Source organism: Lontra canadensis, unplaced genomic scaffold (genome assembly GCF_010015895.1).
Source record: "Lontra canadensis isolate GAN:19392208 unplaced genomic scaffold, GSC_riverotter_1.0 scaffold3, whole genome shotgun sequence".
In the NCBI taxonomy this organism is placed as follows: Eukaryota; Metazoa; Chordata; class Mammalia; order Carnivora; family Mustelidae; genus Lontra; species Lontra canadensis.
The window spans coordinates 17,231,126-17,369,606 of record NW_022630997.1 but is presented as its reverse complement, the minus strand read 5'-3'; the positions used below and the strand labels follow the sequence as shown (position 1 = coordinate 17,369,606).

The 138,481-nt window shown below is 48.0% G+C and overlaps 7 protein-coding genes across 21 annotated transcripts; 5 read left to right on the top strand and 2 right to left on the bottom strand.

Moving 5' to 3' along the window:
• The first annotated feature begins 24,872 nt into the window (after positions 1-24,872).
• On the top strand, positions 24,873-71,527 carry SLF2 (SMC5-SMC6 complex localization factor 2). 4 transcript variants are annotated; one of them, XR_004385527.1, is made up of 21 exons: positions 24,873-25,121; positions 27,721-27,764; positions 28,256-28,989; positions 31,371-31,428; positions 36,413-37,407; positions 38,386-38,456; positions 41,999-42,121; positions 42,496-42,663; positions 43,826-43,928; positions 48,612-48,687; positions 49,503-49,644; positions 55,515-55,617; positions 56,233-56,409; positions 58,039-58,136; positions 58,705-58,792; positions 60,259-60,390; positions 60,835-60,912; positions 61,295-61,381; positions 64,193-64,261; positions 66,426-66,604; positions 71,439-71,527. XR_004385527.1 is itself a non-coding variant. In XM_032882115.1 (20 exons), the coding sequence occupies exons 1-20, from the start codon at positions 24,982-24,984 to the stop codon at positions 66,459-66,461; spliced, it is 3,519 nt and encodes a 1,172-aa protein (XP_032738006.1). In that variant the 5' UTR covers positions 24,873-24,981; the 3' UTR covers positions 66,462-66,798. The 4 variants fall into 4 exon arrangements, 3 of the variants coding, with proteins under 3 accessions (XP_032738006.1, XP_032737993.1, XP_032738015.1); XM_032882115.1 differs by lacking the exon at positions 71,439-71,527 and having other exon boundaries at positions 36,416-37,407; positions 66,426-66,798; XM_032882102.1 differs by lacking the exon at positions 71,439-71,527 and having other exon boundaries at positions 66,426-66,798.
• A 6,411-nt stretch (positions 71,528-77,938) lies between these two features.
• SEMA4G (semaphorin 4G) lies at positions 77,939-88,460 on the top strand. 2 transcript variants are annotated; one of them, XM_032882142.1, is made up of 15 exons: positions 77,939-78,089; positions 78,196-78,344; positions 78,627-78,689; positions 81,771-81,869; positions 82,008-82,101; positions 82,245-82,358; positions 82,551-82,720; positions 82,804-82,973; positions 83,254-83,398; positions 83,533-83,755; positions 84,152-84,267; positions 84,403-84,566; positions 84,709-84,770; positions 86,187-87,247; positions 87,367-88,460. In XM_032882142.1, the coding sequence occupies exons 1-14, from the start codon at positions 77,966-77,968 to the stop codon at positions 87,014-87,016; spliced, it is 2,523 nt and encodes an 840-aa protein (XP_032738033.1). In that variant the 5' UTR covers positions 77,939-77,965; the 3' UTR covers positions 87,017-87,247; positions 87,367-88,460. The 2 variants fall into 2 exon arrangements, with proteins under 2 accessions (XP_032738033.1, XP_032738025.1); XM_032882134.1 differs by having other exon boundaries at positions 87,363-88,460.
• Positions 88,461-89,212: 752 nt separating this feature from the next.
• Positions 89,213-90,444, bottom strand: MRPL43 (mitochondrial ribosomal protein L43). The gene is made up of 3 exons (XM_032882238.1): positions 90,282-90,444; positions 90,086-90,192; positions 89,213-89,958 (listed from the first exon to the last, which is right to left on the bottom strand). The coding sequence occupies exons 1-3, from the start codon at positions 90,410-90,412 to the stop codon at positions 89,717-89,719; spliced, it is 480 nt and encodes a 159-aa protein (XP_032738129.1). The 5' UTR covers positions 90,413-90,444; the 3' UTR covers positions 89,213-89,716.
• A 71-nt stretch (positions 90,445-90,515) lies between these two features.
• Positions 90,516-95,675, top strand: TWNK (twinkle mtDNA helicase). The gene is made up of 5 exons (XM_032882152.1): positions 90,516-92,412; positions 92,602-92,842; positions 92,996-93,103; positions 93,413-93,554; positions 94,478-95,675. The coding sequence occupies exons 1-5, from the start codon at positions 91,170-91,172 to the stop codon at positions 94,796-94,798; spliced, it is 2,055 nt and encodes a 684-aa protein (XP_032738043.1). The 5' UTR covers positions 90,516-91,169; the 3' UTR covers positions 94,799-95,675.
• A 2,259-nt stretch (positions 95,676-97,934) lies between these two features.
• Positions 97,935-107,744, top strand: LZTS2 (leucine zipper tumor suppressor 2). Of its 9 annotated transcripts, none has more exons than XM_032882192.1 (6): positions 97,935-98,147; positions 98,897-99,090; positions 103,490-103,939; positions 104,563-105,225; positions 105,798-106,055; positions 106,817-107,744. In XM_032882192.1, exons 3-6 carry the CDS (start codon positions 103,532-103,534, stop codon positions 107,498-107,500), a joined length of 2,013 nt encoding a protein of 670 aa, XP_032738083.1. In that variant the 5' UTR covers positions 97,935-98,147; positions 98,897-99,090; positions 103,490-103,531; the 3' UTR covers positions 107,501-107,744. The 9 variants fall into 9 exon arrangements, with proteins under 9 accessions (XP_032738083.1, XP_032738068.1, XP_032738096.1 ...); XM_032882177.1 differs by having other exon boundaries at positions 98,590-99,090; XM_032882205.1 differs by lacking the exon at positions 98,897-99,090.
• Positions 107,745-108,854: 1,110 nt separating this feature from the next.
• Positions 108,855-126,911, bottom strand: PDZD7 (PDZ domain containing 7). 3 transcript variants are annotated; one of them, XM_032882068.1, is made up of 16 exons: positions 126,630-126,911; positions 121,541-121,681; positions 121,061-121,235; positions 120,358-120,534; positions 119,996-120,143; positions 118,700-118,760; positions 117,871-118,278; positions 117,177-117,371; positions 115,564-115,614; positions 114,832-115,007; positions 111,607-111,698; positions 111,397-111,488; positions 111,169-111,243; positions 110,056-110,667; positions 109,647-109,747; positions 108,855-109,209 (listed from the first exon to the last, which is right to left on the bottom strand). In XM_032882068.1, exons 1-16 carry the CDS (start codon positions 126,850-126,852, stop codon positions 109,048-109,050), a joined length of 2,889 nt encoding a protein of 962 aa, XP_032737959.1. In that variant the 5' UTR covers positions 126,853-126,911; the 3' UTR covers positions 108,855-109,047. The 3 variants fall into 3 exon arrangements, with proteins under 3 accessions (XP_032737959.1, XP_032737970.1, XP_032737980.1); XM_032882079.1 differs by lacking the exons at positions 108,855-109,209; positions 109,647-109,747 and having other exon boundaries at positions 110,528-110,663; XM_032882089.1 differs by lacking the exons at positions 108,855-109,209; positions 109,647-109,747 and having other exon boundaries at positions 110,528-110,663; positions 111,169-111,240.
• A 2,118-nt stretch (positions 126,912-129,029) lies between these two features.
• On the top strand, positions 129,030-136,110 carry SFXN3 (sideroflexin 3). The gene is made up of 11 exons (XM_032882056.1): positions 129,030-129,136; positions 130,334-130,497; positions 131,160-131,330; positions 131,690-131,788; positions 132,142-132,217; positions 132,363-132,448; positions 132,713-132,840; positions 133,014-133,063; positions 133,743-133,792; positions 134,465-134,512; positions 134,784-136,110. Exons 2-11 carry the CDS (start codon positions 130,337-130,339, stop codon positions 134,878-134,880), a joined length of 966 nt encoding a protein of 321 aa, XP_032737947.1. The 5' UTR covers positions 129,030-129,136; positions 130,334-130,336; the 3' UTR covers positions 134,881-136,110.
• The last annotated feature ends 2,371 nt before the right edge of the window (positions 136,111-138,481 follow it).

The window sequence follows — 138,481 nt, the reverse complement described above, 5'->3', positions numbered from 1 at the left end:
AATGTGCGGATGGCTGGCGGATGGCGCTCCAAGGTCTTTAGACTCAGCTATCACTCATCTGACACCGCCAGTAACCACGAGTAAATACCTGCTGGCAGGGACCCAGGGCCTCTGGCTGGCTTGAGTTGCCCCTGAGAACAACAGCAAGGAGGTCTCACCAGTGTCACAAATACACACAGATCACCCCCCAACATCCCCACCCTCACTGGGTGTTGCTTAGCAGAGGGGGGTGCGCTGATGGAGGGCCTCAGGAAAGGCCTGGCACCTGAGCTAAAAATATTCTGCACATTCCTCAAGATAAAGGGCAGAGGTTTAAAAAGTGAAAAACCCCTTCCCCCAGCCTCTGGATGCTTTTCTCGTGCCTATCGCCTGCCTCCCCACCCCTCCTTCCTCCCCCCACCCCCTGCTGGGTTACTTTTCTCTTCCCTACATTACAGGGAGGCCTGTGGCCATTTCTGCATGAGTTTTCCTTCTGGGCACTCTCCCTTTCTGCCCTTCACTGATAAATATGAAATTAAAAGGAGACAGACCCTCAAAGTCAGAGGAAACAGGGCTGGGGCCAGACTTGGACTTGCCCTTTTGTCGGGCACAGCTCTGTCCTGGCTTCCATTCAGCGAGGATGTGGAAATAAGCGAGCGCACGGCCCCCAGAGTCCTCGAGCCTCCAAGATGGAAAAGTTTGCAAAGCTTGGAAAAAGAAAAGTGGGCCTGCTAGTCGGTCTATAAATTAGAGACTCATTAAGGAGAGGCGGGAAGGGCTTTGGGGGCCTGAGCCTTTCGATTTCTTGTTGAGCTAGTTTATTGCTATTGTTTCTATTTCATACGTTTATTGCAAAACCAATAAAAATTATCTATTAAGAGCAGGAAACTCATCTTTTGACTTGTTGGTTGAGGTTTCTACAGAATAACCTTTAACTGGTCCAGCATGTCTACAGGACACCAGCAGGCCTGCAGAGATCACTCCAGAGGTCAACCAGGCAGAGAGTAAGCATGCCCCGTCCTGTGGGGAGGGGACAGCTCTCCTTCTAGAATCGGCAAAGAGTAGAGGTTAGGACTCTAACCAGCAGGCAACTGTACTCTATTTTACTTACCCCACATTTAAAATGTTTAAATTGGTTGAAACCATTTAAATTTGAGACTTTTTGCCAAAATATCCCAATACTTGGCTTCTCTTTAAACATGGGAAGATCATACCGGACCTCATTCTCACCTGGGCGCATTAGATGCTGTCTTCTCTGCACAGACTCGTGGCCTCCTGTCCCCCCACCCAGCTGCTCAGCTGGCTCACTTGTATTTACTTTACCGGCCTGACAACTGTGATTATGTAAATTTGCAACTCCTACCTTAGAGGAGGACTAGGTTGGAAGGGGGGACAGCTAAACATTTCATTTATAGAACTACTCTTGAGATAAAATTGTATAAGAACGTTTCCAAATCAGATTGATAAAATTTCTCTTCCAAGATTCCCCGAGGGAAGGCCTGGGTCTTTGTCCCCGCTGGATGGGAAGGGAGCTAACACGTGCCACATACCTTCCATGCCAGGCTCAGCCCTTCAAGCTTTCTGGCCATCATCTCTATTTCACTAACAGGGAAACTGAAGCTGGGAGAGGGTCAATGATGTGCCTCAGGGCAAAGGATAATAAAACCCTCCACCAAAGAACACCAGCCCTAGAAGAACCCGGTAACCATCTCTCTGGTTTTGAAGAAAGAACAGAAGGTCCCCAGTGTTACTCTCTCAGGCCTGGAGAGGCTGGCCCCAGGGAAGATTCACAACCGACTTAAGGAAAATCCACCCAACTGTGACTCAAGTTAGAACTTGCCTCCAGAGTTACCAATACCCCTAAATCTATTGAAAGGGAACCACAGGGTCTTTAATAATCACTCTGTCAGGTCACAGGATGGTGACTAATGGGCCTAGAGGAGGAGACGGTGAAAAACACTCTAGGAAATAAATTTAGGTGATTAAATTTCAAGGCAGTTCATGGAACAGCAACCTGAGGCCCAAACGAAGCCATCAAGTTACCAAGAGAATCAAGATTTCAATTTAAGCACCACTGCCCAAGATCCCATCCTGAGTCTGCGAAATAGTGGGTTCAGAGAAGCACGCCCCCACACAACAAAAAACTTTCTGAGTGGTTCTGACATCTTTCCAACTCCAGCCCTTCCTTCCAAAGGGCCAGCCAGCAGTAAGTCGAGGAAATCATTGTCTTTGTCTGGTTATTACACAACTCCGAGTCTCTAAGGAAAAAGTCATTGTTCACTCAAGTCAGGGAGAGGAGGGTGGGGAGGGCCTCCAATCAGACGCAGGCTAGAGCCATGCACAAACGTCTGAGACTCTCAGTTTACTAAACTAACAGAAGAGGCCCCAATCCCTCCAGGTCTCGGCTATTTCCACTGAATGCCAAGTCTTCTGATTGGATCTCAGGCCCAAACAGTCATGGTCTAGTGTCTGGGACCTAATCCACCTCCTCTTGGCTGAATCCCACCCACGGTGCTATTAAGCTTTGTAGGTGAATACAACCTGGGCTCTAGGGTAAGAGCCCTGTGTCTGATTCCCTGTCCGTGTCCACTGGTTCTAGTCCTCTGGGCCTCACTCTTGCTTGTTTCTTTTTGAGAAAAGCCAGGGTGGGGAGCGCTGGAGCTGGAAGCCCCCTCCCCCAACCCCATGATCAAGGAGTCAGGGGTGGGAAGAGCTTAGCAATGGCAGCTGCTCCCACGGCTGGCTCTCCCTTTTGCAATCCCTTCCTCTCTTGGGGCTTCACCTCTCCCTGCCCTGGCTCCACCAGCTGTTTCCTGCAAATCCAGCTGAGACAGCTGCTGGCCCACCATGTGAAATTTCCAGGGGCCCTGGAACCCCTTGACTCTCTTGGCCCAACTGTGGGCAGATCTCAGGCATCCAGACAAGGCTGAGATTGTTCAAAAACCACTCCACTAGGAAACTAGTTGGGGGCAGGGGGAGCCAAAAAAGGTAAATTACAAAAGCAGAAAAACTGACAGCATCGAGAGTGCAGATTCTTTCTCCCAGAGTGACTCAAGTCTAGTCCCTGGAAAGTCTGTTGCAAGTCTAGGTATTTAGGGAGGGAGGGAGGGAGGGAGGGAGGGAAGGAAGGAAAGCTCCAGCTTGCTGGCACCCTCTCCACCTTGCTCCTCACTCCTCCTCAATTCTCTAAGGCTTGGATACAAAACAAAGATGCTCACTCTCTAGCCAGAGATAGAGGTTAACGCCATCACCATGCCTGACAGAGCTCTAAGTTGTTTGACACTCTGCCATCCAGACCCCTGGCTTGATCCAGCCCACGGATGGGGCTATGCTGCCTGCTTGCATTGCCCTTTGGTGGGGGCTCCTTACCAGGCCCCCCAGACAAGGAAAGCACTCCTCTGTTGCCTTCTTCTTACACAGGCTCCAGGCTGTCCCTTACAGAGAGCTCAGTGAGCTTCTACCTCTCCTTAAAGTTAAGATCTTGGTCTCTGGGTCTGATTAGGTGCAGAGGCCTCTTGGGTTGTTAGCTGACTGGCAAGATGGCACTGGAGTCACCACACCAGTTGCCTTTCTCCACTGAGCGCCTAACCTTGGCAATTCTCTCAGGTACCCCGTCCTACCTCACTCAGATGCCAACCCAGCCCAAAGGACCTTCCTGGATTCTAGGACTTTCTAGTACTACAGTGGAGTAGTACAAAAACACAGATTTTTACCCACCATCAAGAAGAATGTCAAAGCTCTTCTCTCAGAGAACTTTCAGAAGAAGTAAGGCATATGCCAGATGATGTCTCTAATTTCTGTCTCTACATCTTGGCTCAGCAGAGTTCCACTTCCACATGCCCGTGTCCCATCGCTTAGAGGATATTTCTTTTCTTTTCTTTTTTTAAAGACTTTATTTATTTATTTCACAGAGACAGACACACACACACAGAGAGAGAGAGAGAGAGAGAGAGAGAACACAAGCATGGGACTGGGAGAGGGAGAAGCAGGATTCCCAGTGAGCAGGGAGCCCCATGTGGGGCTTGATCCCAGGACCCTGGGATCACGACCTGAGCAGAAGACAGAGACTTAATGACTGAGCCACCCAGTCTCCCTGCTTAGAGGGTATTTCCATCTAGCTGATTCATCAGTACCTCAGTATCCATTATCCAGTTCAACCTCAACCGAATTTGTTATCCCACCACTGCCAGGTAACTGGGATCTATTAGTCCCACATGGGCTTCACGTTACAACCCTGGTTCTGTCACCTTTTAGCCAGATGACCTCAATTAAGTCATTTAACCTGAACTGCTTCCTTTCTGCGAAAGAAAGATGAGCGTTTGTAGCGCCCTCTCATGGCTGATGTGAGGAATTGATAAAATTACTGCCGTAGAACATCTAGCATTTTGCCTGACGAATGCGAAGAATGTTAAAATAGATCTAAGCGTAGAAACAGGTATATAGCTATGCTCCCTTTCATGTGCAAATTGGTACCCCACATCAACCCTCTAATATCCTTCAGTGATGCATCTTTTCCAGAAAATTCTGCCTCCTCAGAGAGATGGTGATGCCTGCAGGAGGCTCCTGGATCCCTGTGACAGACTGCTCGTTATAAATTAATAAATTCACATTCTGGTATTAGGCATCAGTCTTTCAAGCCTGATTAATATGCTCTTGCTACCAGACAAGGATCTGCTTCTGGTTGCAGATAAAATGAGATTTATCTCGTTTTTTTTTTTTCTGAGCGCTGTAGGCTGGGGGTCAGATCTTGGACCCGAGAAAAGTCTCCAAGTTAATGGCTATCCCCCGAGAAACCTCTCAAGAGACAACCTGCTCACCATTCCCGGAACAACTGGTCACCCTCATATCTGACACTTCTGGCTCTGCTGCCTCTTCCCCCCTTCGGAATCGTTCCCCGCTGGGCACAGGGGTTCACATATGGTAGGTATTTAGGATCCACTTGTTTTGTCAGTGTGTAGGTGGGTGGACGGTTGAGCGGGTCACGGTGAATCTGTGCCTCTTTTGGAGGCAGGAAGAAGCCGTGGTGGCCTAGCAACAGGGGAATCTGCCTAGCAACAGGGGCGAGAGGCGGGGCTTGCTGGAGCGGTGGGGAATGGCTGATGGGAAGGAGACCTTTCTGGATTTTGTCAAGCTGGGGTCTCAGGCCAAAAAGAGAGAAAGCAGACCCACAGAGATCAGGAGAGAAGCGTGGGAGGCAGGGCAGGAACAGAGTCGGCGTATTTGGAGGAAATGTTACAAAACTAAACTGGAAAAAGCCTCCTGCCTTTCCCAAAATGTGCGGAAGCCACCAGCCCTCCCCAACCCCACCCCGAGGTGGGGTTGCCCGGAAGTGGACAGATCTGAAGAGTGTACCACCTTTTCTGCACTCCAGTTTGCAAGGGTACAACAGGATACGATTTCACGTATGTTGTCAAGTCTGGAATTTGCTCAACTCAGAAAGCCACAACCCCCCACCTCCCACCCACCCACCCAACCGGCCTGGGAAGGATAAAGACCTATATTCACTTAAAAACAATCCAGAGGAAGATTTAGCAACTTTCCAACCCAGTCTGTCTGTCTAGGGCAAGGAACCATTAAGAACTCAGGACTGATCTGGCTTGAATCGCTTCCCTCCTTCCCTCCCTTCTACCCATCACAGGACAACGGCTTGGACAGCCCCTCCTGTGAACTTTCAAGACCCTCCCCTGAAGAGAAGAAAAATTGTCATCAGCCTTTGACCTGATTAATAATTAAAACTGCTGAGTCTGAGCTGCCCCTAACAGCGAGGTGCTCCAAAACTCCAGCAAACTTTAACAAATAACCAGCCTGCTCAGGGGAGAGAGGAAGCTTTTTTCACTAGACAAACTGACAATTAGCCGCTATTCAAATCCCCCTCTAGTCTTAACATATTGGTTCTCCTTTGAAAGTGGCTCGGCATGGGGTAGAATTTTTGGCCTTGAGTTTAGAACTACTGTGCATAAAATCAAAGCAAGGAAGCCAGCAGTTGAGAGAACAGAGGCTATTTGGGGATTAGTGATTTCAGAGTTAGATTTCTAATAACTTGGTGAGTGGTGGGTTAGGAATGTCCTCCAGGAGCATCAGGCAGTCAACACCGTGGGACATGTCCTCACATTGAACTGGAAAGCAGTGAGTCACTACCCTAGAGGGTAGAAATACAAAATGGCATAAAATGACGGCAACTCAGCCAGCGCTGCATGGTAATCTGCTTTTTGTAACTGCTGCGGGCTGCATCCGGGGCTGGCAGTGTTGGGGTCCCATGTGAAACCCCAACTTGGGCTCAAAGTTTTCTCCCCACAGAGCCACAAATACAGGCACCCCCACATTAGGAGCCATTTACAGAGAACAAAGGGAAGAGAGTGGGGGAGATGGGAGAAGGGAGAAGGAGGGGGCAGGCATTCAAACTGCTCATTTTCCCCTAGGAAGCATAAGGCCCAGCCACTACGGTGGGTGAGCAAAGCAAATTGGTAATGGGTGATCCAGATTGCATTGTGGAGTCTTGCTTGCTTTCCAGGCACTTACTGAACTTTATAACTCTTTTGGGGGTAAGGCACAAAAACCCAGGGTTTCTTATTGACCAGTGGGGGAGAGGGAGTTTGAGCCGGCTGGTCCAAGTCTGCTGCTTTTCCACAAGACTGTACTATATTCCATCAAGAGATTGTTTTTTAAATATATATATATATATATATATATTATATGTTTTTTAAAGAGGGGAGGGAGCCGGAAAATTTTGATGGGAACAGCAGCTGCAGGCCCATCAAGATGGCAATAGCCCAGCCTAAAAAGTACTGGAAAGCTCAGTTTTTCTGAGATGTAGAAGGCAGAAGACAGGGGTGGGCAGATGGCCGCCCATCCTAGGCACCCAGAAGGGGAGAAGGGCCGTTCTGTGAGGACAAATTCCCCTTTATCCTTTTTTGTTTTAATTGAAATGTAACTTACAAACAGTAAAGTGGATGATTCAGAAATGTGTGGCTTGCTGGGTGTGTACTCACATAATCACTAGTCAGATCAAATGTGGAGCAGTATCACCACCCTGGGACTTCCCCGTGTTCCCCCTCATGGTCACTATGCATCCACCCCCGCCAAACGTGACCACCATTCTACCCTATGTCTAGATAAGTTTGGTCAATTTTCAAATTTCATGTAAATGGGATCATAAAGTATGTATTTCTTGGTGTTGATATCTGTGAGATTCATCTATAATATTGTGACTATTGATACTCCATTCTTTTTCATTGTTGTGTGGTAATTTCATTGGATAAATATGCCACAATCTATTTCCCATTCTTCTGTAGGGACAGTTGTGTTGCTTCCAGTTTTTGTGGTGAATATTTTTGTATGTGTCTTTGGGTAGATGTGCATTCAGTTGTGTTGGGTATATACACAAGAGTGCAATTGCTGGGCCATTTACTTATTAAAAACAATAATCTGGAGGTATGTGGTTGGTTCAGTCATTAGCTCATGTGACCCTTGATCTCAGGGTTATAACTTGGCACCCTACAATGGATGTAAAGATTACTTAAAAATAAAATCCTAAAACAAAACAATAATCTGGACTCAAAGAGGGCAGAGATCATGTCTGTCTTCTTCATTGTTCTATGCCCAGACTGTGTCACAAAGTACATGCTCAGTAAATATCTTTGGAAAAAATATTGATAACAATGTCGATTTTTCCAAAATTAATGTACACATTTGATGCAATTCTAATTAGATAACAAGAAAATTTTGATGGGGTGGATTGAGTAAAAAAAAATTTAAATTATATAGAAAAATAAATTCTTTACAATGGCAAATAAAATGTAAAAAAGAAAAATAAAGGGTGAGACTTGCCTTATCAGATATCAGAATGTACTATAGAGCCACTGCAATTAAATCAATTTGGTATTGGCATAGGAATAGATAAATGTATCATTGAAATAAAATAGAGAAGCCAGAAATAGACCAAGTGTATATATGAGAATTTACTGTATGACATAGTTGGTATTTCAATTCTGTGATAAAGGACGGATTATTTAATAAATGGTGCCAAGGCCTCTTCCATCTGGAAGAAAATAAAACTGGACTCCTAGTTTATACCACATACAAATTTAAACTCTATGTAGATTAAAGACAAATGTAAAAAAATGAGACAATACCAATCTTGGAAATTTAGGAGTTCACATGTTCAATATAGGAGTCAGGGGAGAGGGGCTTTGCAAATCAAAACTGGAGTCCAGAATCTATACAAGAGAATACAGACACACTTTACCTGGTAACAATAAAAATGAATAAATAAATAAAATAAAAAACCTGTATGGCAATAGATAAAGTCAATAGACAAAATAGATTTGGAGGGAAATATTCATAATGTCCAGGACAGACAGATAATTAAGAACAAAAATAAACAAAAAGGCTTCATAAATGGACCAGAGACACATAACAGGAAAATAGGCAAAAGTGGTTGGAAGGCACCTCACAAAAAAACATTTGTAAAGGGTCAACATGGTAGGAAAAGAAGCTCAAAATTATTAGTATTCAAAGAGATGCAAATTAAAGTACAATGAGATATTGTTTCATACCTTTCAAAAGCAAAAATTAAAATGAGGATAATTTCCATTGCTGGCAGGGATTCCTGGAAAACAGTTCTTACATTGCTGGTAGAATTATAAATTTCTACAACCCTTTATAAGCTGGCAACATCCCTTGAAACTGAAAATATGTATTCACTTTGACCCATCAATAGAAATGAAAACACCAGCACAGAAGGAGATGCGTGTGTGTGTGTGCGTGTGTGTGTACATGTGTGTGTGCATGTGTGTGTGTGTTAGCATTGTTTATTTGTACTGGATAATCTCCCTCCCAAACCCCTCCCCCAGAAAAAAAGCTAGATACAAACTAAAACCCATTAATAAGGCTTAGTGTTGGGCTAGTTAAAATAGGAAAAAGCCCTGTTTTGTCGCTTTTGCAGATTCCTAATCAGTAACCAGTCTCACCATGCCTCACTTGGAGCTACCAGCCTGGTGCCCTTGAACGCCAGGCTGGAAAGAGATGTAAGGTCGACTGGGGGCTTCAGCACAGCCACACCTTGGACTATTATGCAGCTGTTAAAGAGGAGATGATCCTATAGAAGTTTATTTGGTAGATTTCCAAGAGCAGTTGTTGCGGAAGAAAAGCAAAAGGCAGAAAAGTGTGTAAGATGACATCCTTATATTTTTGTAAAACATACTTTGACAAAAAAAAGTGTATGTGTGCAAGCATGTGCATGTGCGTGTACATTCTGCTTGCACATGATTACATAAATATGAGAAGGAGAGAGCCAAAGAAAAAAATAATAAGGGTACATTTATACATTAGATGCTTGTGTATAAAAGTAAAATTTAATTTAAAAAATATAAAGAGCCTCCGCTACATGCCCAGTTCTGCAGCAGGCTCTTGGGAACGTGTGAGAAGGAACATGTGAGACATGGTTTCATTCCAATATCTAGATGGAAATATAAAAGCAAATCATTACAGGGTAATTTATTAACTCCTATTAGGTATGAAATAAGTACCATATAGAGGGGTAAGTAAAATGAGGGTAGGGGTAAGAAATCCAACAGGGGAGGGCTTTTATTTCTTGTTGTTGATGTTCTGTGTTTTTTGTTGTTTTGTTTTTGACTTAGCCCTCCAGGGTCTCCTGGGCCCAGACCTGCTGTTGGGTCCGGGTCTCTTGCCCCGTTTCACAGTGGGTCCCAGGCCAGCCTCCTTTTTAGTCTCCCTCAGCAGGTGCCTTTGCCAGACCCCCACAGCCCCCTTCCCTGCTGCCCCCAAAGACAAACACATTTTATTTAAAAGCTTTGGCTGCTTTACCGCTACTGATTGCTGCTAATCACCATGGAAACAGACCTGGAAAAACGTAAACTGGGGAAGCCACACACATGAAGAATCATACAGGTGTCAGGAGGTTTGGTTTTCCAGGCCTGGCTCTTGACTCCTTTCTAATCTGGTAACAGAAGTGCTCCCTGGGCAGCCACACTCCCCTTTCATACTCCCACTCTCTCTCTCCTGGGGTGGCCAACCATTCATCAAGCAAGAGCTACTTTGGGTTGCCATCAGCTTTACCTTAGGGAAGGGTCCTTCTAACTCAGAGAGTTCTGTTCTCCCAGGCCTCCCTTTGACTGGGTTTGGTCTCTGTATAACATATAAACAAATAGCCAGACAGGTCATCTGCGAGTCTCAGAGCCAAGAACTGGTGACAGCGCAGTAAATCCCCGTTGGTCCCAACAGTCTTTGTCTTCAGGAAGCTCCAGACTCTGATGAATTCTCCACCCAGCCAGCCAAAATCCCCATCACCACTTGATAGCCCCACCTCCCACTGCCAACTGGCCACCTTTCGTCCTGCTCCTCTGTTCCAGTGGTTTAGCCTTCATCCCGGGATGGCAGGAACCCGTGAGCAACCTCCACCTGGGAGAGGCTGGCTTTGGCTCCTGTTCTCTTGTTCAAACACAGCTTTACAAACTTTCTGTGTTCAGGATCTTTGATTGCACCCACATTTTACACTCATCCAGCTTGCCAGAGCACTTCCACAAGGTTTTGAATCATGCAAGAAAATGGCCAGAAGGCCTATTTATATAAGAAAAAGGGGTAGGATTTAATTAGAAGGTCTGAGGTCATATCAAAGGGGTCCATCCAAGCTGAAAAAGAGAAAAACAGTTGGGAATCTTAATAGTCAGATGAAAGTCAACCGAGACCAGCTGGACAAGGGGACAGGTAGACTATGGTCAGAGGTCAGAGGTGGCAGCAGTGAATCAGGGTGAGCCTTCAGGCTAGGCTTGTGGGAGAGATTTTGTCCCAGAGTTTGGCAGTGGAATCTCAGTAGCTGCAAATAGGTGGTAAAATCACAGAACCTCACCGTCGGTGATATTCCCAGGCCAGGCCCAACTGCACACTGCCTAAAACAACTGTTTTATTTTGTTTTTCATTTATTTTCCTAATTACAAAAGTAACTTATACTCCTTGTAAAAATGTTAAAATTTACAGAAATACATAACGTAGAAATTAGACCTCTACCCTTTAGAGATAAACACTTATAAGTTGAGATGTATTTATCCAGATTACTTTCTCTGCATATATGAACATCTAATGTAGGTGTACATATATGCATATTTTCACAAAATTAGTATCATAACATCACAGCCAGACTTAGAACTTCAGCAGCCCTGAGCTTGGAAATGGTTACTGTGTCCCCATCCCACTTGTGCTTCATTCGAAAAGAAAAATATTAAACAGTAAAACAAGCACATGGAAGTCAAAGTTTTGGTTTTTTCCTTCCATTATAATTTCAGTACTCTAAAAACTATGTGTACTCTTTCAAAACTTTTTTTTTCTTTCTTGTCACCCTAAGTGTATGCCTGGTTTGCAATTAGGTCGTCTAACACTACGTACAGTACACACTGTCCAGCAACCTATTTTGTTTTTCATATGAGCTGTATTTTGGGCATCTGTCCATGTCAGTATCTAAACAACATTGTGACTGGCAGGTGCAGGCTCCTTTCCAAAGCAAAACAGGATCCTTCAAATGCTGGTGCCTGTGGCCAAGGGTTAGGATCTTGGAGGAATTTCGTGGCTTTCATACATTAGTGTGACAACCAGTGACAAGGAAGTTTCCTCCGTGTTTAGCCTGAGTTCACAAGCAACCGAATGGCCTTCAAACCTGAACAGAAAGAGATGAGATATAAATAAATAAATTGACTTGTTCACTTCTTCACAGCTAGTTCAACTTAGGAACAGCAAACAGCCTCATCATAATTAAGGGGAAAAGTAAAAACCAGAGAAAGCTCATTAAGACAGGGCTTCCTTTATGTTATCACTCTTAGAGAATTTAGAATCAGACTATGTCTTCAACTGGTATTTAACTGTTACTTAAATGTAGTACTTTTGTTACTGATTTCTAATTTTATTACGTGTGGATAGAGAATGTTTATATGCTACCAGTTTTTGGTATCTTCTTGCATCCTGCTGTGGCTTAGCACATGATCATTGTAAATATTTGGCAAGTGCCTGAAATACTGCAATTTTGTCCACCATCCCAGGTGAAGGTATAAATAAGAAAACTAAAGTCCATATTCCTATTTGAAATTAGTGTTCAGGGACAGGCTTCCAAATACTATAAATTCTGAAATTTGCCCAGCTAAAACCCTCAAAAGCTCTAAAAAAAAATACTTCTTAAAAATTATAAATGGCCTTGGGACGCCTGGGTGGCTTAGTTGGTTAAGTGGCTGCCTTCAGCTCAGGTCATGATCCTGAGGTCCTGGGATTAAGTCCTGTATGGGGCTCCTTGCTCAGAGGGGAACCTGCTTCTCCCTCTGCCTGCCACTCCCCCTGCTTGTGCTTGCTTTCTCTGACAAACAAATACATAAAGTCTTTTTAAAAAATTATAAATGGCCTTTATAACTTCCAAACAGGATAAAGATCATAAAGTTAAAAGTAATAATTCCCGGATATCTACCCTATGTGGAATCCCAGAAGGTGGATGTGAGGCACTGTGAACAATTTCAGAGAACTTCCCCCAGACACGGTCTTTGTAGGCACAAGAATATTGTAAGTACATTGCATCTGTCCACTGGGAAAGGGAAATGTCCTGGAAAAGTGCAATTTTACTACTCACGCACTGTTCCACGTTCTGTTTTTCATTTAGTGTACGTCAAGTATCTCTTTTTATCACCAAGCTTATATCCTCTCTTTTCTTTTTTTTTTTTAATATATTTTTTAAAAGATTTTATTTATTTATTTGACAGAGAGAGAGACAGTGAGAGAGGGAATACAAGCAGGGGGAGTGGGAAGGGGAGAAGCATGTTTCGGGCCGAACAAGGAGCCCAATGCTTGGCTTGATCCCAGGACCCTGGGATCATGACCTGAGCAGAAGGCAGACGCTTAATGACTGAGGCACCCAGGTACCCTGTCTCTCCATTCTCTTTAATAGCTGCATGGTATCCCCTGGTAAAGCTGGGCAATGATTTATTGAGCCATCCTCTACTGATGGCCACGTGCATTGTTACCAATGTTCTGTTACAGCCCGTGCTGCTGTGAGCAGTCAAGTTCACACATGAAATTGCTACTGCTTGGCTCTGTCCTTTCTCAGGACCAACTGCCCCCTCCTGCCGTGTGCCTCACCAAAACTCTCCCGTCATCCTTTGCTGCAGACCCAAGTATTCCGTCTGCCTCCTACTCCTTTGGAGGCTGCCACACCATCACCCCCGTGGGCTAAGGAGCCACATCCAGTTCCCTATGCTTCCTGTTTGGCTAGAACTCCTGATGACCTGCACGCAGGGCTGTTTGGATTTTAAGTGTTTTCTTTCACAACTCTGAGAAGCAAACAGAGAATCACAATAAGAACAAATGTGGGGTGGTACAAAGCTTATAAAGTGTTTTAGTTAGCAGTCCCTGGCTCTGGTTTCTGTCTGAGAAGTGCCTAATTTCCAAAATTCGACAACTCCATTTCTGATCCCCAAATTAGAGAAAGTCCTATTGATGCTTTTTTTCCACAGAGGTCCTTCCTCCGCCCCGGAAACCGTCTTCTTATTTCAAGAGAGCAATTTGTGGCTCTGAGGACCCCACACTGGGTTCCCAAATCAACAGGTCACTCTGCTCTGTCACTGTGACCACTCCTGAGCATTTGCTTCAACCATAATTTTTCATTATTATACAACATCTCTAGGTAGGCTGCAACATTCTATGACTAATAAACAGCCTGAAAATGTCAGAACGTTGCGTCCTAAAGCCAGCTAATTCTCAGTGAGTCACACGTAACCTCCTAGTACCTGTAACATAAGGCCAGCAGAATGCCTCATTTCCCAAGCCCTGCAGAGATTGGGTGAAGGGGGCCGCACAGAGAAAGGGTAGATTTCATGAGAGAATTCAATCCCGAAGTGAGCTTTGGCTATGAGTGCCTCACGGGTCGGTACATCTGTGGACACCTGTTGTTTTGCCATTCGTTCTACTGAGCTGTAGACACCCAGAATCCCCCAGGCTGATCCCTTGACTTTCACACCTGTCCACATCTGAATTTTTCATTTGTGATCGAAGTCAGCAGCACTCTAAGGGTGTCTAGAAAATCAGGCATGGCATTTCTAAGCTATGCTCTACAAAACAAAAACAAAGCATAATTTTCCTTCTCCCAGCTACCCGGGAAAGGTTTGTGTCTGCTCTCGTCCTAAGAACACGAAGTGAGAATTTTGTGCTTGAGAGAGTTCAGAAAGAGAACGTTCCGGTAAAGACCATCTGAGTCCCTACCATGGGAAACTGCGGATTCTGCGAAAATCTTGGAACGGATGGTTTGGGCTTATCACACATGGAGACCTCAGACTGAAGCCTGCGTCAAGGGTGAAGAGAAGAGGGAAAAGGCAGATTTGGTGAGTGTCTTGGAAAGGACTGGTGGGGGAGTCGCAGAGAGGGGCTAGCCAAGGTTTTTAAAATGCAAAGAATGTTCCCAGATTCATTTGATGTAATGCATTTTTCTAATGCTTGCAGTTATTTCTGGTATGGTGGCTAAGTCCCTGGGATGGAGGAGCTGGGGAAAGAAAGGAGGAAGAACGGGCACCATTGAACAAGTCCCACTGACCAAGCCAGGACTAAATGAATAGTGGGGATTACGCCTGAAATTTTAGTTGGGGATGTCTGTGTGTCACCTAGGCTGGCACTGCTCCTACACTAAGCATCTCCTCTTGCCTTAAGCATCGCTTTTTGAGAAATGGGCCTATGTCCAGAAATCAGAGGAAGCCGGGACTGGGCAGGAGACAAACTGGGGAACTGACCCAACTATAATATAAGAGTTAGCCCCCATGGAGGATGTAATACCCCCAAAGACAGTGGACACATGTTTCAACGGTCTCAGTACTAACTCTGTAAAAGGCATTAAGATATACAGTGCAGGTGGACAAGGTATTCATGCAAATATACCAAATGCCTACCATGAATAAGTAATAGTTATTAATAATAGGTTAACAAACACAGATCATCAGAATTAACCTTTATCGGGCACCTATTGTATGCCGTATACTATTGTAAGTACTTCATGTGTATCAACTGATTCAATACAAGCCAATGAGATAGGTACTATTATTATCCCTGCTTTACCAATGAGGAATCTGAGTCACAGAGGAGTTAAGCAACTTCTCAAATAGTAACAGAGCTGAGATTCAAACCCAGGCCATCTGTGGCTTCAGAGCTTCTACTCCTAACCACTCTACTATACTGCCTCTTGCGACAAACAGAAGCCTGGCCAAATGAAGGTTTCAACCCACAGAGAAGACATATATACAATAAATCATTCCAATGCAAGGTCATAAATGTTTTAGGGGGGTCATAGTGTATGTGGGTTGAAAAAGGAGCAACCAGGTCTCTTTAGGGATGTCAGGTAAAATTTTACTAGGAGGACAAGCTAGCAGTAGAAGTGAGGTACACAGAAGTCCAGAAGCATGAGTGAGGCCTATGTGTTCAAAGAATGGCCAAAACCACTGTTCCAACAGGCAGAAAGTAAGACGCATGGGGAGAGCAGTATGCTGGCCTCACAGAGGTAGGGGATCAAATCATGGAGCTCCTCATAGGGCCTGCGAAAGAATTGAGTTGTAGATTCAGTGCCTTAAAATTTGTTTGCCGGGGATTTGCTTGTTGATGATGATGGTGATTGTGTTTTGGTTTTGCTTCCCTGTCAACAATGAATTTGGGAGTGGCATACTCAGATTTGGTTGTTAGAAAGATAGCTAGGCTGGAGTGGGGAGATGGATTGAGGAAGGACAAAGGGACCAGCTTGGAAGCTGTTGCAAAAGACTTCACAGGGGATAATTAGGATCTGTACTGGGGTGCAGCAGGAGGGATAGAAAGGACTTTAGAGTACAGAATATGTAGTTTTAAGTTCTACAAACCAATAAGAAAAACACAGACAGCTTAGGAATGAGTGAAATATGGAAATGGACAATGGACAAAAAAAAATCCAAATAGACCCCCAAAAATGTCTGAGGACCTAGTCAACCTCATAAGTGAGGGAATGCAAAAGAAAACATGAGAAGCCACTTTAACCCTCCAGATAGGCAAAAATAAAAAAGGAGTGTGGTATCAAAGATTAGAGCAGACATGACGCAAACTGAACTCTTATATGTTGCTAGTGGGCCATAAATTAATTTGGCCATTTACGGAAAGCAATTTGGCAGCATACAATAAACTTGATAATGCAAATACCCTATGACCCAATGATTTCCCTTCTGATTACATAACCGAAAGATATTCTTGCACATGGGCACGAAGAAGCATGTACAGAAATGTTCATGACAGCATTGTTTGTAATGGATAAAATGTGGCATAGGAACTGCATACAAAATTAAGAGTATGCAAATCTTTTAAAAACCATATACAAAATAATCCTGTACATTCCTTATGATTGAATACAGGTATATGTAAAAAATAAGGAATCTGAGGTGCAGAGAACTTGTGTACTTGAAAACCACAATAGTGGGGGGAGGGGAATTATATTGGGGTCTTGGTTAAAAAGGACTCAGCTATTTCTGTGATATTTTGTTATAAAAAACAGAAAGACCATAGGGGCTTTGGGGTGGCTCAGTCAGTTAAACTTAAGCCTCTGACTTCACCCCAAGTCATGATCTCAGGGTCCTAAGATTGAGCCCCACAAAACCCCTCCCATAAGGATCCCTGCTCAGCGGGGAGTCTGCTTGTCCTTCTCCCCCTTTCTCTGTCCCTCCTCCTACTCATGCTCTCTGTTCTCTCTCTCAAATAAACAAAGGAAATCTTTAAAAAAAGGAAAAAGACCAGAAAAGAGGACAGGAGAGTAAAGCTGGGCAAAACGTTAACAGTTTGTGAGTCTTGAGTGGAGAATATGCATTTGTAATATTCTTCCTTGGGTTTGTCTGTATCTTTCACATTCCCCAAAAGAACCAAATATATATTTGTGTGTGCGCATGCATGTATTTTTAGGAGAAAAAAAGGATACAAGTGATATTGAGGGTGCAAAATCACTAAGACTTGATGACTGATGACAGGTGGGGGCTGAGGGTAGTAATAGAGAGGAGGGGTTAAGAGGATTCCCAGGCTTCTGACTTGGACGACAGGGGAGGGGAGATGATGCCACCGTTCTCTAAGAAATACAGGAGGAGAGAACATTACATCGGGAGGTTCGGGAGGGGAGATAGTGAGTTACGTTTAAGACACGCAGAGTTTGAGAAGTCAGCATCAAATGTTTGTACTACTGAATCCCTCCTCAGGCAACATAACTAAACGGCTTCCATGTTGCCCACAACAAGCAGATAAGAGCAGGGATGTCAGTGTCAAGGTTCTAGGGTAAGAAGATGAAGGAGAAATGGGCAGAGGCTAACAGAAACAGTGGCGGGTATCTGGCAAGTCTTCCCTGAAAGCAGTTAATGTAACAGCATAACTTTTAATCTGAAACTATTGGTCCTTTTATTTATTTTTTAAAAGATTTTATTTATTTAGGGGTGCCTGGGTGGCTCAGTGGGTTAAGGCCTCTGCCTTCGGCTCAGGTCGTGATCCCAGGGTCCTGGGATCAAGCCCCGAATTGGGCTCTCTGCTCAGCAGGGAGCCTGCTTCCTCCTCTCTCTCTCTCTCTCTGCCTGCAAGATTTTATTTATTTATTTGACAGACGGAGATCACAAGTAGGCAGAGGCAGTCAGAGAGAGAGAGAGAGGAGGAAGCAGGCTCCCCGCTGAGCAGAGAGCCCGATGCGGGGCCCGATCCCAGAACCCCGGGATCACGACCCAAGCGACACAGAGGCTTTAACCCACTGAGCCACCCAGGCACCTGGTCCTTTTATTTTATTATCTGAAGGTGAGAGAGAGAGATCTTTGGATCTCTCTTGGAGTTTTGGAGTTTCTTTGGAAACGTAATATATATAACTGGTATAATACAAATTTCACAGGTAGGGGAAAAACTCTCTCTAGAGGCAACCACTGTTAAGAGCTTCTTTACCTATGATCAAGGAAGGCGGCCACTTAAAGGCCCAGTGGCCTCCCACATGGGGAGGTTAAGGGAGGCTTCAGGCAGAGAGAGCAAGAGGACCTGGAGTGCATACCTTTTTTTTTTTTTTTAAGATTTTATTTATTTGTCAGAGAGAGAGCGCGTGAGAGAGAACAAAGAGGGGTGCAGCAGGCAGAGCAGGCAAGGGAGAAGCAGGCTCCCAGCTGAGAAAGGAGACTGGTGCAGAACTCAGTCCCAGGACCCTGAGATCATGACCTGCGTTGAAAGCAGACATTTATCCACCTGAGCTACCCAGGTGCCCCAGCACATGCTTTTCTTAGGGTTCATGATAGAATCCTTTGGGGTTCCCAGGCTGAGGCCCAATTGGTCAATTCAAATTGAAAAGAGCTGGATTTTGGTAAGCTTCACAGAGGTCTTATTAAGGGGCACATGAAAAGAAGGCCCTTGGGAGGCAGGGGAGACTGTTGATCGCAGGGACTGTTGGGGGGCCATATCAGGAACGTACATTTATTTGTTACACTGCAGGCTGTTATCTCGGCCTGCGCGTGGGAGGGCAGGTGTCAGTTCAAGGCCCCTCCAGGCTGCTTGGCCGTACAAAGTAGCTGCTGAGGTGGCAATATTACAGAGTAGTTTCACAGAAACCTCTACATTTGTGAGAACAATATAAACTGGTATGAAATAGCTTTGAAGATACATTAAGCGAAAAAATTAAGTTGCGGAACAGTGTATGTCACCCTGTATCCATAGACAGTGTTATTGCTTGTATAAATAACAGGGGTGATTCCCATGGATATGCCAGGACTCTCTGGAAGGATCCTGCGCTTTCCAAGTGACTTCCTAACGGCGGCACAGCATTCTACTGAATGGCTGTGCCATGATTTGTTGTGTCCCCTACTACCGGGCTGGTTAGTTCCTTTTCAGCCTTATACTACGGCTAATGCTACAACAAACAACTTTCTAGACCCATCTTTGTGAATGGAGAGGTATAGTTCTAAGAGACATTAGAAGGGGAATTGCTGAATCAAAAGATATGTGCATTTTACATCTTTGATAGATATTGGCCATCGGTTCTTTGAAATGCCCCCAGGTATTGATTACAGGTAAAGTGTGGCAATTTCTTTAAGTAAGAATCCCTGACGGAGAGCCCTGTTAACTCCCTGTGACACTCCTCTGGGCACCGAAAGCACGACTTCCTCCTCTGTTGGTTTCCGGAGACATTTGCTTTAAGACAGCATTCTCTCCTAGAACTTTGGAAACAAATATTAGGACATAAATTAAAACACCTAGGACAGCTCAAAGAGGAGTTGCTGTGCACTGCCCTGCCTCACCTCCCCACTGCCAGATGCTTCTCTTGTTGATGCTGAGAGAAGGTGAGGAAACACTAGGCTTACGATACCATATGGAAACTGTGGCCTAGAGAGGTTGTCTCAATTCAGCAGAGAATGTGCCCCCCCACCCCCCTGGTTCCCCCAGAGCCTCGTCTCTCTACTGAGTTCCACGTGCCATTTGTCACCATGCTTGTGCAAACACTGGGCCAATGCCACCATTTCCTAACTTGCAGGAACGTGGCAAAGATTAAAGGGGTCAGCAGTCATAAAGTGCTTACGACAGTGTCTGACCCGTAGTGAGGCCCAGCAGGAGCTCGCCACCATCATCGTGCCACCTGCGAAATATTTCTCTGATCCCCCACTCTCTATAAAAGTCAGGAAAATGAAGTCTGGTTCGCATATATATTTACCCAGTCGCTGTGGGCATACGTGTGAGACCCCTCTTTGTACCTGTCAGAGCCAGAAATCTAGAGTTTTGTGTGAAATCTCTTGATTTTTAAGTGCCATCCTATGTCTTTAACAACCTTTTTGGGAGCTCAGGGAAGCATGTTTTCAGGAAGGCCAGCACAGAGAGTTCCGTATTTTGGTGTTGTGGAAGTTTCCAGCTTCAGGATAATGTTGGTAGGGAATGACTGAAGAGGCGAGTCAGAGCCTGATGAAGTAAGGGTCATGCTGTGAGGAATTCTGGGAAGAGCGCTGCAAAGATGTGAGGTCAAATGCATTCTCCCTCCCAGACCCTCTCCAGTTCCAGGTGGCGGGGTTTTATATAAGGGGCAGGTTGGACAGGGGACCTCTCCCTCGTTTGAAACATTCTCCCTTCTTCCATTTCTCACCCACAGTCCCCTAGATTACTGAGGACAAGGCTGGACCTAAGGGGGCCACCTCGCCGATCCTCCCCATCTTGAAGCTCTTACAGCACAGGGCGGGGAAAGGCAAACTCCTCTGCAGAGGCACCAGCCTCCCTCTACAAGGCTCCCCACTCCTGGAGGGAACGGCCTTACGAGGACATAACGGGAGCCTAAGTTGTGTCTCCCCACCCTCCTCACCGGCAGGAGTGAACAAAGGAAGTCCACCTTTTCTCCTCCAAGCGGCGTCTGCTGTCATTGCCACCAATACACAGAAGGCTGAGAAGTATGAATAAGGATTATGGCAATGACTTTCAAGTGTTTGCACCACTGCGCATAGTAGGAGCAGGGAACTACCTTTCACATCACTGCTTGTAGAAGGAAATACAGACAAGTGACATTTTGCAAAATAACGCATAACTACAGACTATGTGCCCTAAGCGGAGACTCTCTATCCCACTCTCTCACCGTTTTTTTCAATTACGGTCTGTGACCCCCTTACATCAATTTCAAAACCCTCTAATGGTTTGCTAACCAAGTGTGAAAAACACCTGATCATAAGCCGGAGTCCATAAAACTGGTATTTCCCAAAGATTCTCTTGTATTTCACACATATGAATGATATCTCTACCTACCACCACTAGTATACATGATGACCATAGAAGAAATGTGGGGAGATAGTTTTTCTAGTTCTCATCTAGTTCTTTATTGGTTTTTACAGTCTGCTTCCATTTGGAAAGTTATCACTTTTCAAGGGACACTGATTTTTAACTTATGGAAATATTTTCAGTTTTCTTCCAAAATAAATTGATATAAGTGAAAATATTGAGTCAATAATAGTACAGGAAATATTCAGGTATGTCAAAAATCACAAATATGTTCCTTGTGTTCTAAAGGGTAGGAAATATTATCTTACATTCCATAATGAAATAACACGAAACATACTTTCCCTAACATCAGATCTGCTTTTTCAGAGTGTTACTAGTTATTCCCAGGGAATTTAGATGATATGACATTACATCATATTACATTTGGCACTTCCCTAGTGGCCCCTTAAAACCAAGCCAGTGCTTTTTTTTCCAAATGCGTTTTGGGCAGTTTTGAGTTCGGCGTGCATTTGCAAAGTGACTCATGTGGCTCTTGAGAAGCAGGAGCTCTCCTTTCCTTCTTCAGAGCATCACGTGGTCTTTCTTTCTCTGTCAGGCATTCAAGTTAATTATTTCCTGTTTCTCTGGGTCTGTTCCTAATTCCCTTCCCAGGTCCCTCTACCTTCCCCTCCACAACTACAGGCTCAGCCACCAGCGGGCAGCCCTGCCGTAAACCCATCTTTGTCTCTCCACTTGCCCTAGAAAACCCTCTAACAAGAGCCTTGGAATTTACCAGAGGGTAGCAATCTCAGAGCAAAAGTATGTCATTACTGTAGAACCAAAAGTTACTTTTACTTTAGTTCTCTTCTTTTTAGTATCGTTCTCAGTAACTTGCTGACCTTTTGTTCTTTTAGTCCCTGCTTGCTAAGGTACAGTGTGAGCCAGTCTGCCCACTGCTGTTTTCTTTGTGCCCGCCTGGAATCTCTGGCATCAGTTACACTGTCATTCCTCTCAGCATTCCCATGTTGGGCTTACACTCCTAGCAAACTTGATCTGTTGCTCATGTAACACTGTTTCTGCTGCTGCCCCATCCCTTCCCATCAAGGCCAGAATCTGCCCTCCTCCTAACGGTCTTTAACAGTTCAGGGTCCCCGATGGAGCTGAGCTGCATCCATACGAAGCTTCATGCTTGGAAGCCACTTCACTCTCATGGTCTTTGCTTCCTCATCCCCACCTGCATTCCCAGAAATCTTCTCAAGCTTGACTTTTATGGTCATCTGGTCTTAATTTCTCCAAACTCGTCACCCAATCCTGGCTGAAGTTTTGTCTTAAGTCTCTAATTCAGTCTTGTCTACTTTATTCATCATCCTCTCCCCCAGCCCCACCCCAGTTCTATTCTCCTCTTGTCTTCTCACATGCAAACACCTGAGCTCTTTACCATCTCTCACCAGGTGGACAGCTCCTGACTGTCTATTTCTGTCCATGACATGAACCTTACATGAATCGTGTGTGCACCTGTGGCCTAGGTACACATTCAATGTGGGGAGAAGGCGTATAAACACAAAATAGACCACCCAATGCTATTTGTGGGGGGAAAGAGCCCGAGATGCTCCCAGCAGTTCTAGTTAGTATGTTCAACATATTTCACCCTGAGACCAAATCTGTATCATTTTCAAACACAGCTTAAACAAAGAGCGTTGATGCTTATTGAAGATTTAGAGAACTACTTCCCTGTTAAGAAGAGATTTTTAAAATTGTGTTTTCATTATGACTCCATCTCCATTTATTGATCAAGGGATTTCTTGCCTCACTTAACTCTATAATCTGTTGCTCAGATTAAGAAAATGTGAAAATTATTGTTTGGTAGCATGAGTACAGACTTTAAAGGGATACCTTGGAGGCCAGATGATTCAAATACTATAACCCAAGAAAAGCAACTGATTGATCACGTAGAATGTTGTTTTTTATGCATCGCTCTTCCTTATGGACCGAGCTTGCAGTGAAAAGAATCAGATTAAATGTTTTGTAGATGTGCCATTACAGAAGCAAGAATTTACTAGTGTTGAAACACCCAACAGAAAGCACTAATACAAGACAGAAAGTAATACATGTAAAAAGCCCCAAATAAACAAATGTGCAAATCATTATTCATTCAACACATTTCAAGCATCTACTATATTCTTTGTTAGGTAAAGAATGATGCTAGGTACAACAACTTCTCACTTATTAGCAGAAAAATACCCCTTATTTTAGTATTTCCTTTCTTGTATTATCACTATCTAGTATATAGCTGTGTATATATGCTTTTTTGGATGTATGAGAGATCTGTACATTCACTGTTTATCTTTTTTCTTTTAAGATTTTATTTATTTGACAGAGAGAGAGACAGCGAGAGAGGGAATACAAGCAGGGGGAGTGGGAGAGGAAGAAGCAGGCTTCCCAGCAAGCAGGGAGCCCGATGTGGAAGGCAGACGCTTAACGACTGAGCTGCCCAGATGCCCCTCACTGTTTATCTTTTACCCTATACTTTGCAACCTTGTGGGCTGCTTTTATTCTTCATTAATTCTTCCTCCTAAGAGCTGACTAGGAAGGAAAAGAGGTGAAATTCAGGTCAGTTAGCCTTGCTTAGCTACAGAAGCAGTCAAATCTCAGTACAATAAACTTAATTTATTTTTTTAAAAAGATTTCATTTATTTATTTGACAGAGAGAAAACACAAGTAGGGGGAGCAGCAGGCAGAGGGAGAGGGAGAAGCAGGTTCCCCGCTGAGCAAGGACCCCTATGTGGGGTTTGATTCTAGGACCCTGGGATCATGACCTGAGCCAAAAGCAGTCGCCTAACAACTGAGCTACCCATGCACCCCTCAGTACAATGAACTTTAGAGACATGTCTAAATTCTTTTGTGTCATTTAAGATTTTGTTGCACCCAAGTGATTGAACAGGACTGACAAAGCTTGGACATACTTAAGATTGATATTTTGGTTAATAGTTATTCCATATATGCGGCATACATATATGTGATGTATATATAAATATCAATATATTACATACAATATATTATGTCTGCTTATATTTTATATCAGACAGTATCTGATGTATCTCTGTAAGATTTAAGACTATGTCTAAAGAGCAAAAGAAAGGGAACACTAATTTGTTCGGTACTTATCACGCGAGAGACTCCAAACCGTTAAGTTTACACTGCTTATCTTTTTTATAGTTTACAATTTCCCAGAAAAATAGAATGGCATTTTACAGATGTGGAAACTGAGACTCAGAGATATTCTGACCAGTCTCAGTTTGTAAGGAAAACCCTGGCTGACAACCTCCAACACACAAACCCCTTACAAAGGACTGGAGAGTGCTGGCAGCTTTTAGTAATCTATGCTGTCCACACTTAACATGGGTAATTGAAAGCTGACCCTTTGTTCCTTTCAAAAATCTCCAAGGAATCTGGCTGCAGAGGCTCCATGGATAACTCATTTCAACAGCTGAGAAACAAAATGCTTCTGGGAAATAAAAACAGCCTTTATTTTGATTGGGGGGGGGGTTCTTTCCTAAAAAAAAAAGATAAAAAACATCCACAACACTTAACAAGAACTCTCACAGAACGGACAAGTCTTCAGATTGCACTGTGCACCATTCCCAAGGAAATGGTGACAGCATTAGGGCACTTTGGCCTAAGATGTTAAAAAGACGATGTAATGAACAGCTGGAGATTTCTGAGGCACAACTGTATGACACAGGAAGCCCAACCGCTGGCCACCCTCACTGAGGGCAGCTGCTGAGCTCGGGTTTGCTTCTGCAAATCTCGTCCCTCGCCCTCGACCAGGCGGCTGTCGCCAGCTGCCGCAGAACCCGCAGCGGCCCGCGCCTGTCCGCCCCCGCGTGCCTGCTAAGGCCGACGCGGCCCGGATGCAACTGTGCGCTCCCCCCACCCCAACTGCGCACGTGACGGGGGGGGGCAGTTTTCGTATCCCCCTCCCCCTTCTCGAAACCCCGCCTTCTCCTAAGAGGCTGCGGCTTTCTATTGCTCCACTACTGAAATGACTGCCGTGTCAGCCAGTCAGAGTGCGACCTTTCAAGTAAGGCCCGCCCCCAGTTGGTCCTCAGGTTCCTTCCCGCTCACACAGGAGTCACTTCCGAAGAGAGAGAACCGCCATGAAGAGAGAAGGGGGTGCCGCCCAACTCTGCTCCGACAGCCTCCCCGAGTCCCAGCAGCAAGACGGCAACCACGCACCCAACTTCTCCAGCCACAGCTCATGCCGCCGTCGCCAGCGGCGCCGACATGACAAGGCGCTGCATGCCCGCTAGGCCAGGTTTCCCCTCATCCCCAGCCCCGGGGTCGTCGCCCCCGCGCTGCCATCTGAGACCCGGTAGTACCGCCCCTGCTGCAGCGGGAAAGAGAACAAAGAGTCCTGGGGACAGGTACCGTGCAGAGGGCTGGAGAAGGGGCCGGGTCGCGGGGGCAAGGGTATGAGGGAGGACTGCGGACGCCCGCTCTTTCAGTTCCCGCCATCCTCCGCGAGCTCAGGCCTCGGCGTTCCGGGGCCTGGCAAACCCCTGCCCCGCCTCCGCGCGGGGGCTTCTGGGACTTCGAGTTTCCTTTTCTGTAGTTGGGACGCAGTTCTCCGTCTAGTGACCACAGCCTGGGTGGCTACGGAGAACCCGCCTTAGGTAGACCGTGATTTTCGTCCTTCACGATAGCTGGACCCGGGACCCTACCTGCTTAGTGCATATTTAGGTGTTTTTTTTTGTACGTTGCAGTTCTACTGATCATAGTAGCTTAACAGTATAAATCTTTTCTAAGTTGTGGGTGAAATTATGTACGATGTGACGAGGGAAACCCTTCCACGAATTACTTTATAGTCCAGTGTGCACGATAATTGATACTTATAAAATGCAGATTTGGAATGTGATGTTTTTTTTTTCCTTCAGTAACTTTCCGCCTCTCTAAGAGGCTAGGTTTTTTGTGAAGATTTTGTGGGAGCTATGTAATAAGATGGGGAGTTTTGACATCCTCTGACAATAAAACATGTTTAAATTCTCTACGCACTTGGTACTGTCTTTTTTATTTTAAGTTTTAAAAAGCTTGTAACTTAAGTTTAACAGTAAGTTTATCTTCTAATGTTGTGGTACAAGTCCACAATCCCTTATCTCAATTGTGAAAGCCAAAATGCTATGCAAATCAAAAGTTTTCAGTAAGTTTGGCACCACCTCTGACTTGGCAGCCAAACCTGACTAGAACTAATGGAAGGCTGTATATGGGCTTTATCGCATTAACTGGGAGTATTTGTAAGCAATGCTGGAGAAATACTGGTGTGTTTGCTTTTGGGGTGTAGTGTCGGACCCCACTGGGGGGCTTTATGTAATGCATCCAAGTTACCCCCTTTCTAAAATCCAGTAACTTCAAATTTCAAAAACACATTTGACCCCAAAAGTTTCAGATAAGGGCTTGTGAGCTGTTAAAATTTTTTAAAAGGTAGTTATAAATAACTAATGCCCATTTCTGTGCATATGAAATTAGAGAACGGTTCCTACTTGAAAGTTACATTCACGGTTATTTTACAGGTTCCTTGTATGTTTTACCCAAAACCATTTTTCCTTCTGGTGTATTACTCGAAAAGGAGCCTGGGATCTAATATTTTAGAAAAGATGTAATGTTAACTTAGTAATTAATGTAAAGGCATATATAGTATTGTTTCAAATTAGCTGCTGCTTAATCCTTTCTCATCTTTCCTTGACCAGTAACGGAGGGCATCATCCTTTCCCGATTTGCAGAACCTCTGGCACTTCTTCATTTATTCTCCTGTGGAATTAATTTTTTATGTTTTATGAAAGCAAATGCATAAATTCTTCCTTAGTCTGTCACTCATATTCATTTCATAACCAGTTAGCTTTTCGCCAACATTTCACAAACGTTGTGGACTTTCAGCAAACCATTAAAGAAGGATGTTGGTCTTCTAACGTGACCTGGGAAGCGTACAAGGGACATGGATTGTTAAGTTTTCTCTGAGCATTCCAACCTCATGGTGAATAAATGTTTAGGGAAACTGGTAGTGTATTGCTTCTCTTTCAGTAAAATGAATACATTTTAGCAGAATTTTGCCAGGAAGTTAATTTTTTGCTCTATATATGATGACATTCCTCTTTATGCAGCTGACAAATAACTCTAAATACATCAATCCAAATACAAATTCTGGTAATAATGGTTCACTTTGTGTTACTGTGCAGAAAGGTGCAGAAATCCTTAAAAATTAAAACAATTTGGTTTTGGTAATTGTTCACATTCTTCCTTTTCTCTTGTGTTTTCCTCAATGTGTTATTTTTGTTATTTTGTTAATATCCTAAGAATTTTTAGGTAAAAGACAAGATTTTGGGACATTAGTTGTGATGACTCATTCTAATTTCTGCTGTTACATAGATTAACGTCGTACATTTTAGTATATAAAGAAGGTAGTATCAGCTTGGCGCTTGATCCTTTCTGCCTTTTGGCCAGCATGCCCTTCAACTCAGCTCCCTCCCCATCTGGGCCCAATAACTGATACTGCCATGCTACCATCTACTCTTGTTATGAGTCTTTTCAGGTTTTACTCAGTTTTTATAATTTCCATTATTCATTCAGCAAACATCTGTTGAGCATTATTTTGTACCAGTCACTGGAGATACCAAGCAATAGGATCAGATCCCCTCATGGAGCAGTAAACTTTTTTCTTAGGAAGCACACTGTCAATTCCCTGGATCCATACTCCCAACAATCTTACATTTTAGTACTATAGATTATATACTCCTCAGTTGTGCATTTATAAGGTTGCTCCTAAAGGAAATGGTAAATTATATTGAAAATGGAAGTTTTTTATAATCAGCTTAGCAAAGCATTATTGCTATTGTCAGAACTCGATTAAACCAGGTAATGAGATCCAATCAATCTATATTCTATAAATCTAGTATTCTCCCCTTAATCTGAATTATTGAGGTTTTAATCTTTGCTTATGTGATACTATATTAGTTATGCTTTTATTTTCAGGAAGCAGTCAATTATAGATTTCTTCAAACCAGCTTCAAAACAAGGTATGTATACTATTGATGCATTTTTTTTTTACAGGATCTTTTGAAGAGGGAGATGGATTCAATTTTTAAATTTCTCTAAGCTCTTGATTAAGCAGAATGTTCAAATTGAAAAAAAAAATGAAGATGCAGTGTTTTTAACAAACATAAGTTCTAAACATCATGAAGAAACTTTTTGCTGTTAATCTTTCTTACATTTAAAATATTCCAGTCAATGTTCATATTGTGTACTATTTTAACTTTCTAATACAGTAAAATTTTATAAATAGAGCCATATGAGTTTACAAGATTTAGCAAAAGGGAGCATTATGAAAATAAGGTTATTAAATAAACCATGTCTTAATCCCCCCCATAAAATGTGTGTCATCATCTAAACACTGATTTGAAAATTTTTGTGATGACTTAGTATTTTTATTAATTTATATAATTGTACAAAATGTAATAGTTGTGTTATTTTTAATAACATGCAATTTGTGTTTTAATTGACTATTTAGACAGACATATGTTGGATTCTCCACAAAAATCAGACATCAAATATGGAGGAAGTGGATTGTCCATCACTGGGACAGAGCAGTTTGAAAGGAAACTGTCTTCACCAAAAAAATCTAAACCCAAAAGGATACCATCAGAAAAGAGCACTATTTTAGAGGCTTTCATGAAAGGTGTTAAAGAGCGCCATAAAGATCGTGGTATGCATGAGTCACGTCGGCCCTGTGTGTCAATAGCCACCAAATATCCAAAGGCAGTTACAAAAGTCTATGTTCCTCCATACTGCTTGTCAAAGGAGGTGAAGGCACTGAAGAAAAAACATCGATCTCCAGAGAGGAGAAAGTCACTGTTCATTCACGAAAATAGCAGGGAGAAGAATGATAGAGATCGAAGCAAGACCAATACAGATTCCAAAAAGCAGGCCACAGTGACAGAAACTGACATCTTCAAGAACAGCTCTAGAAGTCTTAGCAGCAGGAGCAGTCTATCCAGGCACCACCCAGGAGAAAGTCCACTGGGGGCTAAATTCCAGTTGTCACTAGCTTCTTATTGCAGAGAAAGAGAACTAAAGAAGTTGAGAAGGGAGCAAATGGAGCAGAGAATCAACTCAGAAAATTCTTTCTCAGAAGCAAGCAACCTTTCCTTAAAATCTTCTAGTATAGAAAGAAAATGTAAATCAAGGCAGGAACAAAGTAAACAGAATGACGTCACCCCTGGAAAGAGTAATCTTTCAAACCTGGTATGTGTAATAATTACTGAATCAGCTTGGCTACTACTTTAATTTAGCATGCTAAATCTAAAAATATTTAATAACTGTTAACATCATATAGGTATCTTTTGTTAAGGAAATACTGATACACAGTTTGTTTAAAACCTAATTTCATTATGTTTCCTCCGACTGTCCATAGAACTTAGTAGTGTTTCTTACCCTTAATTTTTTCAGACCATGAACAAAGGCCTTTCTTAAGAAAGTAAGCATTCTTTTTTTAGGCAAGTACCATCATTTTTAAATTAGGCTGTGCTGAAGGGAGATACTTAAGGAATGGAAAATCTAAAACAGAAAATCTTTTAGAACAACGGTTCTCAAAATGTGGTCCTAGACTAACCACATCAGCATCACCTGGGAACTTAGAAATGCAAAATCTCGGGCCCCACCCCAGACTAACTGAACCAGAAATTGGAGGTAAGACCAGCAATCTGCAATTAATAAAGCTTCCAGATGATTCTGATGTACTTTAAAGTTTTGAGAATCACTGGTTTAGATTATATGTAAGTCCTAAATAATTTTGAGAATGGGTCTTAGACAACTTAGATGATAATACTTAGCTATCTGGATACATACTAACTTCATCATATTCTCCCTTGAGAATAGACCAAACCTAGATAAACAAAAGCTGATCCTCTCGCCTAGAAAGATAAGTACTCTGTTTCAGAGAACTTCTCTACATACAGAGCCAATAAAGGAAGTTCAGGTATCAAGAAAGGGCTGTGTTGATACGGTGCTATAAGATTTTAAAACCAGATAGACCAAAACAGTAAACCAAACCGTGACATTTTAGGAGGGAATAGAGAGTGTTGCCGTGTATATTGCTAGAAAATGTATTTGTAAACTCTGTGGTTGATTTGTAAGGAGTTTGGTGTCTTTACCAATGAGATTTGCTAATAATCCTTATTAACATTTGGTCCATTCCTTTTTTTTTTTTTTTAAGATTTTATTTATTTGACAGAGATGACAAGTAGGCAGAGAGGCAGGCGGGGGCTGGCGGGGCGGGTGGGCGGGGGAAGCAGGTTCCCTGCTGAGCAGAGAGCCTGATGTGGGGCCCGATCCCAGGATGCTGGGATCATGACCTGAGCTGAAGGCAGAGGCTTTAACCCACTGAGCCACCCAGGCACACCACATTTGGTCCCTTCTTAGAAGATTGCAGTGTTTGGTTGTACATCAGTATTTGAACTAAAGTATTGAAGAGTCCATTATGTCCATTATTTTTAGAGATTTTATTTATTTGAGAGAGAGAATACAAGCAGGGTGAGGGGGCTAGGCAGACTCCCCTCTCAGGGGGGAGCCTGATGCAGGGCTCCATCCCAGGACCTTGAGATCTTGACCTGAGCCGAAGTCAGAGGCTTAACTAACTCAGCCACCAAGATGCCCCTGAGTTATTTCCCTTAATTGGCAAGTATTAGGCTTACTATTTCTGTTTTTTTTTTTTTTAAGATTTTATTTATTTATTTGACAGAAAGAGACCACAAGTAGACAGAGAGGCAGGCAGAGAGAGGGGGGGCGGGAAGCAGGCTCCTTGCTGAGCAGAGAGCCCAATGCGGGACTCGATCCCAGGACCCTGAGATCATGACCTGAGCGGAAGGCAGCAACTTAACCCACTGAGCCACCCAGGCGCCCAAGGCTTACTATTTCTTTATCAGAATGATAACAGTGTTTTAATACTAATCCTGAGTTAATATAAAGCTCTAAATTTGCATTATGAAAACTGGCTTTTATTTTTATGACATTTTTACATTTTTATCATATAAATGCCCTTCATTTTTTTTAAACTTAAGAGTTTAAAGTGTCTTTTTAAAAATATTTTATTTATTAGAGAGCACAAGCAGAGAGAGGGGCAGAGGAAGAAGGAGAAGCAGACTCCCGACTGAGCAGGGAGCCCCATGTGGGGCTCGATCCCAGGACCCTGGAATCACCACCTGAGCTGAAGGCAGCTGCTTAACCAACTGAGCCACCCAGGCGCCCCTAAAATGTCTTACTATAGAAGTTTGAATTTACCTCCAAATAAAAGTACTTGATTTATTTATTTTGGTCTAGAAATCTTAAGCAGATTTAAATCTTAAGCAGATTTAAGTGTTATAAAGGGGGCGCCTGGGTGGCTCAGCGGGTGAAAGCCTCTGCCTTCGGCTCAGGTCATGATCTCAGGGTCCTGGGATCAAGCCCCGCATCGGGCTCTCTGCTCCACGGGGAGTCTGCTTCCTCCTCTCTCTGCCTGCCTCTCTGCCTACTTGTGATTTCTATCTGTCAAATAAATAAATAAAATTTAAAAAAAAATGTTATAAAGAAAAGTTCACATCCGTTACTGGTCCCAATTCCTAATTAATTTTTTCTCATTTTGCTAATAGGAAAATGGACATTTCTCAAGGAAAAGATCCTCTTCTGATTCATGGGAACCTGCTTCAGGTAGAATCAAAATTAATTTATTAATTTTTATATAAAACTGTATCTCAGTGGCATTTTTATAAAGCAGATTTGTTTAGATACACAATTTCCTTCCTAGAGGGAAATTGTGAATGTCTGAGATTAGTTAAGAGTTTGGTTAAATTATATTTTAAAAGACTAGTCCCTGAATTAGTATGCATAACCTGTGGTTTTTCTTGACCTTTTTGCCTCATTCAAGAGTTCCTAGCAAAATGTTTCTCATTTTGGTATTCCGTGTTCTGCTTCTGAATCTTGGCTACAGTAAGAAGCATAATCTTATATTATTGGAACTGTGGACTGAGATCTTGGTATTATAGATGCCTTGTATAAGGTTGAAACTGTTATCATCATTCACAACAACATCCAAGTATTTCTAATATTTCAAGTACAAAGATAAACTTTTTAATATCAAATTTCAAGGACACCTACATATGTTAATTTGTACTTTTACATCTACTAGTTGAGGAAATACATAGTAATAAATAGCTACTGTTAATTCAGTAATTCTTAAAGTGTCTTTATCTTTTCTTAACTAGAAAATAGAACAGAGTAAAAGTCAAACATTGCAGAAATTTGTAATACAGAAAATGAAAGGCTTCCAGAAATAACAACTGTTAATAGTCTGGTGTAATAGATTTTTTTCTGCCATGATTGGAGACTTTGAAAAATGGATTTTACAAATTCCCATGCTGAGTAAGATAACAGTGAACATAACAATAATAGCTAACATTTACTGAACAGTTACTGTGTGCCATGCCCTGTTCTATGTGCTTTTAATTCATTTGATCTTCACATCCTCATAAAATCATTACTTTTAAAGAAGAAAAAACAGAGGTACAGAGAGAGACAGAAGTGACTCCTTGTTCTTCAGGTTTCATGTAAAACTGTATTTTTTATATATTTTAGAGGTGCATTGCATTTTTACCAGGTGATCTCAAGTGTTAATATCAATTTTTAGCCAGGGCAGAAACCATAGTTTACCATCGTAAAGAGAGCTCCTAGATACAGGAATGAATTTGAAGTTTATATGGTTTTTAAATTTTTTATTTAATTTTTACAGTGTTGATTTTAATGATTAAATTTTCATTAAATTTTGACATTATGAAGTACAAGAACAATAATTTCTCAGCCTTGAGATTGTTCTGTACTCACTGTATTTATAGTAAAAAGTGATCAATTTGCAGTGAGGTGAATGGAAGAACAAAATATTTTTAGTATAAAATATTTTGCTTTTCCCAGTATAAAGAGCTGCTAGTGGTGTTGTTGCCACCAAGCTCTTCAGCTCGCTTTTTCTTTTTCTAGTAATGACTAAGATAAAAATTCTATTCAGTTCATAGATTTGCAGATTTAGTCAGTGGTGACTGTAATGTAGTTTCATTTATACAGTTCCATATACTGCAGTTTTTGAACAGTCCTTGAAAAAGATGCTTTCTGGGCACCTGGATGGCTCAGTCAGTTAAGCATCTGCCTTTGGCTCAAGTCATGATCCTGGAGACCCAGGATCAAGTCCGCATCGGGCTCCGTGCTTAGTGGGGAGTCAGCTTCTCCCCCGACCCTCCCCTCCCTCATGCTTTCTCTCTCTCAAATAAATAAAATCTTTAAAAAAAAAAAGATGCTTTCTGCATGTTTTCATAAGTAGATTTAAGAAACCTCTTATTTATATTTTATTTATAACCTTCATTTATGTTCTTATTTCTAGTATTTTGCATGTTTCATAATCATTTTAAGTTATGGTATTATACTTTTTAATAAATACACATTTATGCTGCATTTCACTGTCAACAGAATATAAAGGACATAAGGGACTTTTTCACTAGATAACCTGAAGTATGCTTATCTTTATCTGATAGCAAATAGATCTTAATAATCCAAATATACTGTCTTGTTCATATTTCTGCTATGTACATAATAACACATAAGTCAGAAGATTTTAGGAATGTTGATAAAATCATTTAGCTCTTTAGTCTTCCAGAATCCTGTCCTTGGGCTGCATTCTGAGGTCTAAATTAATCCATCCCTTGTTTATTCCATAATTTATTAATAACCAATCCCCTATTCATGAACAGTTGGATTTTCACTTTTTTTATGTTTACAAATTCAACCTGTCTTGTCTGTTTCATTTTTTTTCTTAAGATTTTATTTATTCATTTCATAGAGATCACAAGTAGGCAGAGAGGCAGGCAGAGAGAAGGGGGGAAGCAGGCTCCCTGCTGAGCAGAGAGCCCAATGTGGAGCTCGATCCCAGGACCCTGAGATCATGACCTGAGCCGAAGGCAGAGGCTTAACCCACTGAGCCACCCAGGCACCCTTATTTGTTTTGCATATTAACAGATATTTGAAATGTTCTTAAAAAGTCTGCAGTTTGTACAAGTAGTACAAAAAGAATCATGCAGTAAACCCACTGCTTTAGAGATCTTGCAAAAGGGGAACTTACTTACAGTACCAGTTCAACCTCCTCTAATTCCAGATGTCAAAAGCTTTTAGTAAGGTGATTTTTCCTAAACTTTGCTCATAAACAGGTTTTCTCTCCTTCTGTTCCAGAATTGAAGACCTGAACAAATCAGAAATTCCTAAACAAATCAGAAATTTCTCATTTCTAGCTATATATAAATTAACTTCTCTAGGAAATGGAACCGAATTCAAGCTGGCAGCTCTGTAGCTATCTTTTTTGAAATCCCAAACTTAAAATAATCAGTGTAAATCCACCCCAAGTCTTTTTCTTAGTTAGTTGATTTCTCATCTTACACCATAAAGGACCCCTGTCCTTTTTTTTTACAAGACATTTAACCCCAGCAAAGTGAGTGAATATAGAATGATTTCTTCAGGTAAAAGGAGCTACCTGTAGAAAAATGGAGATCGGGCACCTGGGTGGCTCAGTGGGTTAAGCCTCTGCCTTTGGCTCAGGTCATGATCTCAGGGTTCTGGGATTGAGTCCTGCATCAGGCTCTCTGCTCAGCAGTGAGCCTGCTTCCCCTCTCTCTCTGCCTGTCTCTCTGCCTATTTGTGATCTCTCTCTCTCTTTCTGTCAAGTAAGTAAATAAAATCTTTAAAAAGAAAAAAAAGAAAAATGGAGATAGAGACATTTGTTTATTGATTTTTTTCATGTTTATAAATGGAATTTTTCAGATTATATACTGATCAGGCTATAAAAAGTTTCTTACCTCTTGAGTTATTTTGTCGTTGTCTTAATCAAATTGTTGAGGATTTGAGGACATATGCCCTTATGCAGAGAGAAACTTAATTTGGGGAATACTGATTATATAAATAGTAATCTTCAAAGATAAATGGGTTTTAATTAATGATACATCACATTTTTAAACACATTAAGAAACGTTTTAAACCTGGTTAACTCAAATACACGTGGTTTATTAAAGTTCTCTTGGATGGACCCCCTAAACCTAGGTGGCTTAAAACAGTGTAAATATATTTTCTCATGGTTCTAGAAGCTAGAAATCCAAAATTAAGGTTATCAGCAGAACAATTAAAGGAGGGAATCCTTCCTTGCCTCTTCTAGCTTTTGGTGTTTGCCTACAATTCTTGGCATTCTTTGACTTTTAGATATGTCACATGTCACATGGTATCTTTTCCCTGTGTGTGTGGTTGGGGTTTTCTTTGTTTTTGTTTTTTTTAAGATTTTATTTATTTATATTTGAGAGAGAACATATAAGTGGGTGGGGGGCAGATGGAGAGAGAGAAGCAGATTTCCCACTGAGCAGGGACCCCAACTTGGGGCTCGATTCCAGGACCCTGAGATCATAACCTGGGCTGAAGGCAGACGTTTAACCAGCTAAGCCACTCAGGCACCCTTCCCTGTGTGTTTCCACTTCATCTTCCCTCTTCAGTTCTGTCTCCATGTCCAAATTTACCCTTTTGAAGGAAGCCAAAGAGAAGGTACTTAAGTTCAACTAAAATGCCAGCTTGCTGCACTCAGAGAAGTATGTTTTGTGAGAACCAATGGAAAGGAGCCTGGGTTACTGTAGTACATTCCCTGTGAATTCATGACCTGATAGTGTGGAAAACATAAAAAGACCTCAAGACTGCAAATTTCCCCTTCTTCTAAGGACACCAGTCATAACTGGATTAGGACCCACCTTAATCACTTTTATTTTAACTTAACTACCCCTGTAAAGACCCTATTTCTTATTAAAGTCACATTCTGAGATCCTGGGAGTTAGGACTTCAACATATCACCTTTTTATTTATTTATTTTTTAAGATTTTATTTATTTGACAGACACAGTGAGAGAGGGAACACAAGCAGGGGGAGTGGGAGAGGGTGAAGCAGGCTTCCCGTGGAGTAGGAAGCCTGATGTGGGACTTGATCCTAGGACCCTGGGATCATGACCTGAGCTGAAGGCAGATGCTTAACAACTGAGCCACCCAGGCGTCCCTCAATAAATCATCTTGGGAGCCACAATTCGACCACAACTCATAACACAGCTGATGACTAGAAGGATACACAGGAAGGAATAAACAAACACTGGGGAGAAAGACTTGGGTAGATTTTTATTTTAATTGAGAAAATATGTCTGCCTTCAGCTAGTTAGCATATATATATTTTAAGATGCTATAAATTTAGATGTAGAAGTATTACATTTCTGGAATCAGATAGTCCTTGATCTAAGAAAGAATATATGAACTTGGAGGGAGTTGCCTTCCATGATAATAGGTATGCAGCTTTTGTGTTTTGGGGAGCAATACCTTGAATTTTGTTTGGGTAGTAAACTTTTTAAGAGCTTTAGAATGAAAATGGGCATTGTCATTAGCTTTAAATTTGGACACCAGTATTTTATTAGTTAATAAATAAATAATAGTACCAACTCTTTTTCTTTATGCCACATATATTGAATGATCTCAGCCTAAACTTTTACAATTTAAGCATTTTGTCAGAGTATTCTAGACACTCACTAAACTTAATACGATAGGAAAATTTACTATTCACTAATCTGGCAAAAATTAAATTTTAGCAGGGTCTAAGCAGAATAAGTTCCCTGACAAAAGAAAAAGGAACTCTGTGGACTCAGATCTGAAAAGCACAAGAGAATCTATAATGCCAAAAGTAAAGGAGTCCTTCCTTGAGAAGCGTCCTGATGGACCACATCAGAGAGAGAAGTTTATAAAACATATTGCACTGAAGACACCTGGGGATGTATTGCGCTTGGAAGATATATCCAAGGAACCCAGTGAAGAAATTGATCGCTCCTCTGGAAGCTTGGCACCTTCAAATTCCGGCCACCATTCTTCCAGGAATAGTGACCAAATCCGTGTGGCAAGTACCAAAGAGACTAAGATGCAGAAACCCCATATATCTTTACCTCAGGAAAAGTCTGCAGTTAAAAAAGCTAGCAACCTTCAGAAAAATAAAACTGCTAGCTCTGTGGCATCAAAGGAGACAAAACTTCTACCTTTACTTTCCCATGTTCCAAGTGCTGGTTCCTCCCGGGTACCATTAAATGCTAAAAATTGCACTCTTCCAGTTCCTAAAAAAGAAAAAGAGCGTTCTTCATCTAAAGAATGTTCTGGGCATTCTGCAGAGTCCTCCAGACACAAGGAACACAAAGCAAAGACTGATAAAGCTGATTCTAATGTATCTTCAGGGAAAATTTCTGGGGGATCTTTGCGTTCAGAATATGGCACTCCTACAAAGTCTCCCCCTCCTGCTTTGGAAGTTATGCCAGTGCCATGTACCCCAAGCCCTACAGCACCTTCAGATAAAGCCCCTTCAGATAAAGAGAGTTCAGGAAATTCCAATGCAGGTAGCAATGCACTGAAAAGAAAACTAAGGGGTGATTTTGATAGTGATGAAGAAAGTTTAGGTTACAACCTAGACAGTGATGAGGAAGAGGAAACATTAAAATCACTGGAAGAAATAATGGCTTTGAACTTCAATCAGACTCCTGCAACTACAGGAAAGCCTCCTGCTCTTTCCAAGGGGCTTAGATCTCAGTCATCAGACTATACAGTAAGTAGTTCTGTGACATTTATCTTTACCTGAAGAGGGAAAATTGGATTGATGAGTGAAAGAGGGATAAATTGCTAGAACTGTTTAAAAACTTAGTATCTGTTATGATTCGTAATTGGACTGAAACTGGTATAGTTCTTGTTTGGTTAATGGGTTTCCCATATCTTTAGTGTTATTACTGTAAATCAGTGGTCTCCAAACTTACTTGATCACAAACACTTATATTAGTAAAAAAATTTTAAGCATGTACTCCAATATATATGTATACTTATAGATTATATACATGTACCACTATACTACTGTGTACTTTCTAAAGCATATGCAAAAACAGAATTTAAAAGGAAGAAGAAAAAAGTATTTTCCTATAGAAGTTATATAGAAGTTACTATAGACTAAGTTCTACTGGAGTTTCTATAGAAGTTCCATATAAATAGAAGTTCTATTATTTTCTTCCTGCACCCCAATGGATCACCTTGCACACCCCCTGCTTTGGAGACCACTGCTGTAAATGAAGGTAGAGTGTAGAAATGTTGTTAATTGTGGTGTGCAATTTTATTTATAAAGTGCTTCATTCTATCTTGGGAATAAGCTGGATTAAATTCTAGTATGTCTGTAAAATTTGGTGGGGAAGGTGTTAATGTTCCATGGTAACACCTAAAAATTAGTTTGATTACATTAAAATAGAATTTAAAAATAAAGACATGGTAGCCATGGAGCCCTTGGGTGTTTACAGTCAGTTCCAAAGGCTGGCAGGGTTTTATAATTAGTGCCTTTCCTAATAAATGGTAAAATCAAATTGCCTGCAGTACAAAATACTAGATTTAAAGCATGATGGTGAAAATTCTCTAAGAAAGGTATCCTCCTGGCCTAGGTTTTTGAAGTAGAAAATATTCTTTAGTACTCTGAATAACTTAAAACATCCCAATTCTTATACTAAGATATGTTATAAAGTATCCCTAAATTTTCTTCTTGTTTTAGGAACATGTTCATAGTGGTACATATACAAATACTTTAGAACGTCTTGTGAAGGAGATGGAAGACACTCAAAGGTCAGCATCATGTCTACCTTGCTAAATTAAACATACTGCTTGTTTGTGTGGTTGGTTGGGTTTTTAATTTTCCTTTAAGGATTATGAGAAATTAGCGTGCATTTTATGCCAATACTACTATAACAGTTTTACTATCAACTTTGTTAGAAATAAAGTACTCTTGTTCACAGGCCAGGTCAGAAGATCAGGTTTTTATGGTTTACTGTATTGCTGTAATAATACAGATTCCTTTCTGCTTACTACAGTCAGAATCTAACTGGTAGCTGAAATTCTTGATCAAAAGTATGGGCAGAATTTTTTGTGTGTATTTTTTTATTGTGATAAAATGTACAGAATTTAAATTACCATTCTAATCCTTCTTAACTGTGCAATTCACTGGAATTACATCCATTCACGTTATACAACCGTCACCACCATCCATCTTCAGAACTTTATTCAGCTTCCCTCACTGAAATTCCGTACTTATTAATTAATAACTGCCCATCCTCCTCTTCCCCTAGCCCTTGGCAGCCACCCTTCTACTTTCTGTCTCTATGAAATTAACTGTTCTAGGTACCTCATATAAATGAAATCATACAGTATTCATTCATTTATATTGGCTTATTTCACTTAGCATAGTGTCTTCAAGATTTGTCCATTTTGTAGCATGTGTCAGAATTTCCTTCTTTTTTTTTTTTTTTAAGATTTTGTTTATTTATTTGACAGATAGAGATCACAAGTAGGCAGAGAGAGCCAGGCAGAGAGGAGGAAGCAGGCTCCCCACTGTGCAGAGAGCCCCATGCAGGGCTCGATCCCAGGACCCTGAGATCATGACCTGAGCTGAAGGCAGAGGCTTTAACCCACTGAGCCACCCAGGTGCCCCAAGAATTTCCTTCCTTCTTGAGGCTGAATAATACTCTAGTGTATGTATATACCACATTTTATTTAACCATTTATCCTTTGATGGACACTTGGGTTGCTTCTGTTTTTTGGCTGTTGGAAGTTTGCTGCTGTGGACATGGGTGTACAAATATCTCTTTAAGTCCCCACTCAGTTCTTATGGGTTGGGTATATACCCAGAAGTGGAATTGCTGGATCATACAGTGATTCTGTACATAATTTTGAGGAACTGCTGTACTGTTTTCCATAGTGGCTGCACCATTTTACATTCCCACGAGCAGTGCTCAAGGATTCGTTTTTCCACATCCTCACCAACACTTGATATTTTCTGGTTTTTTGATGATAGCCATCCTAACGAGTATGAAGTGGTACCTCATTGTGGTTTTCATTTTCACTTTCCTAATAACTAATGATGTTGAGCATCTTTTCATGTCCTTATTGGCCATTTTTGTAGCTTCTTTGGAGAAATGTCTGTTCAGCTCCTTTGCCCATTTTTTTAAAGATTTTATTGCTTTATTTGAGAGAGAGAGAGAGAACACGAGAGAGGGAGGGGGCACAGGAGGAGGAGAAACAGACTCCCTGCTGAGCAGGGAGCCTGATGTGGGGCTCAATCCCAGGACCCCAGGATCATGACCCTGAGCCAAAGACAGACATAATCAACTAAGCCATACAGGTGCCCCTTGCCCATTTTTTAATTGAGTTGTTTGGGGGTTTTTTGTTTGCATAGAATTTTTTTTAAACATTCTTATGTTCATGTATTCCAACACATGATTTTTTCTATATCAAGTTACTCTGTTTTTTTTTTAAGATTTTATAGAAAGAGATCACAAGTAGGCAGAGAGGCAGGCAGAGAGAGAGGGGGAAGCAGGCTCCCTGCTGAGCAGAGAGCCCTACGTGGGGCTCAATCCCAGAACCTTGAGACCATGACCTGAGCCGAAGGCAGAGACCACCCCAGGGACCCCTATATCAAGTTACTCTTAAGGAAGAAGTTTAGAATTATGTTTCTCTTTCAGTCTCTGGCTCTCTCTGTCTGTCTGTCTCTCTCTCTCTCTCTCTCACACACACACACACACACACACACACACAGAAATCAAAAAGTTTGAGGATCATAATGGACCTCATAAAATTTGTGTCATTCGTTGTAAACTGCTTTTGCTAATGAGGGGGAAAGTATCTTCCTTATTTAAGGAATATCCTCAAAACTAGCCCACAGAACTTCACTTAAAGCTCAACTGACTTGGGGCTTCGGGGTGGCTCAGTTGGTTAAGTGTCTGGCTTTGGTTTAGGTCATGATCTCGGGGTCCTGGAATTGGATCGGCCCCCACATTGGGCTCCTCTGAACAGAGAGTCTCCTGGTCCCTTTCCCTATGCCAGTCCCCCTGCTTGTGCTCTCTCTCCCTCAAATAAGTAATAAAATATTTAAAAAGGGGGGGCACCTCTGTGGCTCAGTGGGTTAAAGCCTCTGCCTTCGTTCGGCTTAGGTCATGATCCCAGGGTCCTGGGATCGAGCCCCACATCGGGCGCTCTGCTCAGTGGGGGGCCTGCTTCCTCCTCTCTCTTTCTCTGCCTGCCTCTCTGCCTACTTGTGATTTCTGTCTGTCAAATAAATAAAATCTTTAAAAAAAAAAAACCTCAACTGACTTGAAGTTGGTATATATGTGTCTCAAACTTGATAGATGAGTTAGCTAACCATAGGAAATACAATTAGTCAGAAGTGTTCACCTTTCTAAAGTTAGAGAAATTGTCTCTATTATAAAATTCTTTAAACATTTCATGAATTTATGTGATTTGTAATGTCAGATCTGAAGTTATTTGAAATGAACATTGCACAGACCAGAGGCAGAGATGCTAGTTTGATCTGATTATTGACTCTTTTCTGTATTGGTAGCGCAGTACATTTACTTGTCACTTACTGTTCTATTATACTCATCTACTGTGGGGCTGGAGCTAGGAATAAGGACCTTGGTTAGAACAACTTAATCTTGGCAAGCAGTGTAAGCATGGACTCTGGAGTTAGATTCTCTAGCTTTGAATCCCAGCTCCTTGCATTGGGAGCTTGAGCAAGTTAGCATTCCTAATGTCTGTTTCCTCATGTGTAAAATGGGTAATAATAAACTACCACATGGGGTTCTCGTGAGGGTTGAAAGATGTAATGCCTAAAGTTCTCAGTATAGTGCCTGTCCCTTAGTAAGGGCTCAGTGTTAGGTACTGTGATGATAATGATGATGACAATGATGATGACTGCTGCTTCTAGAAAGCCTAATTAACATTATCAGATTTTTGGTCTACTTGAAGTCAAATGAGCATTAAAGATTCAAGGGGATAATCAAATTATTTGCCATTTTTCCTTCCCCTTTCTCTAAATGATTTGGATTTCATTTTTGAAGTCCTAGCTATAAAGAAATATTCAAGTCTTCTGTGTGAAGGAACACTATTCTAATACCATACCGGTAGCTGGGTAGAAAACCTGTTATACATCATGGTGTTTGGAAAGATATAATTTGACTTTTAGTGCAACAAAGTTTGTCATATAACAAGGTACTTATTAATAATAAGAGGTTGGGTTCAGGGGGGTTGTTTTGGTTTTTTTGGTGCTGCTTTTAGACAAACTAAAGATTGTTTTTAGAGTAAACCATTTTTTGCAATATTCTTTCAATTCTCAGGCTAGATGAACTGCAGAAGCAACTACAGGAAGACATAAGGCAGGGCCGAGGTATTAAATCCCCCATCAGAATTGGAGATCAAGACAGTACAGATGATGAGGATGGCCTCTTAGAAGAGCACAGGTACAGCATTTTTCATAATGTATATCCTATTAAGTTTATATATCTTAATTTTGTTCTTGTGAAATAAATGAACCACTGATGGTTATGTACTTAATGAGTAATCTCTGATGGTTTTCTAATCCATCTATGATACATTTCAAGGACAAATGTTAAGGCCAAGATACATCTTTTTTCTCCTGGTTGTTATTTCTTTTCATATAGACCCATTTAGCGGCTTTGGGTTAACTACTAGCAAACAGTGGGAGGAACAAAACACATGTTCTCATGCTAGTTTTCTTATCTGAGGTTAACATTGGTCCTAAGAAAAGTTTTCTTTGCACACAGAACCACATGCAATGTAACTATTTGGTATTCAATAACTTTTTTTATTCCAGGGAATTTCTAAAGAAATTTTCGGTTACAATTGATGCTATTCCTGATCATCACCCAGGTGAAGAAATATTTAATTTCCTCAATTCCGGAAAAATTTTCAATCAATATACCTTGGATTTAAGAGACTCTGGTTTTATAGGACAGAGCGCTGTAGAAAAGCTTATTCTTAAGTAAGTAGAAAAACAGAAAATCATTTTACTTTTTCCTGTATAAAAATTATCCTAAAAGTTTCTAACTGCCATACTCTTCTAAAAAAGGTTAACTTCTGTTATGACCTATCCAGTTTTCAAATCCTTCTTATTACTATTGCTTTTTGTGTTTATTATTTAATTAGAGGCAGCAGTGTAAGATAGTTGCTTGGCATATATGCTTTTATTAGTTAGAATTAAGATCAGCATATAGTAACAGCAACTGTCAAAATAATAGGGGCTTAAAACAAGAAGTATAGGGGCGCCTGGGTGGCTCAGTGGGTTAAAGCCTCTGCCTTCAGCTCAGGTCATGATCTCAGGGTCCTGGGATCAAGCCCCACATCGGGCTTTCTGCTTAGCAGGGAGCCTGCTTCCTCCTCTCTCTCTTCCTGCCTCTCTGCCTACTTGTGATCTCTATCTGTCAAATAAATAAATAAAATCTTAAAAAAAAAAAAAAAAAAAAACAAGACGTATATTTCTTTCTTATGTGAAAGAATTTCGGAGGTAGGAAGTCCAGGGCTGGTGTTTCACCATATAATCTTTCTTCTCCACCATCCAGCCCTTTACATTCAAATTCCTAGAAATCCCACATATTTCTTCTTATGGTTAATTGGGTAGAACTTAGTCAACATGACCATACCTGTTAAAGGAAGGCTGGGAAATGGTTTTTATTTCAGGCAGAGCTAAAAGTCAGCCACTCGGTTGCCAACAGGAAAGCCAAGAATAGATCTTGGGATGGGCAACTAGCAGACTGTACCACAGTGCCCAAGTTGGTCTGATTTCTCTCAGTGCACGATATCTCAGATCCAGAGAGATCATATTAATGCTGGTGCTCAGTTTTACAGAATTACAAACCCAAGTTGGCAAAAGCAGACAGTGCCCTGAGACTTAATAGGCGCCTTCTCAACACTGCCAGCTAATGTAAATTTATCCACCAGATAAATCTGGAGACAGGCCAACAGAGTGGATCAGCTTTAGGCCATCACTTGAATTTCCTTTTTGAGTAACCCATCCACATTGGAGTAGAGTCTGCCTGCAGGATCTGAGGATGGTGTGCGTGCTCATTTCCCTGATTATGTCAGATGTGGTGGTAGACGTTTCTTACCCTGTAAGTACAGTCATTTATTTCACTTTATTTTTTCAGATCAGGAAAAACAGATCAGATTTTTTTGACAACACAAGGCTTTCTTACCTCTGCTTATCACTACGTCCAGTGTCCTGTACCTGTGTTAAAGTGGCTATTTCGGGTAAGAGAAATGTTTGGGGAGTATAGTTGTCTCCTACTGCATTTCCTAGTCAAAGACCAAACTTAAAATACCATATTTGCCCATTACTGAAGAAAAAAAACAGCACATCAAACCCATGATTTCAGTGGGTTAAAATGAGGCAAAAAGAGTCCCCGTGAAGAGATTATAAAGGGAATGCTAATGCAGATTGTGTGCAGGGTAGTAATGTTAATTGTGCCTAAGATATTTCACCCACTGGTAAATCACTATCATGGTTAGTTTTAGAAGAGTTCTTCTCATTCTTATATTACCTCTTTTTTTGGAAGGGGAAGAGGGAGTAAAGGAGGCTTTGTGGGGTTTTTAAAAAATTTTTTCTCCCAATTTTATGGAGACTCTTGCATATTTATTTTTAGGATTTGACTTGTGTACTAATATTTTCCCATTTGTGTATGTGTGTATGTGTGTGTATCTGCAACCCAATACTTCTTTTCCCCAATGATGTTTAATTTTTAAAACCACTTAATTATCTAAATTTCTATATTATCTGCATGGTAACTTTATAAGTGTCAGTGGTAACAAAAAATATGACTATTAAAAATACGGATATTTTATGAAGTTAAAAGTGGGAAAAACATAAGAACTTTCTGTTCTGGGCCTTAAGATAGCATTTCAAACAATCTCATATTTGGTAAGAACTAGATATTCCAGTACAGCCTTTTATTCATTTTTTTCATATTGCTGGCATTTTTTGAGTGCCAGCTCTGCCAGGTACTGGAGAGAACAGCAATGAAAAAAATCCACATTTCTGATCTCATTAAAGCCACGTTCCAGTACTATAGAGGAGAGAGTAAGTGGGTATATGTGTGAATGCATGTTTAGAGATATAGTATGTCAGATGGTGAGTGCTAGGAAGAAATATTAGGCTAGGGTCGGCACAGAGAAGTATCAAAAAAGCTTGCTTTTTTGATTTTTCAATATATATATATGATAATTAATTATAATTAATGATGAGGGCCTTACTGGTCAGGTGAGGTCTGAGTAAAGATCTGTGAAGAAAGTAATGGAGTTAGCCTTGCCGCTGTGTGGTAAAAGAGCACTCTGGGCGGAGAAAATAGCAGGCAGTGCAGACTGGGGGGCAGGAGTGTTTACTTCCAGTGGTTAGGAGCTCACTACTCTGACCCCAGTAAATTTTTTTTTTAAACAGTCCTAATTAAATCAAAACTCACCTCCCTGTGGTTTTTATATAGTAGTACTAATTATCTTTTCTAGAGCTTCCCAGAATATGCTGCATCTAACAGTCCTTCATTTATTTTAAAACAGCTTCATGACCCTCATCTCCCCCCCCCAATACTAAGCTTTCTCCAGTCACTAAATATCTAGTCCCTTTACTGATCATCTTTCTGAATGACCTTTAGCTCCTAAAGCGTTTCCCCCAGAAATGGACATAAGCTTGAGATAAGTTCTTTCAAACAGCAGTTTCCAGTGAGACTCTTTCCGTTCTACCCACTGACATATTTCTGTTAACTGCAATTCCAAACTTCATCTGCTGTCATCCCAGAGCTTTGTTATTCTCTAACTCTGCAATATGTCTTTTCTTAAACTTTTAAGTAAGACTTTGCATCTATCTGTATTAATTTTTATCTTGTTGATGTGGGTCCTCATTATAGCCTTTAAAACCCTGATTATAACCTATAAGCATACTTTTGTTTAAGTGGTTTTTAATACTTTATGTGTTTATTATTTGAAAAACTTAATAATCATACATTAGTCACTTTTTCTGTGTAAAACACTGTCTCATCTTTCCTTTTCAATTTCAAGTCCATTTTTCATAATAGATAGATATACCAACTTGTAACTGTTTTTCTTTTTTAGAGAGTATGTCAGAATTTATTTTAATGCTGAGGTTCTAATGTTTTTTTTTTTTAAACCCTTCTTACCCAGAGAATACAAAACACTAATTCGGAAGGATATGTACATCCCAGTGTATATTGCAGCATTATTTACAGTAACCAAATTGTGGAAGCAGCCCAGGTGTTCATCCATAGATGAGTGGATAAAAGAGATGTACATGCACACATGTGCACATGTACAAAGGAATATTATTCAACCATAAAAAAGGAATGAAATCTATGGTCCTTACATTTTTGTTAATTTAACTGTTAAAATGTAATTGAAATAGTTGCATTTTCCTGAGTTTGTGAGTGTAAAACTAGAAGCACACTTTACTACTTTTTAAAAACTTTTTCAAAAGCAATTCATGTTTGATTGTGAAAACTTAAAAGTAAAATGGCTTAATGCCATCCCAGTTTCCAGGGGTTATTAAATTTTAGTGTTGAGATTGTTCTCTGGATGTACATAGATTACTGTATGACAATATAAATAGAATATGGGTTTTGTGACTTATTTCAGATAACAACAAATTATTTATTTTTGTGTCAGTACAAATATGTTGTCATCTTTTTTAATGGTTTTATAGTATTCTGTTGCCGTGTTATACTGTTTTATTTAACCCAGTCTCAATTGATAGACATGAGATTGTTGTATACACCTCTTTACACATTTATTTAATTATCTCCAAGTACTGGGTTGCCCACCTTAGAATTCATTACTGCCTAAAAATGATTGTTACCAAAATTTGTCCTGTTTCCAACATGTCCTTGAATGGTGCTGCCCCCTAGTGGCAAAACATAACACAAACGTTAGACCTGAGTTTTTGACACAGGCTGATTTTGAAAATGGCACAAACATACAAATGATTTGAGTACAAACATGCAATGATACAAATATGCCTGATTGAAACCAGAGTTTGTGTTATTCTCCCTTACACTTTAGATTTAAATTTACTATAATCATAATCTACAGCTCCAAAGCAAAAGGGAAACAAATGTTTTCCCCTGCAAAACCACTTTAAAATTACCTTCAGCCTGTCATATTATTCTCTTTTTTTTTTAAAGATTTATTTATTAGCGAGAGAGAGCGCGTGCTTGCAAGTGCAAGCAGAGGGAGGGGAGAATCTCCAGCAAACTCGTGCTGAGCGGGGGGCCTGACACAGGGCTTGATCTCACAGCCCGAGATCATGACCTGAGCCAAAATCAAGAGTCAGATGAGCTGCCACCCAGGTGCCCATCATATGATTCTTTAAAATGTTTTTTTATTTTTTATTTTTATATATTTTTTAAGACTTTATTTATTTATTTGAGAGTGAGTATATGAGCAAACACAAGCAGGGGAAGCTGCAGAGGGAGAGGGAGAAGCCAACTCCCCACTGAGCAGGGAGCCTGATGGGCTCGATTCCAGGACCCCGAGACCACGACCAGAGCCAAAGACAGATGCTTAACTGAACCATCCAAGCGCCCCTATTTTTTATTTTTTAAAATATTTTTTAAACTTGAGATTGTTCCCCCAAAATTCGTTTTATACAGTTATATTAATTATATGCCTCTGCATACAAATTTCTGTATGTAAAAAGACTAACTAGATCAAAATATAAGGACAATAACTTTGCATAAATACTACCAAATTACTTTTTAAATTTTACCAAATTATACTGGACATACTACTCTTTCTTAGTACTCTTACGACCACTGGTTGTTATTAGAGTTCTTGATCATTAACAATCTTAAAGTCAAGCTTCTCTTTTTTTTTAAGATTTTTTTAAGATTTTAAGACTGAGCCACCTAGGCACCAAAAGTCAAGCTTTTCTTAACAAGCTAATGACAGCTTGTCACTTGCCTTTGCATTTCTTTGATTACTAGTGATATTGAACATATTTTTTTTTTTTTAAGATTTTATTTATTTGTCAGAGAGAGAGGGAAAGAGAGTGAGCACAGGCAGACAGAATGGCAGGCAGAGGCAGAGAGAGAAGCAGGCTCCCCGCCGAGCAAGGAGCCCGATGTGGGACTCGATCCCAGGACGCTGGGATCATGACCTGAGCTGAAGGCAGCCGCTTAACCAACTGAGCCACCCAGGCGTCCCTTGAACATATTTTTTAAAAATATATTGATAGGGACGCCGGGGTGGCTCAGTGGATTGGGCGTCTGCCTTCAGCTCAGGTCATGATCCTAGGGTCCCGGGATTGAGTTCCACATCCAGCTCCGTGCTCAGCTCAGAGCCTGTTTCTCTCTCTGCCAGCTGCTCCCCCTGCTTGTGCTTGCTCTCTCTCTCCCTGACAAATAAATAAAAATCACAAATAAATCATAAATAAATAAATCATGGTTAATTTATTAATCATAAATAAATGGTTTATAGATACATTTTGCATATTTTTATTAGTGTGTGGTTTGATTTTTGCCTGTGATCAGTTAGCAGCCTTTTTCTTTATGGTTTTTGGATTTCATTGCACAAATGAACTAGAAAGGTATTTTTTGATAGTTTTCAGTTGTTACATTTGTCTAATATAAATGAAAGTTGTAAAAACAGTCAGCATGTTAGAATGGAAAGGGCCCTGATTTTAGTCAGACCTGAATTTTAAGTTCCAACTCCTCATGTATTATGTTGGGTATCTTAATCTTTCTGAGCCTATCTGCTAATGTGTAGTGTATGGCCACTTCATAAGGTTATTGTAAGTATTAAAATGGAATGCATATAAAAGACATATTAAAGAAAATCCATAAAACACCTTTATATATGCCTGGCAAGTAGTAAATACTCATTTTCTTTCTTTTTTTTTTTCTTCTTTTTTAATATTCTTATCTACTCTGGCAGATGATGTCGGTTCATACAGACTGTATTGTGTCTGTGCAGATTTTAAGTACATTGATGGAAATAACAATTAGAAATGGTGAGTATATAAATTTACTCTGATTAGCAGTGTGAATTACAAGTTGCTTTGTACAGTCTCTTTCGTATTGCTAAACATTTACGATATTCAGAAATACAGAACAAAAAGTTATTTTTTTGTGATCTAAAATCTTTAATAATGATAAGAAACTCCATTCAAAAATAAGTATCTGCAGTTTTCTAGTCGCATTGAGAAAAAGGGTATAAGATCTTGCAAGTGACAGCCCTAACCTGATATTTACCAACTCATGGGTTACTGTCCTGGGTAAATGGAAATAGTTACAAGTTTGTTATTTATTTAGCCAATTAACTTTAACTGGCTTATTGATGTGCAAGTATTGTACTGATTGTGCACTGAGGAGATTGAAAGTATCTATTACAAAAATGTAACAATTGTTTTATTACCTTTGAGATCCCTTAAAATGAAAGGAGCATTGTGATTTTCATCTTTCACTTGTTTTGAGGATTGGGACTGTATGGGCACTGAAGATGATAAAATCTTCCTGTGTTAGGAGTAGTTGGTATTTTACCATTGTTATTTTCAGTCTTTTCAAAGTGTGTTACTTCTTGAGTTACACACTTTTATTCATCATCACTCTCAGATACTTTCATAGATGTCGTTTCCTTCATATTTACTTGAAAATCTCTAATTCCTATATGATCATTCTAAATAACTATATTGTCAACATATTATTACCAGATGTCATCTCTGTAAAATCATCATAATAATCCATGTTTCACATGCAGACTGTCACCTTGCAATTGTGTGTTTGTGAACCTGGGATTTGGGATAAAATCATTTCTTCTGTTAACTAGATACCTTCAGTGATTCACCAGTTTGGCCCTGGATCCCATCGTTATCTGATATAGCAGCTGTGTTTTTCAATATGGGAATTGATTTCAGATCTTTGTTTCCTCTGGAGAATCTTCAGCCAGACTTTAATGAAGACAATCTAGTGTAAGTTTTATTTTCATAATTAACTCCCCAAAACATTATTTTAAATAATTTGTAATATGATAACAGTAATATTCATTTGATAATTTCAGTACCCACTCTTGGTTTTTAAAATCTCTCAAAGTTGAAATGGATCTTGATAGATACATTCCTAACATCTGTCTTAATCTGAAAGTCATCATCGAGTTTAACAGGGAGGAAATAGAAACATTTAAAATTTTTAATTTTTTTAAATAAAACATTATTTGACATTATCCTGTTATTATTTGTCATTATCTGACATTATCTGCTTATTTGACATTATTTGTTGGCATTATTTGGCATTAGCCAGAGCAATTAGATAAGAGAAAAAAATAAATATAAAAACTGGATATGAGTTGGTGAAAGTTTCATTATTTGCAGAAGTATGTTAATGTATGCAAAGAAGCCTAAGAGTCCGCTGAAATGCTGTAACAAATAAAAGAAACAAGAGAAATTGGTATAGGGCACCTAGCTGTCTCAGTCAGTAGAGCATGTGACTCTTGATGTTAGGGTTGTAAATTCAAGCCTCACATTAGACATGGAGCCTGTTTTAAAAGGGGGAGGGGGGCACCTGGGTGGCTTAGTCAGTTGGGTCACCAGCTTTTGGTTTTGGCTCAGGCCGTGATCTCAGGGTTCTGGGATCAAGCTCCGTATCAGGCTCTGCACTCAGTGAGGAGGCTGCTTAAGAGTCTTTCTCTCCTCCTCCTCTTCCCACTGCCCATCCTCCCACTCACCTGCTCCCTTGCTCTCTCTCTTTCTCTTGCTCTCTTGCTGTAAAATAAATAAATCTTTAAAAAAACAGAGAGCAGGGGCGCCTGGGTGGCTCAGTGGGTTAAGCCGCTGCCTTCGGCTCGGGTCATGATCTCAGGGTCCTGGGATCGAGTCCCGCATCGGGCTCTCTGCTCAGCGGGGAGCCTGCTTCCCTCTGTCTCTCTGCCTGCCTCTCTGTCTACTTGTGATCTCTCTCTGTCAAATAAATAAATAAAATCTTTAAAAAAAAAAAAAAAAAACAGCAGGGTGCCTGGGTGGCTCAGTGGGTTAAAGCCTCTGCTGTCAGCTCAGGTCATGATCTCGGGGTCCTGGGATCAAGCACCAAATCAAGCTCTCTGCTCAGCAAGGAGTCTGCTTCCTCCCCCTTCTCTGCCTGCCTCTGCCTACTTGTGATCTCTGTCTGTCAAATAGATAAATAAGTAAATAAATCTTTAAAAAGAAAAATAGAGAAGTTGGTATGGATGCTGGGTTACAAAGTTTAAAAAGAGAAATTAATAACCTTCAGATATATGAACTATAGCTAGTCTAAAAGATAAATTGAGGGGTGCCTGGCTGGCTCTGTTGGTAGAGCATGTTATTCTTTTTTTTTTTTTTTTTTTAAGATTTTTTATTTATTTGACAGAGATCACAAGTAGGCAGAGAGAGAGAAAGAGAGGGAGGAGGAAGCAGGCTCCCTGCCCAGCAGAGAACCCGATGCGGGACTCGATCCCAGGACCCTGAGATCATGACCTGAGCTGAAGGCAAAGGCTTAACCCCACTGAGCCACCCAAGCACCCCTAGAGCATGTTATTCTTGATCTCGGGGTCATGAGTTTGAGCCCCACCTTAGGGATAGAGATTACATTTAAAAATTAAAAAAATAAAATCTTTAAAAAAAAGATAACCTGGAAGAAAAGACTTCATTTACAACAGCAAGAAAAATATATGAAATACCTAGGAATAAACTTACATAGAAGAGACAGAGTGTGTGTGTGTGTGTGTGTGTGTGTGTGTGTGTGTGTGTATATAAACATTACTAAGAGACAAAATAGAAGACCTAAATAAATGAAAGAGCATACCATGCTCTCAGGAAAATTCAGCATTATAATATAAATAGAGCTCCTGATGTTAAACCATAAACTTAATGATATTTGAATAAGAAATGCCAAAGGGATATTTTGTAGGAAAGGGGAGAGTTGATACTATGTAAGTGATTCTAAAGTCATACGGAAAAAAATAATATCCAGAAGAGCTTTGAGAAAGAAGAGTTAGGAGGTAGGACTGGCCTTAGCAGATAATAGTATAAGACAAATGCAAATAGTATAAGACAAGGCTCTGTCAGTAGAAAAAAATAAGTCCAAAATAGAACCAAATATATATAAATACTTCATGAATATTAAAGATGCTATTTCCATAAATGAAAGAGTAGGCTATTAAGTATCTCATATTATCCATTATCTGGAAAACTGGGTAGCCATCTGAAAACAAATTTTGCATCCATACCTCAAACTGATAGAGCAAAGATTTAAATGTATACAATGAAACCGTAAAAATAATAGAAGAAACCAGCAGGTTTTTATAATCCTAGAAAAGGGGAAAATGATTTTGTGTATGAGCCTAACACTCAAAACCTGTAAGAGGAAAATTAATTTATTTGACCAAAATAATTTGCCATGACAGTAATCACTATACACAGTCAAAAGAAAAACCTCAAAAGGGAGTGGGAGGGAGATCTATATTTATATGAATTTTTCATATTCATGCATATATGTATGAATGAAACAATTCTGGTTACAGATAAAAGTTTAGTTTCAAATTAATAAAAAGATCAGTAACCTATTAGAAAAATGGACAAAGAAATAAACTGATCACAGAAATAAAAATGGATCTTAAATATGAAAATATACTCATCTTCACTTCTGAGAAAAAGGTAAATTATTGTTATTGCCAAACTCACCTCTCTAGTTCTCTTTCCATCCATACAGGATCCCTTCTTGCTCAGATGTAATCTGTATCAAAAATATGTTGACTAGCTCATTTTCAGATAAAGACTGTTTTCTATCACTAGGGAAAATAATGCTTTCTCAGCCCATCCAAAAAAAACCCAACCATTTCCCCCGAACATTACTAAAATATTCAAGCCACCTATATTTAAAAAGTTAAAATATCAATTATTTTATTATTTAAGCTTTAATGTAATCAGTAACATGTGGTAATATATGTTGAATGCAACAGATTTGAATCTTTCTTCAGTGTTGCAAGCAAGTACTGTAGTGGACATAGTGAAATAAAGATTATAATGAATGCATTAAGACATAATACATGCAAATGATATTTAGCAAAATAGATTTTTTTATTGGTTACTTACCAGATGAAGAGTTGGCCTCAGTTAGGTTTGTTGACTACAGTGGGGTGGTGGCTATGGCCACCGTTGCTGCATAGTGGTAAGCACTGATGAGCACAGGAAAGCAAGGAGGAGCTGGTTAAGGGATGAGTGAACCATGATGAAATGCTTGTTGAAGCAACATGAGTACAAGACTGAATCTTGGTTGAGATATGACCACAACTCTTTTCACTAAGACTCACGTGCAACTTAACCATTTTTGTTGGGGTGTGTGAAATGTTTGAAAGCTCTTAAATATTCAGGTAGGGAGAGTAAGATGCTGAAGGACAGTAGAACAGTTCTTTTCTTGACCGTTTCTCTGTGAGATGTACAGACTTAAAATCTGAGTCACAGCTAACCTCTTTCTCTCCTGCATTCCATCAGTTCTCACATCCCTGTGTTCTACTTCCTGTGCTTATGTCACAGCTATTTTTCCTTTTTTATTACCGGTGTTACTCTAATTCAGATCCTCTTTACATGCCGACCCTGGCAAAAAGATCTCCATTTCTCCAGGGGCTTTCTACCTCCAAGATATTGATTCTTTTCACTGTTGTAGGATTCCTTTTATGAAACATAGCCTTGAACTTCTTTCTCCTATGTTCTCAGGCCTTTTACACCTTGTATTTAAGACTTTACAATTTGACCAATTTTCTATTTTGCTGTCCCTTTTGTTTTAACCAAATTGATCAGCTTACCGTTCCTCCGTATGAGTCATCATTGCATTGGCTCTTCCTCGTACTCATCCCTCACCTCCACCCTCTCGGTGTCTGCTCACCAGAATGTTACCTCTCTCTCTCACTGAAGCTCTGTTTCTAAGAGGAAGACAGTCAGGGAGCCTGGGGGGCTCAGTCAGTTAAGCATCTGCCTTCAGTTCATAATCCTGTGGTCTGGGATCAAGTTGTGCATGGGGCTCCCTGCTCAGCAGGAAGCCTGCTTTTCTCTCTGCTACCACCACCCCACCCCCACTTGTGGTCACTCTCGCTCTCTCTCAAATAAATCTTTTTTAAAAAGAGCAAGATAGTCTTATCTGTATGGAACAGATTAATAAATCATGGTACGATGATCATCATCATCACAACTACTAATGGTTACGTATCGCTTACTATGTGCCAGGCACAGTTCTAAGTGCTTAACATATAGCACTTCATTTAATGGTCACTACGACTGTTAGATAGTATTCTCAGTCCCGTTTTACAGGCGAGTCAGGCACAGAAAGGTTAAGTAGTTTGCCTGAGGTTTACAGCTAAGAAGACACACAGGACTACCAAGCAGAGACTTTAAAAACTAAGAAAGCTTTTCATACGTACTTAGGGAAATATAAGACATATTAAGTGAAATAAAAAGAGGTACACAACAGTATATAGTGTGCTGCCATTTAAATTAAAGGGGGGGACAAATAAATACATAATTATTTGTATATACATAAAATGCCTGTGGAAGGAAGGACTAAAACTAGTAGTGATTATGGGGAGGGGAAATGGGTGACAAAAGGCCTAGACGGAGGACAGTTCTTCACAGTATACTGTGCCTTGATACCTTTTGAAGTTTTTTAGTTCTTTAACCATATGAAGGTATTAATTCAAAAAATTAACCAAGAAAATATCTCTTGAAGGCCAAATTCATGTGTTTCCTCCTCCGTGAACCTTCACTGATTGCCACAACCAGAACTGTGGTGCTTAGAATTGTTTATTTGAATAGAGCTACCCTACGACCCAGCAATCGCACTACTGGTATTTACCCTAAAGATACAAATGTAGTGATCTGAAGGGGCAAGTGCACCTGAATGTTTATAGCAGCAATGTCCACTATAGCCAAACTACGGAAAGAATCTAGATGTCCACCAAGAGACGAATGGATAAAGAAGATGTGGTGTATATATATCTACAATGGAACACCATGTAGCCATCAAAAGAAATGAAATCTTGCCATTTGCGATGACTGCCGTGGATGGAACTAGAGGGTATTATGCTTAGTGAAATAAGTCAATCAGAGAAAGACAATTATGATCTCCCTAATATGAGGAAGTTAAGAGGCAACATGGGGGGTTTGGGGGGGTAGGGAAGGAATAAATGAAACAAGATGTGATTGGGAGGGAGACAAACCATAAGAGACTCTTAATGTCACAAAACAAACTGAGGGTTGCGGGGGTGGGGGGTAGGGAGAAGGGGGTTGGGTGATGGACATTGGGGAAGGTATGGGCTATGGTGAGTGCTGTGAAGTGTAAACCTGGCGATTCACAGACCTGTACCCCTGGGGCTAATAATACATTATATGTTAATTTAAAATTTTTAAAAAGAATTGTTTCGTATTCCTGTCTATTCATGAGACCTTTATTACGAGTTCTTTTATAGCCAGAGCCACCTTCTACGTAGTTCTCTGACACCAAGAATAATGAGGATAGTGCCTTGTAAAAAGTAGCTGTTCAAGGGAAAACTAATGCATAGAGATAGAAATTCAGATCAGTGTTTACCTGGAGTGGGAGATAGCAAAGTGACTTCGATCTAGCATGAGGGGACTTCTGTAGGTGCTGAAAACGTTCTGCTACTTCTTTATGCTGTTGGCAGTTACACTACTACATATATGTTTATCAAAACTTAAAATGGGTATATTCCTTTTATTATATGTAAATTATGCCTCAACAGAACTTTTTCGTTGTTCAGTGTTTCTTAAAATAATTATTTTGTGCCTAATTTCACATTGCTTTATTCACTTTTCAATAGTTCTGAAACACAGGTGACATTGGGTGGGGAAGGAAGTGAAGATTCATCTTGTAAGCCAATTTTTTCAACTCTTCCTGAAACCAACATTTTAAATGTGGTTAAGGTAGGGTAAAGCTCTTCTTTATGTCTTAATCACAGAACTGAAACCATTTAGTTTTGTGGTTAGTGGTTTTAAAACAAAATCACTAGTGTTTTACCAGGTGATTTCTAATCTTTGAAATTTGTTAGCAGTATTATTTTTATTAAATGTTGTTTTTGCTGTTTTTATTTTTTGTTTTAATATTACGAGTGAAAGGGAACTTTATAGGTTAATATAGTTCTAGGATACCTTTCCCAAGAAGATTTTAGAAACCAATTATTTTTTAGAACCAGTAATTTTTTTAGAATTCGAATGTATGAAGAGAAAAAAGTTATTACTTATAACTTAGTGATTAAGAATTAGTAACAGTGTTAAAACTTTTTAGTGGCTGAATGAAGTCAATGATACTGAACCATTAAAAAAAAATCTCAAAAATGAAAATTGGAGAAGAAAATACTTATCGTGTCACCTGATTTAACTATTAACACAAGTATTTCTTGCCTTCTTTTTTCTAAACATCTGATGTTTTGTTTTCTATAAGTTCTCTTTTATATTCTTCATCAGAAAGTTTTTATAATTTAAACTATCCAAATAAAATCTATCTCCTTAAGTTGTTTTGTCTCTGTACTTCTGTCACAGTTTCTAGGCTTGTGTACATCTATACATCCAGAAGGTTACCAGGATCGTGAAATAATGTTGCTGATTTTAATGTTATTTAAAATGAGTTTGGAGAAACAGCTGAAACAGATTCCTCTAGTGGACTTTCAAAGCCTCCTGATAAATCTGATGAAAAACATTAGAGATTGGAACACAAAGGTAACCATACTTAAAAGCTTTTATATTGGTGTTAGTTTTGGTTTTGTGTATACAGTCACAATTTGACTTTCATAGTGCATATGGAATTAATAGTTTCTAAGGTCAGTTAAGATCTCTGGCAGAGGGCACCTGGGTGGCTCAGTTGGTTGAGTGACTTGCCTTGGCTCAGGTCATGATCCTGGAGTCCCAGGATTGAGTCCCGAGTCGGGCTCTCGGCTCCATAGGGAGTCTACATCTCCCTCTGACCTCCTCCCCTCTTAACGTCTGTCTGTCTCTCTCTCTCTCTCTAGCAAATAAATGGATGGAATCTTAAAAAATTTTTTTAATTTTAAAAAAGAATCTCTGGCAGATGAAAAATAAACTGAGAAGGGACTTACCTTTGTTGGAACTGTATTAAATTTATGATAACTGAATCTTCTCTAAAACTGAAAAAAGAAATGTGTTTATTGGGGATTTACTGGGGACCAAGCGTTAATGTAAGTGCTAGAGATACAGCCCTGGAAAAAGATAAATACATTGCCTTTATGGCAGTTTTATGTAGTTAGAGAATTAAATAATAAGGTAAATGTATATTATAATACCATGCCAAGTTGTAAAAAGTGCTACAAATTAAAATAAAGTGGGAACTGGATATAGAGAATAGCAAGGTAGTAAGTAATCTGCTGTTTCAGATAAGGCAGCCAGGGAATGCCCTTCTTAAGTTACCTTTGAGGAGAGACCTACGTGAAATGATGAAGCAAAGTCACACACACAACAAAAATTTGAGTTGAACCCCTATAGTGATATTAAGGGTAAACGTATAATTGTTAGATTTTTAAGAATTATATTTTTTAACCATTTTGATGGAAAATTTCAAATGTGCAAAATTAGACAAGTATGATGAACCCATAAGTACTTACCACTCAGGTTTAGCAATTAGCAAGACATAATCAACTTTGTCTCATCAGTTACCCTCATCCCATACTTTCTTCCCTTACTCAGAGATTATTTTGAAGCAATTTTGTTAGATTTTAAATACTGAAATAGTTGAGGATCCCGAAAATGCAAGAAATCCCAGGTCAGGAGCATGTATGATCTTCTGCAGCTCTCATTATACACCTTTAGAAACTGGTGTTTGTATTTTGCTCTATTTAGGGGCACCTGCGTGGCTCAGTCAGTTAAGCATCTGACTTTTGATTTCAGCTCAGTTCATGGTCTCAGAGTCCTAGGATGGAGCCTGCAGTCAGGCTCCACACTCAGCGGGGAGTCTGCTTGAGACTTCTCTCTGCATCTGCTTCTCCCTCCACTAGCACGCACTGTCTCTCTCACAAATAAATAAATCTTAAATTAGATCTGTTTAGATTTAGATTTGTTTTCTTCTGGGGAGGACTGTTTCGATATAGGCATAGGTATGACGTAGAACAAAACATGAAAGGCAGGTGAAATTCTGATAAATATATCTGTTCAGTGTGTTCCGAAGTTGAAGATAAAACTGAATCTGTGTACCATGTATGTTTTAGCAGGTTCTAGACTTCATGCGGTTTCTAAAAATGAGTGTTCTTTTTGTCATAATGCTCCCATAGGACAAGAAGGGATGTGAATGACTTGGTTCCACTTACCTGTTTGAAAATCTTGCTCATTCTTTTTCAGGTGCCTGAACTCTGTCTGGCCATAAATGAGCTGTCTAATCATCCGCACAATCTTCTGTGGTTGGTACAGCTCGTCCCTAACTGGACATCACGTGGAAGGTATTGAAAATTGAGAATTAAACATTAAGAAAAATTTTATATTTACATTATTGAAATACTTTGGGGTCCTTTATTTCCTTTCATCATTCCTTGATTGTTAGATCAGTCTTTTATTTCTTAGTCAGGTGTGGGAAAAGGCATTGACAGCCTGATTCTAATCCTTAACATAGATCATTTTGTGATATTCTTGATTTTTAATTTTAGCTTATCTTATAACAATACAGGTGGCACGTATCATGAAAATGAATGAATTGGCTTTTTTCTTTCCTTCTTTTTTTTTTTCCTTTAGTAAACATAAATGTGAGCAATAAAATTTTCCTTCAGTAAATTAGCAGGGCCAAAGATAAAGACTCTTAATGATTTGCCTGAGTTGCAGGCAATTCTACCTTTATGTACAAATATTTTACATGAAAATTTTACTATTTTGTTAAAGTTTATATGTTGTTACATTGTCTTCTCTTGAAACACTAGCTGTGTTTCCAGTTAGAAGAACTTTGGGCTCATTCATTTGCTTCTCAAACAGTATTGATTAAAATGCATTCTAAATACTTTTAAATTCTAATTCCAGGCAACTAAGACAGTGCCTCAGCCTAGTGATTATTTCAAAGCTTTTGGATGAGAAACATGAAGATATCCCTAATGCCAGTAATCTGCAGGTATAAATAGTATTTTTGTTTTCTTTTCATAAATGGAAAAGGTAGTGAGGTGTAAGGAAAATCGTTGGTTCTTAAGTCAAGTTCTGGGGTTAGATCTCAGTTCTCAAGCATGATATTATTCATATAATCTTTGGAATGGTACTTAACTAATAAGGTCCATTACATGGACATGATATCAATACTCAGTAACATAGGTTGGTAGTGGACAATTAGATGAACTAATGTATAAATACTGGGAAAATCAAAACGTGTTCTATAAGTAGGACTATTTATATAATTATCAAGTTTAGTTTTATCACAAGATTAGAACTTGCAGAACTATTGTACACTAATTGCATCTTTTACCTGTTTTAATATTAAATATTCCTTAAACTATAGAGCTTAAACATGGTTGTCCTCTAGTAATTGTTCAGTAGTAAATACATCACGTATAGATGAGTGGGTTTAAATGTGTCCAACAGAAGCTTCACTGAAAGGTCCTGAAAGCTTTTTACAAACCTTAATAACACTAAGGGAGCTATAGGGGCTACACATAATTGGAATTTTATTTTATTTTATTTTATTTTATTTTATTTTATTTATTATTTTTTTTTAAGATTTTATTTATTTACCTTACAGACAGAGATCACAAGTAGGAAGAGAGACAGGCAGAGAGAGAGAGAGGAGGAAGCAGGCTCCCCGCCGAGCAGAGAGCCCGACTCGGGGCTCGATCCCGAAACCCTGGGATCATGACCTGAGCTGAAGGCAGAGGCTTAACCAACTGAGCCACCCAGGCACCCCATATAATTGGAATTTTAAAACTCAACATCTAACCGGTCTAGATGTGTTCTTCTGTGAACTGCAATTCAGTACAAGATTCTCTGTTCTCTACTAGATCCGAGGAATAAAAAAATGAAATTAGAGACTCTGCTCTTGGAAACATAATCTAGGTTGAAACAAAATAAACCACTGCAGTATAGTGTAGTAAGAACAACGATAGAGGTATGCGCAGGGTGCTATGGGACAAAGAAATTGGAAGGCACAACTGGTTTCGTTAGCAGAGCTCAGGTAGACTTGATTTCAGATATATGGGGACTGTCAGTCCTTTCAGTGATACTTACTTTCATCAAAAGAATTCTTTTTAGAATTCAGTGACTTCTACTCATAGGGAGATTCAGCTTTGCTGACTTTCAAATAATTCCACAGAGAAAGCATTCTGTGCGGCCTGTATTGTAATGCCATATTTGGTCTCTTCCTCGAGCTTTTATCCTTAATTACAAGTATTGAACCTTTTAATTTAAAATCCCTTTTAAGCAAATGAGGACTTTTAGTAAAGGAGAATTGGGTATCACTGGACTATAAAGAAAGCTAAAGGGACAAAATTAGAGAAGGCAAAATGAACAGAGGACTGTTAAAAAAAAAAGTAGACTAAGAGCGAGCAACTGTATTGCTTAATATTGTTGAGTTTCTTCTCTGTCTGTTGATAGATATCAGTCCTACATCGTTATCTTGTGCAAATGAAGCCTTCTGATTTGTTGAAGAAAATGGTCTTGAAGAAAAGGGCTGAACAGCCAAATGGCACTATTGATGATAGTCTTCATTTGGAGCTCGAAAAGCAGGTATCCAGGGCTAGATATCTCAAAAGAGGACATTTGAGTATAACTGAGGCCACTTACCAAACAACAGGCTGGTAGCCTAGGCCTTCCTGGATTTAGAGACTTAGATACATTCTAGCAAACAAAATTATAAAGTGAATGATATTTTTTACTTACTGCTGTTACGAAATTCATAAGTAACCTTGAGAGTTGAGAACTGAGGTAAAAGGATGGTTGTTGGTAATTGAATACTGGGAGTGTTTTTGGTACTCCTTTGCTAGGGCAGTTGTGAAATAGTGAAAGGAATGCACTTGAGATAGAAGTCAGGTTGGCTTTTCCCTACCTACCAGGCTCGGTTAACTTACCAAATTCTTTAATCCTTCCTGGGCAACTCTCCTAATGTGTAAACTGGGATGATATCTATGCTAGCTCATTCACGGGTGTTTGTTTCACTTATTTCTCTGACAGGCATATTACCTGACTTACGTTCTTCTTCATTTAGTTGGTGAAGTTAGTTGTTCTCATTCTTTTTCTTCTGGACAACGGGTAGGTAGTTTTTAGTGTTCTTTGTTTCTAATTAAATGTCACTGTTGATGGAATGAATGAATATTCTTTATATAGAAGAAAACTTTGTAAAAGTTAACTTTGGGTTTGCTATAGAAATCCCAGTGTACACTGGAAAGAGGGAAGTAAAATAGAAACTTTGCAACATATCACTGGCAAGAATTATTTGCACATGTTAGTTGTGTTTATTGGAGTGTAACTTCATCATCATAACTTGACAACAGTGTAATACATTAATAAGATACCAAAGGTCACCAAACCAGCTGTTAGTATTTTAAATGATTGTTAGTTCTAACGGCACCATCTCTTTGTCAATTTGCAATGCTTCAGAGTTGTTTTCATCCCTCATGTTTGTTTTGCACAGAAACACTTCGTGCACCTCTGTGGAGCTTTGGAAAAGCATGTTAAGTGTGATATTAGAGAAGATGCAAGACTGTTTTACAGAACTAAAGTAAGTGTGTGTTTTTCATAAGAAATGTTAGGGGTTTTTGTTGTCGTTGTTGTCTAGCTTTGATTACATTAATATTTGAGGAGGAGAAGCACCCCTTTTAAAAAGGGGTGGGGGTTGAGTAGCTCAGTCAGTTAAGTATCTGCCTTTGGCTCAGGTCATGATCCTGGAGTCCCAGGATTAAGCCCCACATTGGGGGCGCCCCCCCCTCCCTGCCTCCAGCGGGGAATTTGCTTCTCCCTCTGCCCTTCACCCTGCTCATGCTCTCTCACCCCTCTCATGCTCTCTGGCTCTTGCTTTCTCAAATAAATAAAATCTTTTTTAAAAAGAGCATATAAGATGAGAAATATGATTTTCTCTATTAATAACAGAAGTTAGTTTCTACTAAATACTTCTAGCTAAATTAAAAGTGAAAGGAAAGGTGCCTGGCTGGTTCCATCAGTAGAGCATGTAACTCTACGTCTTGGGGTTGTGAGTTGGAGCCCCACATTGGGTGAAGAAATAACTTTTTTTAAAAAAGTGAAGGGGAAAAAAAATATCAAGACAAATGTATTTTTCATTTTACTATAGTCTATTCTAAAACTCCTGACACCTGAAGAGAAAGTTCTTCCAGTACTTATTGGAGATGCCTCCATCTCCAATGGAGATGAAACTTACTGAGATGAAGCTTATTGAGATGCCTACATGGTTCAGTCAGTTAAGCTTCTGCCTTCAGGTCATGATCCCAGGGTCCTGGGATCAAGTCCTACATCGGGATCAAGTCCTACATCAGGCTCATTGCTCAGCAGGGAGTCTGCTTCTCCCTCTGCCTGCTGCTCCCCCTGCTTGTGCGTGCTCACTCGCTCGCTCTCTGACAAATAAATAAGATCTTCCAAAAAAAAAGAAACTAGTAAGTTTCTTTTGTCATTATACAAATTAAGACTTTTATGCCAAAATTAGTTTCAGGGATTAAAAACAATTTTGTGACGATTGAAAACTTGTTTTGTTCATGGAGAAGAAATAGGTTATAAATAAAATCTTTAAAAAAAGGGGGGCATGCCTGGGTGGCTCAGTGGGTTAAAGCCTCTCTGCCTTTGGCTCAGGTCATGATCCCAGGTCCTGGGATCAAGCCCCGCATCGGGCTCTCTGCTCAGCAGAAAGTCTGTTTTCTCCTATCTCTCTCTGCCTGCTTCTCTGCCTACTTGTGATCTCTGTCAAATAAATAAATAAAATCTTTAAAAAAAAAAAAAAAAAAGAAATAGGTTAGCTGTTGTTCTTTGAATGTCCCATTAGAGAATGTGTTAAAGAAGGATTCTTCAGGTTTCTAAGTCCTACTTACCCAATCTGAGCTCTAAGATGGAAATGATTCAGCAGTAAGCTTGCTAATAAGCTTTTTTCTTAAACATTTAGTACATTCAAAGACAGTAGAAAAGCTGACTATGAGTATAGAGTTAGGAAAGCAACTTGAGTATTAAAACAGTGATTTTAACAGTTTTACCTAAGACACTGAACACTTTTTAAAATAAAACTTTTAAGGATTTTTTATTCCAAATCATCTTTTAACATTTGTAATGTAAAGCTGATTCTTTTTTGCCATTGTGTTTGGATAAGTCAGTAAATGTGAAGTTTCAGCTTTGTAACTTTATATCTTAAATTAATTAGCTATAAAGGTTAGTCATTTCAGCAATGCCCATTTGGATTCAGTATGTGTATTTATTTTAGTAGATTTCAGTTAAATACAGAGAAGAGCAACTAATGAAGTTGTATCAGATTGCAGATTTTCAGAAATATGTAGGGGATAGCTCTTTGACTTAAGAGGGGAAACCATAGTTTCAAAGCACATTCTTTTGAACATTGACTAGAGTTACTGGCCCATAGAACTTGGTGGTAGTAGCTACTGCTGACAGATGTGCTAAAAAGGGACCACCCAAGGTCTTTGTTTCTTAAAGCCAAGGCCCTGCATAGATTGGTGCCAGGGCTTCTCTTACTTAGAGTGGAGAGAGACACAAGAGGTCTATGGAAATTGCATTGGGGGATGGTCTGCTGAGGAGTTGCCTCTTCACAGCCTGTAATAGAAAAGGTGATTATTTTGGAGAAACTGAATCTGCTGAACTCTAAATGGAGAAGAAAGTAGACCTTTTAATTTACTTTATGAACTTAAAGCAGCTATAAAGTTCCTGACTTGTTTAGAACATTTTTCTTAAGCAGTTATGTTTAAGAGCTAATTGAGAATCTTTAGAGTGGTAGGAAAGTTTAAGTTTCATGCAGAGACTCACTAAACCTTCAAACATAGGAATATACCTTGTATTTGAAGGGGTTTTGTAGTAGTTTGCAGAAACGTGGAGAGGCAGAACTGTGAATCTTGGATCTTCTGATAATGTGGAAAGGAACAAATGACAGCCATTTTTTGTGGCCTTGAGTCTTTCAAATAGAAGTTGGAAAGATAAGGACAGCCAAAGCCTTGGGCCCTATAACAACCCCACACCTGAGCTTATCTATGTGGGTGTTCGAAAGCCAGCAAGTTGAAAATATAAGTGTCTTGCAGGCAGGAAAGGAGCACATTTTTTCTGGATGATCTTTAGTAACTAATGGGAAAAGAGAGTCCTAAGCATTCAGTAATTTAGGTTATGGTGATCGAGGAGTCTTATATGAATCTCTGTGATTTGAAAGCCCCTCCAGAAAAAGAGCAGTTTTTTTTTTCTTTCTTGACAGAAATTAAATTGAATTATTGGGTGTGGGCCTGTCACAACTATCAGATCTTTTATCAAGCATTAAGTGGATTTTAGTTAAGGATGTTTTAATCTGATTACTTTCTCCCTTTTTGATGTTTTTAAGGTAAAAGACCTGGTTGCCAGGATACATGGAAAATGGCAGGAAATAATCCAGAACTGTCGGCCTACTCAGGTGTCATTTTATTAAAGTTTTTTATTTATTCTTAGTAGTTTTGCTAAATGGTAACTTTTTATGTTGTTTGAAAAAAAATATTACACAGCACTTTCTTCTAGGTATCTTAAGATAAACTGAAAACTCCAGTATAATAATGTGTGTATGTTTTTTAGTTTTTGTTTGCTTTTCTGTTTTTTAACTTATTTCCAGAGATGGTTGAGCCCATTTTAAAATGTCACATTGCCTCAAAGGGGGTTGATACTTCATGGGGAGCATTTTTCTTAATAGCTTTATTGAGATAAAATTCATGTATCATATTTAACTCATTTAAAGTGGTTTTTAGTATATGTACAGAGCTGTGTGACCATCACCACCAAATGTTTTAACGTACTTTAAAACATTTTTGTCACTCCAGAGAGAAATCCCAGAAGCCATTAGCAGCTACTGTCTATTTCCCAACCACCTGTATTTCTATCCCCAGCTCCCCGCAAGCCTTTAGGTGACCGCTGTTCGTTCTCTCTATATAGATTTTCCTATTCACATTTCCTCTAAGTGAAATGATATACTATTTGGTCTTTTATGACTGGCTTCTTTCACATAATGTTAGGTGAATCCATGTTGTAGCATGTATGTCATTTCTGTTGTCAAGTAATATTCCATTATATGAATTATCCACTTATTGGATGGACATTTGAGTATGCTTCCACTTCCTGGCTGTTCTAAATAATGCTTCCATAAACAATACCATATGGGTTTTAGTGTGAACATGTTTTCAAATGAAAATATTTTGGGTGTATACCTGGGAGTGGAATTGCTGGGTTGTGTGGTAATTCTATGTTAAATGTTTTGAGGAATTGCCAAACTGTTTTCCAAAGTGGCTGCACTGTTTTACATTCCCACCAGAATATATAAGGTTTCTAAATTCTCCACATTCTTGCTAACACTTGTTATTATCTGTGGTTTTGATTATAGCCATAGTAGGGGGTTGGTAGTAGAACCTCATTGTGGTTTTAATTCATATTTTCCAGTGATGAATGATGTTGAGCATCTTTTCATATGCCTGCTGTCTGTTCATGTAGCTTCTTTGGAGAAATGTCGGTTGAAATCCTTTGCTCATTTTTAAATTGGGCTTTTTTTCTTTTTATTATTGAATTGTAGAAAATTTCCATTTGTTCCAAATACAAGTCCCTTGTTAAGTATATAATTTGCTAATATAGTCTCTAATTCTGTGTATTGTCTTTTCATTGCCTTGATAGTATCGTTTGTAGAGCAAAAGTTTTTAACTGTGATGAAGTCCAGTTTTATTTATTGTTTTTCCTTTTGTTAGGCTTTTGGTATCCTATCTAAGGGGACTTTGCTTAAGAGGGGCATTGTGTAAGCAACTGGTATTACATTTGCTATATACTATAAATTTGCCTTTTACAAACTAACGGATATGTTATTGTCTAAAATTATGCCTCTCAAATTTTAATGTGAGTATAGGCATCAATTTGTTGAAGTGCCAATTTTGATTCGTTAGGTCTGGAGTGGGACCTGAGAGATGCTGCATTTCTAACAGGTTCTTAGATTTATGGCAGTGTTGCTGGTCCAAGAACCATAATTTTAGTAGACAGGACCTAGAAGTTGCTTATAGTTTATGTCAAAGCAACAGGAGCACTGAAGATTAATTAGAAAAAGTAATCTCAACTCTTCTGTATTTTGAATCTCTTGGTGTTACTGGCCTTAATAAGATATGCCTGCTCTTTGAGAACAGACTTTGAGAAGTCATTAGTTTAAGACTAATGTTTTGTTGTTAACTTCAGTCTCTGATCCCAAAAGATCTTGTTTTAGCCTGGCCATCTATTGCGGATGTGGTATTAAAATAAATGAATTTAATACCAAAACTTTTCTGTTAGTCACCTTAACATTTTATTTAATCTTCTTAAATATGATCCTCCACATGTGTGTGTTGGTGAGGAAAACATCTTGCACTTATTCTGTACTTTTTTAAAATTAATTGTTAATTGTTGGACCACTAAATGTGAAAACTGATTCCGATTACCATAAATGTTCAGAGAAATATATAATATAAAGATTTTATTACTTCTTTTAGCAAAATCCTGTTTGATGATTAGTAGTTTTATAAGGATTAATGCATAATCTGATTTCCTTTATCCTGTTTTTTCCCCCTTCCCTTTTCTAGGGGCAGCTTCATGACTTCTGGGTACCAGATTCTTAACAGGAGTTGAAGCAGCAAAATATGAACCAAGAGAAATTCAATAAGATCTTTTCCTAGAGGAGTAGAAAGAAAGCTACAAACTCCAGTGGAATGCTAAGAAAATGTGCTGCAAATGTGCCACTTGAATATCTAGTATGAAGCTGGTAATGAAGAAATTGCCATTTCTGAAGCAGATATGAAACATGATCTGCTTAATTTTAAAGCAACTGACATTTTAAAAAGAGCAGCATCCTATAACAAGAGGGGAGTGGTAAAAGCAACTAATAGTTGCATGTCTAACCTACCCCTGTTAACTTCTTTTGCTAAATTGTAAGCCAGTTATCTTTTTTTTTTTTTTTTTTTTTGTTGTTGTTGTTGTTGTTGTATTTATGGCACTTGGATAATCACAGGAAGTATGTAGGAAAAGATTTGGACCAACTTGAGTAGTTGGACATGGAAATCAAGACCCAAGTTCCAGTTGGGTTTCATTTTGCCCTTGGTTATTTTAAGACTCAAAAAGAAAACTTAGAACTGAGATTAATAACAAAAAGAATAAATCTCTTCTGTAATTGCTATAAACCACAGGGAGGTTTCAATACATACATTTTCCTTCACTATTCAAGATTATAAATCTGTAAGGTTTTTAAAATACATTTAAACAGTTAAGAATCAGAAAATTGGTAAATTGCCAGATCCCCCTTAAGGGGAAGAAGTTAAGCTATAAAATAGTGTCTCTGTTTTCATGCCAAAACATTTGTACGCAGTTTGTTTTGGATTCCTTTTAAATGTATATATAATTTTTTAAATACTGGTTAAATCTTAGAATCTTGGCTAAATCTTAGAATTCTGGCCCTTGGTTAGCCATATTACAGATATAGTATAGAAGCTTAAAGATCTGGACAAGTTTCCAAAATCCTTACTTTCATGAGTATATAAGCTTGGCAGAGACCTGGATGGTGTTTATTCTTTGGGACATTGCACACGCGTGTGTGTGCGTGTGTGTGTGTATGTGTGTGTGCACGCACGTGTGTGTGCTTATATTTTAAATTTGTTGCACTTGAAAACCACAGCTGCTCTAAATATTCTTAAACACTGGAAAGCCATCCTTGGGTTTAAATGGTGAAGGGTTGGTAGAAGTGCACATGCTGGTCTTAGCCCAAGGGCCCTTTGAAGCCTTTGGTAGTAATAGACTCTTACTAGCTAACGGAAAAATTCTTTTGTTGACTGAGTGTCCCTTTTGGGGCGGGGGTTTGTTTCTTGAATGAGAATGTCAACAACTTTTTTCCTTCAATATTGACTTGGATGACACAGCTTTCCTGAGCATTCTGAGGTCTCCAGTTGTGGGGGAAGAGATGATGGAGAGGAAGGGAATTGGACTTGAGGTTTATGGTTTGAGAGGGGAGAAAATAATTTTTTTTAAAATAGCTTTCTACCTCTTAATTGAGGCTTAGGAGTAAAAAGCATTTTATCTTAAATTTATCATTTACCATAGTATAAGTAACTTTTGAGCCCATGTCAAGCATTGAGCAGTTAGAGATTTTATAGGGAAGACATAAATCAACTCCCGAGAACCCCGACTGAATGAGGCTCCAGGAGTCCGACCAACAAAAGTTTTATTCTGTGTAGAGTTTACTGGTAAGAATATTATTATCTTGATACTACCTCTCAAGGGTATTATTAGAAAATGCCACTTATGGTTAATGAGATAGATACAAAGAGTTCTATTTGACAGAAGCTTGAAACTCTGGCATCTATCTGCCCAACAATGGGGGCTTTCACTCTTTGTAATTTAATACTTTGTAGATACATTATTTGTGTGTAATTTTATAAGTGTTCATATTTTTCTCATTTTTGCATTGTGTAAAGTGTACAAAATCTCAAAGTATAAAATACTGCTTATATTGCTTGTAATTACAGTGTGTAAATATTTTCTAATCGTGTACATTGACGGGGGGACAAGTGGGTTATTCAGGTTTTTTTTTTAAGTGACCCTTTTGTATTGCAGTTTCAAGAGATAACTGCTCATCAAATTTAAAACCACTTTGATACATTTTTATTTAGCAGTTCCAGTAAGAAAAGTCTCTATTTTTAATTGTCTTTCTTCATTAGAGAAAAATACTTCACCTGTCCCTTTAAAAATGGCCAGACATCAGTTTGAGCCCTTGTATTTATGACTCTGGTAGATGTCTCCATCTCCAGGTCATAACTCCAGTCAGTATTTGCATTGGGTTCTCATACAAATTCTGGATGATTCTCTTTTAGCACAAGTAGCCCATGACTTTTCTCTCAAATCAAGTATTATCCTTCTCCCTCTTGAGTCCCCATGTTCTGTCTCCCTCCTGCTATTGTTGCCCAGTGAATGGGATGGTAGTGGCGGGGGAGAAAATGTTCATTGCACAGAAAATGTCAGGCCACTTTTGGGACTTGGCAAACAAAGCTTGCACTGAGTGGTGGTGTGTTTGGCAGTATTACTGTGCCAAAAATAACCTTGTCTAATTTTCTGGATATGTATGTCAAACTTATTACCCTTATTGCAAGCTGAAAATTAAGGTACTTGTAAGTGTTTATGCTTTTGTGTGTAACTGTTTGCCTTTTCTGAACTGCTTTTCTTGTTATCGGAAAATACAATTTCCTTAGTTATATCATGTTAAGTGAAGAGGCTCTCCATGCACAAAATGCATCGATGTAGCAGTAAAGTAACAGCATTTGTACATTTCCTGTCTATCTTCTGATGGCAGCGGTGCCTTTGTCACCTTTTGGAAGGTTGGCATTTTGGTTTTGTTTTGAAGTACAAATAATAGCTTGCTTTTGACTTCACAAAAATCTCCCCAGATGTAAGAGAGAGAAAAAAGGCATGTTGTCATCTAGGCTCAGTCAGGAGCATTTGCATTTTTATTTCTGTCCAAGCAAGTATAGTTGGTGGGGACTGGCCAGTAATAATGCGTGGAGTCTTTAAACCAAGGGTAATTTTTAAATTTAAAAATAAAAAATTTAAGAGGTGACCCAATAACAAGTAACTGAGTTAGAAAATTAGGGAAGAGACTGTCCTGGTTTGTCTCTAAGGAGGCAAGATTAGGGTACTGGTGGCTGGGCATGTGGAGCGTGCTCTGCGATGGTTATTTCTTGCTCATTTACAGTGCTGGGGCACCTGGTCATCTGTGCATCTGCTTTCCCTGGGCAGTCCTGTCAGCCAGTTACTCCACCAGCTCTTAGGCAGTTTACAAGTAAATGCAGATTTCTTTTCTTTTTTCTTTTTTTTTTTTTTTTTAAGATTTTTTACTACATCTTGTTTAAAGTCCCATGAATGTATGTGTGTGTTATTAAAAATGCTTTTTCTCAGTTTGACCATGTGTTCGGTAATACTTGTTTGGGAGTGGGGGACGGTAAATATCTGGAATGCCCTGTTTCTTCCCTGCCCTGCCCCCTAATTTTTAAACTGATTGTTTTTTCCTCTTGCTTTGGATTCTTCAGTCTGTTTTTTTGGCTTGATGTCACTTGTTTCTGGAATACATAAAGCTATAGTTGTACACAGTTCACTTTTACATAAACTTTTAATAATGTGCTGCATAATTTGTGGCCAGCAGTTCAGTAATCTCATTCTTACATTACCTCATTCACTCGGATGATTCAACAACTATTGCGTACCTGCTGCATGCTAGGCACTCTTGAGGATTGGATTCAGTGATGAACAATACAAACAGATCTCTCATGAATCGTACCTTCTGTCATCCGGGTGCAAATACTGTTATTGGCCAAAGAGGACTAGAAAGAAATCGCTTTGGCCTGGCTCCCTTGTTCTAGAGCCTAAGTCAAGGAAAGGGGAAGCCATATGATACAGAAGCAGGGCTCAGGACCACCTCGCACCTGCCAGGCAGATAAAGCTGTGGTATGCCAGCTAAGGGAAGACACAGTTGACAACTCACAGGAGAAACTATTATGAGCTCATAGAAGGGCTAGGCATGGTTGCCAGAAGCCTCAGGTTCCAGAACATGCCAGTATTTCTCCCTTCTGACAGACTGCTTTGGAGAAGACCACTTGTGAGCATTTTTCTGACTGGGGTAGAGGGGTGGGGGAGTAACAGCCAGACAAAAGCAAAGATACTGCCTTAAGTACTGAGATGCTGGCAGTGTAGCCTTGTGCAAGTTCAGGGCCTTGACTTTGACCTTAGTCCTGACCTCACATCCCAGATTGACCAACCGTTTGATCTTTGGCAAGTTACTTAACCTGTCTGAACCTTAGTTTCTTCATCTATTGAAAGGAATAATGTATCTATCTCAGAGCTTATAAGGATTAAGGGAATAATGCATGAAAAGTACGTAGCAAGGTGCCTGGCATATATGCTAGGTATTATTTAGCTCTAATTTGAAGCTCTTCTCAGATGACAGTTAAAATTGAACTTAAGGAGGGTCACCTAGCTGGCTTGGTCAGCAGAACATGCTACTCGAGTTGTGAGTTTGAGCCCCATGTTGGATGTAGAGATTACTTAAAAAAATAAGTTGAGGGGCGCCTGGGTGGCTCAGTGGGTTAAGCCTCTGCCTTCGGCTCAGGTCATGATCCCAGGGTCCTGGGATCGAGCCCCGCATCGGGCTCTCTGCTCAGCAGCGAGCCTGCTTCCCTTCCTCTCTCTCTCTCTGCCTGCCTCTCTGCCTACTTCTGATCTCTGTCTATCAAATAAATAAAATCTTTAAAAAAAAAAAAAATAAGTTGAATGAAGGCACTTGGTTCATTGACATCTAAGCAAACCATACCTTAAAATTGTAGTGTGGGTATGCGCTCTTCCTTCTGACAGCTCCAGAGCCTTCTCTGTCCAGCTCTGTTCTACTGGTAAAAATAAATAAATAAAATTAAAAAAAAAAAAAAAATATATATATATATATATAAATTTATGGCTTTTTTAGGACTCAGCATGCCAAATCTGAGAAGGGGTGGTAGGTGGTGATTTTCCATCAGTTGTCGCCATATCCTGACACTCCCTTTTCCTTGCTAACCATTCCCCAGGCTGGAGTCAAGAGAGGGCAAACCAGAAGGCCCAGCTTTGGGTCTGACTCCAAGACGACTGGCTGGGAGGAAAACTTAACAGGCAAAACAGGCTTCTGAGGCACAGTGGGACAGTGAGACTACAGCACTGGTGCCCTGGTGACAGTCCCTACTGAAGAAGGACCTCAGCTGCGTATTTGGCCCAAATAAAGATCACGCGAGCTAAAGGGAGAGTGCCGGGCAAACCAGAGGTGGAGATGGCAAAGCAGGAACCGAAATGCAACCACAGTGGACAGGAAGCAGGACAACCTGACTAGGCCAGAGTTCTTTGCCTCAGGGAACCTCTGCTCAAGTTTCAGGGGTTCAAACCGACCACCTTCACCTAGGATCCCTGCTATACAGTGAGTAGCTGCTCTGTGCGAAGCCTGGAGCCAAACGCTGGTGTGTAGGTGGCAGAGAACAACAGGCATTTTCTTAAAGCGGAGTTGGGGGGAATAGCCTAGCAAAAACAAAACCACATTGTGCAATCTGTGCTTGTGAAGTCCTACACCAGAAGCTTTTCAGATGGGATCCTCTCCTAGCCGCCCTGGGAAGCAGCCAGGGTAGTGACTTGAAGGCTGAGGAAAAACCTGCTCACAGAATGCCCTGCCTGTGTCCCAGGACACAAAGTCAGTGGCTGGGTTAGGATTCATTTCTTCCTTTGATTTTGAGTCTCTCCCACTGTCAGTATTCCCCTCATTCATATTTTATCAGCTTGATTTGCAGAGAAGAGCATTGTCAGGCTTTCTACAGAAAGTTCGTTTAATTGCCATCCCATCCGATCAGTAGGTTCAGAGCCTCAAGTGGAGAACGGCGGAGAGATGTGGATTGTGATGTAAATCTCTATTATCAGGATCCTTCCGCAACTGCTCAGCTACGGTTCTGCAAGCGCCCTGTTGGGATTCCACATTGTCACTTACACATTTTGTTCATTTGAAACGTGTGAGGTTCTGAGTCTGCCGTCTGGGCACCTTTGAGGAGAAAGGCTTGCCTCACAGGGTGTAGGCGCGAGTGGGATGCTAAACCCGCCACCTGATCACTGCAACTGCACAAGGACCTGAAGTGGGCACCAAGAGTTCTATGAGAACAGGAGGAGCTGTGTCGTGTGGCCCACTGGGCCCCTGTAGTCCAATCTCCCGCCTGGTACTGCAGGGCTAGCCATCTTCCGGCCTCCCTCCGCTGTCTCCCACTCCCGCCCCCAACCCACTTTCCCACAGGACTGCAGACTTATTTTTCTTAGCCATGTCTTTCCTGGACTTCCCAGCTTGGACTTCCTTTCTCTATTAGGATTTTCTTCTGTGGTCTCTCCCAGTCTATTTGCTGACTTTTCCCTTCTGTTTCCTACTAGCAACCTTCCCATCCCATCACATTAAATTCCTTTTCTCTTTCATACCTCTAACTTTCTGCCTTCTCCTCCAGTACACATCTGTGCACAAACTTGCACACTTATGCCTTTGATAATTCCCCTTCAGGTGTACCCCATATCCCTCTTCTCAGGCTTTTCCAGAACTGATTATCCTCTCTGTAAACAAGAAAGAATTTCAAGGCCAGCCACTTAACCTCTTAGAGCCTGTTTTCTCATCTATAAAATGGAGCTATGAATCCCTCAGGATAGAAAGAGGGTACAGTTTTTAAAATGAAGCTGGCTAGTCTAAGAGTGTGTGTACACTTTAACATAAGCATTTCTCCCCAGCTACCTCCCCCTTCACATACACACATCCTATTTACAGAGTGCTGGGGGAGGTGGAAGTGTAGCGTGGGCCCTGCTGTCTAGCGATCTGCAGTCACACACGGCAGCCCAAACTACGAGACTGTATGATGAAGTGCCAAACTGAGCTGTGGGGAATTCAGGAAAGAGCGATGGCATGTCTTTCCCAGAGTCCTTTCCCAGAGTCCTTTTAGTTCAATAATGACAGCCATTTGAATCTTGTTCACCCTCCTTCAGGCCAGTGTGTATCTGCCTGTTCTCCTAACCCCTGCCTCGCCAGAGCTCTGACTCCCAGGCACATGCAAGAGTCAGTTATCTGTGTCCCTGTCGCCTTCCTCATTTTAGTCCTGGTCTTGGGCCTATTACAATACTGGCACGGATGAGGGAAGGGGGAGGATCAGGCCAGGTCATGGCTACAGCCCTGGTTTGATTCAAACCCTAGAGGGTTTGACAGCCCGTGAGGCAAAGGTATAGTCTGAGTTGCTGGGAACCTGCAGCACAAAGTTTGCATGGGAGGACCATCCCGGATCTCCCCTGGTTGGGGAGTCGATTCTGAGGGGGACTTCCTAGTTTTCTTATAGGTGAGGTGATTGAGCCACAGAGGGACAGGATACCTGATTGCCTATGAGGAGAGTTCACTGGAAGACCTGGAGTAAGAATGATGTTGAACATGAGCTGGAAGGAAAGGCAGTTATCTGAGTGACCCAGTCCCTGAGGAGGTAAACCCCAGTTATTGGAAGGTTTGGTTGAGTGGACAAGCGCAAACCGCTGTGGCTTACTTATCGGGAAAAACAGCATTGTCTCTGTGAACTTCTGGCCAGGCTGTTACTTCATCCCTCCAAGCCCGACTTACTCAGACTTCAAGCTGAAGGACCAAGCAGCTGGAGGCTCTTGAGCTGGGAATCCAGACCCCGTTCTGTGTTCAGAGCTGCCCCAATGCTTGGCCGCACGTACTGTGGCGCACTGCACCCTAGGCAGAGAGCAGAAGAGGGTGGCAGGAGCGCAAGAAGTGAGGTCCAGATTAGAGGACAGGTCAGAGGGCCTTCGGAAAGTTAAGCCCCCAGAGGAGAGGTTTGTAAGTCCCCAGCACTAGGTAAGTCAGAGGGGTCCTAGGGAGAGAGGAGGGGGAAGGTGGGCTTTAAGCCCATCGAGAGCGCATGGGATGATAAGGCCACCACTAGGGGGCAATACGGCGGCCACGGCCCTAGGGGGCGGAGGACGCCAGATGTCCGGAGGCCGTGGGAGTCTCGGCTTCAAGCCTTCTCTATTGTGTAAGGTGGGGGGCGCCAAAGAAGAGAGCGGCGCCCTTCCCTGCACCCCACCCAGTCGGCCCCGCCTCCATGACCCCGCCTTCTAGCCCCCGCCCCACCCCCGGCTCCGCCTCCACCACCCCCCGCCCCGCCTCCGGCCGCGGCCCCTTCCTCCCGCAGCTGGTGCTGTGGGGCCGCGGAGCTTCGCATCGCCGTCTCCATGGCCCGGGATCCGAGCGCAAAGGTGAGAGGCAGGGAGTGCGGGCGGCAGCGGCGGGGCCTGGGGCGGGCGGGGGGGGGGGGGGGGGGGGGGGGGGGGGCCGGCCCTCCCCCCCCCCCTTCCCCCCCCCCGGCCGGGCCAGGCCTTTCTCGCCGGCAAGTCTCCCGGTCCCGCATAAAGGCTCTGGAGGGGCGCGGGCCAGGCCTCGGGCCGTGCTGGAAGCAGACCCGCCACCGCGGAGTCGGGGACCGGCTCGGGGCGGGGACCCGCGTGGCGAACAGTGTTCCCTGGGATCTGGGTCACGTCTCCAGGCGTCCAGCAGGATCGAAGGAGAGCTTGTCCTCGAGCTGCAGCAGTAGAGACTGAGATCAGATCTGAGGAGAGGGAAGACCCGCGGACTGTGCAGGGTGGTGGAAGGAGAGCGTAGCGGGGGAGGGGCTCTCAGGCCAGAAGAGACGGCCATCCTACTGGCCAGAGGGGGATGCCGCCTACACTAAGCAGGTGGACATCTGGGATGAAGGTCGAGAGCCTGCCGATCCCACATCGATCCTGTTTTGTGGGGAGGGGCTTCTCCCCTCCTCAATTTCTTCAGCCCTAGGATCTAATATTCGGAAGGTGACCAGAGTTCAGGGGACTGGCCCTGGGGAAGAACACAAACTGTGGTACTGGGGGTGGAGTGTGGGGTGTGGACTGGAGACCTTGAAGCCTTGTGGCCACTGGGGGAGGGAGGGCAGCAGCTCCGCCCCCTCGTTTAGCCCCGCCCGCCCTCCCAACAGGTTAAATAAATGGGGGCTGGGAGCCCCTGCCCAGCTCCCACATTTCGAACAGCCGTTTATACATCGGAGTAGAGCAGCGCTAAGTTACACCATCCACTCCATCTTTCCTTTGCTAAAGCTAGGGGCCTCCTTCCACCTGGGTTAGGTACCCCTCCCCTCCTTTGCAGAGAGGCCCATCCCATCTGAGCATCAGAGGTCAGATGCCTCCCCACATCACTACACACACACTTGGAATCTGGCCTTAAAATTGGGATTTTCGGGAAGGGAGGGAAGCTCTGCACCTCAGTAGGCACCGATAGCCTCCAAGCCTGCAGTGAGAACTGGACCCCTGTTTGTACATATGCTTGTCTCTGCATACATGTAATTGTGTGTTTAAGTACTGTGTGAACACACACTTACTCGACCCTTCTGTGAACATGAACATGCCTGATCCACTGTATTGGTGGGTTTATGTGCATGTCCCTACACAAATGTGTGTATGCGCTGGATCTTTCTGTGAATAGGTGTACAATCCTTCAGATGCACGTGTGTGGCTTTATAACCTTCCTTGTCAATCTCTGAGACTGTGTGACCTGCTGAATGAGTGGATGTGAATACAACCTTATTTGTCAATGTGTGTGAACACATCTGGCAGGCTTTTACATGAACATATGCATGGACAAACCTCCCTGTGAACGTACGTTTGCATGACTCTCCTGTGAGTACACGTGTTCACAGCCCTGTGAACGTGTGTATGTGCACCTATTGCGTGCGTGTCACACCTCTCTGGATTATGTGTGACTTTTGCCATGAGCCACACTCAGAGTGGTTCCTCTGACCTGGGGTGTGTTCCTCCTGCCCAATCCTAGGGCTGATACCTCGTAGCCATAGGGCGCTCCGCTGCCCCCCCGCCCGACCTCCACCCCCTGCTTCCGCACTAAGCAAATAGGAGGCCCCAAAGATAAACAGGTGTGCCTCCACAGTGAGAGGTGGGGCATGGGCAGTTTGCCTGTGACTTCCTGCTGCCCAGCCCCCAAACGAGGAGCTGATGCCCTTTCTGTGGTCCAAGGACCCTCTTCTCTCCACTTATACTACATTCTACCCCCTGGGCTCTGACCTCTACAATGCTGACCTTTACCTCTTAAATAAATGCTCCAAATTTCTGTTCTCCCTCTGGCCAGTTTCTGGTCCTTCCCCTCTCTTCAAGGCCACATAGTTAATAATTGACCTGGAAAGGAGGGGAGAGGCCAGTGGGCCCTGTGGCCCTGTCTGTGGGTGTCTGATGAGACTGGATGGGTCAGGCTTGCTTTACACCTGGCCTCGTCAAGGAAGCTTTCAAGAGCCAGCTCAGAGGTCAGGCCTATTACAGGGGTCGCAGAAGGCCTGCCACCTACTTCTACCCCATCCCCAGCTGGTTGGCTTGAGGGTCCAGGTGTGGGAATAGTCTCCAAGCTGTGCCAGGAGAGGTGGCCAAGAACTCACTGATCTTATCATTCACCTTTTCCATGTTGCTTATGTCTCAAATGGTCTTGCACACTAGAGCCTCTGGCACAGACTTTACACCTGTGCGGCCCCAGGGTCCAGAGACCAACCCCCCACCCCCACCCGCCGCCATGTCTATGAGTGCCTGTTTGCAGGCAGGGGCACATGTGGATGCCTGGCCAGCGGGTGCAGTATGGACTCGCATGGGCAGAGTAGAGATGTGCACCCTCTCAGAGAGGAATGCTGAGGAGGAGAAGCATCTAATTAAAGAGAAATTCCAGAGGGAGCGCTCAGGCCAGGGAAAAGAAAAAACAAAGGGAAAACGGGACAAAATAAACAAAGGCCCATTAAATGTCTCTGCCCAAGCCTTCTGGCGTAAGGCACCCCCGCAGGCAGCCAGGGCAGCTGCTGCCCCAAGTTTGGACTCATTGTTGCTAAGAGAAGGCGTTCTCCCTGAAAACGGAGATCCAGTTGAGATGGAGGCCTAGCTTAGCTTCTGACTTGATCAGAGGAGGACCATTACTTTGGGTTTGGGCTGGGAGGAATCTAGGGTCTTGTAAAGAGGGCAAGTTCCACCCAACTTTGCATCAGAGCAGAGAGGTAGACAGAGTGACAGTGAGGTGATCCTGACGTGGGATTCTGAGGGCCTTCGCCCACAAGTGCCCCCTGAAGTCTGGGGATGATGCCATCTACCTTCTACCCACATACAGATCAAAGAACTTTTTTTCCTGTTTTTTCTTTAGAAAACGGACCTCAGAGAACCAAGACTAGTCCTTCTGTCGGGGCAGGGTGATCCCATCAGTGACCTACAACCCCTCTATGACCCTACAACAACTCCTTCCCACCATGGAGTTTGTATTTGATACAGAAAGGCAGTGTGTGATCCATCCCTCCCTCTGACCTCTAACCTGGGATTCCATGGCCACACAACCCTGTGATTCCATGTCCCCTCGATTCCAGGACCCTCCCTGGCCCCATGACCCCTGACCTTCCAAGTGACCTCTCTGGACCTTGACCCCCGTGACTGTTCTTCCCCTGTGGCTCTGACCCTGGTTCCCCTTGGGGTTCTTACCAGTGTGGGCCTCCCCAGGAAAATGTGGGGGAGGCTCTGGCCCCTCTTCCTGAGCTTCCTCACAGCAACAGCCGTCCCTGGACCCTCATTGCGGAGACCATCCAGAGAACTAGATGCCACCCCGCGGATGACCATCCCCTATGAAGGTTAGACACCCCCCCAACCCGCTGCAACTTTGAAAGGCAGCTGGAGCCACGTCTGGGAGTAGAGAGGCAGCCCCAGAGCTGGGCTTACTGCTCCCACTCTCCCCAGAGCTCTCTAGGACCCGGCACTTCAAGGGTCAAGCCCAGAACTACTCAACACTGCTGCTGGAGGAGTCCTCCGCAAGACTGCTGGTTGGAGCCCGAGGTGCCCTGTTCTCTCTCAATGCCCGTGACATAGGAGATGGGGCGCACAAAGAGGTTAGCCCCTAGAACCTGGAGCACCGAGAAGGTCTCCAACTTTATCCAGCTCCCTGGGACCTCAATTTCCTGGAAGCCCTGCCAGCCTTCCACAGCCCTCTGGTCAGATAGCACTGCCCTTCCCAAGCCAGGTCTCCTTTACCATCCAGGGTCACTCCTGAAACTTACCTGTACCCCAGTTTCCCCTGTTCCCTAGAGTCCTGTCACCTGGTCCCACAGATGATGGTGAAAGACAAGGATACTGGGGTCAGCACATCAGCCCATTCCTTTTCCTGTCTCCAGATCCGCTGGGAGGCCTCCCCAGAGATGCAAAGCAAATGCCATCAGAAAGGGAAAAACAACCAGGTATGTGGTCTGCCCTGTCCCCAGTTGCTTCCTTCCTTCTCTTCATCTGGTCAGGGTTGGTGGGGATGCAAATGGAGAGGTACAGATCAGCCAGGCAGTCTCAACAACCACAGCAAGCAGGTGAGTGTAGCCAGAGCAGCAAGCCCTAGGTGCAGCACTTACAGTCCAAACATCTGGTGACCTACTGGCTTGGCCTATAGTGGCATCTTAATCTCTCCTGGGCTCCTGAATAATAATCAGGAGAGCAATAGTAATCTCTAATAAATGCTGACTTAGCTGTTGGATCTCCTAATTCCAAAATAACCCTATGAAATCGTTTTATACTCTATTTTCCAGATGTAAAAAACAAGGTTTGGTGAGGGAATTGGTCAAGTACCCAGGATCCCGTGGAGGGTGGCAATGAATTGCCAGAGCTTTCCAGCTAAAGAACAGGGTGTCTGCAGGGGCACCATGTAGGCCTGTGGAACAGATGCATCTGGAGGGCTTTTTAAGAATACACATTCCCAGGGGCCCTGGCTGGCTCTTGATCTTGGGGTCATGAGTTCAAGCACCATGTTGGACATTGAGATTACTTAAAAAAAGAAAAGAATAAATACATTCCCTGGCCCAAGGATTCTAATTCAGTAGGTCTAGGGTGGTGTTGGGATTAGCTGTGTTTAAAGAGGAACCTCTAGGGGCCCCCGGGTGGCTTAGTCCTTTGAGGTCTGACTCTTGGTTTCAGCTCAGGTCATGATCTCAGGGTCTTGAGACAAAGCCCGCATCGAGCTCTCCCCTCACCTCGGGCCCCTCTGGTTCCTGGGGCTGGCTCTCAGTGGGGAGTCTGCTTCCCCTCTCCCTCTCCCTCTGCCCCTCTACCTGCTCTGCCCATCCACCCACTCGTGCTCTCTCTCTCTAAAATAAAATAAATCTTTAAAGAGGCACCTCTAAGAGACTCCATCAAAGATGCCTGCTGGTCCAGCATGCAGCGTGGGTAGAAAGTGGGGCTGGTGAGGCAGGAGGAGCCCAGATCATGGAGTACTGTAAGTGCCCAGCTGGGGGATGGGTTTTATTCTGTGACAATGGACACCCTCACCATTTGGCCGTTGACAGACTCTCAAACTTTAGTGTGCGCATGAAGCCCCTGGGTATGTTATAAATGCAGATGCTAGCTCAGTAAGCCTGGGGAAGGGCCCAAGATTCAGCAATTTTAACAAGCTTCCAGAGGAAGCAGACGCTGCTGGTCCCCAGGCCCCACTTCAGGTAGCAAGGCTTTAGGAGAACATTTCCCAAGGCATGTTCTGAGGAACACTACTTTTTTTTTTTTAAGATTTTATTTATTTGTTTGACAGAGACACAGCGAGAGAGGGAACACAAGCAGGGGAAGTGGGAGAGGGAGAAGCAGGCTTCCCGTTGAGCAAGGAGCCGGAGGCAGGGCTCGATTCCAGGACCCTGGGATTATGACCTGAGCCGAAGGCAGACGTTTAATGACTGAGCTTCCCGGGCGCCCCTAAGGAACATTAATTTTTAAAAGAAGGGTTTAATGGTCACATGAGTTTGGGAAGGGCTGTATGCTCAATCCCACAATGCACAGCAATATTCTTAAGGCTCTGAAAAGTCCCCTGATATGGCAAGTTTTTGCCATGGTTTCCAACTTATTTTACCACAGAATTCCTCCCTCACTCCCACCCCTTTGTTATGTAAACATCTTGGGGAAGCGCTCCTAGAAGAATATTAATCCAGCCCCAAGCACTAGATGAATTAAACTAGAGTGAATCTGGAGGCAGGAAAGGCAATGGGGGTTGGGGGTATCCTGGGGGTCAGAGGAAGGAGGCTGAGCAGGCTAGTGGAGAGGAGGGAGAGATACACCAAGGGAGGGACTGGGATGAGACAAAGAGGCCTGCATGGATTCAAACCCTGGGTACCTGCAGGAGGAGGGATCATTAACAAGGCAAAGAAGTCAAGAGGTCCTCAGCTTAAGGCGTTTAATGGGCAAAGAAGAGCTGTGTGCCTGGAGGGAGTGAGGAAGGGGCAGAAGTGGTGGGACCCTTGGTTCAGGACTCTGCTGAGCCACCAGAATTTTTTTAAATACAGCAGTGACATGATTTGGTTTACATTTTTAAAATATGCCTTGGAAAGTGGGTTGCCGGAGGGTGCTGACGGGTAGACTATCTCTGGAAGGAGACTGCAGACAGTGGTAACAGCAGTCCCCTTTGAAGGCAACAGGGATAAAAGGAGATGCTCTGTTTACAACATATCCCTTTGTACCTTTTGAATTTTACACTGCATGCATGTATTCCTCATTCACTGAATAAATAAGTAGCTTTCACAGAGCGGCAGAAGCTTCGGAGAACAGTCAGGCAGTCTCTACCTTTGTCCAGGGAAGAGGCAGCCGTGACACGGACTGGGGTGGTGGAGGTGGAGGGGAAGGGGACCACGTCAGGAGACATGACAGAGAATCCTGGAGAAGAACTGAACATGGGGGTGAAGGAGTGGGAGGCAGCAAGGCTGACTCTTGGTGTCTGGACTGAGAAATAAGTTGGACGGATGAAGTGAGGTGGGAAAGACTGGATGAACAGGTTTAGGAGGGAAGATGCAGGTTAGGGAGGAGGGAATGAGCTTGGTTTGTGACCTGGTGAGTTTGGTGTGTCTGTGGGCTATCAGGTGGAGAGAGGGCCAGAGCCTGGAGACAGATTTTTGTAGTATCACCCCAAAGAGCGTCAGGGGGCAGGGGGCCCCAGGACAGAGGGGCACTGCTGAGAAGGAGATGTGAGAGAAACATCTCAGGGTGGCGGGAGCCCTGGGGGCCCCAGAGCTGGGCGTGCAGGGGACTTCAGGCAATGCAAGCGAAGCTCGAAGAGTGTTTCAGATAATCCTAACAGTGAGACAGAAGCCGAGAAGACAGGTCATACCACTGGGAAGCCAAAAGACAGTGAGTTCCAAGGAAAGTTCTGTGTCTGGGGCAGTGAGCAGGCCCACTGGGATCTCAGAAAGAGCCATGTCCCGTGGGCGGGGGCAAGAGCTGGGTGACAAAGCTGGATTGATTCATGGGAAAGGCCTCTAAGCAGGCTGGGGGCTCACAGCCCTCCCCCACCCACCCTACAGACGGAGTGCTTCAACCACGTGCGATTCCTTCAGCGGCTCAACGCCACCCACTTCTACGCGTGCGGGACTCATGCCTTCCAGCCCCTCTGCGCGGCCATTGTGAGTATGGCTGCCCCCGCCCTGACTGCGGGTCCCAGGCCCCCGGGCTCTGGTCCATGGCCCCAGACTGGTCTGACCTTGGGCCACAGCCTCTGCCTGTCCTCGAGACCACTGACTTCTGGCCCCATCTTCCCGCAGGATGCTGAAGCCTTCACCTTGCCAGAAAGCTTCGAAGAGGGGAAGGAGAAGTGTCCTTATGACCCAGCCCGTGGCTTCACAGGCCTCGTCATTGGTGAGCGTGCACTCCCCCCACCCCCTGTCCCACCAGCATGCGGTTTGTGGGACATGGATCTCCTTGCGAGGACTCACCGCCCATGTGGGTTATGTGCCTTGCGGTATGTGGCGTGTGTCATGCTCGGCCCGTCTCTGCTCCAGATGGAGGCCTCTACACAGCCACGCGGTATGAATTCCGGAGCGTCCCTGACATCCGCCGGAGCCGTCACCCGCACGCCCTGAGGACGGAGGAGGCGCCCATGCAGTGGCTCAACGGTCAGGGGGATGAGGCGCAGAGTGATGGGGGGCAGGGAACTGTTTCTTCATCTTCACTCACTGCGGCACTGGGCCATCCCCTCCCAAAATTCCCGGCTGCACCTGTCTATTCCTGTGCGGTGCTGAGTGAGGGCCGTAGTGGAGGGGATCCCCAGCCTGTCTCAGAGGCCATTTGAACTGCCTGACCCACAGATGCTGAGTTTGTGTTCTCTGTCCTGGTGCGGGAGAGCAAGGCCAGCGCCGTGGGGGACGATGACAAGGTTTACTACTTCTTCACGGAGCGTGCCACTGACGAGGGCCCCAGCAGCTTTGCTCAGAGCCGCAACAGCCACCGTGTGGCCCGCGTGGCCCGTGTGTGCAAGGTGAGTAGGACCAGGTTCAGGGCAAGAGTGTAGAAGCTGAACCTCTGACCCTGACCCCTGACCCTGTGCCCCTACCTCCTCAGGGAGACCTGGGAGGAAAGAAGATCTTGCAGAAGAAGTGGACCTCCTTCCTTAAGGCGCGTCTCGTCTGCCACATTCCACAGTATGAGCTGCTCCGTGCTGTCTGCAGCCTGGACGCCGAGGCCTCAGCCCGCACACACTTCTACGCGGCCTTCACGCTGACCACCCAGTGGTCAGTGCAGGGACAGTGGGGAGAGGAGGAACTGGGGACAGTGTGGGGGCTGGGGCAGAGGTCAGTGAGGGTACACCAGGATCTCTTGTGGGGAGGCTGGCTGCAGAGAGAGGATTTCAGGTGCACCCAGGTAGCCTGGGTGGCCTCCTTACCCTTAGGGGAGGCCCTGAGGCCTAGAGCTGGGGTCAGCCAGGGTAACAGCAGGCTCCAGGAAGGGCAGGGGGCAGGGGACAGGCTCCACTCCATGTGGCTCAGCCCCCTCCCCTGTGTCCCTTCCTAGGAAGACCCTAGAGGCCTCAGCCATCTGCCGCTACGACCTGGCCGAGGTGCAGGCTGTCTTCGCAGGTCCCTACATGGAGTACCAGGATGGTGCCCGGCGCTGGGGCCGCTATGAGGGTGGGGTGCCAGAGCCTCGGCCTGGCTCAGTGAGTGCCCAAGTCTGGGGTCCGCCCTGGGTAGACAGAACCCCTGGGAGGGGCAGAAGGATCTAGCCTTGGGGGTGGCGAGGGATGGGCAGGCAATAGATTCCTGAGCTCGCCACCTCTGTCCCCTACCCCAGTGCATCACAGATTCACTGCGCACGCGTGGCTACAACTCATCCCAGGATTTGCCGTCCCTGGTCCTGGACTTTGTGAAGTTGCACCCGCTGATGGCCCGGCCCGTGGTGCCCACACGTGGACGGCCCCTGCTGCTCAAGCGAAACGTGCGCTACACGCACCTCACAGGGACTCCTGTCTCCACACCTGCTGGGCCCACCTACGACCTGCTCTTTCTGGGCACAGGTACTTCTGAGCCCTGCTCTGAGCCCTTAGGTAACCGAGTCCTTGACCCTCGTTGACTGCTAATCCCCTGGATGACTTTTGATCACAAGTCCCTGGTGACCATTGATATTGATTCTTCAGTGAACACTCACTGCTGGCCCCCCGTGACCACTGGCTCTGGGTGACTGCTGACTCCTGTCACCAAACACCATGATATTCGACCCTGGTCACTAATGCTTGTGAACCCAGTAATTTCTGCCATGACTAGCTCAGAATTCCCAGTGTCCTGAGGAACTTCTCCTGGCTGAATCCTTGTCCCTGATCTCATGACTCCGGAGCCGCTCCCATCAGGCTATTGCAGGGGATCGGAACCAGATTCTGTCGTTGGGTTCTGACTCTCTGTCCTCTCCATACCAGCTGATGGCTGGATCCACAAGGCCGTGGTGCTGGGCTCTGGGATGCACATTATCGAAGAGACGCAAGTGTTCAAGGAGCCCCAGTCCGTGGAAAATCTGGTCATCTCTCCAGTGCAGGTAGACTCTGATTCATGATCCTCAATGTGGCCTTGCCAGAGTAGGGGGAGGGAGTAGGTGGCTGGGCGGTGGCCGTGTGTGTCTGTAGGTGGGAGCCAGGGGTGTTGCCAACCAGCTTTCCTCTCTGGCTCCCAGCATAGCCTCTACGTGGGGGCCCCTAGTGGAGTCATCCAGCTACCACTGTCTAGCTGCTCCCGCTACCGCTCCTGCTACGACTGCATCCTGGCCCGGGACCCCTACTGTGGCTGGGACCCCAGCACCCATGCCTGCATTGTATTCAGCAGGTCCCAGGGTAGCAGGTGAGTGGTGGCAGGGGGGGTCAGGATCCCAGGGGAGGAGGAAGGCCTGCTGGCTGTAGAGGACATGGGGGCAGTTGGTGACAGCCTTAGGGACCCTGCCACTGGGGAAAACTAAGCTCACTTCCCCTGGTTCTGCCTCCAGGACAGCACTGATACAGGACATGGAGAGAGGCAACCGAGGCTGCGAAGGCCACAGGGACTCAGGTAAGTGACCTTCATGGATGTGAGTAGGCCTGGCTGCACAGACTGTCATTTACCTGTGCATGTGTGTCTCCGGACAGCTGTGTCTGTGGGCTTTCGGCAAGGATGTCCTAGCAGAGTCTGGCACAGAGCAAGTGCTTCACAGATAGTTGTTGCCCAAAGGAATCATAAATGAGGAGACAGGCTCAAGATGGAGACTTTTTGTCACTTCTGGAACTTACAGGCACGTGGGGGCCGGGGGCAGGCAATTAAATGGCCACACAAATAATTGTTTTCATTGGTTTTTGTTACAAAAGGAATATTTACAACTATGACAAGGGTTTGAAGGATAGTGGGTACTTCCCCGAGGAAAATCAGATGACTGGGCTGCTCCCTGAAGAGCAAAAGTTAATAGGCACAGCTAACATGTACTGAGTACTTCCTGGTGACAGGCGCTGACTGAATACACACACACACACCATGTCACTTTCTCTCACAGCAGTCAGGGGACAGGTGCCATGATCCCCATCCCTGTGAGAGGCAATCTCTCTGAGGTACAGGGAGAGTAAGTAAACCACCCAGAGTTAATAAGCTAGGAAGTAACAGGGTCAGAATTCAAACCTGGCCCCAAGCAGCCCGACTGGTTTGTGCTTTTCATCACTGCTGTCCTCTTTCCTGCAAGAGAACCAGTGGAGGGCAAGAAGGGGGGGTGACACCCCAGCAGAAGGAACAGCAGGCAGATGGGCTTGGTGTGTTTGAGAAGGGGCTGGAGAAGTGGGCAGGGACCACGGCGAGGCAGGGGGGTGGCATAATTGGTATGGTGTTTTTACACGGTCACCCCACTGCTGCATGGAGAATGGATTAGATGGCGGCCAGAGGAGACCAGCTTCCCTGGTTGGGGAAGAAGAGAAGTGAACAGGTCTGAGATGGATTCTGGAAGCAGAGTCTTGGTGAGAGTTAGATACAAAAGCGAAGGGGGGAGAGAGGCAAAGCAGACTCCCAGGTTTCTTTCTGACTTAAGCAGCTGAGTAGCTAGTGGCGCCATTCACTGCGATGACAATTCAAGGAAAAGACCTGGTATAGTCTTCGAGGGAGGCTTTGGCCTTAGTTCATGTGCCATGCCCCAGAGGCCTCACACTGAGATGCCCTGCAGGCAGAAGATGTCCAAGTCTGACAGTCAGGAGAGACTCCGCTGGAGGTTGAGATTACGAATCACTGGCGCGGATAGCAGGAATTGAAACCACCGGGAAGAGCCAGTGCAAACCTTGGGAACCTTACATGAGAGCATGAGTGCAGGAGACCGTTGTCAGTTGTCACTGTGGTTCCAGATCCTGTGCTTGCTGCTGGGGACGCGAACAGTGAACCATCTGGCCTGCCATCTCCATTGCCCTCCCTGAGATAGACAAACATTGACCACTCCTGTCTCTCATCCCCCTCCAGGGCCACCACCACCCCTGAAAACTCGCTCTGTACTCCGAGGGGATGATGTCCTCCTGCCCTGTGACCAGCCATCCAACCTGGCCCGGGCCTTGTGGCTGCTTAATGGGAGCACGGGCCTGAGTGACGGGCAGCATGGCTACCGTGTGGGTGTGGATGGGCTGCTGGTGACAGACATACAGCCTGAGCACAGTGGCAACTACGGCTGCTATGCCGAGGAGAACGGCCTCCGCACCCTGCTGGCCTCCTATAGCCTCACCGTCCGGCCAGCCACGCCTGCCCCAGCTCCGCAAGCCCCTGCCATGCCCGGGGCACAGCTGGCGCCTGACGTGAGGCTGCTCTACGTGCTGGCCATCGCTGCACTTGGCGGCCTCTGCCTCCTTCTAGCTTCCTCCCTCCTCTACGTGGCCTGTCTTCAGGGAGGCAGACGAGGGCGGCGAAGGAAATACTCTCTGGGTCGGGCAGGCCGGGCAGGGGGCTCCGCCGTGCAGCTGCAGACCGTTTCAGGCCAGTGTCCTGGAGAGGAAGAGGAGGGCGACGACGGGGAGGGGCCTGGGGGACTGGAAGGTGGCTGCCTCCAGATCATCCCTGGGGAGGGAGCCCCAGCCCCACCACCCCCACCGCCCCCACCCCCGCCGGCCGAGCTGACCAACGGGCTGGTGGCTCTGCCCAGCCGGCTGCGCAGGATGAACGGCAACAGCTACGTGCTCCTGAGGCAGAGCAACAACGGGGTGCCGGCGGGGCCCTGCTCGTTCGCAGAGGAGCTCAGCCGCATCCTGGAGAAGAGGAAGCACACGCAGCTCGTGGAGCACCTGGACGAGAGCTCTGTCTGAGCCCGGCCTCTTAGGACAAATGCTCTTCCAAGCCAGCCTGTCTGCCCCAGGCCGGGCTGCTGTTTCCCCCACACAGCCACTCTGTCGTCACCCCCCCTCCCAACTCCAGGCCCTTCTCCCAACTTTTTGATGTCCCTGTAGGGCTAGCAGAGTCAGGCCCAGCCAAAGCCCCCTCCTCAGTCTCCACAGACCCATCTGTGAGCAGCCCAGGCCAACCGGTGCTCCTCAGAGGTGGGTACTCCCTCAGGGCGTGGTATTCTGTAGACCCGGTCCCGGTTCCTATTCCCGTAACCCAAGCACCTGGGTTGCCCCATTTGTCTGCTCAAACCCTTCCTCTTTCTCCCAGGCAGGGCTCTGCAGGTCCAGATGACCTCAATGTCACCACCCTCTGCATGGCCCTATGTGCTGGATGGTCCCGAAACCAGACAAGACCTCTGCCAGCCGCCAGAGCCACCTGAGCCCTGCGTACATTCACATGTGCACATGGATGAGTGTCCATCAGCTGGGCTGCAGGGCCCCCGCCCCCACCTCCCGGTGCATTCTTGTATTTCACCTCTCCTGGACTTTGGGTACCCTTCCAATTGCCACATCCCATACTATCTAGTCCTCTCCCCTAGTTCCAGACCCACGTAGTGACCTCTTTGGCAAGAGCTTGGGAACAGGCCAGCCTGGGGAGGTAAGGCTGTGTCATTCCCCTCTTCATCCTTAATGTGTAGCCCTTGTGAGCCAGCACCCCCATCCCCTTGGTCACTCTCAGGAGTGACAGACAGAGCCCCAGGCATGTCCCTTCACACACATGTGCTTACATTTCCACACGCATTTCTGAGCCTCCCTTTGCTGCCTCGGACCTGTCTGTTGGGTTTGGTCCGTGGACATTTCAGAGGGAGAGCCGTCTCCCGTTCAGCTGTCCTCTCAGACATTTCCCTAGGATGGGTGACCAACACTGCAATGAGCCAGCCTCCCTTTGGGGGACCAAGCATTTGCTACCCCTAGACCAGAGCAGGGGGAGGAGATCTGCTGTCTCACCTGGCACATGAAGCCCGTTCTTGGAACTATGCAAAGGGCAGAGGCTGGGAGTTTGGATGCTTGGCTCCCACCCCTGTCCTACCTCACCGGGGCACTTTCAGGGTCCAGGGGCCTCTGCAGTCTCCAGGCCCATAGGGGACAATCAAATCCTGACTGAGCTCCCCCATTCCCCTTGGGTGAGGATGACTGTTATTTTTGTAGCTGAGAACGTGGAATCCCCACGGATTTTTACTGCCCTTCACCCAACCTCTCCCCCCTCCACCCCACAATGAATGTATTTATTGTAAGAACGGCTATACTTCTTTAGGAATGCCCCCACTCACCACCCAGGTGGGCAGAACAGACATGTGACAGAGTGGGGAGCCTGGGTTCAGCTCCTCCCCCTCTTGTTGGTCAATAAATGCCCTCTCTCCCCACAGTTCTGTGTGTTCCACTTGGTCTAGGCTGGCTTTCCCTGATCGCGAGGGGGCAGGCTTCTGAGCCTACGGATACACTGCTGCAAGGTTCGCTCTGCTCACCATAAAACCATTTGCAGAGAAAACTGGAATCCTCAGCCTCCATCTGGCTGCCCTGGGCAGGTACACAGGCCTTATAGGGCTCTTACTACTCACTGATCATGGTGATAAGGGCCTGACAAACAAAATTACAACTGTTCAAGAATTCATACAAAGGACTGTAGGTTTTTACCTCCTGGCTCTTTTCCTCACCATTCCTCCCCCTTGCTTTAGCTAAGCCTAGAAGATGCTCCCTGTTTATCAGTTCTCTCGCTCATCCACAGGAAGCTTTTCAGTACCTCCCCTCCCCCCAACAAGGGACAACATGAATTCTTTTCTGGAGAGGGGCCTGTCTTGGGAAATAGTTAGGACCCCGGCAAGCTTGTTACCAGGGATCTGACCTTAGAATCACTCTCCAAGGGTCCAGACTAGATTAACCACATGGCCTTTGATACTAGCCATCCTGAAGGGTTATATGTTCTGCTTCTGGTTTTAGAATAATGAAAAGTGAGGTTATTTGTTAAATCTACACATATTTTGAAGACCTCAAGTGTAAATGTATGTTTATTAACCTCAGGGTTTTTTTTTTAAATTTAAAGATTGTACTTATTTGACGGGGGTTGGGGGGAGAAGCAGGCTCCAGGCTGAGCAGAGAGCCCGATGGGGGCCTCCATCCCAGGACTCTGAGATCATGATCTGAGCTGAAGGCAGAGGCCCAACCCACTGAGCCACCCAGGCGCCCTAACCTCATTTTCTATTCTAAACGTTCACACGGGTATAAAGTGGTTATCCTAATGCCATGTTCACAGCAGAGTGTAAGATGCTTCTCCTCTAGCTCAAAGGTTGCAGATACAGGACACTGGGGATTCTTCAGATGCCAATCTTGAAACCTCACGCTGGGATTTGAGATCACTATTCTCAGACTGGACTTCAGAACAGATCCTGTAATATCCTTGAAGTCAGGTCTCAGGGATGTCAAATAAGGAAGAATTAGGAGACAAAGTCACTGCCCTGCCTCCTGAGCAACGAAAACACAGCTCTTTCTCCCAAGCAAAAGCTCTGGCGTCAATTTCCCTTTTGAAGAGCTCTATCTGCCTGTGTGGGCTTGGAAAAAGAGGAAGAACCACCCCCACTGGGGTGAGAGTCCAAAGCCTGGGACTGGAGTTGGTGGAGCCACTCTTCACGGCACTTGCATCTGGGCTATGGCAGCGTCTTGAACCTCTCGAGGGCGCAGCCCGCCTAGCGTTGTCGGTTTGTTGGTGAAGGGGTGCCACTGACCCTGGATGCTAGGGCTGTCCGTGTGGAAGGGCTTGCGGATACGGATCACATCCAAGCCCGACTGGTCCGCCAGCTTCTGCACGAGCGTCGCAATTTCCTCGACTGACTTGCAGTGGATGCTCTCCTCGCGCACTGCCCCGTTAACTGGCCGACGGGAGGGGGTGGGAGGAGAGGAAGCGGATGGATCAGGGGTCAGACCCGCAAAAGGCGAGCGGGTCCAGCCTCCACCCGCCCCCACGTTGCCCTCCAGCCCTCTTCCGGCCCCACTCACGGTATTCGGCCACTACTCTGGGCACACAGCACGGCCGCGAGTTCACGTATATTACGACCCCCGGGTTCCGTCGGGCGAAGTCAGCCACCTCCTGTTCCACGAACTCCCTGACGAAGCAGAGAAGAGTAAGCACAGCGACCGCTCACCCGGGGCGACCTCAGCCCGGAGAGCAACCCGCGCCCTTCGCCCGACTCACCTGGCGCCGCGAGACGACGCCGCATCGCGGCTGAGGCTAAAGCTGAGACGCTGCAGCTGCTGCACGTAGCGACCCAGCCCGTTGTGGAGCACACTGGCCAGGAAGCGGCTCGGGGTCCCGCGCGCAGTCATGTCCGCAGCGGCCAGATAACACAGACCAGCCTGGAAGCCAGGAGAGGGGTGGGGGGAGGGACGAACGCGGAAGCTTCCGGTTCCGGGAACACTCGCGCGCCGAAGTTTTGCTTCCGCGGTCACGGTGAGAGGCGCGCCAGTGACCCACGTTGCGGGCTAGATGGGCGAGAGGATGGTAGTGACGCGCGGTCAGGGTCGCGAACAGCACAGCTTTTGTCCGTAGAGCCGAGGGAGGACACGGGCGCGGGGTCGAGGTGAGCGCGGGGACTGGCGGGAGCCGCCCGGTGGCGCTGTAGTCGTGGCGAGTCCCCTTTGAGGGAAGAAGCGGCGAGGAGGGCCTCCACTTGGGGGCTAGCGCTTTGGAGTCCGGAACGACGCGGGTGGCGGTAGAGATGGAGACGACGAGGAGATCCCCTGGCCGGGCGGGAGTGGTAAAGAGATGATCTAGAGAAAGCACAGCGGTGAGGGGCAGCGTGGAGGGTGGTAGAGGTGAGGAAGTGGGTGTACGGGGCCATAGAGGTAGAGAGCCAGAGAGAGGCACACGGCCGTGAAAGATGGGCACAGATGTGAAGTAGCAATGCAGAGGGGTGAAGAGGATTCAGAGAGATGATTATGAGGGACAAGTTGAGAGAAAGAAACCACCTCGAGTGGGCTCTGTAGAGTGCTGTGCAGAGGATCCCTAGATCCTGACCTAGTGAAGGCACCCAAACCAGGGAGGAAAGCATTTCAATTAGTAACTTATTCGATTTGACTAAGAATGTGGGTACTTCTTCGAGGTGGGTACCCCCTCCGTATCCTGCTGCCCCTGCGTGGGGAGTGGATGGGTCGGAGAGGCCTGCCCAGAAGTTTGGTCCCAGGCCCTCCTCGCAGAAGGTACAGGAAGGAGGCTCTCCCAGCCTTGGAGGTACCAGTGTTGCCTGTAACTGCAACTGAAATCCGTCAGTATTTGCGAGCACATGGGATCCCCTTCCAGGATGGCCACAGCTGCCTGCGGGCACCAAGCCCCTTTGTGAAGGCCTTGCAGCTCAAGGACCAGACTGGTGCTACTGCTTCCTTCAGCCTTTTCATTGACAAGACCACAGGCCGCTTTCTCTGCATGAGCAGCCTAGCAGAGGGGAGCTGGGAAGACTTCCAGGCCAGCGTGGAGGGGCAAGGGGATGGGGCCAGAGAGGGGGTCCTGCTTGGTGAGGCCCCAGAAGCTGAGGACAGTGAGGAGATCCGGAGGATCTGGGACCGAGCCATACCTCTTTGGGAGCTGCCTGAACCAGAGGAGGCCCAGCTGGCTCGTGTAATGTTTGGCCTTACCAAAGTGACAGATGACACACTCAGGTGTTACAGTGTACGGTATTTGCGGCCTGCTCGCAGCCTTGTCTTCCCTTGGTTCTCCCCTGGAGGTATGGGATTACGAGGCTTGAAGCTACTAAGTGCTGAAGGCCAGGGAAATGAAGTACATTATAAGGAAACCACCATTCCCCGGCCTGGTGTCTACTGCAATCTGTTTGGATTACCACTGATTAGTCGGCGAGATGTTGAGATGGTACTGACAAGTCGTGAGCTGGACAGCCTGGCCTTGAACCAATCCACAGGACTGCCCACCCTTGCCCTACCCCGAGGAACGGCCTGCTTACCCCCTGCCTTGCTCCCTTACCTCGAACAGTTTCGACGTATTGTGCTCTGGCTGGGAGATGACCTTCGGTCTTGGGAAGCTGCCAAGTTGTTTGCCCGAAAATTGAATCCCAAGCGATGCTCCTTGGTGCGGCCTGGGGACCAGCAGCCCCGTCCTCTTGAGGCCCTGAACCGAGGCTTAAATCTTTCTCGTATTCTGCGTACTGCCCTTCCTGCCTGGCACAAGTCTATCGTGTCTTTCCGGCAGCTTCGGGAAGAGGTGCTAGGAGAACTGTCAAATGTGGAGCAGGCAGCTGGCATCCGCTGGAACCGCTTCCCAGACCTCAATCGTCTCTTGAAGGGTCATCGGAAGGGTGAGCTGACAGTCTTCACAGGTGAGCCCTTGGGGTAAATTACTACTTGGGGTAAGAGGCAAAGGATCAGGTGACAAAAGCACGTGGGTTTGGGACATGACAAATGTTAAAGAGGAGGTTTCTCCCAACTTTGAAGCCCTTGCTCCAGGTTTTGGTTTTAAGGATAGAACTTTCCTCCCTCACCCAGGTCTGTGTTCAACCCCTCTGCAGGGCCAACAGGCAGTGGAAAGACGACATTCATCAGTGAGTATGCCCTAGACTTGTGTACCCAGGGGGTAAACACACTCTGGGGTAGCTTTGAGATAAGCAACGTGAGACTAGCCCGGGTCATGCTGACACAGTTTGCTGTGGGGCGGCTTGAAGAACAACTGGACAGATACGACGAGTGGGCCGACCGATTTGAAGACCTGCCTCTCTATTTCATGACTTTCCATGGGCAGCAGAGCATCAGGTAAGATTCTGAGGCCCTGGGTTTTCAAAGAATGGGAGGACAGGAGAACAGATCCCCAACAGAATTTTCAGGAATGCTGGCTTTTCTGCTGGGCTGGTTCAGAGAGACTGCTTGTAACTGTCTCTTGAATTCTTTGCCTCTTCCTCTCCCCAGGACTGTCATAGACACAATGCAACATGCAGTATACGTCTATGACATTTGTCACGTGGTCATCGACAATCTGCAGTTCATGATGGGGCATGAGCAGCTGGCCACAGACAGGTGACGTCCTCTCGTCTCACTGGAAAACCCACTCAAACATGCATGTCTTCTCAGGCAGTTGGCCCTTAGGCAAGCACACTGTACTGTTTTGTTACCTGAAATGTGTGTTTGCACACACCACCCCATGTGCATTTCTGTCTTCATAGAGGTGTGAGTTGTGGAAGTGGGAAGGATGGATAGGGACCTAAGTGTGAGTCCTTGGGTAGAGTGGGGTGGGCGGTTTGCAGGGAGCTGTAAATGAATCAAGAGTATGGATATGTTCTCATCCTTCTGTCTGAATATGCCTTTACTTTGTTGGGGTTGGGGCAGGATTGCGGCTCAAGACTACATCGTTGGGGCCTTTCGAAAGTTTGCAACAAACAATAGCTGCCATGTGACGCTGGTCATTCATCCCCGGAAGGAGGACGATGATAAGGAACTGCAGACAGCATCCATTTTTGGTTCAGCCAAAGTAAGTGGCCTTTAGAGGAGCCTAAACTTTGGATAGTAGAGGAGACAGGTGTGACCAGGGATGGCCTTCATTCAGCCTTAAATCATCTTGACTGTCCACCTGGAAGAGGCAGGAGACAGCCGCCTCTGGGGCCATGACATGAGGAACACGTGTGTTAGGAATACAAAGGCTGATAATAGTTAGTTGGTCCTTTGCCCTCTTTGCCCTCCAAGAGCTCACATCGTCCAGTGGGGAAAACAGTAAGACAGTGATTATAACTCAGTATGATAAGAGCTACAATAGGCAACACAGGTATTTGGGGAACAATGAGACATCTGAGTCGGCCTGGGACATCTGGGGAGACTTCTTGCCCATTTGGGAAGAGGAGGTGTCAACAGAGGTTGGGTTGAGTTCTGGCAGACAGTAAGTGTTAAATAATCGAATAAATGGGAGGGCGCTGTGGGCAGCAGGACCAGCCTGATCCTGGAGCTTCCAGGGATATGCTGAGTGCCTGTTACATGCTAGGCCCGGGCTGGGCACAGGGAGTCCAGGGTGAGGAGCACAAACTATGCCACAACGGAACAAACATGGAGCTAGGGAAGAGAGTGACACAGATGTGCAAAGATGGTGGTTCTTTCTTTATGGGGGTCTTCATGGGTTTGGTCTCTGATGAAGTGTGACATTTAGACTGAGACCTGAATGACAAGAAGATGGGGTAGAGTGGGGTGGTGAGCTGTGGAGGAGAAGTGTCACAAGCAGAAGGAACAGCGTTTACAGAATCCGGGGCAGTGAGATAGTCGAGCAACTGAAAGACTCAAGTGGCCCCATCATCATGGTCAGTAGTTCAGGGAGCTTTGCCATTCTTCCCTGGAGGTTCAGCAGCCTTCCTTTCTTCTTCTCATGTCTTCTCACTGCTTCTTCCTCCTCCTGCCCCAATCCCCCAGGCAAGCCAGGAAGCAGACAACGTTCTGATTCTACAGGACAGGAAGCTGGTCACTGGTCCAGGGAAACGGTATCTGCAGGTGTCCAAGAACCGCTTTGATGGAGACGTAGGTGTCTTCCCACTGGAATTCAACAAGAGCTCTCTTACCTTCTCCATACCACCAAAGAGCAAGGCTCGGCTCAAGAAGGTCAAGGATGACAATGGGCTAGTGACCAAAAAGCCCTCTTCTGGCAGAAAGGGGGCTGTGCCCCAGAACTCTGAGACTTGCTTGGGTCAGGCCCACCACTCCTACCAGCCAAACCCCTCTAAGCCCTCAAGGTGAAGGCATTGGAGAGCTGGACTCTGAAATGAACCTGACAAGACACAGGCTGAGACTTAGACTTTCTTAGTCCTCTGCTTAGGCTACCTCTGTCCTGTGGTCTCAAGCTAGGGACCCCCCTCAGTCAGAGGGGCCTACCTAGGGCAGAATTCCATACCGGGAGAATTCAGTTTAGCAAATATTTGAGAACCTCCTGTGTGCCAAAGTTTGTTCTAGGTCCTGGGAGTACAACACTGACAAGACAGATGAAGTCTCTGCTTCTCTAGAACCTGCAGTCTGGTAAGGGAGACAAGAAAAAAAATGAACAAAACATAGTTTCAGACAGCGAGATATGCTATGAAGAAAAAAACAGTAATGCAGTAATGCTTATAGGCTAGTTTAAGGTCTGAACAGGTATCTCTAAGCAGAGGACATTGAAGATGGGGCCTAAAGAACTAGGATTGAGCCATGTGAACATCTAGAGAAAGAGGGATCCAAGCAGAGGGAAAATTAGACACAGGCCCTGAGGTGGGATTGAGCAAGTTGAGTTCAAAGCACTGGGTTCAGGCCCTCTGAACCTGGAAGGGAATAGAGGACTTCTTGCCAAAACTCCAGCCTAGGTTTGGAGCTACAGGATGACATGGTGGGCATCAGAGTCCTCTGCGGCCCACCCTGGACCCTGCCAGGAGGTGGCACTTGCTACCATCGGATCCTAGGTGCTTGGCCCTGTAATATCAGGGCCCCAGAGGTGGAAGCTGGCCAGAGAAGAAAGCTTTGAGCCCAGAGTGCCTGCCACTTGGACACTGATTTCATGTTATGCTGCCTCAGACCACTGGAGTGGACACAGTCATAACTTTTTGTAAAGCCTTTTCTAGTTATACTGAAAAAAACTTTTTGCCATTGCCTTTGTTTCTGTGTTTTTTCTTGTTTGTCCACCAGGTGTCTCCCCAGCCTATAACTGGATTTTCCTCTTGATTTGAATTGGGCATCTTTGAGCTGTGCACCCCCAAGGAAGCAGAGGCATTAAAGGACCTTGACCCACACATCCCTTTATGCCTCTTGTTGGCTTAGGGATGACAGGATGGTGCCTCTTTATCCCTATCTCCCCTGAGGATATCCATGTGATCTGTGGCAGAGGTGTGGGTCACTGGGCCACATGCCTGGGCCCCGCCTGACCAGCTGTCCCTAGGTGATATGAGCCACTCAATGACCTCTCAATGTGGATTCATACTCAGTGTCTTCTTATCTGGCTCTCTGACCATTTTCCTCGACCTTGTACGCTCAGATGTTTCTCTTATGTTCATATGTGTCAGAACTCCTGGGGCTCTTTAAAAATGCAGAACCTAGGGCCTACTAGCCAGTAAGCATGCCCAGACGTTTCCAATTTTGGAGGTCTGAGGAAAGGTGCAGGATTCCTCTTTTTTAACAAGTACTGAAGGAGATTGTAAAGTTAGAGACCTTGTCAGAAATAGTTTAAATGAGGGCACTTTCCCATCTCACTTCCTCTGATATCCTAAAGTCCCATTTTTCCCTTTAGATTTGCATGCAGGGATGGTCAGAATGCAAGATGTTCCGAGGGGACTGGGGAGAAGACTTTTGTTAAGGGTGGGCAGAGGTTTCCTGCTCCCTTGAACAGGGCTGCCTTATCAAGTCCTCCCAGTCCACCTAAGGGGGCTGCTTCTGGGGACCTGTGGAAGGCTCTGAGGTGTCTGGTCTGTTGTGTGTGAGAACTGTGGCTACAACTGTCTCCCGAAACAGACCCTGGAACAAAGCTGCTCTCTGGGGAAGAACCTGCGGTGGGGGGGAGGGGGTAGCTCCTCCAGGGCCTCCCTTCTTGGGGGTCTCTCCCAGACTGGCTGGAGCCAGTCCTCCTAATCCCGCAGTAATCATTCCCAGCCGCTGGCTGGTCTCTGCCTCACCCAGGGTCTGTAACATTGAACATCAGCCATGTGTTCCAGATGTACACCACCAGGTCATTCCTACCTCTGAGGACTCTGGTTTACTGGAAACGCCTGGTGTGTTCTCTCAGGAAATCCTTTAGGGATTTCCATTAGGGGAACTTTTTGAGGTCTCTGTGAATTGGGGATAGAAGAGTAGATACAACTTGCCTATTCGTCTTGCCCAGCCCTCCTAGCAGACTCCCCACACACAGCACAAACCAGAATGATGGGAGGGAGGGGAAGTTAATGATCCCCCAGACCCCCCAGACCATACGCAAACACATTCCACTGCACACCTGTCCTAAATTCCTCACATCAAGATTAGCTCAAAGTGTGTTCAGGAGTCCCTGGAGCCTAGAAAGCTGTGGGGGATCCCTGGGTCCTGTCTAAGGTCCCTGGGAGCCACTGTCCCTGTGCCCAACCAGAGTGGATCTAGGCAAATTACTTGGGCTCTGCCTATATCCGATTGGATACTAATAATCTCCCTGAGAGATCAGGAAGGGCCTGGCCACAACGGGCCCAGCTTGGATCTACAGCCCTGTCCTCAGATTTAGCGTCATATTTGTGAGGGGGCATCTTGGGTCCTCCAGTTTCTTTACTACAGGTGGGTTTGAGAAGAGACTAAATTCACTGGACTCTGGTTGCCCAAGTACTCAGGCTGCAAGTACGGCCCAGAGAGCTGTAGGTACCCTGCCACAGGCTGCCTTGGGTGCCACGGAGGGAGCCCTAGGTGCCACCCCGCAGTACCGTGCAACTTCCTGTTTGTGCCTGTGGGTGGAACTTCGGGAGTAGAAGGGAAGCCTGGCCATGCTCTGTGGGGGGCCAGGACTGGCAAACAGGCTCACCTGGGCGGACTCCTGCTCAGGGGGAGGGGAGGTGCTGGTTCTGCTAGGGCAGTTCCGACAGACCAGAGGGCGGGGCGGGGTCTGTTTTGGTGAAACCCGAGCGGTCTTTGTCTGCTTCCTAGGGGTTTTCCTTGCTCCTGGGGAATGCGCGGAGTGGGTCCGGCCTGATTCCCTACCGGGCAAGGCAGGTGGCAGTAAAGCCCTATCGCGGACCGGGTTAGGGCGGCCAGGTAGAGTAGTTCTCGGTCACGTGCTGGTCGTCCCTTCCCCCACGTCGAAAACCAAATCCAGAAAGCTGTGAAGTCGGAGGCCAGAGGGGCAGCCTCACCACCGCCGAGCTCCCGCGGGGCTGGGTACCAGGTCGGCTGTTGTGGGGTAGGGGGTGTGCGGGGCAGACCACTCCCCTCCCTGGGTCGGGGGCGCGGCTTCAGCCGCCCCGCCCCGTCCCGCTCTACCAGGCCGGGCCAGGCGGGCGCCGGGAGTCCGGAGCCCGGAGCTGGCTGCGAGCCGGCGGATCTGCGGCGAGGAAGTACCCGTGCTGGAGCAGGAGCTGGGCAGGAGGTGGAGCAGCGGCGCAGGTGGCGCGGGGTGAGTGGTGGGGCGGTGGTGGTGTCGGAACTCCAGCCTCCCGCACATCCCGGCTCCGGAGCGAACTTTTCCGGTCTAGGGAAGCCGGGCGGGGGGGTGGGAGTGAGGAGGGGGTCTCACTCTGGGCTGGGGGTGGGGGGTGCAGGCGAGGAGACTGAACAGGGAATCGACACGGAAACTCGCCGACGGGTCCATACACGCGCGCACACAGACCCACGCACTTGGGACACACGAACACACGTGCACTCCGGAAAGGACGCGCCCTGGGTTACCCTTGCAGTCCCTGGAGCAGCGCCACGGGCCCACAGGGACCCCCAGCGGACAGGGTGCTCTGCTGTCGCATACTTGACGGGGGTGGGAGAAAAGGGCTGCCCGGCGCCCGCCGACGGGGGCGGGCCGGGTGGGACAACTCCGGAGGTTCCTGCTTCCTGGCCGCCCACAGGTGAAGACTAAGACGTAAACAGGCGCTGAGCACGTGATCGCTTCGCAGACAAGTGGGCTGTGCTCCCCCACCCCCGCAGCTGGGCGAGGACCGGCCTCCCCAGTCCTGGGCGAGTCTGCGAGATCTCCTGCCGGGCTGTATACCATTCTCCGCCTCGAGAAACGTTAAGCCTTCCCCCAGAAATGGGAGCACAACGCCCCCTGGAGTCCGGGTAGCACAGGACTAAAGACTGTAGGGCTCGGTGGGGTTACCTGGGCTCCTCTCTTTCCTTCACCCCAACATGTTCATGGTGCCCTCATCCCTGAAGGTATCGCTGGACGGCAGTGTACAGCAGCCCCCGCATCATACCTCCAGTCTGGGGAACAGCTGCCTGAGCGCCGGTGGGTCCCCTTCCTACCACCACCCCAACTTGCAGAACGGAGAGCTCCTCCTCTCACTGTAGGAGCAGAAAGCCCACTCGTGCAAGAGTGGAAGCCCTCCATTCCCGGAGAATGCATGAGGGTAAATGTCCCCTAAATACGGGAGTGTGCCTATGTCCCTCGCCTAGAAGGGAGGATGAGCCCCCTCCCCCAGGGAATGAGGGAGTGGGCAGAGGCCCTGTGCCTCCTTCTCTGCCCCACCCTCCACCCCTCCACACATGCTGAGCCCAGCTGCTGCCTGAGCTTCTGGGCTGGCTGCCAGAAAGGGGAGGAGGCTCCTGGTCCCCCAAGAGGCTGGGATCAGGGCAAGGCCAGAGGAGGGGGTCTTTACTGGGGAGAGGGGCTCAGTCTGTTCTTGTAAGGATCAGGGTCTGGGGTGAGCCTGAGGGTGGTTGGGCTATGTCTCCCTTTCCAGGGAAAAAGAAAGAAAAACAACCCTTTCCATGGAGCTAAAAATAGAGCTGAGAGCCGGCCAGGGCTGTGGCCTGGAAGGGGGGGATGCTCCTTCCTGGGGCAGAGGAGCTCTGGCAGGCCTTGGCCTTGGGGGTGGGGATGCAAGTAGGGGGTGGGAGGAGCTCCTTGTCCAAGGTTGTGGGTGTCAGCTGACCTGACTGGGGCACAGAGACCCCTGGAGGAAAGTCTGTGTGGTAAAATGTTTGTGAAACACCACGTGTGTGTGTGTGTGTGTGTGTGTGTGTGTGTGTAAAGTTGTCTGACTGAAGGAGACCACCAGTGTGTGGAAGAGGCTTAGGAGAGGAGCCCATTTAAAATTGCGTCTGTGTAGGAAGGGCTTTGAGTCGATGTGAAAGACTGTGCACAGCAAGGTGTGTGACACCCAGGTATATCTGTGTGTGAGTTAGACTGAAAGATTATGGAAAGAAGGAACATGGAACCACGTGATGGATGAGATTGTGGTTGTGGCTGCGTGGGACTGAATGTGGGAAAGGTCGTGTGGGTGTTATGAAGACTGTGTTGTTTGCAAGAGGGTGAGAATATCTGTGACCCGAGAAGACAGAGGAGTGTTGTCAGCTGTGAGGCTGGTGTAGGTTTGGACTGTAGGTTTGGACCGCCTCACCCCAGTCATGGGGGGAGGGGGCAGGGGCTGCCTCTCTCTCCCAGCAATGACCTCTCTCTTAACAAATGGTTCTGAAGGAAGGCTAGGGAGCAGACAGCCGCGCCCGGGGCAGTCCTGGGCTCGAGGGGTCGAGAGGGTACAGTGCTGGGGAGCCAGGTAGGGACCCCCAAGGCTGGGGGGGTGACGGTGTATTTTCCAAATATGTCGCCAGGTGGCGCCACCTCCGCAAGTCCGAATATGCCTCCATCAACAGCTGGGGGTGGGGCAGGCAGGGCCGGAGCCAGGGTCCCCGACCGGTCCTGGGGAGCAGGGTTCCAGCAGCCGAGGCGGGGGGGCAGCTGACCCTCGGCGCCCCGCTCTGGACTCCGAAGCCGCAGAGTGTGTCTTGTGGGGCAGGCTTCGACCGGAGGAGCGGAGGGGGAAGGGCGGCCGCCGTGGCGCCTGGTCCTTTGTGCTCGAACAATGACCAGCTGCCGCTGGCCCCCGGGCCCGGGTAGGGGTAGAGGGTTACCCGCCGCCGCTACCGAGTCCTGAGCCGACTGGGCTTCAGAGGTTGGGAGGGGGGGCGGTGATCCTGAGTCCCGCGGCGCGGCCCCCGCGTGCGTCCCGCCACCCTCGCGTGACGCGGGGTGCCTGCGCGTGTCCGCGCCCGGGGCGGGGACGCCCCTCGGACCCCTCCCCCGCGCTGCGCCGCCCACTCGGGCCGGACGGGGGCCGGTCGGGCCGGGGGGCGCCGCGGAGGCGGGGCCGGGCCGGGCCGGGCGGCTCCGAGTGGCCGCGCGCGGGTTGGAGCCGGGCGGCGCGCCTGTGGAGCGCTGGGGGCGGCCCGGGACTGAGCATGGAGCGGCGCGGCGGAGGTGAGGGGGGGCCGGGGCTCGGAGGCGACCCGGGGGCGCCCCCAAGTTCTGCTCGGCGGAGGGCGGGTGGGGAGGCTGCAGCCCCCAGCCGCCCCCAGCCGCCCCCACTTAATGAAGCGGGGGAAGCGGGGGAGGCTTTAGAGGGTGGGTTGGGGGCTCCGGCTTCCTGTCGCGGAATGGGAACTCGTGATCTCAGACTTGATCCCGCTTGACCGGTGTTTGGAGTTTGGTGGGGGGAGACTTTCCCTAACTCTTCAGCCCCCAAAACAGGTTTGTGGGAGTTCAGCTTAGCCAGATCTGCCTCGGGCACTGGCTGAACCCAGCGCTCGGTGCCCCCAGCCCAAGGGTGTGTGTGTGAGTGTGCTGGGCCAGAGTGATTACTCAGGGAGTGCTGGGGGGAGCCAGGGGTTCCCTCTCCCACAGCCGCAACGCATTTCTCAAAATGGAGCCTCCACTTGCCCCTCCTTCTCTCTCGGGCTCCCGCTCTTGGAGCCGGGCTGGCTGGGCCTGGCTTTCCAGAGGCCTGGCCCTGGCTCCGTGGGTGTCTGGCTCTTAGGGCCCAGTTTTTATATCTCTTCTGGGTTAGGGGCCGCTGGCTTTGTGGGATGGGATTCAGGGACCCAGGCTCACTGGGTCAGCTTGTCTCCTTGTCTGCCTGACCCTGGGGCCTCTCTGAGTCTTTGTCCCTTGTCTTTGGGGTCTGTCTTTCTCTGAGTCTGTCTCTCTCTTGCCCTTATTTCTCACTTTCTCAGGGCTCACTGAAGTGGGCAAATGCGGACAGAGGTGCCGGCCTCCATTGCCCCCTAAGAATCCCCTTCCCCACAGCTTTCTCTGTGCCCTGGAGTGGTGTGGGAGAGGGCAGGAGATGGCATGTGCCATCTGCTTAGCCCAGGTCTGGCCCTTGGTAGTAGGCTCTACTCTTCCCCAGGTCCCAACCCCTAGCTTCTCCACCTTCAGTCTGGATACCTTCCTGGTTCTCAGGGTCCTTTGACTTGGTAGGGAGGTGGAGGGTAGGCCTAGGGGAATACCAGCCAGAAAGAAGGAGGCCAGAGTCAGAGAATGTGTGTCTCCTTTCCCCACACTCCAGTGAGTGACAAGAACCAGGCTTCTGCTCACGCAGTTGGCCCTGCTTTCACCCAGGCTCCTACCCACTCTCACACATGCTCTGTACACACATGCACACACACACTCCTCTGCACATACTTATGCACCCTCACTTTCCTCTTCATGTGCTCATGTAAGATACGGGGAGTTTTACATATAAACTCATGTGTACCTGAAGGGACATCCATCCAAAGACATTCAAGATAGTTGAGCTCATACACCACAAATTCACGTATCATATACACAGTTATTACTTTTACGTATTTCCTGAGGGATCCCAATGCACACTCGTACTCATATGACACGTTAATCTGCACACATGGATAATAGGAATGTATTGATACGGCTGCTCAAACAGGCGCATACACACAATAATTCCTTTTCACACATTTTCGCGTCAACACATTGTTAAGTACTCATGCATGGTCTCACACACACAGATAAGTACAAACACAAACTCCTGTTCCTGCGCGATTCTCTGTCCACTTCTTGGCCCCCGCTCTGCATGATGACTTCAGCAGATGCCGGAGTCCTGGTCTTCGGCCTCCGGACTGGGGAGGGAGTTCCGGGCGGAGGTTTGCTGTCCCCTTCCGGGAAGGAGCAGAGCCTGGGGAGGTGGAGCCCTCTTCCCTGGGTTCCAGGGAAGGGAGATCTTCGAACAGCTGCTGTGATGGTGGGTGATGGTGGGGCTTCCATCCTCATCCCCTTGGGGCTTCTCAGAGAATGTCTAAAGCCTGATGGTTTCACAGAACCAGAGGTTGGCGGCAAGCCTGTGTGGGCTCCTGTAGGCCAGACTCATTGGGTGTGGTGAGGCTAGGAGTTGGCATGGAAGCAAGCATGAGCCTGCATCCACCTCTAGAAGGCAGGAGACCCCAGAGGGCACCTGTGGGCTCCCTAAAAGCTCTGGGTTACTTGTTTGGCCAGCTCCACCCTTGCCGCCTCTCTGTCTGGGAGAAACTGAGGCCCAGCTTGGGGGAGGCTGGGCACTGCCTGGCCTTGGCTCTTTATTTGCTAATTACCATCTGAGTCCCTGTGTCCCTGAGGTTGCCTCTGCCCCAAGTACCCTCTAATGAGGCCACCTGTCCCAGGGGACTGGGAACCTGTGCTGGGTGTTGGTAGAGAACTCCCTCCTAAACTTGGCGTCCCAGCCTCTGGGAGGGATGGGCTGGGGCCCTGCATAACCACCAGTCCTCCCTTCCCCTCATCGTCTTTGCTTGGTAGGGTCAGCCCTTAGCCCTGTTCAGACCAGAGCTGGGCGGTGATCTGGATCCCAGGAAGATCTGAGTTTCCTGCCAGTGCTTGGAGAAGGAGCCCTGGGGGATCAGGGCATCATGGACTGATGTCAGGAAGCTGTCTGATGTAGGACAAGGGGTCAGGAGACTGAGGGACTTGTATAGGGAGGGGCTCAAGGTGAAAGGACTCTGACACCACTGCCCTGCTCACAGGTTCCCCTGGAGGCCCTTGGCCAGGCCTGAGCCTCTGTCGCCATGGCCATTGTACAGACTCTGCCAGTGCCACTGGAGCCCGCTCCTGAGGCCACTACTGCCCCACAAGCTCCAGCCATGGGCAGCGTGAGCAGCCTCATCTCAGGCCGGCCCTGCCCGGGGGGGCCAGCGCCTCCCCGCCACCACGGCCCCCCTGGGCCTACCTTCTTCCGCCAGCAGGATGGCCTGCTACGGGGTGGCTATGAGGCACAGGAGCTGCTGTGCCCAGCAGTGCCCCCTAGGAAGGCCGTCCCTGCCACCAGCTTCACCTACATCAACGAGGACTTCCGGGCAGAGTCACCCCCCAGCCCAAGCAGTGACATTGAGGATGCCCGAGAACAGCGGGCACGCAGTGCCCATCTCCGCGGCCCCCCACCCAAGCTCATCCCTGTCTCTGGAAAGCTGGAGAAGGTGAGGACCAGCCTTTTCTTTGGGGCCAGGGTGGAATCAGGAGCCCCCTGAAGAAGCTGGAATTTGGGGGCCGATTTAGAGGAGAGACGTGGGCTGCAGAGTCACCAGACCTGGGTTCCAATCCCAGCTCGGTCTCATTCTGGCTGCATGACCTCAGGGAAGTCACTTGACCTTTCTGAGCCCAAGGTTCTGTATTTGTAATATGGACGCACCATGTCAGCTCTCCAGTGATGGTCGAGAGCATTCCATCACATGACATATGTCGGTGTTGAGTCTGGTGCCTGTCACACGACGTGTGCTCAGAGGCAAGCTGCTCCGACTCCTGTGAATGCAACAGCTATGAATCTGACTGTGAATAAGGCCTTTAACTTTGCCGAGCCTCCACTTGCCCATCTGTAACATGGGCGTAGTGATCATATTTTACTCGTATGGCTGTTGGGATGATCGGAGATGAGCCTTTTAAATGGCTTGATATAAGGGATGTCAGGAGGCCCTCAGCTGGTGGTAGCAGTTAGTATTAATGTGTGGGGATCGGGGACCCCAGATGGGAGGGCAGGGAGTATGACAAGGGCTTTGAAAGATCGGGCAGCTCATCCCCAGTGTCACGTGGCACCTCATTTCAGAACATGGAGAAAATCCTGATCCGCCCAACAGCCTTCAAGCCAGTGCTACCCAAACCTCGAGGGGCACCATCCCTACCTAGCTTCCTGGGTCCTCGGGCCGCCGGACTGTCTGGGAGCCAGGGCAGCCTAACACAGCTGTTTGGGGGCCCTGCCTCGTCCTCCTCTTCCTCCTCCTCCTCGGCTGCTGACAAACCCTTGGCACTGAGTGGCTGGGCCAGCGGCTGCCCATCGGGGACACTGTCTGACTCGGGCCGAAACTCACTGTCCAGCCTGCCCACCTACAGCACCGGGGGTGCCGAGCCAGCCAGCCACTCCCCTGGTGGTCACCTGCCCTCTCACGGCCCGGGGCGGGGGGCGATGCCCGGACCAGCCCGAGGGGCCCCGACTGGGCCCTCCCATTCGGACAGTGGTCGATCTTCCTCCAGCAAGAGCACAGGCTCCCTGGGAGGCCGTGTGGCTGGGGGGCTCTTGGGCAGCGGCACCCGGGCCTCCCCTGACAGCAGCTCCTGTGGGGAACGTTCCCCACCCCCACCCCCACCCCCACCACCCCCTTCGGATGAGGCCCTGCTGCACTGTGTCCTGGAAGGAAAGCTCCACGACCGTGAGGCAGAGCTGCAGCAGCTGCGGGACAGTCTGGACGAGAGTGAGGTGACCATGTGCCAGGTGTGGCCAGCAGCAATAACGGGGGTGGTGTGGCAGGACATCCATAGGAGCTGGGAGTCCCAGGAGCATTTCCGTGTGTGCTGGGGGAACACGGTGGGGGGTGGGGGGGCGCCGGTGAGGCATCGGGGAGTCCTCCGCCCAGCTGTCTGGGCTTCACCTGCGGGGCGGGTGAGGATGCCCAGCCAGCACCGTCATTTTTGTCTTTCAGACTTGAGCGAGACACTTCACGGTGTTGAGCCTCGTTTTCCTCAGCTATAGATGGGGAGATTTCTGACCTCCTAGGGTTATTATGAGGATTAAGTCAGGCAAAGGCTGTGGAGTGCTTAGAATGACGCCTGGCACCTAGGAATTCCTGCAGAAGCGTTTGCTATTCTGGACGTTTCTAGAATCCTAGAAGTGGTCGTGATTAGAGTTACCCTACTTTTTCTCATGGCTGAGTGGAGTCTCCTGTCCCTGAGCCCAGCCATAGGCTGCCAGAGCAGTCGGTGACCTGGGACTGGTGGAGGGCCATGGCGGGGGGTGCTGGATGTGGAGGGGAGCCACTGGGACCCAGGTCTGCCTTCTGTCCCCAGGCCTACGAGGAGCGGCAGCGGCACTGGCCACGGGAACGCGAGACACTGCGGGACGACAGTGCCACCCAGGCCCAGCGGGCGCAGCGGGCCCAGCAGCTGCTCCAGCTGCAGGTGTTCCAGCTGCAGCAGGAGAAGCGGCAGCTGCAAGACGACTTCGCGCAGCTGTTGCAGGAGCGGGAGCAGCTGGAGCGGCGCTGTGCCACCTTTGAGCGGGAACAGCGGGAGCTCGGGCCGCGGCTCGAGGAGACCAAGTGGGAGGTGGGCCAGGCCCGGAGGGACGGGGAGCGGGGCTCAAAGGGTCCAGCCATACCACTCCCCCTCCAGCCTGCTACTCCCAGAGATCCTCCCCGTCCTCACCTCCGGGAGATGAAGGTCCCCCTCAGGCTTCCCTTTCTGGGTAGGGGGAGGGTCTCCTCGTGCCACCATTGTAGGTGTCCTCGGGCCAGGTCGAGTGCTCACATAGCCAATGGCATTCCCGTCCACTGCCACCCAACCAATAAGAATAGGAATGTAGCCTGCTCTGCGCCCAGAACTTTCTAGCTGTTACTTAGAGTAGATCTTGCGATCCTCAGAGCAGCGCTGTGAAGTGGCTGTTCATCTCCATTTCTGAGCTGAGAAGGCTTGGAGCCCGGAATGATTGCTAGTCAGTGGCAGAGCTGAGATCGCAACCCAGGCCTTGTGGCTCCAGCGTCTGCGCGTTTCCCCAAAATGCTGGGGTGCCTCTTGGTGGCTCCCACGCCTGCACAACCTGCCACCAGCCAGTCCCTGGGGCTCTGCAGTGCGTCATGATGGTTGGAAGTCACCTGCTTTGAAGGAAAAAGATCTGGGTCTGCGTTTTACTTCTGCCACTTACTAGCCATATGACTTTGGACATGTCACTAGGCTTGCCTCAGTGTCTCCGTCCATGTAGTGGGTGTCAGGATCAAACAAACTGACCCCGGAGAGCCCGCGTGATCTCGGAGCCCGAGCCTGTGGGAGAAAACTTCTCACCAGGCTTCACGACCCCCTCCCACCCCTAGGTGTGCCAGAAGTCAGGTGAGATCTCCCTGCTGAAGCAGCAGCTGAAGGAGTCCCAGGCAGAGCTGGTGCAGAAGGGCAGTGAGCTGGTGGCCCTGCGGGTGGCGCTGCGAGAGGCCCGAGCTGCTCTCCGGGTCAGCGAGGGCCGCGCTCGGGGCCTGCAGGAGGCGGCCCGGGCGCGGGAGCTGGAGCTGGAGGCCTGTTCCCAGGAGCTGCAGCGGCACCGCCAGGAGGCCGAGCGACTCCGAGAGAAAGCTGGCCAATTGGACACCGAGGCAGCCGGACTCCGGGAACCCCCCGGGCCACCTGCCGCCACGGACCCTTTCCTCCTGGCAGAGAGTGATGAGGCCAAGGCGCAGCGGGCGGCCGCCGGGGTCGGGGGCAGCCTGCGGGCCCAGGTGGAACGGCTGCGGGCGGAGCTGCAGCGGGAGCGGCGGCGGGGGGAGGAGCAGCGGGAGAGCTTCGAGGGGGAGCGGCTGGCCTGGCAGGCGGAGAAGGAGCAGGTGATCCGCTACCAGAAGCAGCTGCAGCACAACTACGTCCAGATGTACCGGCGTAACCGGCAGCTGGAGCAGGAGCTGCAGCAGCTCAGCCTGGAGCTGGAGGCCCGGGAGCTCGCTGACCTGGGCCTGGCCGAGCCGGCCCCCTGCATCTGCCTGGAGGAGATCACAGCTACTGAGATCTAGCGCCCTTGGCATCCCAGAGCAACAGGGAGCTTGACTGCAGTGGGGCGGGAACCTTGGGGCCACGGAGGTCCCCCGGGTCTGAGGGCCCCAGAGCCGCTCGTGCCCCGAGATCCAGGTCTCTGGGCCTCTGCCAGGACCCTGGGGGCAGCCCTCTGACTAGGTTGAGCAAGATCAGCCCCCTTGAAGGTCCCCATTTCACTGTCTCATAGAGGCTCCTACTCAACTTGACCCATCTCACGCCTCCTGCTGCCATTGCCACTCTGCCAACCGCATTTGTCCCTGACGAGGGGGTGGGGGGGCTGGGAGGAGGAGGGGGGTCCCTCTTTTCCACACTCTCCCCTACCCCAAAGTCAGGGAGAGCCAGACAGCACCAGCTGCTCCAGATGTGCCTGCCCCCTCTCTGCCTATGTTGGGGGTGGGGGGCCAGGGCTGGGACTGGGGTCTGACCCCCATGCTCTAGCCCTGCAGCCTCTCTCCTGGGGCGAGGGGGCTGTAGTCAGACCAAAGGAAGAACTCAGAATTGTCTTGTTTATTTGTGTTTGTGACCAAGGAGCCCCTCCCCACACCCAGGTTTATGGCCTCGTTTTCACTTGTATATTTTTCCACACTGTAAATTTCTTGTACAAACCCAAAGAAAAAAATTAAAAAAATTTTTTGTTTTTAAAAAAGACGAGTATGCTAGGTAGAGATGGGAACTTCTTTGACCCCTTCCCCAGCTTCCCCTCCAATTTGCTGGCTATTCCCCTACTCCTCATAGAGGTCTTGGGGAGAGCAAGGGTGATAAGGGGAGGACAAATCCAGTAGAAAGTGTGGGGTCCTAGTGGACTACGACATGAAATGGTCTCTCAGGGTTTGAGAAACTAGAAAAGCCTTCCGTCCTGTCCCTTGCACAGAACACTACTTGGGGCTGGGGGATGGGTGCTATGACCCTTCAAAGCCCTATCTGAGAGCCCATGTTCCTCAGTGCTTGGGGGCATTAAAAGGAACATCAAGAGAAAGTGCCCATGAATCCCAAGCTCCAGACCTTGGCTTTCTCCCAATCTCTTCCCATCCTGGGAGTTTGTGGGCAGTGAGCGAGTGACACAGGCTACCCAGGAGCACCTTGTCCTTGACACCACGTTATCTGGAAAGGGCAGAGCCTTAGTGATAGCTGGAGAGGGAAGAAGGTGGGGGGAGCTTTGGGAGGAGCCAAGTCAAGCAAGCAAGAGTGGGAGGTTCCTGAGTCTCAAGGAGGTTAGTAGGTGGGGTCTGGGAGATAGCAGAAGGGTCCTGGGAGTCAGTGGGAGGATCTGAAGTCAGTGGGAAGAGTCATGGCATAGGTGGGAGGGAGTCTGGGATTAGCATCAGGAGTCTCTGGAGGGCTAGAGAAGGGACTGGGCTGGCCCTCTGAAGGAGGAGCCCGGTATCGGTGGGAGGAATCTAGATTCTGGTGAGCAGAGCATTAATGGGAGGTTCTAGGAGGCAGTGGGAGGGAAGGAGTACCATCAAGGGGTCAGTGGGCAGGGGAATGGTCAACAGGAAGGCGCTGATGAGTGAGGGCTGACAAGTCAGGGGGGTAAGGGTATTGGGCTGGTCCTAGGGACCCTGACCACAAGCTCCATGGGCTCCTGAGCCTTGTTTCGATAAGCCCGGCGGATGGTATCTACTGCTCGCTGGTGGGTCACCTGCTCCAGGCTCTCTCCATCCACTGCCACGAGCTCGAAGCCAGCCTGGGATGGGGGTGGGGAAATCACAGCCCTTCTTTCTCAGGTCATCCCACCATCCAACCTCTCAACTCCAGCAGCTAGGACACTCCTCCCCATCTGGGTGGAGAGGATGGACAATGGGACTTTTGTGCCTGGGGCCGTGGGGGGCAGGGTAAGGCACAGACAATGGCCCTTTGTCCCTTGGGGATAGGGGTGGAACAGGATGGGCCACCCTCAGGCCCAGGCTGGCATGAGGGGACAGATTTCTCCCTGGGCTTGTTCATCTTGCCGGCCTGACACCGCCGCCGCCCCCCCCCCCCCCCCCCCCCCCGCCCCGGACCTAAGCCTCCTCCCGTGACCTGGTTTAAACCTGCCTGGCTGGAAGATGAGCAGGTTCCGCCCCCCCCACTCCCCAATTCAGCTCTGGACCTTGGGAGTGGGCTTGGGTACTCTTCACCCACCTGCAGGGCCCCACTGAGGAAGGCAGCCCCCCCAGGGAAGATCTTCTCTATCTTCACCATGGGCTGCACCTTGGACTCAATGCCCCCAGAAATGCTGATGCCTAGTGAGAGAGAAGCACTGGGTGAGTGTGTGGCCACTCCCCTCACCCCAGAGCTCCCAGAAGAAACCCAGCACCCCAGCACCAAGTCTTGACCCCAACTTCTCCCAAATCCCCAGATTCGGTTCCCACATAGTCTTTGACTCCAAAAATCCTCCAGTTCCCACCCCCTCCAATCTCAAACCTCCCCAATAGACCCCCATATCCAAATCTTAATACCAGAACCCCAAGTTGTACCCCAAAACCAAGGCCAGGAACCTCATCCAAACCCAAGAGCCCCATCTGCCAGCCCCAGTCCCATGTGGACTCACCCAAGGACTGCTTCATCTTGGACAGCGTGACTGTCCTCAGCTCCCCGCCAGGGGCCTTCTCAGCTGCCTCCATGGCTGTCCTGCCAGTTCCATTCTCAGAGTGGCCTTGACGGCTCCCTGCCTTGGCCGCTTGCTCATCCACAGGTCGTGGAAGAGGAGGCCTGGCCTTGCGAGGCTTGTGGTAGCGCCCGTCAGCGGCACTCGGGGTGGGGATAGGTGCTGGGGATGGGGAGCGCCTGCATCCCGGGGACTTGCCTCGGCACCGGCTGCGGCTGCGACTGCGGCTGCGGCTGCGGCTGTGGCTCTGAGCCAGGCCCTGGCTCTGGCTCTGCCGTGGGTCCTCTGGGGTCAGGGGTTCCGTCAGCAGCCAGTTAGGCCTTGGGGGCCGGGGAGCGACAGGAGGTGGCTGGGGAGGGGGGGTGCTGGTGCTTCGGTGTGGGGCGAAAGCATCTACTGGCACATCTTGGAGAGGGGGGATCCCTTTATGAGGATGGTGGGGAGCAGAGGCCCGCAGGGAGAGCTGGAGGCCCCCCAGCTGCTCCCTCAGTTCCCCATTGTCATCCTCCTCTGAGAAGCCATTCACAGGCAGCAGGTAGAAACCTCCACGACTGTCTGGGGAAGAGGGCCAAGGTCAGGCTGCCCCTCCTCACCAGCCCAGGCCACCCTGCCAGGCTCCAGTCCTTGCCTTTGCTGGTGGAGGGCGCGTGAGACCCTGGCTTGGTTGGCTCAGGCCCTGCGGTGGTGTTCCCACAGGGAGGGACTCTGCCTAGGTTCCCGGCTAACACAGTACTTTAAAGCTTTCTATCACAGTCTGTGTCTTAGAAAAAACATGACTCGCACACCAAACTGGTCATTTCTCAGAGATTATTACGTAGAAGGAGACTAGATTTAAAAAGTGAGTGGGTTTAAAACCAATTATTAAGTAAATAATAGTACAGGTAGTGAGTGGCAGTGATAAATGTGACTCTGGGGGACAAGGGATTTCCTTCAGGGGACCAGACAGCGTTCTGAAGCCATGACACCCTATGTGGGGGCAGGGATGGAAGGCCTGTTCTCCCTTCCCCGGTTCCCCAGGGGTGTGCCCGCTCCCCCAGAGCTGGGACTCCGACTGACCAGGCACAGGTGTGATGAGGTGACGCTTGGGCGGTGTGTCCTGCCGGGCTGGTCTCAAGGCAGGAGGCCGCACTGCTGGGAAAGGAGATCCCCTCAGAGGCCTGGGCCCCTGCCAGGCTCCATGATGGACACAGCTGAAGGTCATCTGTGCCTCTTCTCCCCTGGGAGGCCCTCTTGCCATCCCCAGCTGGGGCTCGGAATCTGCGCGTCCTATCCCCAGCTGCTGACCTGCCTGGCTCTTAAGGGCTTCAAAAGCCTCCAGTTCCATGGGCATCACCATGCTGTCGAAGCGGCCGAGGTCGGTGGGGGCCACCACGCTCCTGGGGGAGGGCGAGAGATGAGGGGTAGGCAGGGGCACAGTTCTTGTGGGGTACAGTAGGGGGAGTTCTCCGGGGTCTCCTTTCCGCCCCCAAGCCCTCCCCACAGCCTCCACCCCACCTGATGTCCCTCAGTAGCAGCAGCTTCGCAGGTCTGTCCAGAATGGCCAGCAGGGGCCTCACGAGGTCCTCCACGCCGCCCTCATGCACGTACTGCAGAGAGAGGTGCCGCAGGTCACCCAGCAGCCAGGACATCCAGAGCTGGGGGGAGGGGCTGCGTGGGTCTGTGGGGTTCCCCATGTTTAGGAAAGCTGCTCCCCATCCCCAGGCTGTCCCCAGGACAGGGCAGTGTTGGTGACTAGGGGGAAGCCTGCAAGTGAGCTAACAGACTTATAATAGCTGGTGGGGTGGGGGGTGGGGCAGCAACGGCTTTGGGACGGGCCCTTTTCCATCTGGTCTCTCATTTAGTGACGCTGAGAGATAACATGAATTATTCTCATTTTACAGACTGAGGAAACTGAGGCTCAGAGAGGACTTTGCCCAAGGCCACACAGATAAGGAAGTGTGAAGAGCGATTGGAACCTGAGAAGTCAGGCTCCCGCCAGCTTCGGTGCGGGAAAAGGATGTGCGGGCAGTGGACTCTCCTCCCCGCCCACACCTTCCAGGCAGAAGGAAGGAACCGGGGCCAAACGCTAGACTCTGGGCCCGCCTGGCCCAGCCTGTGTCTGCACAGTGACCTACCAATTAGGCTTTGTTCAGCGCTGGAATAGGGACCTTGGGGAAGGGGTGGCTCGACAGAAAGCCTCTCCAGTCAGTCCCCCGAGGGGGCGGGGGGTGAAAGCCCTTCTGCCTGGCACTGCCCGATGCCACCAGCCACACCCCACCAACGCAGACAAACTGGCAAACGGAACACTGGGAGCCTCCCTTTTTGGACAACACACTGCCCCCTAGTGGTGGAATGGAGACAAGTACTGATTCAGGGACACACACGCTCTCTCTCTCTCTCTCTCTCTCTCTCTCTCTCTCTCTTCATCCTGGAAAGGAATAAACACAGACAGCAAGCCCTGGTGGTCAGAGTGAGACATTATAAATTTCAGGAAATAAAATATAAACTATGTGGTCCTAAACACACACAAAGTTACAGGGACTCACACATACACGTGTCTAAATACACCTCCTTATGTCTGGAGAGAGAGATCTATGATTGCACAGAATATGTCACATAGGTACACACTTCAAGGCCACAAATCTGCATTCAGCTCCTACTAAGTGTCACACCCTGTGCTGGCAGCGGGGGCACAACGATGAAGACCCTGTTCCAAATCCTTCAGAAGTCAGTCTAGCGGGAAACGTGGGGCAGAAGGAGCCAAGTGCCCCAGTGGACGACACAACACTGGCAGTGGGGCAAAGGGAATCTCAGAGGAGCGTGCGAAGTCCGGGATTGGCTTCCTGGAGGCGGCGACCTTTACCCTGACCCCTCTTGGTAGGTTTGTTTCATTTACATTTACTCTTAAGGATACATGCAGGGAACAGCATGACTACTCAGTGGAAAGTGCCCTAAGGGTGGGGTGGAATAATGGATAGAAGGAAGTTTAGCTTGACTGCGAGGGTACAGGAAGGGCCTCCATGTAGGCTGCATGGGTTGGGACTGCGGGGTGTGTGGTGGCCCAGAGTTGTGCGGTTCATCACATGTGTAACCCTAGGCAGTGGCCAACAGAAGATGACGAGGTGGTGAGGTGGCGACCACGGGAAGGCTGAGGTTCGTGGCTGGGGAGTCAAAGCAGGGAAGGCCTTGAATGTGAGCCTGAGAAACTTTCTCTGTTCCACCAAAGGTAAGAGATTGCAAGGGGACTTGGGGAGTGTCAAGGGATCCAAGATGGGGTTTCTAAAGTCTGGCCTGGTGGCCGTGGAGAGCTGGCACAGAGGAGAGAGAAGGGAGGCCTAGGGTTTGAGGCCACACTTTCGAGTCTTTAGAGGAGATTTGCTAATCATTCCGACCAGAGCTCCACCCCAGAGGGGTCTGATTGCTTTGGTGAGGCATGGGTCAGGTTTGGGGGGTATGCAAGTGCTGTGGGGGTGCAGTGAGAGGTGATCCTGGCTTGGAGAGGGTGGGAGGAACCGAGGGTTGATGGAAAAGGAGCTGAGCCAAGAAATGGACACAGCGCGCCACCTAATGGCCAGAGCGCAGAGGTGCAAGCTCACGGAGGTTGGTGCTTGGGTTCCCACTCAGCACTGAATTGAGGGTGGTGACAAGAGTTTAGCCCAAAGGCCCTAGGTGCCCCCCAACATGCACCCCATCTATGGCTCTGCTGTCAACCAGGCCTCGGGAAAGGGATGCATGAATTACCGCGTCTCAGTCTCCAGTTATACGCACCTGCCTTAGCTAGACACACACACAGTTGCACGCAAACCTAGGTACCCCACAGACACACAGTTGTACACATCACACAGACAAACAACACAGACCCACTCCGACCAGGCTGAGGGCGTGGGGGGAATCACAAGCGACTTCCTGGAGCCCCTGGAGCTTGTTCTTGCGTGCGGGCTTAATGTGCGCTGATGCCGGCACCTCACTGGGACACCAGGACAGGAAACCCGGGGACTCTGAGACAGGACAAGAGCAGAGGGCCTTCTGATCCCCCTGGAGGGGGAGGCTGTGCCTCCCAAAGCCTCCCCAACATCCAGGCCACAAGGACTCCCTCACATCTAACTTGCAATCCACCCTGGAGCCCCACTTTCTGTTTAAAGTAGGAGGAAACAGAACAACAGTGCAGATGCTGGGGGAGGCTTGAGGTGTGTGGGGGGGAGTGACAAAGGATTACTTACTTGGGTAACAGGGGAGGGGGTGTGGCATCAGGTCGGGTCTGTGGGCTGACCCAGGTGTAGAGGGAGGCAGTGGTTCCGGGAAGAAGGCTGGACTTTTGAGGAGCTCGAAGGCAGTGACCACAGAGACTCATGTCCTCCGACTCATCACCTGTCCAGCTCTTTCTCTACTTAGCTGAAACATCACCTGCTCAAGGAGGTCCTCCTAGACGACACCACCTAATTTGTACCTCTTGGGTTATTTTCTCCTTTCCTTTCCTAGCACTTGACGTGATTTGTCACTATGGGTATTTAGGTTCTAATTATTGTATCTCCCCTTCCTGTCTGTGAGCTCAGTGTGTGTGTGTGTGTGTATGTGTGTGTGCGCACGTGCGCACGTGCGCAACAGGAGTGACTTCTGCTTTTACCGACTGGCCTCACGGCATCAAGCCCAGATACTGACCAGAGACTGTGGCCTGAATGAATGAGGGACTGGGTGGCTGGGTGATCGCGGACTGGAGCTGGGGGCAGGCCGGAAGCTCACCCGGGAGCAGTGGCGGGTGATGGCCAGCACTTCATCGTCAGTCAGCAGCCGTCGGGCCAGGTCCTGAATAAGAGGCCGTCGGCTCTCCCAGGCTTGCACCTGCTCATCCATGCTGGGCAGTTGGCTGGAGGGGCTCCCTGACCTGGCAGAGAGCAGGGCCCGGCCCCTCTCCCGCTCTGCAGGGAAGGAGCAAAGGCATATGATGATGGATCCAGGAACCCTCAGGGGAGGAGACAGGGGCTTCTCTCAGTGGGGTCAGACCCCAGAACAGGTCAGCTGAGAGGCCTAGGTACTGCTGACAGAATCCCAGCCTAGCCCCAGATCTCCCCACCGTGGTCTCCCATAATGATCTGCCCAGCAAGGGAGCTCCAATCCAGACCCTTGGGCCCCCAACACAGACCCCTAAACTAGTCTGTCCCTTGCTGGTGTCCTATGAACAGTCACTGTCATAGTACTCAATGGAGTTCTGGCCCAGGCTCCCTCATTCCCCAAAACCTGTCTTTAGGAGCCCCTCCGAGTACCCAGTTCTCAAAAATGCACCCCAATATCTCTCTGCAGCCCTGTCTCTCCTGGTAAGCTTAGCCCAATTCTTTACTTGGCTCCAGTATGCACTCAATCCCCCATGCATGACCCCAACTGAGTTCGGCCCAAAGCCTGTTAATTGCCCCCAACATGCACCCCATTTGCGGCTCTGATGTCAACCAGGCCTCGGAAAAGAGATGCATGAATTACCGCGTCTCAGTCTCCAGGTGACAAACTTCTGCACGGGCCCCACTGCCCCTGCTGTGGAGAAGAAAGGCTCAGTGACGGGCCCTGGCTCCCAATCTGAACACAGGGCTTGGGGGGCTCAGGGGTGGCTGGATCTCCGGCTGGAATGAAGAACTCAGGCTGGAAGGAGGTAGAATGGGGAGGCAAGAGGCCAGGCCACGGAGGTCTTCAGGGACCACGGTCCCCTAGGGACTTCATTCATAGGCCGTGGGGAATCAGTGAAAGTTTGAGATCAAGAGAGGGTGCAGTCTGGGTTCTGTTTGTGGAAATTCATTTAGAAGCAAATACATGGAGGGAAGAACCCCAAGAACAAAGCTTGAGGGAGCACCTACCTTCAGGGGACAGAGAAAAAAGAGGAGCCTTTGGAGGAGAGAGGGGTATCCAGAGGGATAGGAGAAGCATCAGGTGAGAGCAGGGCCCGGGGGGGCTGTGGAAAAAGAGGTGGGTTGAGGAAGTGGGGCTGGCCCGGCCAGATCTGAAGAGCTTGTCTCTTCTGTGGGACTCTCACCTTAGCCTCCCAGTAGGGGCTGGGTCCAGATCCTCATCCCGTCATTGTTTTTGCCTACCCAACCTCCACTCTCCCTCCACAATCATCTGGGGACCTCCATTCTCAGTCCATGGGCTCCAGAGTGGGTCTGTGACTGAGGAAGGCCCATGAAAGCACCATGGGCCTGCCCCATTGGGCATGTGGCCCAGCAGGGCCAATGAGAGCCTGGAACTTCAGCGGGACCCTCTTTAAGAAGCTCTCCTCTGTCCCTGGGTTGCTAAGCGGCAGTGCCATCTTCCTTCTGAGTGGGCAAAACCTGCAGGATAATGAAGCCAACCCAGGGGAAAGGGGAACCAAATATGAAGGGGACAGATGTCTGATGAGACTGTTTAAACCTTTAGACCTCCTTACATCAGTAGCTGAGCTGAGAAGTGCTTTTAAACCTAATTTGAGTTGGGTTTCTGTCCCATACAACCCCGAGAGCCTTACTCATCCACTTGTGGTCCAGTCTTGGAGCCTCACCTGAGAGACAAGAGGCCTCTCTGAGGGTCCACTGGAAGCCCCTGTCTTAAGTGAAGCCTGCCCAGGCCCTTCCACTTGGGCCCTGATCAAGAAACAGCCTTGCCCAGGGATAATTCTAGAACTGGGTAGGTAGGGTCTGTGGAGCTCCGGCCAGGGGAGGTGAAGACAAATATTCCAAGAGAGGCGTGCCCTACCCACCTCAGCACCAAGAGCACAGAGACCTGACCCAAGTCCTTCAACTTCCTGGCTAGGCTGTGGCTCTATCAGTTTTCCTTTCTGTAAAGTGGGGAGATGAGACAGTTTAACAATGACCACTGCGTTTTCTGAGGACCTTCTGTATGCCAGACAATGTCCTTAAGTGATTTACATACAACCATTCACTTATTCCTCACCATTCCTGAAGAAATAGGTAATCATTACTCTCACACGACTCATGAGCAAACAGGCTTATGGTGGCAGGTAGCGACTCCCAGCTGGTAAAAGGCAGTGCAAGAGTTCAGCCCAGAGCTGCTGGATGCCAAAGTGGGCTGTACCGCCTTCCTCTCTGTCTCTCATCCTGCTTGCTTACCTTTTTCCAGGTCTAGGCGAGGGCGGGGCTTGGCTGGGCTCCCTCCATCCAGCGTCCAGGCCTCTCTGTGCCCATCACCTGCCAGCCGCCCCTGCCGCCCTCCCTTGAAGAAGAGGTTCATCAGTGTCTTGGAGCGCTGCAGGGCCCCCTTTTCCCCAGAGGACCCCAATTTCTTCTTCCGCTGCTTCTTCTCCTCTGCAGACATGAGGGAGCACCCAGGGAGCTGGGGTGGTGGGCAGAAGGGAAGGCCGAGGGGCAGGGGTGTGAAGAGGGGCAGAGAGGAGGGACAGGAGGGGCAGACAGGACCCCCAGCCTTATGGGGAGGTGGGGATGGACATAGGTGAGCTTCCTCCTTCACATTCCACCTCTCCCCCACCCATGGTTCCAGCTCTGTGAGGACTCCCCGAGAAGGCCAGGGTGTGTGTGTCTGTGCCTGTGTGTGTGTAGGGTGGCAGGGATGGATTAGGGCTGGTTTGGGGCCCAAAGCTGACAGGATCTGGGACTGGATCTGAGGGTGGGTTTGGGGCCCAGGACCAGTTGAAAATGGGGCCCGGAGTAGCATCTGAGTGCATTCTGGGGCTGGAAATGAGGCCGAGTCAAGGCCTAGAGCCAAGGGAGGGCCCAGGGCTGGATGTGCGGCAGGCGTTTTACTGGGAGCTCTGGAGAGAGCATCAGCCACCCCTTCCCTACATACCCCACAAGGTCAGGTGGCTCTGGGACCTCGTGATGGGGGGCCGCGGCCGGCTCAGGGCCAGCAGCAGAGCAGTCTTCGGGGACTCGGAGAGTGCAGAATCCAGGCGGCGGGCAGGCCAGGGTCCGTCGGAGCGGATGGCAGTGTCCCTGAGGATGACGGTGGGCCTCACGCTGCACCAGGTCTCCACGTGGCCCCCCACATCAGGCTCTGTCTGCATGGCTGTGTCTGCCCGCCCCCAGCCTGGGCCCCAGCTGCCCGGCTCGTCGGGCCCCAGGCAGACATCCATGCGGTCGGAGGGCAGGGAGCCCGAGCCCTCAGCGGAGCTGTAGGGGGCACTGGAGGCATAGGAGGAGACGCTGGAGCTGCTCTCAGAGGCCGGGGACAGCTGCTGCAGCACCCCGTTGCTCACTGCAGGCAGTGGGGAAGGCAGGGGCATCTCAGGGGGAAGGCCGGGCGGCTTCAGGGCCCTGCCAGGGTTGCAGACCACCTTGGGTATGGGGGTGGGTGAGTGTTGGGTAGCCGTGGAGGCTGGAAGCACGGGCTCTGGGGAACCGGCGGCTCTGCAGTCTGCCCCTGACTTGTTGAGAGACCTTAGGCAAGTCCCTTCTCCTCTATTCACGGCAACCCCCCAGCCCCACCCCACCCGGGACTCCAGAGCCAGGGGAGCTGGGAACTGAACCTGCAACTTCCAGAGAGGAGCCCAGAAATAGCTCCGGGCAGTGAGGAAGTCCCACGCAGGTTGCTCCTCCTGCCCAATTAGTCCTCAGAGACTCTCACCCACTGTCAGGCCTCAGCCCTTTCCCTCCAACCCAGGGACTGAGCCACTTACATCGGTCCAGCCAGCAGTACTCAGAAACCATCTCTTTGTAGGCAGGGTACCGGCCAGTCTCCTGGGAAGATCGTGATGGGCATAGGAGGGCATGGGGGAGTAGGTGAGAAGGGGGTGGGTGAGAAGGGGGGGGTGATGGGACAGGAGTAAACTTTCCAACTCCATCTCTCTCCTCCAAGTTCATCATGCTCGAGACAAATGGGCCACTTTATGTCTGAACATGCCAAATTCCTCTGTAACTCAGGGCTTTGTATTTGCTGCCCCTTCGGTCTGGATTCTCTTCCTTCCTCCTTCCACTCATCTTCTGGCTAGCTCCTTCTCCCTCTTCAGGTATCAGCCCCTAGAGAGACCTGCCCTGACCCCCAGGCTAAAAGCACCTTCCTCATTGACCCCTCCCATTTCTCTATTAATTTCCTTACAGCATTTGTCAGTCAGCATGCATCCTGTTTGCCTGGCTCCTCCCACCCCAGTACCCCCAACCCCCTCGTAGCAGAGCCTTCTTCTGTCTTGCTCACTGTTGTAGCCCCAGCACCTGGCAGAGAGGCTGTCATGTGGTACATACTCAAAAATGTTGAATGAATGAACGAGGGGCACAGTAGGAGAGAGAAGGAGTGTTTGGGGTCATGTGAGAGGAAGGAAAGGGAGAAACGGGATGGGGGGTGGGTGTTGTGGGATAGGAAATCAAGTGGCAGAAGGCGGAGGAATGGCAGAGGAGGCCCTGAAGAGCAAGATGGGTGAAAGCTAGTGAAGGGAGGAGAGCAGAGCGGGGCCGGAGTGGGGCCGGAGTGGGTTCCAGTGGAGAGCGAGCCGTCCCTTCCCCTGCAGCCAGAGTGAGAATGACATGATCCTCAGGCAAGTGTGAGACCCACATGAATCATGAATGCAGGTGCCTCCCCTGAAATCCAATCTCTGGCCCAGCCCAGCCTCCTTGCCCTGTGCCCAGGCCCCTCCTAAAGCCACAGCTAGTGCCCACCCTCTGGGCAGGACACTTTCTCCTTCCACACCTGCACCTCCACCACTCAGCGGAAAGGGCACTGCCCTCCATGTCTGGGGAGCAGGACTGCAAGCAGGTCCTGCTGCTGGCCAGCTGAGGAAGTGACTGTGATTCCTGAATGACTCTGCCTCTCTGAGCCTCGGTTTCTTCTTCTACGCAGTAGGGATGAGCACAATGTCTGGCCCTCTCAAATGGCTATGGGAAAGTCCTAAGTTGTAGGGCAACAGGTATTAAGTACTAGAGAGGTCTGGGAAGTCCTTCCTACAGTCTGGCCTCTTTCTGACACCCACAGTCCTGCCCACCTTGATGGTCAGCATGATGTGTGTTTGGCCCTTCAGCACCTCCACGGCCTGGCTGTGGCTGATGTCGTCGAACCTGACGCCGTTGGCCGCCAGGACCTGGTCCCCCACCTTGATGCCATTCTCCTCGGCCAGCCCACCATGATCCACTCTGGGGTCAGACAGGAGGCAGTCTGAGAGGCCACCTGGCCTGCCCTCCCTCACTTAGATACAGGAACGCCCCAGCCAAAATCCTTGACCCTCCTCCTGGAGCCCCCCAGCCCTACACAGGCCCCACCCCTGACCTAGGCCCTCCTTGGATCATGCGGTTGGCTGAGCCTCCTTTGCCAACCCATCCCCACTGCACGCCCTGCCCGAGCCCTCACTTGGACACATAGATGCCCAGGCCAAACTCCTTGCCCCCGCGGATGTTGAAGCCCAGACAGAAGTCGTCCGATGTGGTGTACAGGTGGACAATGCGGCGCACGCCATCCTCCGAGCCACTGTCTGACGGCGTCGAGCTGCACTTCTCCACCACCAGCCGCCGATTCACCACGTCCACCCTGGGACAGCAGCAAGCAGCCATCAGTCTGGGCTCCCCCAGGCCACCACCAGGCACCCCCTCTCTTCCCAGCATCCCCGACGACTGCACAGGTAAGGGGAGGTTGCCTTGGGGGACTCCCCAGTCCTGAGCCCTTCAGTGGGAAGTCCCCTTCATCAGGTGGGGAAACCGCCCCAATTTCCTCTCTCTGTGGAACAGCCCATTGTGCCAGGGCCCCGCTCACATCCCCACAAGAGCCCTGAGGGTGAGGAGCTGTTACTATGCCCAGGCTCCCGGGAGCGATGACAGCATTGGGGGCAGGACCGCTGGCATCTGGGACAGAGCTGGGAGGAGAGCTGGGGGACAGACACAGCCTTGTCTCATTGCAGTGTCAGGCCTTGGGATCGCTGTGTTTCCAGCGCCAGGGGGACAGAAAGAGCGGGAGCCAGGGATAGCCAAGTCCCACGCAGAGCCCTTTGTCTCCTGCCGTGGGCTGGGTGGGCTGGACAGGGTGGGGCAAGGTCAGGGCCGGGACCAGGCCTTCTCACCATGTGGTCTTCTCCTTGGAGAACCTGATGCCCGGCACTCGGCCCATGCGTCTCACTGTCAGGTGCAGACGGCTGCTGCCCGTGAGCATTCTCACGGCGCTGCCCATGGTGGTGCTTTCCAGGCTCAGCCCATTCACCTCTGTGATCTTGTCCCCCACGCACAGGCCAGCCCGCTCTGCACCAGGGGAGGGAGGCAGCTGGCATGGGCCTCTTGGGACAAATCCCCCAAGGCGAAGCTAAGCCTTCCACCCCCTCCCCCGCAACCAGGCTTCCTTCCATGAGATTTGGGGTCCCCAGATGAGGTCTGGACTTGTCCATTAGCCCACTCCATCCGGGGAGACGGCCCCATTTCCCCATTGGACCAGTCCCTCCAAAGCTGAGGACCCTTTCCTGTCATCCCTGAAAATAGGACTCCAGAACCCCAGTGAGGTGGGGGCTCATACCCTCAGCCAGCACCTCCCTTCAGGGGGCCCTGCTCACCTGCACTGCTCCCCTCCTCCACCTTGCTGACGAAGATGCCAAGGCCGTGCTCAGAGCCGCCCCGCACACTGAAACCCAGTCTCCCTGCTGGACTCTTCTCCACCCGGACAGCGCGGATGATATCGCTCTCATTACTGTTGGCTGTGTGGTGGCGGGAGCAGGGAGGGACACGGGCATGACTCCCATGTCCAGTCTGGGCACAGAGGGCCCCTGGGTTTCCCAGTTTGGGCTGGGTTGTTAGGCACAGATACCTAAGGCCCTAAGGCCTAAGGGCAGCCAATATCTGAGCTCCCTATCGGTGACTTTGAGAGTATGGATCAGGGAGAGAGTATGGGAACAAGCAGGACAGGGCTCCATATTAGAAGATGCTCTTCTCCTTCCCTGATTATATAGGGGGGGGTGTGTTTCTGGTGCTTACTAAGCTCCTCACTCCCACAGGCCTGGGATAGAACAAATTCCTAAAACCCCTGCCACTCTGAGGGTCAGATGGATAGAAAGATTCCATTCTATGGGGCAGAGTTGAGCCAAGTTTGAGCTCTTCATCTTGAGCAGAAAGGAGGATTCGAGCTCTGTCTTCAAATAGTTGAAGAGCTATTCTGTGAAAGGCATTGGATGTTTTTGTCTGTGTAACCCAGATGGCGGAATCAAGCTCAATAGTGGACTTCAATGGAGGCCAATTTAGTAGGAAAAAACTTTCTAAAACCTTCAGCCGTCAGACAATGCAATGAGTTTTCCAAGAGAGTTAGTGAATTCCCCATCTTTGGAGGCATACAAGTTGGCACTTGATAAATCCCTGTCTGGGGTGTTGTAGAAGGATCTCTGAGGCCCCTTCTATCTCTTAGACTCTGTGATTCTGGAGGTAAGAGCTCAAGGAGCTACTTGACTAGATGAGGAGGGAAACCCAAAACACCACTCTGCTGCAGTATATGCCCAGAGCCCCCAGAGTGGTCCTCTCCATCAGCACTGGGGAACGTCTGAAAAGCAGGCTTCCCAGGAGTTGCAGTTGCCAGGGAAGGTGTTTGGGAAGACAAGATAGGTGGGATTTCAATGAGTGGAGCAGAAAGGGAGGGCGCTGAGAGGGAGGGGATGGAGTGAATAAAGGCTTTGAGGTGGGTCCTTGAGAAGGTCTTTGGTTAGAAAAGAAGACTGGAGAGGGAAGCTGGGTCCCAGGTGAGAAGGTGAGATTTCTTCTTGGGCAAGGCTTACTCTAGAGGTATTTGAGAAGGAGAACTCTCTCTGTCTCTGTCTCTGTCACACACACACATACACACACACACACACACACTTCTGCTTGATGTATGAGAAATCAGGTTACAATACATGACCAGAGCAGCTCAGGAAGAAATCTCCAAGGGCAGCCTGTGGGTAGGGGATGGTGCAAAACAGATATGTGTGGCATCCTGAGGCTTCCTGCCTGATTCTGTCTGCACACATCTCAACCCAGCACAGGAGTCTGTGGCTCTCCTGTCCCCCAACCCCTTTTCTTCTCAGTTCCTCCCTGGGCCCTTCCTAGGGCCCTGGGCCAGTGGGCTGCCAATCTCGTGTTGAACATAGGAGCTTGGGGCCGTTGAGGATAGAAACTTCTCTACCTCCACTGGCCTACCCCTGCCCACTGGCCTCCCCCTCTGGGAGCTCACAGCCTCCTCACTGTCTTCACTCCCAGTCTTGCCCCCTTTAGGCCATTCTCTACACAATGGCCACAGTCAGCTTTTACAGATCATGCCTGCTTATTAAAAACTTCAGTGCCTGTTCCTGCTTCTAGAAGGAACTCCACAGTCCCCTAGGCCCAGTAAGGCCCTCCGTGGGCTATCCTCACCCCACCTCTCTCCCTTCACCTCTGGCCGCCACCCAACCTCATCGAGCTTTGGCTACACTGACCTCTCTCCTATTCCTCTCACAGGCTAATCATTTCAGTGTTCCCTCAATTTGTGAAACTCTTGCCCAGACCTTCATAAAGCCAGCTTCCAATCTGCAGCCCCTCCTGGCCCACACAGCACTTTCTCTGAGAAGCTTTCCTGGTCTACCCTCCCTGAAGTCCCTTCCCTTCCTCCCAGGTGACCTCTATTAGAGTGATTCTCAAACCGTGCCCCCCAGGCCATCAGCAGTACTTAGGAACTTAATAAAAATGTGTATTCTTGGGGTACCTGGGTGGCTCAGTTGGTTAATCAACTGACTCTTGATTTCAGCTCAGGTCATGATCTCAGGGTCATGGGATCGAGCCCTGCAACAGGCTCTGAGCTCAGTGTGGAGTCTGCTTTTCCCTCTCCCTCTGCTCCTCCCCCTGCTCTCTCTCAAATAAATACATTTTTAATTTTTTTTTGTTTATTTATTTGACAGACAGAGATTAAGTAGGAAGAGAGGCAGGCAGAGAGGGGCGGGGGAGCAGGCTCTCTGCTGAGCAGAGAGCCTGATGCGGGGCTTGATCCCAGGACCCTGTGACCATGACCCGAGCCAAAGGCAGAGGCTTTAACCCACTGAGCCACCCAGGTGCCCCAATACATGTTTTTTTTTAAGATTTTTAAAAATTTATTTATTTGATAGACAGAGATCGCAAGTAGGCAGAGAGGCAGGCAGAGAGAGAGAGAGGGAAGCAGACTCCCTGCTGAGCAGAGAGCCTGATGCGGAACTCGATCCCAGGACCCTGGGATCATGACCTGAGCGGAAGGCAGAGGCTTTAACCCACTGAGCCACCCTGGCGCCCCACCCCCATCAATACATTTTTTTAAAGTGTATTCTTGGGGCACCTGGCTGGCTCAGTCAGTAGAGCATGTGACTCTTGATTTCAGGGTTGAGTTTGAGCCCCACATTGGGGTAGAGATTACTCAAAAGTAAAATCTTTAAAAGAAATGTATATTTTAAAAAATGTGTATTCTTGGGCTTCGCTGCAGGTGCCCTGAATCAGAGGCTCTGGGTGTGGGACCCCAGCAGCTTATCTTTTCACAAGCCCCCCAGGCCATTCTGATGTCTTCCCAAGTTTGGGAGCCACTACTCTATCCTACCATGCAAATTAGTGCCTCCAAGGGTCTTACCATCCTTTCTCATGACTGGCTTGCTCACATATTATTTATTGTCTGTCACCTTTCACTAGATTATAAGTTCACTCATGGTAGGGACTTTGTAATCCTTTTCTGCCAATGTATCTCCAGTATGTTGCACAGCACTTAGTATCTGCCAAGGATTTTTTGAGTAAGTAGAAGAATAAATGGATGAAGGAGAGAGGGGAGGAAGGGCTGGTTTGGATCAGAGAATGAATTTTCTCTGGGACCAGCTAAGTTTGAGGAGCTGGTGGGAAGTTATGGGGGTGAGGTGGGTCGTGGTTTCTCCCTCCCCACTGCGTCTCCCTTATCAGTTTTTAGGCCTCTGGAATGGTCCAAATAGTAACAAGGAGGAAAGGTTCTGGGATGCAGTGACTGGGGAGATGTTTGTGCTCAGGCGGAAGGGAAAATTCTGAGCTCAGGGGCTCCCAGCCCAGATAGGTAGGGGTTGGCTGGTGGAAGTCTGTCTAGCCCTCCCCTTAGCTGCAGGAGCAGGGCTCGAGGGCGAGGCAGTTGGATGGAGCCATCCTGGAACTTCTGCAAGAGCATCTTTAGGGGGAGAGCGTACAGAGCCGTCACACCATAGTTGGGGCATTGTCTGGAGGGCTGTGTGAGGGGGATGTATATGTCCTTTTAATACAATGGGACCTAAAAAGTTCGTGCCCCAATCCCTTCCCTGTCCCCTACCATGTCCCTTAGCTCCCCTGTGGACTTTTGCTCCGTGACCCGAGTGACAGTGGTAACTCTGAGTAGTGCCTTGGTGCTCATTGGGGTGGGGGAGACCCAGCACGGTAGATGATGGGAGTCAGCAGGCGTGGGCCACTGGTGCAGGAAAGCCTGCACCCTGAGCACCCCAGCAGCCGGGGTAAGGGGACAGGGATGCCAGCTGGGTCAGAGGGGAGGAGATGGGTCTGAAAAGTCCACTCTGGGATCCAGCCAGGGGAGTTCTGCAGGCTGGGAAACAGAAAGGAAGCTGGAGATATTTATGACATCTGTCCCACAGAAAGCCCAGCCCCAGGGGGTGCCCATTCTGCTCCCCACCCCTGCTGACACTCAAGGTCCTGCCTTGTTCACTGCCTCTTTGTCGCCTCACATCTGTCACTGCAGCCAGGCTGTCTCCTAATTGCCCCCCCCCCCCCCCCGCCATCGGGGCCTCCGCCCTGTGCTCTCGGTTTCCACTTCCAGCCCTGTCTGGGAAACCTCCATCCCAGCACCAGCTGCTCTCATTGCTCTGTCTCTAAGCCCCACTACACTGTACATTTCTGAAAGGTGAAGATTGACCCTCGTTTTTCTCCAGGCCCCCCACAGGACCTGGTGTAGAGCAGGTGTGCAATGTAACAGTGTTGAAGCAACTGTGTCAGATCAGGTAACCCCCTGGTTCGGGGCCCAGGCCTGGGGCTCCCTTCTGGACCCTCAACCCTCCTCCTCTCCCCTTTCTTTGGAACATTTGCTACCCTACCTCTTTCTTTTCTTCTGCATCTGAAATCTTTTTTTTAAATTATTTACTTATTTTACATAATCTCTACACCCAGTTGGGGCTTGAATTCATGTCCTGAGATCCAGAATCACGAGCTCTTTGGACTGAGCCAGCCAGGCACCCCTGCACCTGAAATCTTTAATTCTGTCTCCCCAGTGGTCACTGAGTCCTCACAGCCCAGCATGGAGCTGGTCACACAACGGGTTGGTTGATGGATAGAGCCTTCTCCATCCTGCTCCCCCCAGCCCGTGGGTCGACCACCAAGGGACAGGAGAAAGGCAGAGTCCTTAGGATGGAGCTGCCCATTCCATAGCCTACCTTGCTGGCTGGGGAGCTAGCACATCACACACACCTGTCCCTGCCTCCACACTCCTATCTCCCCCCTCCCACCTCTCTACAATCCTGCAACCCTATAGTGTTGGCCTGAACCTGAGGAAAGGGCTGATGAGGAGGAGTGTGCAGCTAAACAGGGGCCCTCCACGCCCCACTGCTCTAAGACTCCCATCTCTCCAGCTCCTCCCAGCGGGGCCCTTACCCCCACCCTCAGCGCCAGGCCCGAGGTGGGCCCTGCTCGCACCTTCGATGGGGGAGTTGATGAGGATGACGCGGCCCATGGGCGATGAGGCTCGGATTCCGCGGGGGGGCCCATTCAGCAGCCGCTGCTGCCTCTTCAGCAGGTATCGCGTTGCGGAGCCGGAGTCGCTGCCCAGGTGGCCTCGGGAGGAGAGGGAGCTCAGGGAGCCGGAGCTGAGGTCTCTGAGGCCCAGTGGGTCAAAGCCCACTGCAAAACCCTGCGCCATTGTGGCTAGCCTGGGGTGGCGCCCTACAAGTCCAGAAGGAACCTGCTAGCCCTTGCGAAAAGGGCCCTGCGTACTCCTCGGCTCCATGAGCCTTCTGTGCGGGGCAGGGGTCTCAGTACTGGGAGCATCCCACCTGAGCTGCTTCTTGGGAGTGTGCGCTCCAGGCCTGCGGATGGAGAGCAGGGATGGGGACAATGGTGTAATCACTGCCCTCGCTGCCCCCAGAACTTCCACCCTGGCCCTGATTTGAGCATACTGTCGTCCCATGCCTTAGGGCCCTCTCCTCTCCCGCCCCTGGCCCAGTCCAGGCACCATCGCAGACTTTTGGAGCCATTTCTACAAGGCCAGTGGGAGCCTCTCATTCACTCTTCATTCTGGCTCTCAGCTGAGTCATCTACCCCAGTGCCCAGTCCTGGGTAGAGTTGAGATGGATTCTTGCAGGTCCTAGGGCTTCAGATGGTGTGAAGGAAATTGGGGCCAGGACAATTCCCTGCACACCTTTCCTTGTGTTTGTGGGTAAGGGGCTCGGGTCTCTAGGGCAGGGCTTCAGGACCTAGGACAGCTGCAGCCGAGGGTCCCAGAGATTCCCCAACCACCATAGCTTCCTTGGTCCCATGCTGTTGTCCCCTCCGTCCCCCTCCTCTCTCCTCTAAAGAGGTGTCCTGAACCTCTCCCAGGCTTTGGCGGAGGACCTGCAGGCTAGAGCCCCACAACAACGCGCACAAAACCCGTAGCCAAGTCCCCCAGAACAGCTCTGGGACTCAGAACGCAGCATCCCACCCTCGGGTCGGTCCTCTCGGCCCCCACCTCTCCAGCTTGGCTCCCCTCACCTGCTCGCTGGTGCGGCCGCCGGCGGCCTCCCCCGCCCGTGGGCGCCCGCGTGCGCAGCAACGGGGGGGAAACCTCGCCCGCGCTCCGCCCAGGCTACGGGAATAAGGCGGGCCTGCGTAGGTGCGGGTACCCATTGGCTGCGACAGCCGCCAGTCACTGCCTCCGTCCCCTCCCTTGGGCGCTCAGGTCTGCAGTTTGTCACCTGGGCTGAGGCCGCTGGGTTCTGCCCGCTGCAGTTCGAGATCTGATGCCTTCCCCCGCCCCACGAACTTAGGGTTTGGGTCACGCCTCGTCCCCTCCCGCTACGGGTTCAGTGCAGGGGAGCCCAGAACCGCTTCTTCTCCAGGCCAAGCCAGACACTAGGGCTCTTGGAATTGCCACCCCTCCGCGTCACCCCCAAGGCATCAGTGAGGGAATGGCACCTGGGCAGAGGGGGTGTAAGCATTCGGTGGGCAGGAGCGTGGGCTGGCGCCTGGGTACGGGGCAGGCGTGCTCTCTGAGGTGACTAGGTGAGTTGTGAAGTGTGTGTGTGTGTGTGTGTGTACTGCCTTCTTTCACATGCATCCTCCTTCTGTGTCGCTAAGTGTCTCTCCGGCCACTCAGTTCTGGAAAGGGCACAGGGTGGAGCCACTGGTTCCACGACACTAGGGGGAGGAAGAATCGTTCTGATCCACTTGCTTGATGCAGACAGAGGTACCTTGAGCCTTCTGCCCCTACATATCCCAGGGCAGGGACTAGGGCTAAGGTCTGCGGTGCAGGCGTAGGGATTTGGGACAGAAGGAAACTGAGGACCCAGTGGAGCTAAGGGTTACAAGAGGCGGATAAGGAGGGGGCTGGAGGAAGAAAAGGGTGGGGACATAGGACACAGGCAGGAGGGAGACTGTGAAGGGCTGCGAATGCGGGAGTGCTGCGACAAGAGCTTGTGGGGACTGGGGTAGGAGCCCTGGGGGCCAAGGAGGCAGAGGCCGCTGCCCAGGCGGCCATCTGGCAACAAGCCGCGCGGTAATCCGAGACCCTCGGAGCGCACCATCAGAGGATGGCCCCTCCGCGCCTAGACACGTTGGGGCCGAGGCCGGGTCCCCCCAGAGGCCAGCTAGGGGACTGCAAGCAAAGGGGCAGCGCTCCCGCCGTCCCTCCCCACCTCTCTCTGGCTGGGGACTGGCCAGAACTGATTCCCGAGCCCTGATTGGCTCTGGGAGGCGGCGCTGGGCCAGGTCCCGGGAGCCCGGGCTGGGGGCGTCTCCCCAAATGGCACCCACCGCCCCCAGGCTCTGCCAATCCCTGGGCACGTTCGGGGAACGCGCGGAGGCGGGGAGCCCCTGCCCCTCCTGCCGGTTAGCGTCACGCGTGACGTTACGTGTGATGGGTGGGAGGGCAGGAGCAGGGGCGCGGCGCCTAGAGGAAGGCGGGTCTGCGAGCTGCAGAGGCCAGAAACCCCGGAGCTCAAGAAAGCGTGAGTGTCTGCTGTCCCGGGCGGGGTTCGGCGGTCAGGGGAGTAGGAGATGGGGGGCTAAGAGGGACGGAAGCCTGCCTTGAAGTGTGCTCCCTGTCCTCTCCGGACTCAGTATCTTTGACTCTAGGAGTCCTTGGGGCGCGAGGGGAGGCTGCTTGCGGGGAGGAATGTCAGGGTGGGGCCTCATGGGGCTGTACATTCAGGTGTCTGCCGCTGATGGCCATGGGTTGTGCGTGCATGTGTGAGCGTGCAGGTAACGGTCTTTGTGAGCTAGGGTATGCAGGGCGTGTCCTCCGTGTGTCTGTGTAGGGCATGTATGTATGTGTGTGGGTATGTTCGTGTGAGTGCGCGGGAGAGGGGAGGGTGTGTCTTCCAGGGAGGGAGGAAGTGTGGTTGGAGAGGATTAGTCATATTGTAGGATTTTGCCTAACACGGCCAGATGTTGCTTCAGGTTTTCCTGGGTGGAGAGGGCACTTACTGAATCCTTTTGGGCCGTAGGTGTGTTGGGGAGAGGTGGATGGGTGTCTGGGCCAGCCCCGCCCAGCTGGGGAACAAGGAGGGCCTGGGGCCATTCAGTGTGGGTTGAGGAAGATGCCCCTGGAGAGGAGACTGGGGCGTGCCCACTAGCACGCATGCGTGACCGGCATCAGCGTCCTTGACTTGAGATCTGGAATAGATAAGCCCCTGGGGTGGCCATTGAGCCCTTGCTCTCCTCCAATCAGGGGCTGGGGTTTTGGATGGCTTATGCCATCTTCCCCAACAGCCTTGGAAGTTTGCACCTAGGTCTCCAGGCAGCCGGGCCCTAAAGCTGACATGAACATGGATATATATGTATTTTTGTGCGTAGAGAGCACGAGAGTAACTACACAGGATTAGCTGCTGCTCTTGCGTCAACCATACACGTGTCAGCCCTCTCTGGTGAAAATCTGCACCAGGCCAGAGTGCAAAGGAGATCTGTTTTTCTGGTTCTATTTTCCCCTGCCCCCTCCTCCCGTGGCTGCAAGTCTCCGAGGCAGAACATTGCCTGGAAAACAGCTCCTCCCCCCAACCCTGCTAACCTATCTGGAGTCACCTTGAGCTCTGGAAGGGATTGGTGAGCGGCGCAGGGACTAGGGCAGGGCCCACCAGAGGTACCCACAGGCAGAGGTCTTGGACTCCCTCCTTGGAGTCCTCCCAACGCTGGTGTTTGCCCTGCAGAAAATGGGTGAGTTGCCCTTGGATATCAATATCCAGGAACCTCGCTGGGACCAAAGCACTTTCCTGGGCAGAGCCCGGCACTTCTTCACTGTCACCGACCCCCGAAATCTGCTGCTGTCTGGAGCACAGCTGGAAGCTTCCCGGAACATCGTGCAGAACTATAGGTAGACCACTACCCCGTCTGACCCTGTAGCCCAGAGCCTCATTCCCTGCCATGACTACAGTACCTTTTGCATCTATCTCCCCAAGCTTGAGAGTGACCCTGCCCCACTCCTCAACCCTCTTCTTCCCTGGCCTTATGTGTTGGACTCACAGTTATGGCACAGAGCTTTAATCCAGAGAGTCTGAGGGTGTTTGGGTTGAAGAGGTGGCATGGATATTGGTGGGCAGGGGACTACTGTCTATTTCATAAACCCTCTAAAGGGGCGTGTCCCACTGCTAGGCCACCCTCTACAAGAACAGAGGGTCTCAAAGTGGAGCCCAGGGAGAAGGAGAGCATCCCCCTTGTTTCCAGGAGAAAAAGCCCCTGTGATGCCCCTAGCCATTTCACTCCACTGGGAACCACCATCACCCACGACCAAGCACTGAGGCAGAAAGAGAAGGGGACCCCTCTCTGTGTGGCTACAAGGAAAACAGAAATAGGAACCTGCCTACTCTTCTGGGAAGATGTGGTTCTCCCACTGAGACAAGGAGCTCCTTTATTCTGAGATCGGGGGTCAAAGTTCCTTCTCCTCTGCCCAGATGTCCCCTGAGCTGAGTGGTCAGGCCTTACAGGGACAGATCTGCCACCTACAGTTACCTGTCTCCTCCCTGCCATTCTCTGCAGGGCTGGTGTGGTGACACCTGGGCTCACCGAGGACCAGCTGTGGAGGGCCAAGTATGTGTATGACTCGGCCTTCCATCCGGACACTGGGGAGAAGGTGGTCCTGATTGGCCGTATGTCGGCGCAGGTGCCCATGAACATGACCATCACTGGCTGCATGCTCACCTTCTACAGGCAGGTCCTGTCCCATGGGTCCTCTCCCTGAGTACTTTAGGCACGCCAGAGTGTAGCTTGATGACGAGGTGAGGCCGGGTGGGCCGAAAATAGTGGGTGGGTGAGAACTCGTGTTAGAACCCCAGACACCATGCGGAACTCAGCCCCAGGCACCCACTCCCCACCCCAGAGACAGGGTTTGTGGTTGTGTAAGTGGGGCAGGTGGGGAGGGTCGTGCGGGGGTCACCAGAGCAAGTCCTAGGGTCCTCAGCTGGGCCCCTCCTGCCGGTTTGGGAATAACCTCTGGGGTTGCATTATCAGGAATTTGAGGATGAGGGACACCATGGAGGGGGCAGAAGTAAGCATCTTTTTTCCCTCAGGAAGACCCCGACTGTGGTGTTCTGGCAGTGGGTGAATCAGTCCTTCAATGCTGTTGTTAACTACTCCAACCGCAGTGGTGATGCTCCCATCACTGTGAGGTGAGAGCTTGTACCCAGCGACTCCGCCCCGGCCTCCTGTTGTTCCCTCTTGTTTGCTACTGTTCCCCCAGTGCTTGTGCTTGTTCGGCTGATGCCTCAAAGCCCTCCTGGAGGCCTGCGCCTCTCCCCACTTTTCTGGCCTGAGGGCATGGCATCCCCTTGTGTGTGCTGTGGGGGCCTCTCCTCTTGAAAGGGAGGGAGCGGAGCTTCCAGACAAGCCTACACTGTGGCAGGGGAGGAATTTCTCTGCCTCCCATGCCTCATGTATGGAGGATTTGGCCTTTCCCTGAGAGAAAGAACTGCAGATCAGACTGCTCACCTCCCACACTGTGTCCTGACTCTTGTCACCACAGGCAGCTGGGGACGGCTTACGTGAGTGCCACCACGGGTGCCGTGGCCACAGCCCTGGGGCTCAAATCCCTCACCAAGGTAAATGCCCTCCACGTGCCCTTTATTCATCTCCCTTTTCCTCATCCCTCGTCCACACCAATCCACAGGCTCCCCACATCTCCCCCCAGAGTTCCTCCTACCCCATGGCCCTTAGGGCCACTAAGTGATATCTTCCCTCCCCCAGCACCTGCCCCCCTTGGTTGGCAGATTTGTGCCCTTCGCAGCAGTGGCGGCTGCCAACTGCATCAACATCCCCCTGATGAGGCAGAGGTGAGTGGCTCCCGCTCTGGGCACGCGCGCCCACCATGCGTGTGGGCATACCGTCCCGCCACACAGGTGAGCCCAGCCCTCTCCCTCCCCAAACAGAAGTTTCTGGGCACAGTCTCAGTCTGACTCTGGGATCCTGGGCTGGGAACAATAGCCTTTGACTCTCTGACACCTGAGGGGACCCCAGGGAACAGCTGCCCAAGAGGGCATTGCTGGTAAGATTTAGGGCCTGTGGTGTGACCCCCCCCCACCCCCTTTCTTTTTCAGGGAACTGCAGGTGGGCATCCCAGTGACCGATGAGGAAAACCAGAGACTTGGCCACTCAGTGGCTGCGGCCAAACAAGGAATCTTCCAGGTGGTGATATCGAGAATCTGCATGGCCATTCCTGCCATGGGTGAGGCACAGGCGCCTGGGTGGGGCGTGGGGTCTTCTCCAGGGGCTTTGAGCACTCTGGGGGCTGTGACGCTGGGGGGAGTGGGAGGAGCTGTGAAGGGTGATGTGTCTCTCCCGGGCATCCCGACGTTCACATCGCTAACTCCCTCCTTTGCCGCCCTCCTCTCTCTGCAGCCATTCCCCCCGTGATCATGGACACTCTGGAGAAGAAAGACTTCCTAAAGGTAGGTCACTCTCACCTTTCCCATCCTGGAAGTGGTGGTGGCTGGAAGCAGAAGTGACCTGCCCCCGAGCCTGTTTCCAGCTTGGCCTGAGTCCGAGACTTGTCACCTGTTTGCCCCACCCCTGTGCTGCCTCCTCCCCCTTCATTCCTTCAGCAAGAGGGGATTGGGCTGGGGTGAAGGAACCCTGAGGGGACAGGAGGAGAAGATAAGGGAAGGAAGGAAATGGTTTCTGTCCTGAAGAGAATCAGGGTCACTCCTGAGGCCTCTGACTCGCGGATGGATTATAACAATCACACCTGACAGCATATTCATGCTGTCACTACTGACAACAGTAAGACACACAGGCTCACACATGCACGAACAGAACAGAGAAGCAGGACACAGGAATATAAGCTCATTCACTGAATCTTTTATTCACAAGTATTGAGCACCAACTGGGTCCGTTGGGGGGAACAGAATGGTGGTCCCTGTGGCTGGAGTGAATCGAGAAGGGACAGGTTCATGGAGGCCACTAGGCCCGGAGGAAGTGAGTGGGGGATTCGAGGAAGTGTGGAACCCATTCGGAGAGGGGAGAATGGGTGATGGGACGCTAAGGAGGCTGTCAGCAAGCAGGCCTGGCGGAGGGGAGGGGAGGGGAGGAGGGGATGCAAACCATTCCACTGTCTCTGTCTCCCCACAGCGTCGCCTCTGGCTGGGGGCGCCCCTGCAGGTGGGACTGGTGGGCTTCTGGTAAGTGTGCAGAGACTCAGCTAGGGTGTGTGAGAGTGTCCTTCCCACGGTGGGCGTGGTGGATATTTATTGACTTTAAGATGTTCATGTACTTCATTCATTCATACATCTGGCTTGTAGGGGGTCTTGGGACATTTGTAGGGTGTGCTGTGGGTGATCTCCATCCTTGAAGGCCAAGAGTCTAGTCGAAGAGATACTTCTCTCTTTTTTTTTAAGATTTTATTCATTTATTTGACAGACAGAGATCACAAGTAGGCAGAGAGGCAGGCAGAGAGAGAGAGGGGGAACCAGGCTCTCCTCTGAGCAGAGAACGAGCCCAATGCGGGGCTCGATCCCAGGACCTGGAGATCATGACCTGAGTTGAGGGCAGAGGCTTAACCCGCTGAGCCACCCAGGTGCCCCTCAAAGAGATATTTCTAGTCTTCGTTTGTGAGAGGAAAGCAGGGAAATATACCTTTTGGTATCATCCAGGAGTTTCATGCACATTTAACTGCTGGTTCTGGCCCTCACTGTCGCTGCCCTGAGGCTCGTCCCTCGGCCAGAACCTAATGTCACCATTGGCTTTAATCAGTCTCCACCCCTAGGGGCTGTCTCCAGAGAAGGCATGGGGTGCAGGGAGGGAACAGCCTTAGGTCAAAACTTCACAAACCTTTCCAACACTTTTCTCCCCAGCCTGGTATTTGCCACCCCCTTGTGCTGTGCCCTGTTCCCCCAGAGAAGGTAAGCGCTGCCCCCCGGCTGGACTGGGGGCTCTGGGTGGGTCTCCATATCTGTGGAAGCAACTGCCCTTAGAGGCCTTCAGTGTGTTCCAGGAGGAGGGCTGGCCTGCCTGGCACTAAACTTATTCTGGGGCCGGGAAATGATAGTGAGCTGGGCCTTCTGGCCGCCGAAGGAGATTCCTCAGTCCGGGAGGAGGAAGGGCGGTGATCGCTTGGCCTGATGCAGGCTGGGTTCCGGGGATACTCAGCCCACCTCTGCTGTTCTGTTGCAGCTCCTTACCTGTGAGCAGGCTGGAGCCAGAGCTGAGAGCTCGGATCCGTGAGCAAAACCCTGACATCGAAGTGGTTTACTACAACAAGGGGCTTTGAGGGAGGGTCAGTCCCTGGCCCCTTCCCTCACCTCCTCGGGCTGCTGCTTTCCTGGAGCCTCACTCTCCCTCCCCTTCCCTTGCCCATCTGCCTGGTACTGGGTGGGGTCTGGGTGGGGGAGCCGCCGGGGAGTCCAGCAGTCCATTACGCTGAGAGAGGTGCCTCCATCCAGCCTTTTTCTCTCCTTTCTGGTTTCAAAGAGCAGGGCCACACAGTCCCTTTCTGCTGGGCTTCTCTGTCTACGTGTGCACGTACACGATACATGTGCGTAAGAGTGTGTGTGTGTGTGTGTGTGTGTACGTGCTGTTCTGGAAACTAGGAACAGATATGCTGTCCTAGGGTATCCCGCTATCTGGCTTCTCTTGGCATCTCGCCACCTGTCAGCCAGCCAGGCTACACGACTTTCCTGCCTCAACAGTTCCACTGGCCAAGTCATTTCTAGCAGCACCTCGCCCCTTCTAGATGCAGGAGGAGCCGTGGGATCTCAGCGCAGAGACTGAGGGACACTAGCCAGCCAAACTGGGCCGACTTCTTCAGAATTCTGGTTCCTAGCTCCCAAAGTTGACCTGGGAACTGGGCTGGCAGAGGAAGACATGACAGGATAAGGGAGATAGGCAGTTTAGGCATCCCCCACATCCTGAAATAGATTACCTTCATCCTCTCTCCTTTCTGAGAACAAAGGAGTGTCAGTATCCTGTAGCACCCCTGCCATCTTCCCATCTCCCCCACACCATAGTGTGGGCATCCTTAGGGACAACCTTCAGAGTTCTTGGTCTGCTCTGACATCATAGACTCTACGCTACGGTCCCAACTCCTTCCTCACACCAAAAAGCCATGAAGGCAGAGCAAACATTCCCCCTTAAGAGCTCCCACTGCCCCCTCTTACAGAGGGACACAGCTGTGGGAATGGTGCTTACCCTGCTCAGGTATCTGAGTGGATGGATGTGACAAGGACACCCCCAAGGGCAACTAGGCCCTGAGTGTACAATCTCAAGACAGGACACCTTGTGTTCTGTTGGCTCTTGTTAGACATTCGGCAGAAGTCCGACCTTAGCTCCTCTTTTTTGAGGCTTAGTCCTGCTCCTACCCCTACTCCTGCCCTCATCTCCCAAGAGGAAGAAGGGCCGGGGCATCCACAGGGGGTCCAAAGGAGAGGTAGGCTTGGGAATGGAATATATGGTGATACATTCATAGGGTACAGGGCTGGACCTTGACTCCAACTCCCATAAGCTATGGGTGATACAGTGAGTAGAGTGAGCTGGGCCTTCTGGCCGACGTCCTCTAAGAGCACTTCCCTTCTCTCCCAGCTATCTGCCACCAGCAACTAAAACTAGGATGCCATTGTTACTCAATAAAGTGAAACCCTGTCTACTTCTTGATCTTCACTTGATTCCATGTCCTGCGGGTCCAGGGAGAGCCGACTTCCTGCCTGTGGCCTTGCCTTCCCTCCCCACAAAATGAAGGTCTTAGTCTCTTCCTTCCCCTTCTGTAAGGAACTTCAGCTCCCAGCAGAGGGCGCGGTGAGATTAGAAAATCAGTCCTCCATTCGCACCCTGAGTACTAACTACCCTAGAAGGGATGTAGATGCCTTCCGTTTCCTTCTTTGCTAAGAAGGCTGATCACACACCTACAGGCCAACCCAGGCTCTGGGCTTCTTGGTTCCCTTCAGGCATTTGGCATGGGTTGGTAGCTTCTGGTTCCTGGGGCAGCCTCTGGAGAGAGGAAGGCTAGACGGCTAAGGACTGACCAGCTCCATCAGAGAGAAGTTAGGGCACCAGCACACCCTCCATACCTCTCCACACCCCATCAGTACAACACAGGAATAAGCCTGGCACAGACCATTTGCTGGTTAATACCCCCTACCCCCATCCCAGGGCCCTCCATCCCTCCTTATGCAACCCCCCCACCTTTTTTTTCCTGGGAAAACTGAGACCAAAATTTCACGTCTATGAACAGATGATGAGAGCTATTATTAAACAGTTTATAGCTGCATCTCTTACCCTAAGTCTTGGCTTTGGAAGATGCAAAAGAATAAACATGAATGAATCTACAGTAAAATCCATTGTCTACTCCAAGCAGGGCATAGCCCTTATTTCCCTTTGTAAGCTCAAACCTCTTGCAGTAGGTGATTAGGGAAAAATCTTTAGGGCCACATGTTCCCACAGCAGCCAGAAGTGAACCTGGTACCTAGGCCTGGGCTCGCTTACGCGTCTTGGGCCGTAGAAATTCACTTGTATGGGCAGTGGAGGTGACAGCAGCCACTGCTCATTGAACTCTATGTGTGGTGCCAGGCTTAATAAAGCCCAGTGCTTTAAGCCCATTATCTCTTATGATCTTCACAACCCACTGTGGGGCCAGACATGTTATATCCACTCTTAGAAAAAACACAGGCTTAAAGACATGTAAAAAGTTGCCGGCAGCTACACAACTAGGGAGTGGTAGAACCAGGATTCAAGCCGAGCCGTGTGACTCTGAAGCCGTGACGCTAAGCTTCTTCCTGACCTGCCAGTCCCCAGCCAAACTTGAAATAGTTCTCCTGGTCCCTTTGACATTTCAGGGCATCTCCTCCCTGGGCCCAGTTTGGTTACAGTCCAGCAAAACTGAGGCCCACAGTATACTCAGACCTTTTACTAAAGCCACAGAAGAGTTGAGGGGTTTATAGCTGAAGGAGCATGAGCAAAGATTCCTGTTCTTTAATATTTAATTTATTTGAGAGAATAAAAGAGAGAGCACAAACAGGGAGGAGGGAGAGGGAGAAGTACACTCCCCACTGAGCAGGAAGCCCCAAGCAGGGCTGGATCCCAGGACCCTGAGATCATGACCTGAGCAGAAGGCAGAGGCTGCTTAACTGACTGAGCCCCACTGGGTGACCCATCTTATTCTTTTTTTTTTTTTTTTAAAGATTTTATTTATTTATTTGACAGACAGAGATCACAAGTAGGCAGAGAGGGAGAGAGGGAAGCAGGCTCCCCGCCAAGCAGAGAGCCCGATGCGGGGCTCAATTGCAAGACCCTGGGATCATGACCTGAGTCAAAGGCAGAGGCTTTAACCCACTGAGCCACCCAGGCGCCCCAACCCATCTTTTTCTTGATTGAATTTGCGGCAACATTTGGAGTGGGCCCCTACCTGGCTCAGTCAGTCCAGCATGCGACTCCTGGTCTGGGGGTCATGAATTCAAGCCCCACCTTGGACCCAGAGCTTACTTTAAAAAAATTTTTTTTAATATGGGGTGACATTTAGAAGACACGTTTCAATTCCATCCTGTTCTGCCTGTCTTGAGTGCTGCCTCCCACCAAGCCCATGGGGCCCTGGGTCAACTCTTCAAGCCTCTGTTTGAAGGTACAGCTTTGGCCTTTGGTAACCCCCTTGAAAAGGGGCCTTGAACTTTTATTGGAAAATCCATGTAAAATAAACCTACTTGGGGAGTGAGGTGCAGGAATCTCTGTTAAAATCACTAAGAACATTTTATAATGTACTTATTTCGCTCTGCAGATAACACCAAGCCATATCAGAGAGACGACCAGCCAAGGCACTGGGGGGAACAGTTAGGAAGGAAGGCTCTCTTGCCATCTTTCCTTCCTAGTTCCACACCTGCTTCTCA

Excerpts from the sequence above, each read along its gene's own strand:
- SLF2 (XM_032882102.1), top strand. The coding sequence starts at position 24,982 with ATGACAAGGCGCTGCATGCCCGCTAGGCCAGGTTTCCCCTCATCCCCA. Across the intron at positions 25,122-27,720 it reads ACAAAGAGTCCTGGGGACAG|GAAGCAGTCAATTATAGATT; the intron begins GTACCGTGCAGA and ends TTTTATTTTCAG. Across the intron at positions 28,990-31,370 it reads AGAGTAATCTTTCAAACCTG|GAAAATGGACATTTCTCAAG; the intron begins GTATGTGTAATA and ends TTTTGCTAATAG.
- SEMA4G (XM_032882142.1), top strand. The coding sequence starts at position 77,966 with ATGTGGGGGAGGCTCTGGCCCCTCTTCCTGAGCTTCCTCACAGCAACA. Across the intron at positions 82,974-83,253 it reads TTCACGCTGACCACCCAGTG|GAAGACCCTAGAGGCCTCAG; the intron begins GTCAGTGCAGGG and ends GTCCCTTCCTAG. Across the intron at positions 84,567-84,708 it reads AGCAGGTCCCAGGGTAGCAG|GACAGCACTGATACAGGACA; the intron begins GTGAGTGGTGGC and ends TTCTGCCTCCAG.
- MRPL43 (XM_032882238.1), bottom strand. The coding sequence starts at position 90,412 with ATGACTGCGCGCGGGACCCCGAGCCGCTTCCTGGCCAGTGTGCTCCAC. Across the intron at positions 90,193-90,281 it reads GCGTCGTCTCGCGGCGCCAG|GGAGTTCGTGGAACAGGAGG; the intron begins GTGAGTCGGGCG and ends CTGCTTCGTCAG. Across the intron at positions 89,959-90,085 it reads CAGAGTAGTGGCCGAATACC|TTAACGGGGCAGTGCGCGAG; the intron begins GTGAGTGGGGCC and ends CCCGTCGGCCAG.
- TWNK (XM_032882152.1), top strand. The coding sequence starts at position 91,170 with ATGTGGGTACTTCTTCGAGGTGGGTACCCCCTCCGTATCCTGCTGCCC. Across the intron at positions 92,843-92,995 it reads CATGGGCAGCAGAGCATCAG|GACTGTCATAGACACAATGC; the intron begins GTAAGATTCTGA and ends TCCTCTCCCCAG. Across the intron at positions 93,555-94,477 it reads CCATTTTTGGTTCAGCCAAA|GCAAGCCAGGAAGCAGACAA; the intron begins GTAAGTGGCCTT and ends CCAATCCCCCAG.
- LZTS2 (XM_032882205.1), top strand. The coding sequence starts at position 103,532 with ATGGCCATTGTACAGACTCTGCCAGTGCCACTGGAGCCCGCTCCTGAG. Across the intron at positions 103,940-104,562 it reads TCTCTGGAAAGCTGGAGAAG|AACATGGAGAAAATCCTGAT; the intron begins GTGAGGACCAGC and ends ACCTCATTTCAG. Across the intron at positions 105,226-105,797 it reads GTGAGGTGACCATGTGCCAG|GCCTACGAGGAGCGGCAGCG; the intron begins GTGTGGCCAGCA and ends TTCTGTCCCCAG.
- PDZD7 (XM_032882068.1), bottom strand. The coding sequence starts at position 126,852 with ATGGCGCAGGGTTTTGCAGTGGGCTTTGACCCACTGGGCCTCAGAGAC. Across the intron at positions 121,236-121,540 it reads GGAGGAGGGGAGCAGTGCAG|AGCGGGCTGGCCTGTGCGTG; the intron begins GTGAGCAGGGCC and ends CCCCTGGTGCAG. Across the intron at positions 120,535-121,060 it reads TCCAAGGAGAAGACCACATG|GGTGGACGTGGTGAATCGGC; the intron begins GTGAGAAGGCCT and ends CTGCTGTCCCAG.
- SFXN3 (XM_032882056.1), top strand. The coding sequence starts at position 130,337 with ATGGGTGAGTTGCCCTTGGATATCAATATCCAGGAACCTCGCTGGGAC. Across the intron at positions 131,331-131,689 it reads TGCATGCTCACCTTCTACAG|GAAGACCCCGACTGTGGTGT; the intron begins GCAGGTCCTGTC and ends TTTTTCCCTCAG. Across the intron at positions 131,789-132,141 it reads GATGCTCCCATCACTGTGAG|GCAGCTGGGGACGGCTTACG; the intron begins GTGAGAGCTTGT and ends TTGTCACCACAG.